This window comes from Ursus maritimus, unplaced genomic scaffold (assembly GCF_017311325.1).
Source record: "Ursus maritimus isolate PB19 unplaced genomic scaffold, ASM1731132v1 scaffold_24, whole genome shotgun sequence".
NCBI classification, from domain to species: Eukaryota; Metazoa; Chordata; class Mammalia; order Carnivora; family Ursidae; genus Ursus; species Ursus maritimus.
The window spans coordinates 20,436,748-20,552,412 of NW_024424897.1; the positions used below are offsets into that span (position 1 = coordinate 20,436,748).

General features: G+C 50.8%; 9 protein-coding genes across 10 annotated transcripts; all 9 read left to right on the forward strand.

Moving 5' to 3' along the window:
* Positions 1 to 4,367: 4,367 nt before the first annotated feature.
* Positions 4,368 to 8,305, forward strand: LOC103672605 (keratin, type I cytoskeletal 13). Its single transcript, XM_040641222.1, has 8 exons — positions 4,368 to 4,838; positions 5,904 to 5,986; positions 6,175 to 6,331; positions 6,505 to 6,666; positions 6,759 to 6,884; positions 6,974 to 7,194; positions 7,852 to 7,877; positions 8,232 to 8,305. The coding sequence occupies exons 1-8, from the start codon at positions 4,368 to 4,370 to the stop codon at positions 8,303 to 8,305; spliced, it is 1,320 nt and encodes a 439-aa protein (XP_040497156.1).
* Positions 8,306 to 19,184: 10,879 nt separating this feature from the next.
* On the forward strand, positions 19,185 to 22,824 carry KRT36 (keratin 36). The gene is made up of 7 exons (XM_008701264.2): positions 19,185 to 19,650; positions 20,341 to 20,423; positions 20,701 to 20,857; positions 21,380 to 21,541; positions 21,648 to 21,773; positions 21,947 to 22,167; positions 22,566 to 22,824. Exons 1-7 carry the CDS (start codon positions 19,201 to 19,203, stop codon positions 22,759 to 22,761), a joined length of 1,395 nt encoding a protein of 464 aa, XP_008699486.1. The 5' UTR covers positions 19,185 to 19,200; the 3' UTR covers positions 22,762 to 22,824.
* A 3,917-nt stretch (positions 22,825 to 26,741) lies between these two features.
* On the forward strand, positions 26,742 to 31,286 carry KRT35 (keratin 35). Its single transcript, XM_008701265.2, is given in 8 exon segments — positions 26,742 to 27,281; positions 28,135 to 28,217; positions 28,412 to 28,568; positions 29,205 to 29,366; positions 29,659 to 29,784; positions 30,273 to 30,493; positions 30,774 to 30,832; positions 30,835 to 31,286. Coding segments are annotated over 8 exon segments (1,434 nt in total). The 5' UTR covers positions 26,742 to 26,810; the 3' UTR covers positions 30,990 to 31,286.
* Positions 31,287 to 36,596: 5,310 nt separating this feature from the next.
* On the forward strand, positions 36,597 to 43,010 carry KRT32 (keratin 32). The gene is made up of 7 exons (XM_008701262.2): positions 36,597 to 37,079; positions 37,752 to 37,834; positions 37,976 to 38,132; positions 39,399 to 39,560; positions 39,638 to 39,763; positions 40,472 to 40,692; positions 42,590 to 43,010. The coding sequence occupies exons 1-7, from the start codon at positions 36,615 to 36,617 to the stop codon at positions 42,717 to 42,719; spliced, it is 1,344 nt and encodes a 447-aa protein (XP_008699484.2). The 5' UTR covers positions 36,597 to 36,614; the 3' UTR covers positions 42,720 to 43,010.
* An 11,435-nt stretch (positions 43,011 to 54,445) lies between these two features.
* On the forward strand, positions 54,446 to 60,161 carry KRT38 (keratin 38). The gene is made up of 7 exons (XM_008701261.2): positions 54,446 to 55,544; positions 55,736 to 55,818; positions 56,587 to 56,743; positions 57,114 to 57,275; positions 57,362 to 57,487; positions 57,957 to 58,177; positions 58,741 to 60,161. The coding sequence occupies exons 1-7, from the start codon at positions 54,954 to 54,956 to the stop codon at positions 58,874 to 58,876; spliced, it is 1,476 nt and encodes a 491-aa protein (XP_008699483.2). The 5' UTR covers positions 54,446 to 54,953; the 3' UTR covers positions 58,877 to 60,161.
* A 5,358-nt stretch (positions 60,162 to 65,519) lies between these two features.
* LOC103672547 (keratin, type I cuticular Ha7-like) lies at positions 65,520 to 75,227 on the forward strand. Of its 2 annotated transcripts, XM_008701260.1 has the most exons (8): positions 65,520 to 65,673; positions 71,392 to 71,668; positions 71,851 to 71,933; positions 72,795 to 72,951; positions 73,322 to 73,483; positions 73,575 to 73,700; positions 74,173 to 74,393; positions 74,792 to 75,227. In XM_008701260.1, the coding sequence occupies exons 1-8, from the start codon at positions 65,609 to 65,611 to the stop codon at positions 74,871 to 74,873; spliced, it is 1,173 nt and encodes a 390-aa protein (XP_008699482.1). In that variant the 5' UTR covers positions 65,520 to 65,608; the 3' UTR covers positions 74,874 to 75,227. The 2 variants fall into 2 exon arrangements, with proteins under 2 accessions (XP_008699482.1, XP_008699481.1); XM_008701259.2 differs by lacking the exon at positions 65,520 to 65,673 and having other exon boundaries at positions 70,839 to 71,668.
* A 7,434-nt stretch (positions 75,228 to 82,661) lies between these two features.
* LOC103672546 (keratin, type I cuticular Ha8-like) lies at positions 82,662 to 87,905 on the forward strand. Its single transcript, XM_008701258.1, has 7 exons — positions 82,662 to 83,122; positions 84,183 to 84,265; positions 85,278 to 85,434; positions 85,764 to 85,925; positions 86,011 to 86,136; positions 86,512 to 86,732; positions 87,451 to 87,905. Exons 1-7 carry the CDS (start codon positions 82,694 to 82,696, stop codon positions 87,584 to 87,586), a joined length of 1,314 nt encoding a protein of 437 aa, XP_008699480.1. The 5' UTR covers positions 82,662 to 82,693; the 3' UTR covers positions 87,587 to 87,905.
* Positions 87,906 to 95,352: 7,447 nt separating this feature from the next.
* Positions 95,353 to 98,983, forward strand: LOC103672543 (keratin, type I cuticular Ha1). The gene is made up of 7 exons (XM_008701254.2): positions 95,353 to 95,735; positions 95,837 to 95,919; positions 96,269 to 96,425; positions 97,201 to 97,362; positions 97,457 to 97,582; positions 97,707 to 97,927; positions 98,590 to 98,983. Exons 1-7 carry the CDS (start codon positions 95,388 to 95,390, stop codon positions 98,720 to 98,722), a joined length of 1,230 nt encoding a protein of 409 aa, XP_008699476.1. The 5' UTR covers positions 95,353 to 95,387; the 3' UTR covers positions 98,723 to 98,983.
* A 9,320-nt stretch (positions 98,984 to 108,303) lies between these two features.
* On the forward strand, positions 108,304 to 112,133 carry KRT34 (keratin 34). The gene is made up of 7 exons (XM_008701256.2): positions 108,304 to 108,720; positions 108,822 to 108,904; positions 109,441 to 109,597; positions 110,480 to 110,641; positions 110,736 to 110,861; positions 110,986 to 111,206; positions 111,656 to 112,133. Exons 1-7 carry the CDS (start codon positions 108,373 to 108,375, stop codon positions 111,738 to 111,740), a joined length of 1,182 nt encoding a protein of 393 aa, XP_008699478.2. The 5' UTR covers positions 108,304 to 108,372; the 3' UTR covers positions 111,741 to 112,133.
* Positions 112,134 to 115,665: the final 3,532 nt, after the last annotated feature.

Sequence of the window (115,665 nt, forward strand, 5' to 3'; positions counted from 1 at the left end):
CCATGCTGGCTGCAGGGACCAGAGAGGAAAGCACAGCAAACTGGCACGGGATGGAGGCCCAGGACAGGTCATGACCCAAGGATGAGCTTGAACTTCCTCATTTGTAAAAGGGAGGGCCTAGCAACCTTCTGTCTGGCAAGTTTTCCTGCGTGTCAGGCGCTTCTCAAATGCTCACTCATCTAATGCCTGGTTTTCAGCGGTGGCCACCGAACCACTGAAAGGTTAACTTTCCCAAGGTCACACAGCCAGTTGCTGGCAGATACAGGGTTGAAACTCAGTTCCACCTAATTCAAAGCCTTTGCTGACCTCCCTGGGTTTCTGGGAAGCCCGGGTGGTATAAAGCATTCTAGAAAGCTGGGGACTGTAGCCGTGTATGGACTCGGGGCATTGCCACTGGGCAGGAGAAGGCCCCGAGTACTGCTGTGTGAGGCAGGTGTGTCTGCGGGCGAGGGGGGGCTGACCAGACAGCCCAGGTCCACTGTCCGGGGAAGGTCTGCTTTTCATGAAAGGCTCCTTCTCCGTGGGGGAGCCTCAAAACCCTCTGGGAGATGGGTCAGCCATTCTGGGCTCCAGGCCCCATGTGGTCCAGGGAAAGAGAGAAGGAGAGAGGAGCCTGAGCCAAGAGCCAAGCGAGGATGCCTGAATTCGGAGCTGGGGGACAGGATTTAGGCCTCAGCTGTGCAGGTGAACAATCTGGCCACTCTGGACAAATCCTTGAGAATCCAAGACCCAGGGAGGCACTGCTGAAGGAAACTTAGAAATCAGTCCACGTAAGGCCCACAGCGAGGCGGCGGTAGAGCTGGAAAGCCATGCGTTTCTCCTTGCTTCCCGTTGCCTTGGGCTCTGGCCTTCTGGGGCTCATTGTCGCCCTTTGTGAATGAGGACATTGGATGGGAAAGTTCCTGGACGACTCTGGCTTTGACATGCGGCATTGAGCACCCTCGCAAGCCCCTGAGCTTTGGAGATCACATCAGGACAGACAGCAGACAGGCTTCCCCATCAGGCCCAGCCCCTGTGGGAAACAGGACCCTCTACCCGCTGGGCCTGCAGTGATAGGGAGCCTGGGAGCATGGAGGGGAGCCGAGGACGCCCATGCTTGGGGGCAGTGGTGCTGACGCTGGCCTGAAGGGTTTTAGCAGGCAGTAGAGAAGGGTTCAGACCCTGGAGCCAGAGGTTTGGATCTTGGGCAAGGAATTTGACTTTTCTGGGCCTCAGTGTCCTCAGGTGACAAGGAGATGTTACCAAAACAGTAGGGTTCTTTTGAAGTTACACACGCAGAGCGTTTAACACAGCGTTCAAGAAAGCTTCGCTAGTGTTATTATCGTTAATGACTACAGAACGAAACACTCAGAGGTCATAGACTGAGTTCACAGTGAGGGCCCAAGGCACCGTCCGTTGGAGTAGAGAGAGCCGGAGTCGGGGTCTGAGTCTTGCCTTCGTGGTGACCTTGGGCAAGTAACTCGGCCTCCCTGAACCTCAGCTGTGAAACGGGGCCAAGAAAACCCCGCTCCCGTTGTTGTGCGGATTCGGGGACAGCGTGTGAAGCCCAGCCTTGTTTGCTGGGGCTGCTCACAGATGAGGCTTTCTCTCCCCTTACTGAAGTTGGTGTGATTTTGTCAGAAAGCAAAGATGGGGGGCGCCTGGGTGGCTCAGTCATTAAGCATCTGCCTTTGGCTCAGGGTGTGATCCCAAGGTCCTGGGATCGAGCCCCACATCAGGCTCCTCCGCTGGGAGCCTGCTTCTTCCTCTCCCACTCCCCCTGCTTGTGTTCCCTCTCTCGCTGGCTGTCTCGCTCTCTGTCAAATAAATAAAATCTTAAAAAAAAAAAAAAAAAAGAAAGCAAAGACGGAAGCCGGAGCCCCAGCATTCTGTCCTGCCCCATCAGGAGCAGGGCCGGGAGAGGTGAAACTGGGGCCCCGGGATGGGTCCCTGCCCAGCTTCCTCCAGGAGGGCCCTGGGGTTCGCCATGGGTCAGAGGAAGGCATTCCTGTGTTAAGGCCCCATAAGCACCTGCTCAGGGAGGGGAGGGGAGTGGAGGGGAGGGGCCGTGCCCTGACCCTGCGAGGGAAGGCATGTCGTGGCCACCCTGTGTTTGTACTACTGGGACTTGGAGGCTCTGTGCCATTGTTCCTCGCAGAGGCGTTGGTCTCAACCTGCTGTCGGCCCTGGGGGGAGGATCGTCACTCCAGGCCTGGCAGGTTTCTTAATCACCTTTTTGTCAGTTTTGATCCTCTACCGAGAGAGAGAGACAGAGACAGAGAGAGAGAAGAGAGAGCTTGAGAGCTCCTGCTTTGGGCTGAATCACGCAGCTTTTCAGAGAGAGAGAGCAAGAGCGCTGAGCTATCAGTTTGGGGCAGGAGGGCTGGGCAGGGTCAGAGGTCAGACTGAACCCCTGGCCTCCCCGTGAGACCCCAAGCACGCCCTGGTTCTCTCCCTGGTGCTGACACCCGCGGCGTGAAACACAGGCCTCCTCTCCTACCCGCAGAAAACGAAGGGCAGGAAAGCCCTGACTCAGAGCCCTCTTTCCTGGCTTGCTGAATCAGCGAAGGGGTTTTCTGGATAACCTCAGGCCTGGGTCACCTCACCCTAGTCCTTAGCCTGGCCCAGACCCCCTGGCTGCTGTGGGCCAGGAGGCTGCCCCCGAGAAGCCATTCATGGTAACCTTGGCCCCCTTGGTGAGTGGGAGCTGGAGCCTGAGTCCAGAGTCCTTCATTCTTAGCCCTGGAAACTTCTCCTTCTACCTTGGGCTCTGAGAGGCCACCTCTAGGCCCTTTCATTCCAGCCTGAGGCCTTCTCTGGCAGGGTGACTAAGCAGTCCTGGAGTTTTAGCTATGTCCCCGGCTCCTCGGCAGAGACCCTGGCCCCAGGCCCTGGGTCACATCCTCCAATGTGGCCTCTTGGTCAAACGCTCACACGCTGAGCCAGATGTCCAGTGACGGGGTGGGGTGGGGGGCTAGCAAGAGCCCTGCCAGGCATTAGAAGACTTCCTTTCTGGACCCGCCTGCGCCTGGAAGGCAGCTGGTATGGGGGTCGGATTGAACGCAGGGGTCGGGCTGCTCCAGCTCTTCTCAGCCCCCACACTGTTGACCTTTCGGGCTGGAGAGTTCTTTGCTGTGCGGCTGTCCCGTGCATGGCAGGGCATTCAGCAGCACCCCTGGTCTGCCCTCTAGGTACCAGAAGCATTCCCGTTGTGACAACCGAAATGTCTCTAGACATGGTCAAGTGTTCTCTAGGGAGCAAAAGAGCCCCTAGCTGAGATCTCCGAATTAATCTAGGGAGACAGAAATGGCAATCGTGGTCTCGTTAGGGGCATAGGGTGTGGGTAATTGACTGGGAAAAGGTACAGGGAGCTTATGGAGTGCTGGAAGTGTTCTGGGTGCTGGGTCCACAGGCGAACGCATGCTTGAAGCTTCCTACATAGGTAAGTGTGCATAAACTGAATGCTAATGTTTGTACAATTCACCGTTATGAATTATATACCTAGAAAAGGGCCTTTTGTCAGACTGAACCACACTTGGGTTTCAGTCCTGACTACCCTTAAGCCTCAGTTTCCGCATATGTAAAATGGGGTGACTAGTAGGACCTCCCTTGTTGGGCTGCTGCAAGGATTGAATGACACAGTGCGTATACTTAGCTCTGTGCCCTAGGGTGAGGGATGTGAGTGTGTGAGCTATTATGATGTGCAGAGTGGCTGTATTCTGTACCTCAGTTTCCCCAGCTATTAGATGTTCCCTAAGATCCCTTGCCACTGTGACTTTATCTGGTGGTCTTGGAGCTCCCCCGTCCCCCAGCCTAAACACTTTCAAGGTGGTCGATTCTACAGGACCAAGCAAAGCTTGTCATCAGAGTCGCTGGGAGCATTGGAGTAGGTGACATGCTAACAAGGAGGCAGAACATTCTAGTTCGAAGTTTTAGAGATAGAAAGAAGGGAGCCGAGGGCTGCGGTGACTTTGGAAAGCACAGGGCCACCTCGCAGCTCCATCCCCATTCTAGTACTAGGTGGAGCTGAGAGCCCGTGCAGTGAGCTCCTAAGTGCAGAGGTGAAGTTGAATTCAGCTGTCAGAAGGGTAGTCTCAGGCAGAACACTGTGCCTTCTGAATCATCCCTTTTGTTAAGGATTAAAAAAAAAAAAAAAGCCACCCCCAAAGGCACAACCCACCTTGGAGAGCAGAGGTAACTGGGCTTGTGGGAAACAGAGGTGCAGCTGGCAGCGGTCAGAGGGTGGGGAAGGGAGGAGGGACGATGGGGCAATTGTCCAACCTTGCGGAGGGCAGCATAAAAGGCACCCACTCTGGGGAAGAGCCACAATCTTCGGCCCCGGCCAAGCCCAGCTCCCGTCCTCACCTGATCCTGCTTGTGCTCTCACCATGAGCTGTCGCCTGCAGAGCTCCTCTGCCAGCTACGGAGGGGGTTTCGGGGGTGGCTCTTGCCAGCTGGGAGGAGGCCGCAATGTCTCTGCCTGCTCAACCCGCTTCGTCTCCGGGGGATCCGCTGGGGGCTATGGGGGCGGCATGAGCTGTGGCTTCGGTGGAGGGGCTGGTAGTGGTTTTGGGGGTGGTTTCGGAGGTGGCTTTGGAGGTGGCTTTGGTGGAGGTTTTGGTGGTGGCTTCGGTGACTTCGGCGGTGGCGATGGCGGCCTCCTCTCCGGCAACGAGAAGATCACCATGCAAAACCTCAACGACCGCCTGGCCTCCTACCTGGACAAGGTGCGTGCCCTGGAGGAGGCCAACACCGAGCTGGAGGTGAAGATCCGGGACTGGCACCTGAAGCAGAGCCCCAGCAGCCCGGAGCGGGACTACAGTGCCTACTACAAGACCATTGAGGAGCTGCGTGACAAGGTGAGCCCTGGGATGGTGGTGAGCTTTCTCCCGCGGGGCAGAGCTAGCTGCAAAGGCCAGGGAACACGGTGTGCCAAAGGACCAGAAGATGCAGCGTGGTGGAATCCTCACCCCACCGGCGGAGGAAAATTCTAGTCTTTTACTACCAAGCGTCTCTACTCCTGATAAGCTTTCTTAGGCCACTGCTCCCCAAATGTGTTCTTTCCCATTATCCGTTTTTACTGTTGTTATTACTCACGTCAACATTTTTACTGCTTCCCAAACAGTTATGCTATTAATGACTTGGTCCCTATAATTCCAACCCACGGAGCTGTTTGGAAACAATGGCCGTTTTAAAAGCCACTAAGAATGACTAAAATCAGCAGAGAAAGGGATACACGTTCATTCACTGGTCTGGGGATACTAGTTGGTTTTGTAGGGGCCCCATTTAAACGGTTAAGCTCAACTGGCTCTGAGGTGTGGGAGGTGGAGACAGAGGCTCAGGCCGTGCTAAGCTGAGCTGAGATTCCTTCATCAAGGCCTGTCACGCTGGGGTCCCAGCTTGTTGGAACAGAAATCCACCTGCCTGGGCTGGGACCCAGCTGTGTGGGGTGGAGGTTAACTGTTTCAGAAATTCAAATGGGTCGGACTATTGACTGGCTCTTCCTTCTGCTCAGCTAGGAGGCCAGCTCCAGTGAGGTTACTATGAGCTGTGTGGACCCAGGCCGACCCCCTCCCGACCTTAAGGAGAAGGCTGTCACGACAGCGACCTAGAGAGGTTGCTAGTCTGAGGCTGCCGAGACATGAGTAACCAAAGATGTCCTGGGCAGGGCCATTCCCCTGAAATGTACATTCCGATCTTCCCCATCACGACCAGGCATAGAGAGAAAGCCAGAGTGACAGACCTCGAGGAAGGACCTGCTCCGCCCCTCACTTCACCGAGTCCCAGAGAGCAGGGCCTTATCCTGGCTCACAGGGACAGTGCTGATGCAGCCTGATGTCTGATGACAACAGTCCAGCCCGCGTTTTCTCTTCCTCCTCCCCAAGCTCGCGGACCCTCCGGTGGTTACCTTTTGTATTTTGCAGATCCTGGCGGCCACCATCGACAACAACCGGGTCATTCTGGAGATCGACAACGCCCGGCTGGCGGCGGACGACTTCAGGCTCAAGTGAGTTCATCGTCCTCACTGGCCTTTCCAAACCGTCTTTTATTTGAGACAAATGCTCATCTGAACAGTGAAATCGGAACATCCGAGGAGCGAAGGTCTTGAAGAAGTAGCAGAGTCCAGTGCAGAAGCCGGGGAGGGTCTCATATCATTTCTCTGTAGCTTTTCCAATTAAAAAAAAAATCCTTTAGGTATGAGAACGAGCTGACCCTGCGCCAGAGCGTGGAGGCCGACATCAACGGGCTGCGCCGGGTGCTGGACGAGCTGACCCTGGCCAAGACCGACCTGGAGATGCAGATCGAGAGCCTGAACGAGGAGCTGGCCTACCTGAGGAAGAACCACGAGGAGGTGGGGGCCGGTGGGGGCCGCCATGGCTGAACCACCTCCGAAGAGAAAGGGGAGCAGCGGGCTTAGCCCTCCACCCTGCACGTGCCAGCGCTTCCCAGAGCATGCTGGTAGCACTTGGCGCCAGGGAGGGGGGGATGAGGAGCGTCACGCGTCTTCCTCTTCCATCCCTGCAGGAGATGAAGGAGTTCAGCAGCCAGGTGGTGGGCCAGGTCAACGTGGAGATGGACGCCACCCCCGGCATTGACCTGACCCGCGTGCTGGCCGAGATGAGGGAGCAGTACGAGGCCATGGCCGAGAAGAACCGGCGGGATGCCGAGGAGTGGTTCAACAGCAAGGTGCCCGGCCTTCTGACCCCGTGGAGCCGGGGGGCTGCCGGGACCTTCCACGTCTGGGCTCCTCCGTCACCTTCTTCCTGCTCCAATTGCAGAGCGCAGAGCTGAGCAAGGAGGTGTCCTCCAGCACTGCCCTGATCCAGACCAGCAAGACCGAGATCACGGAGCTCAGGCGTACGCTCCAGAGCCTGGAGATCGAGCTGCAGTCCCAGCTCAGCATGGTACACCTGCTGCCCTCTGCCCAGCGGCCACCGCCTCCAGGCCTCTGCCTGGCCTGGCTCCCCTCATCGCTTCTTTGTTGCCCCTCCAGAAAGCCGGGCTGGAGAGCACGGTGGCGGACACGGAGTGCCGCTACGCCCTGCAGCTACAGCAGATCCAGGGGCTCATCAGCAGCATCGAGGCCCAGCTGAGCGAGCTGCGCAGTGAGATGGAGTGCCAGAACCAGGAGTACAAGACGCTGCTGGACATCAAGACGCGGCTGGAGCAGGAGATCGCCACCTACCGCAGCCTGCTGGAGGGCCAGGACGCCAGGTGGGGCCTCTCGAGTCTCTCTCTCTCTCGGGAAAGTGACCACAGGACCTTTGGACATCCGAGCAGGCAGGGCCTTAAGGATCAGGTCCTCAAGGTCCACACGGAACTTAGACTGGATGCAGATCCAGGACCAGAGCTCCCTGTTTTCTAGAAGCAGACTGTGGGGGCATTTCCTCAGCAGGCTGCAGGATCAGTCCCTTTAAACTTTCTGGTTTGGACCTTTGGATTAGATTGGCAGGAATAGTGGCCACGGACAGAACATCTCATATTGGAAAAATATTACCTTGGGTTCAGGTCAACTGAACAAAGCTATAAACGTGGTGATTTAACTCCCTTCCGACCATTTGCAGGGACCAGGCCATCCTTGTGGCCTCAGGGCGAGCGGTGGTGGTGGGGGAGTGGTACCAAATGGACCAGAGGGAAGACAAAACTTCGGGCAAATGTCCTGGATTGAGGCCAGCAGTATCTCCTGAGGTCTCACAGACAGCAGACGGGCCTGGCGGGCCCCAGCTGCACCCCCGTGGGCTGGGGGCAGGGTTGGTAAAAACCGCCCAACTCAGGGGCTCTGAAGGATGATCTGAGTTGCTCCATCCGAGGACAGGTGAGCAGCTGTCCTCCAGTGCCTTCTGCTCACGTGACCTCTCTTCTCTCTCCCAGGATGCCTGGCTTAACCTCCTCAGGAGGTAAGGAAACACCCCGGGGGGAGGGGCGAGTCCGGCTCCTGTTCCCCGCCCTGGGGGGCTGGGAGAGGGGCCATGCCGGACTCCCCAGTGTAGGGAGGGAGGGAGGGAGGGAGGGGGCTCTGGTGGACGTGGTCATTTGCTCGTCTGTTTTCTTTGTAAAATAGCTGCGTCTGCCCCATAGAGCCACTGGGATACTTTGGAGAGAGCCAACTTTGGGGACAGTAACATGAGTCCCTATCAACTAACCTCCAGCCTGACCCTCAGGAGGGGGGCTTGGGGCCCTCCTGGGGGACCCTGACCTGCCGAGGTCGGTCTTCTCCAGCTTGAGTGTCTCTTGCCCCCTCCATTTCTCAGGAAGCACCAGCGTCACGGTCACCACCTCTACCTCGTCTTCCAATCGCCGCCTTTCAGACACCCGCAAGCTTTAAACCACTGGCGTCCTCTCCCTCTGTCTTCAGCATCCAGAGGAGAGAGCCGATGCGTCCCTGCAGGAGAGGCGGGGAGACCGCGGGATGCTCCCGGCCCCTCGATTTCCTGAGGGCGGGGGCTCCAGCTTCTCTCCCCGTGCGCTCCTTCTTCTCCCTTACCTGGCTATTCTGACTTCTTAGCTTCTCTACTATAAAGAAAAGATGATTCAATAAAGTTTCTTGCCTTTTTGCAAATGTATTTTTGACTCCGGTCTGGTTTCTTAGGGTAGCACCTGCCAAGGTCCTGATTTGGGGTGGTGGGTGCATGGGTGCCCCTGGGCCAAGTGGCTCCGCCTGACAAGGTCTGGCCCAGGACGCTCCTAGCTGGGAAGGACGCAAGGCTCCTGGGCCAAACATCAGGGCACGAACACGGGGGAACGGGTGGCTCATGAATGATGGTGGTCAGGAAACATGAACAAATGGGGCAAACTGGAGACACTGGGGGACACGTGAGCCAGTCCAACACCTTGTAGGTAAGGCAGCAATGGGGTTCTAGCAGCGTCAGGTGATGGGGAGATACGGGAAGCGGTACAGAGGGCTCTGGGGAAGGCTTTGAGGAGCCAGTGCAGGGCTGATTCAAGGAGGGGAGCCAGGACAATTATCCCAGGCCCACACTGCTGCCTCCCTGCTCCCTGCAGAGCCCCTCCTTTTCTTTTTTCTTTTTTTTAAGATTATTTATGTGAGGAAGAGAGAGAGAGCAGGAGCAGGGGAAGGGTCTGAGGGAGAAGCAGACTCCCCGCTGAGCAGGGAGCCCCACATGGGACTCAATCCCAGGACCCTGAGATCATGACCTGAGCCAAAGGCAGACGCTTAACCGACTGAGCCCCCCAGGCGCCCCCAGAGCCTTTCCTTTTAAGATGATGGACATCCTGACCTTCAGTTGCCCCTGACCCCATAGCCTACCCCAAGGTCCTGCCATTCCAACCCACTCAATGAATCAGCCACATGACTCAATGAGTGGCCTCCATCTGAGCTGACCGTCCTTCCCAACTCCCCTCTGCACCCCTGCACCCCCTGCCTCTCTCAGTGTCCCGGCTCAGACTTACAATCTCCTCTTGCTTGGCTCACTCCTCACATGGAGTCTGGTCCTCTGAGTTCTGGCACAGGCACCCTTCTCTTTCTCCTTTTCACTCCCCCCTCGGCCCATCTGGGACATGTCCGTGGTCACAATTACCCATACATTCCGATGACACTCCAGCGAAGCCCCTGTCCTCCATGCCAGACTCTCACCCTCAACAGCACTGGCCATCACCTCCCCAAATCTACCTGTCGGAAGGAGCACCCCCCATTCTCCCAGATCTGTGCCTTCCTGGTCTCCCATTCCAGAGGGCCTGGAAACTCAAGCCAGGAGCCCAGGAATCACCTTGGCCTCCTCACTCCCTACTCCCCTTCCAAGTCCGTCCTGTGGATGCTGTTCGCTATAATGTCCTCACAGCCTCCCTGGCCTTCCTGCCTCCAGTCGGAGCTTCCCCTGCGTCCATGCTCCACACTCCAGTGGGCATGACTTCTGGACATGGAAAGTCTTCCTCCTGGCCTGGCGATGCTTCCAAAGCTACCCCCGGTCACGGAGCACAGCCCCCACTCCTCCCTGGTGGAGAGGCCCTGGGCCTCGTCCTGCCTCTCCCCGGCCCTGCATTCTGCAATCTCCTCCTCTTACTCCCTGCAGTCCTGCCACTGCAAACTGCTCTCGGTGACCCAGCCGTGTGGCCGGGAGCCTCGGGCCCTTGTTCCGTGAGTGACCTCCGTCTGACGTGCACCCCCATCTTTGTGTCATTGGAAACTACCAGGTTTTAATTCAACATTCAGACTGAGATGAACTCTCCCTCCTCTGTGGCCCCCGGAAAGTGTGGGGTGTGTTCCAGTGTGTGCACGTCTGGGCCCGCACAACACGGACCTTGCACTTGGAGGGGCGGGGCTGTCTTTCTGTCTCAGGGCCAGCCTGCCTGGGGGCTCAGCCCCACTTAGCAGAGGCCCAGACGGAGGAAGGAACTGGGCAGTGCCTGTCAGATGCCATCGAGCTTCCGTCGTGGGGTTTAGGCCAGAACATAGGTGGGCTGCTGCCCCCGCCTCATTTTCCCTCTCTTCCGCTCCCCAGCGCCCTGCGGTTTGATCCCCTCATGCTTTGTCCTCCTTCTCCTCACCCAATCTCAAGCCTGCTGTGGGCTCCGGGGGGGCTGGCTTAGTCCCACACGGGTCACTCATACATGGCCCACCCGGCTGAGTAAGCCAGATGGTTCCAGATCCCAACCTGGCGCGGAATGCGCGGGGCTGGGTTCCAGCTCCCGTGCCCAGAACTGCACTCAAGCTGAGGCGTCAAAGAGAAACAGGACCCGGCCTCCTCTCCTGAAAGCTTTGTCCCTGTCTGGGGTTTGATTTCGTCAGCAACTGTTTGCTGAGTGCCCGCTGTGTGACAGGCGTTGTGTGGGGACCTGGAGAGAAGGGCAAAAGGTGGCGCTTGTCTTCTGGGAGCTCACGGACTGACTGATGGGGCAGTGGGAGGAGACAACCCCCACAATAAGAGATTGCAACCTTCAAAGCTCAGCTGATGCTTCACCCTCTCTGGTCTCCCCCCGCCACTCCCAGCATTCCCGATCTGTGCCCAAGGCCTCCAGCGTCCCACCTGTCCCCCTGTGTTGATGACCATTGCGGCAGTCAGTGGAGAGAAGGGCGTGAGGGCCACGGGCTCGGGAGCAACATCTGTGTGTCCTGGCGCTGCCCCATGCTCTGTTGTAACCCCGGCCAAGAGACGGACCTTGTGGCCTCACTTTCCTCCCCCAGCCCTGCCTCCCTTGGAGGCTGTTAAAGTCACGTGCTTAGAGTTGTCCCTGGCACACAGCAAGTGCTCAGTAAATGAGAGCTTTCCGACCCTCTTCCCTAACCGTGAGTGCTCGCAGGACAGCTCTTTGTAGTCGTCCTTACCCTCATACCCAGAATGTTCTAGGAGCTCAATAAACCTGCCGGATGGAGGATGAGAGAGTGGATAAAGACGAGCCATGGGGTTGAAAGAGGTAAGGAGGCACATTGCACTGAAAGCGCCCAGAGAAGGGGTGTCCCCTAGGCTGATGGAGGGACCTGGGCCAGAGGAGCTCCTCAGAGCTGAGCTCTATGGCCGGTCCAAGGCCCCTGGGGTCCATATCCCAGACTTGCTGGGCCAGGAGCAGCCGCTGTCCCCAAGACCCAGGCCAAGGCTATTTAGGGGGCAGCCCCCTCTTTTTCTGAGCTTGTGTTGAAGAGGCTGGTGTGGTTTGAGGTTAGTGGTCCATGTGGAGCAGGGAACTGAGCTGGACCCTGGGCCCAGTGGGATCCTTTCACCCAGACCGCAGGAAGGACACTGAGAAGCTGGGCTCCACCCAACGACCTCTGTGGCCCTATTGGGAGTCCCAGGGAAGCCCGGAGGAAAGCCCAGGAGGGGCTGTGTAAGCCAACCCAGGAGCTTTCCTGAACTGGGAGGAGGTGGTCGCCTCAGTAGTGCCATCTGAGGGGTGGGACTTTCCATCCGGGACTCAGTTTTCTTCCCTGTCATCTGCAGGGGGTGGCCACTGGGGGCAGGACAGCTTTATCAGGGATGCTGGGTCCGTATTTCCCTTCCCGGTTGGCTAGGTGCCCCGCCCACCCCAGGCGCACACCCCTGCTTCCCAGGACTGTGGCTACGAGGGTCTGGCTAAGCTCTCTGTCATGATTGCCACTGAGCACACGAGAAGGCAAGAGATGCCAACACGGAGGGGGTGAAAATAGAGGGGAGAGGAGAGATGTGGCTAGCTCTTGACTCTTTACAGAGCTTCTTTTCATTCTTTATGTCATCTTGATAACAAGCCCATGAGTTGGCACCCTTGTGCCCATTTTATGCATCTGAAGACTGAGGACCAGTCTGGTGAAGGGGCCTGTCTATCGTGAGAGCGGGGATCCGTGTTCCAATGTGCTTTCCAAGACTGTGGTTGGCCTTCTGTCGATCAGCGCTGGGAATCTAGGGAAAGAAATGAGGCTCTCTTCTAAGTCCCAGTGCCTCAGAGCTGGTCGGGCTCCGGAGGCGAGCGTCTCCACACGGTCGGTGCTGCACAAGGGTGGCTCATTGCTGTGTCGCCTCCATGGCTCCCCGCTGCTTCGGTCACCTTGCTCCTCCCCTGCAGTAAAAGGTGCCTCCCTTTCCTTCAGGCTCCACCTGGTGGGAACGTCTGCCCCTCCCCGATGCGGTTGCCTGTCCCGTCTGGGTCCTGCAGGGGGCAGGCTCAGCCCAGGAAGCAGATCAGCTCCTCTTCGGCCACCTGCCCGGACCCACGGTGGAGGGACAGAGCCCCAGACCTGATCCTATCTGGGTCTGGTCTCGACATGAGGCCCTGGCCCGTCCCCAGGCTCGGGCTGGGCAGCTGGGCACTCTGGTGAACAGGCATGGCTGAGGCTAGAACTGTGGCCCCGAGACCCCTTGCGTGCCACTTAACTCTCTGTTTTGGGTGGCAACCTTTAAGGGTCCACAAAAGGCCCAGAGTGTGAGATGAAGGGTGCCTGGGGCTTTCTGGGAAGGGGACTCTCTAGGGAAGCTTGAGGGAAGAGAAGGAAGGGGCATCACAGGAAGGCTGTGGTCAAGGACCTGTGACTACGCACAGTTCCATCTTTCCCATGTGGGCCGCTGGGGCCCTTCTTGTCCTCTGCCTGGGTCAGCACATCTCAGGGCTGCCCGGGGACCTGCCTCCTATTGGATGGTGTTCCCGGGGCTGTTAGTGGCTGGACTGGACCAGGGTATGTGGGTGGCATCCCTTTGAGCAGTTCCTCTGGGAGGTTCTGGAAGAGCTGAGCACGCATCAGCCTCCATCCTCCTGCAGGGGTTCAGAGGGATCAGGCTGGTGGGTGGGTGCTGAGACCCATACAGGCCCCCGTCGGGAGTGTGACTAGGGGGCAGTTGGCGAAGAGCTGGTATGCACTCTTCTGGCCCATTTTTATGAGCAGCCATAACGACTCTGTGGCTTCTTTCATCCAAGGATCTCGGACTAGTTTGGAAGCGGAATCCACAGTGTAAAGCCTAGTTAATTACAACCTGGAGCCCGGAGCCAGGTTTGCAGACACGCTGTCGTGAGGAGGGACACTGAGACCAAGGGCACAGCGGGCCCTGTACATGCGGACGATGGCATCCAATTAAAGAGGGGTTTGCGAGGTTTGCTTTGTAGTTCAGTTAAGTGGTACCTGACTCCAAGGGACGCGGGACACCGAGGTTCCGCTTCTTTTCCCCAGTGGGCTTGGCCGCGCGTCTCCCACAAACCACAGGTTCTCTCGGCACCTCGGGGAGAGCAGTGACAGCTCTGGCATTTTCCATAAAAGCTGGGTGGGGGGAGTTAGGGGCTGAGTGGATGTGAACAGGAGGCCCTGGACTCTTCCAGATGGGAGCCGTCAGCCGATGCAGCCGTCCAGGAAGAGCCGGCTGGTGAGGGACGCGGGCCCTGGGACGCAGGAGGCAGAGCCTGGCGAGAGAGAACCGGAGAGGTATGGCTGAAGATTGGGGTCAGGGTGGCTCTCTGGGCCTCCTCCAAGGCCACAGCCGTTTGGAGCAGAATCCCAAAGCCCTGGGCAATTGCCAACATTATACCTCAGGGGGAGAGAAAGTACCTTTGTATTCTGGGGGGAAATGAGAGTTCCGGGGGGTTCTAGAGCTGGTGCAGTGGGAGTTTCCAAGCCTCATCTGGGTGAGGTCCAGGCCCAGTGGGGACTCAGGGCCATACAAGGAGCAGCATGCTGGGAAGCCACAAACCCAGGACCCCCCTTTGAGCCTCCTGAGGAACCACAGCTCAGGCCCGTGGCCTACTCATCAGCTCTCCTGAGGCCACTGAGCATGGGCTCTGGGCCCTTCAGAGGGGCAGCCAGGGGAGTAGGGAAAGACCCCCTTGGCCACTTAGTGTGCGTCCAGACTATCCTGAGGCCGGTGAGGGCTGGCAACGGCAGGGGGTAGGTGGAGGGTTGGGATGCAGGCGGGGGGAGTGGAAATGAAAAGGGAGGGACTTGCCAAATCTTGCCTGAGAAGATCTGAGTCACCTTACTCGAGGCAGCTGCTCTGTGGGGGGAATGTCACTGAGGTGAGAGGACAACCCAGCAGGGTAAATCCGAGTCCTGCTCGCTGTTGCCCATGAGGGCAAAGATGGCGGCCCTGCCCCGTTCACTGGCAACTGCAGATAGACAATAGAATAATTTTCAGTACAAGCATGTCCCAGTATTGTCTGCAATTTTATTTGCTACATCGGGCCACCCTATCCTGAGCAGGTCTGGGAATAGCTCCGAGTCTCGTGTCCTCAAGACCAAAGAAGTGAGACTTTTGTCTGATTCTTTGGACAAATCAAATTCGTGGCTCAAAATGTCTTAACTGAAGTTTTACTTCCCCTCCCATAATGCTTCCCTCGACTCTGTGGACCTGTCACGGCAGGTCCGTCCCAGAACCCACAGCTGGCTGCAGATTGGGCGTGAGCGTTTGCTGTGGTTCTTAGACACAGAATATAGAGTAACCGTGCTTTTCGGGGAGGGGCCAGGCATCCCGGGTACTTTGTTGCTTGAATAAATGGGAAAAGCAGTTGCGTGGGGGAAGAAATAAAGATCCGTGTGGGTCTCCCCGGGTCTGCGTGGGTGGGGGTGCTGGGTAGGGTCTCAAGAGTTGAAGACTTAGGATCAGCATTTCCTTTATTTTACATTATTTTTGTTAAAAACACTTCTTTCAAGTTTTTATTTATTTCAGTAATCTCTACACCCAACGTGGGGCTCGAACTCACAACCCCAAGGTCAAGAGTCACATGCTCTTCTGACTGAGCCAGCCAGGAACTCCTAGGATTAACATTTCTTAGATGCTTCTTATAGTGGGAAATTCTGCAGGACCTGTGTGTATGGGCATCAAAGATCAAAGCCCGGAAACTCAAGCCTAAGCCAGCAGGCCAGTCAGAGAGAGAGAGAGAGAGAGAGAGACATTGTGCTTCTGGAATGATCTTACTCCTGTTGGTGCCCATTGGTAGGTGACCTGGCTGCCCCGTGGCCCATTGTCTGCTTCCCCTGATGCCTTTGGGGCACCGTGTGGTGGTGATGACTGGCCTCTTTTAACCACAGCCCTGAGAAGCAGGAAAAGAGGGACCCTGATTTCTTCCTCGGACGCACGGTGACGGGCTATGCCTGGTCCCTTCTGTATTGAAGGGACTGATCCACTGGGAAGGAGACTCAGGCTTGATTTCTTGGGTTGTTGCCCACGGAGAACCTGGCTTTCACTTGGAAGCTCATCTGGGAACGGAAACTTCTTTTTACTAAAGAGGGACCCACAAACCCGGTGGTTGATTTTGAACTTGGTGGCATTCCAAGGTGGGCTTGGGGAAAGCCAGGGCGTTTTATGCTCCTGCAGCTGCATTTCCCCTTCTCCCCTCGCCCCTGAAGCTGGGGCCACGGTGGGCAGAGAGCATCCTGTCAGCTCTGTAGCCCTAAAACCAGCACTTCGTGCCAGCAGGAAGTGGGGGTTGCTTTGGAAGCTGCTAGAATAAGGGTCAGATGCCTAGTCTGGGGGGCCCCTGCTGCTCTGGACACAGTCCCAGCCACGGTCTTTCCTTGCACAGCTGGCCGGGCCAGTATCCCATGAAACCAGGGCGAGGGGTTTGTGCCCTTGAATACAGCACTTGACTGAGGCTCAGTCAAATGGGCTCTAAGAACAGTTTTGATTTCTTAAATCTATGACAGCAGTTCCTATTTATCAGGCATGTTTCCATTTACTTCTCAATCCTAAGAACGTGGTGCCTCTTGGGGAAATCCAAGGCTCAGAGTGACCGAGTGGCTTGAACCAAGGTCTGGCTGCGTTCAGGCCCAGCGCTCCCGCTGTCCAGCCTGACACTATCTGAGCCCCTCCTCTTGCAAAGCCACGTCCCGGCTCAGGGGACCGGAGACGTCATTTCAGCTTGGACATGCTGGGATGCCCGCTCAACATCCTGGTGACACTGCACCTCCGAATGGGGGGGAACAGCCCCGGGAGGTGGCTTAATGGGGCTTCTGCCGGTAAGGGCAGGCCCGGAAGAAGCCCGTGCCATAGCTCTGGTGGTGTGCCAGCATGGACGCAAAGGGTGACCTGAGGTCCAAGGGAGTTTGCAGAAGCAAAACAATAAGAAAAGAAACTCTATGTCATGAGGTTGACTGTCTGTCACTCCTCTTTATTCTTTTATTCTGTAGGTCAGTGGCAAAGAAGGGATGGTGGCTGTGGGGGACGGCGAATGAGTCACAGACATGTCCAGGTGACGCCTGGCCCCCTCCACAGGAAATGCCTCCCATGTCTGAGATGTCAAGCTGCCCAGATGGGGGCTCTGGGGCCTGGAGTGGACGAGGCTTACTCAGGGAGTTTGGGGCTGAGTTTGGCCTAGAGTCCAGGCCCCCGACCCTTAGCCCAGTGTATTTTAGATTAACGTTGGAAAGAACGGTCTCGGAATAGGACTCTATTTTGAATAAAACCTGATGAGGGGGCACTCCTGGTCTCCTTAGCACTGAACAGGTGGGTTTTCTCCAGGGTTGGGCCACCACGGGGAGTGGGGTGGTCGGGTCCCTGGGCCTGTGCTGGGGGGTGAGCAGCTCTGTGAGTCCTGGCTTCTCTCCCCTGATGCACGTAGAGCTTCTGTTCCACGTGGGCCTCGCTTCATCCTGTGACGGTCCAGACTCCTGGGGGGAAGGAAGCCGAAGAATTCCTCCCACGAGGCCCCCTCCACGCTTGCCTCTGAGAGGTGGCCTTGCCGTTCACACCATGGAGAAAAGGCAGGGGACCAAGAGGGACCTCCTGATGTACGGTCCTCCTGATGTACGGGCTGGGGGTGATGGGAGCAGTGGACACCTGCCCTGAAAGACACCTAGCGTCGTCTTCAGACATGGATGGCACAGCCGAGGGGTTAAAAAAAACCAGAAAAAGAGAACATTAACTTCAGATGCCCAGCAGCCAGACATCCAGCAGCCAGACACCCCAGAACAGAGCCGCGCCAGGGCTCAGGGAGGGCCGCCCTGAGAACGAGCACACTGTGTCACCAGTGAGGTAAATTGAAGCCTGGGTGCCTTAAGCACGTGCCCGAGTGGGCCCCACAGGCACAGCCAGACTCGGCACTAGTTACCCTAGAAAGTAAAGGGGTGTGTTTATAGGTGGCCTGGTCAGAGCCCCCCATCCCTGTCCTGATGGCCCAGTGGTTCTCAAGTGGGGATGGTTTTGCCTCCCAGGGGACATTTGACCATGTCTGGAGACAGTTGGTTGTCATAACGGGGGGAAAGGGTTGCTATTGGGAAGCCCCCACCACAAAGAATTCCGTAGTCTACGATGTCAACAGTGCCGAGGTTGAGAAACCCGAGGCTGTGTCCGGAGAGCAGGGACGATGGGGCTGCTGGAAGGGCCTGCGGTCCCCGCTCTCGCTCCCAGCAGGGGCTGCTCTCAGGCATCCCGTCGAGGTGTCCCCTGTGATGGGCGAGGTGTGTGCATCACAGACAACCCTCCTGAGTAATTCCAGAGAGAAGCTTATAAAGCATTTTAAGAGGTTGCTAAATTACAACCCCAGAAGCACATAAAAGCTTCCATAAATGCCAGCCTTGCAAACCAAGTCTGTGTGGGAGAAGCGTGAGCAGGTTGCCTGAGCCTTGGGAAATCCCACTTCATGAGGCGGAAGAAGGAATTTCCCTATGGTGGCAAAGTCTCAGGCGCTCCTCCCAGCTTGCCTGACCCCCTGGCAGGGCTTCGGCTGCTTTTCTTGTTCCTTCCCTGTCCAAAGAGCCTGCATGAATCAGCTCGGGTCATCCGCATTGGCCCATCTCTCAGGGCCGGGGGCCGGGGTCCGAGTAGACTGCCCCAGGATCCTGATTCTACTCTCCTAGGTGCAGAGACCTGCGGGTCACAAAGGAAACTGCCCTCCAACGCAGCCCCTTTGAGGGCTCACAGCCCGATTCTCTGCTGGTCACAGCCATAAGCCATCAGCAAAGACTGGCCTCTGTAAGCAGTGTTTCCCTAGTGCACAAGGGCTTTCAAAAACACCTTTACTTCCGTTCTGTTTGATTCTCCTCATATCTGTGTGAGGCAGGCAGGGTAGGCTGATGACCTCTGCTGTCCTGATGGGGACACGGAGGTATGCCAGAGAGTGACCTATACTCACGTCACAGGGCAGATTATCCACAGAGCCACCATTTGGACCTAGGTCTCTGGTCCCTAAATTCTGGGTGTCTGAACTTGCCCTTGGTTGTCTGAGAGAAGCGGAGGGGCAAGAGTGTAGGATTTGGGGTCTGAGAGCCCTGGTCTCAGTTCCAGTCTCTGTCACTCACTGCTGTTTCACCTTGAGCAAGCTCGTTTTTAGCCTTTCGGCGTCTCTGTTTCCAGGTCGGTGAAATGGAGACAGATCGGCCACCTCCCGGGACTGCTGGGATGGACATGAATTGTAGCTCCCTTTTAACCATCCCAGGGGCCCAGGTGTCCGTGAGCACCTGTGAGCGCTGGGGAGGGGGATGGGGGTGACAAGTGGGGAGAGCAGGATGCTCAGGGGAGGGCACAGCAGAGACAGCAGGAACTAGATGTCATTTGCGAGGCCACTCCCGATTTATGGGATCTGGTGCAAAGACTTTGAAGAGGCAATAAAATTCATATTCTGCCAGGAAATGACAACAGACAAGAGTCCTGACTTAGCAAACAAAATTAAAAAAAAATTTTTTTTTATAAGGTAAGAAATTCTGGATGGGTAGCAAAAATCACATTCTAATGAGATTAGCTTTCTGGAAGAGGAATAGGCTTTCCCAAGTGTAACAGGCCAACACCCCATGGAGAGTGTATATAAATACTCCGGAGGGGCCTTGAGAGCCTAGAACCTGAGCTCCTTGCTCAACCGCAGCCTGCTTCTGCTAGGATCATGGCCACCCAGCTCTGCTCCCCTGTCTTCTCCTCTGGGTCTGTCAAGGGCCTGTGCGGCCTGGCAGGTGGACTCTCTCGGGTATCCTCCGTCCGCTCCGTGGGCTCCTGCAGGGTGCCCAGTCTTGCTGGGTCTGCCTCCTCCGTCAGGCTGGGCCTGTCCAGCTTTGGGAGCTGCTTCCCCGGCTCCTACCTGTCCGCTGGGTGCCACCCTTCTGGCTTTGTCGGGAGTGGGGGCTGGTTCTGCGAGGGCTCCTTCAATGGCAGCGAGAAGGAGACCATGCAGTTCCTGAACGACCGCCTGGCCAGCTACCTGGAGAAGGTGCGCCAGCTGGAGCGCGAGAACGCGGAGCTGGAGAGCCGCATCCGGGAGTGGTGCGAGTCTCAGATCCCGTACATCTGTCCAGACTACCAGTCCTATTTCAAGACCATCGAGGAGCTCCAGCAGAAGGTAACGGGGACCTGGCCCCTCTCCATCATCCCCGGCCCTGGGTGTGTGTGTGTGTGTGGGGGGGTTTGTCACAACCCAAGGGACTAGCCACCGACGGTAGCTCTTGGGGAATTCTCTGTCCAGGGACAGCTCTTCTGTCTGGGGTCCTGGTTTCCTGGGGGGCCCAGATCTCTGTGTGAGTCTTTCGCTTGTGTATAACTATACCAGCCATCCCGCCCCTCCCCTCGCCATCTCGGCTACAGGAAGGGCCATAATGTATACCCAGCCCCTGCTGGATGCAGGTGCCACGCCTGACGCTTTGTAGCCATTGGACTATTTATTCCTCATCTTGGAGAGATGGGTATTACTGGACCCATTTAGCAGATACAGAAGTTAAATACCAGGGAGGTTCAGCTCCTTGCCCAATATTGCACAGCCTCTGAGTGTTAGATGCAGAATCTGAATCCAGGTTGCCTGGTTCTTTCCACCTTACCCTGAGGCGTCCCACTGTGCCCCTTTGGGGCCTACTTCTAGGCATGCCCCTCCTGGACTGATGCTCCCTCCACACCAGGGCTCAGGACTCAGGGCCGGGGGTGCTGAGGGTACTGGGGGTACTTGGAAGCATGGCCTCTATGAGTTGGGTGATCCCCGCCCAGCCACCCCCTCACTGCTGGGCCTTTCCTAGCTCATGGGATGCCCCTTGTTCCTCAGATCCTGCTGACCAAGGCTGAGAATGCCAGGCTAGTCCTGCAAATTGACAATGCCAAGCTTGCTGCTGATGACTTCCGGACCAAGTGAGTGGCCTCATCGGGGAAGTTCTGCTGTGCTTGCCCTCGCCTCTCTCCCTGGCCTTGGGAGCTGGTGAGCTGGGAGGAAGGCCAGATGGAACCATAAGTGGGAATACAGCACAGGCCCTGGATCCCGTCTGGGTCTGAGGAAAGGCTCACCATGCTGCTGACCCCAAATCAGCCCCTGCAGCCGATGGAGGGCAGCCGGTGCCCGGCTCCTTCCCTGCCCCCTGCTGGTGCCCGGCTCCTGCCCTGCCGACTCAGCAGGGCTGTGTGTGTGCAGGTACGAGACGGAGCTGGGCTTGCGGCAGCTGGTGGAGTCAGACATCAACGGCCTGCGCCGGATCCTGGACGAGCTGACCCTGTGCAAGGCTGACCTGGAGGCCCAGGTGGAGTCCCTGAAGGAGGAGCTGCTGTGCTTCAAGAGGAACCACGAGGAGGTGAGGCTGGTGCCATGCAATCTCCCAGTGTTTCCCATCAGCAGGGAGCCCCTGGTGGCCCTTGCGCACAACGGCGAGACCACGGCTTCCACAGGAACATTTGCTGATGGCGTACTGTATGCCAGGAGCTATCTGAAACACTTTGCATTTTGTTCTCACTTCGTTTCATCTTCACAATCGTCCCATTTTACAGATGAGAAAAATGAGGCACAGAGAAGTGAAGTCACTTGCCTAAGGTCACACAGATCCCACACTCCTGCCCATGACACTAAATCTCCCTCGGGACGCTAGTGTCCGATCACATGTATTCTATTCTGACGTTTGCATCATCTCCTTTTACCCCCCTGAATCCCCAGAGGAGGTAGGTGCATGTCCATGAGAGGGACCGAGGCTCAGAGAAGTTAAGATCCTGTCTGAGGTTACACAGCCAGCCCCCGAGGGAGGAGGATTTGAACCCAGCCACCGAACCCTCAATCCGGCATCCTTTCCACAACCTTACGCCATCGCGCCTCCTCTCTGCAGGAAGTCAACGCACTCCGTTGCCAGCTCGGGGACCGACTGAATGTGGAGGTGGACGCCGCCCCCCCGGTGGATCTCAACAAGATTCTGGATGACATGAGATGCCAGTATGAGGCCCTGGTGGAGAATAACCGTAGAGACGTGGAGGCCTGGTTCAAAACCCAGGTGGGGCTGGGGCTGCTCGGGACCACAGGCTCCTGGGGCAGGGGTTCTCCTTGAAAGAAGGAGCTTCGCTCCGTCTGACTGTGCTCTGGGCCCTCTTGTGTTTCAGACCGAGGAGCTGAACCAGCAGGTGGTGTCCAGCTCGGAGCAGCTGCAGACCTGCCAGGCGGAGATCATTGAGCTGAGACGCACGGTCAATGCCCTGGAGATCGAGCTGCAGGCCCAGCACAGCATGGTGAGTGGCCTCTGCCCGAGGGACCGGCCACAGCCCCTGGCAAGCCCTGATCCACCGGCCTCGGCAGGGGCTTATCCTGGGGCGTGATCACGCGGGATACACAGATACCTAGGGCTACGGGACTCTGGGTGGGACTCCTTCCCACGAGCAGCTCTTCCTCTTTCCCCTTCCAGAGGAATTCCCTGGAATCCACCCTGGCGGAGACCGAGGCGCGCTACGGCTCCCAGCTGGCCCAGATGCAGTGCCTGATCGGCAACGTGGAGTCCCAGCTGGCCGAGATCAGGTGTGACCTGGAGCGGCAGAACCAGGAGTACCAGGTGCTGCTGGACGTCAAGGCCCGGCTGGAGTCAGAGATCGCCACTTACCGTCGCCTGCTGGAGGGCGAGGACTGCAAGTGAGTGGCTGTGGGTCCCGGGGAGCCAGGTGTGGGGGCAGGGCTCCCTGGACCAGCTCTCGGGGCCTCGGAGGGGGTGTCAGTCCTTGCAGAGGTGATCGCGCAGATGACAAGGATCGATCCAAAGCCATTCTCTAGAGATCCCCTCTCGTCCCAGCCATCACCGGGGGACAAGATGCCCCCCCACCCCAGCCCATCCCTACAGCTCTTCTCCAACCATCGTGCTTGACTGGGGCTTCCTCGTCTTCCTCCCTGCAGCCCTTGGGGGTTTCAGAGGCACTGAAGCCATTCGTTGTTGTCACCCACTATAATCACTCTATCCCCTAAATCCATTTAACGGGAGTCTCAGTCCCATGCCCCGGTGCCAAATGCACTCTGATCTGATTTCATTTCCTTAGGCTGCCTGCCCACCCTTGTGCCACAGAATGCAAGCCGTCTATTAGGGGACCTTACGTCTCGACTGGGCCCTGTACTCCAGCTGCACCCTGTGGCCCGGCTCCCCAGATCAGCACCCAGATCCGCACCATCACGGAGGAGATCAGAGACGGGAAAGTCATTTCCTCCAGGGAGCACCTGCAGGCCTGCCCGCTCTAGCCAGCCCACTGGAAGGACACGCCTATGGCTCCCGGCTCTAGACAACCCGCCACTCCCTAGAGGGGCTCCCCGCTCAGCAGATTTTTTTCTACCAAAATACTTCTTATATTGAGTTTCTGGACTTAACTGCTTTTATGCTATGCAAAACTAGGTTCCCCTGAAATATATCCAATAAAGTGTGTTCTCTTGGCATTGCAAACTTGACTCTGTCTATTCTCATGAGGTTAGTTAATGGGGATATTTGATCAAGGGTCACAGTAAAGTTTTGGGTTTTGGTTTCAGGTCTGTCTTCTCTGGGTCTGAGTGGTAGGAAGTGATAGGATGATTAAAATATTTAAAAATGGGGATACCTCAGGGCCTGGCCCACAAGGACAGATGGGCATGGCCATTACCCACAGGCTTGGCCCTGTCCATAGCTACCTACCTGGGGCGGCCCCACAAGGGGCAAAGGCTCCCGAGCCAGCCTTCCTCGGTTGTCCTGCCTGGATCTGGGGGTTCTCTCCCCTTCCCTTCAGCTTCGCCTCCTTTGTCCAATTCCACCACCCTGCTGGCTCACCCCCAGGCCTGACACCGGTGACAGTTGAGGAGAGGGGTTTCCAGGACCAACCAGCCTGGGCAGACCACCTCAGGGAGGCTATCTGGGCGATGAAGGCAGGAGGCTAGGTGACTCCCTGTCCCCAGCGCCGGGTACAGGGCTGAAGTGAAGGGTGGCAGGGACAACGGCGTGTGGGGGGGTCAGACATGGAGCAGGGAGAGGGAAGCTCACTGTGGGGCCGAGGTCAGAGTGCCCCGAATTCTACTGGCTGAGTCATGACCTTCTGGGCGTCCAGCCTATCAGTGCCGGGCCCCGGACACCCCTCCGAACAGAGAAGCATGGCCTGTGAGAAGTCTGAGGGCCCCATGCCTTCTTTGTCCCCCTGATTTATTCTTCAGTGGAGAACACAGGCCCAGAGAGGACCGCAGCTTTCTGCAGGCCACACAGCAGTGAGCGGCAGAGAAGAGGCCATTGTCTGGCCATTCTGACTCCGACGCCGGTGCTCTTCCCAGCACGCAGTGTCTCCCCCCTCCCCCCCAACCTGAATCATTACTCCCTGCTGGACAGAGTCAGGGGGCCAGCCCTGCCCTGCCCTGCTTCTCTCTGTGCTCAACACTCCTGCTCTGGGGCCTGAGGCCCGCCTCTCCCCATTCTGGCCTGGTTAAGGAAGCCCCCCTCTTCTCAACCTCGCACCTACCCTTCACTGAGTTCGGCTTGAATCACTCACTGCTGAGCAGACAAGAACTTAGCACTGCTGGGGGCCAGGCCCACACTGGCGCAGTGAGTGGCAGGCTTAGGACGCCCTCGCAAGCCTTTTGACGCCCATGTCATTGCTCTTTTCTTGACAGTAAGAGAGAGATGATATAAAACATTACATTTTATCAAATTTCCCCAGAGTGAACATAATCCTTTCTTTTGAGGTGGTTCTGATCTTGTTTATACTTTGCTGAGCTGCTCTCTGGCTCACTGACACACACTCAGATCAATTAGTCAACAGATGTGGACTGAACACCCCATGCACAAAAAACCCAGTGCTAACGCAGGGGCATGTCTAGGGAGAAGTGGGGGTGCCGGGGAAGCAGCTGGACCCAATGTGGGATCGCAGGCCCTGACCTCCAGAAGCTGACGGCCTAGCGGGGGAGACGACTGCCCACGCTGGCACCCGGCACAGGCATGGCAGGTGTGGGTGTGGGCCAGGCTCTCGGGTCCTGAGGATAGGGAGAGATCATTGAGAGCTGGGGATTTCGGGGAGTCTGGAATTTATGGGGGCCTTGAAGGATGGGCACAGCAGGAAGGAGGAGGGCAAAGGATATTTTACAGCACGGCAAAGAGGACCCACGGCATGTTCGGGGGACAGTGCAGACCCCATCTCAGCAGAGTGCACAGGTCCTGGAGGGAAAGTTCAGAGCCAGGAGGGCAAAGCAGAGCTGGAGCAGGGGTAGGCTCCAGAAACATTCCAAGCCTCAGTCTACTCATCTGCTAAATGGGGCTGTTGGCAATGCTAGTCTCAGGAGATTGTTGTGAGCAGTGAGTGAGAGAATGCCTGGAGACAGCTCGGCACGGGGCCTGGCCGTCCTAAGCACTTCGTGACTGATGGCTGGTACCATGAGCCTTGTCATTAACTGGGCTGTGTCGGGGAGACAAACCCGTTCTGGGTAGCACAGGTGTGGAGCCCTGCCTAGGAACCCATGTGACCCCCAGGGCTGTATAAACAGCATGAGGCTTCCCAGGCCCTGGCTGCTGTGGCTTTTCCGGGTCCTGTGGATCCAGGGTAGCCCTCATTGAGCCCAGAGCACGGGACGCTGTGACTTAGCAGGGCTTGGGTGGAGCCCCGTGCTCACAGGGATGGGAGCCATGAACACCAAAGGAGGCTCATCCCGGCTCTCAGCTCAGCTGTGTCCTTTGCACTGGAGCATGGATTTCCAGGGAGGAGAAGGTGAGACAGCCAATGGGCCCTGGCTCTGTGTTGGGCGGGTGCCGGTCACACCAGGCTCCTGGGTGTGGGAAGGGCACGGTGACTCATGAGAGTTCTAGAGCTGAGGGCCCCCAAACACAGGCACCTGGCCTGGGCGATGGTGGCCCAGGTGCTCAGAGTCCATCTACACTCCCCGGTGACAGCTGCTTAGCACCGTCACCTGGAGTACAGCAAGACTCCGCCCACGTGGGGACTGGTAACCATAGTGGTTGCCGTTCCTGTGCACTCACCATGAGCAGTTGCTGTTCTAGATGTTTCCTCAGCTCTGAGGTGGGGGTGACAAGCCCGGGCTCACAGGGCAACATGAGGGTGAAGTGAGACCATGCCGAGCACCGGGAAGGCTGCTGGCGCTCAGCTCACAGCCGTTCTCCTGACAGGAAGGTAAAACCTGTCCCTAAAAGAGTAAGCAGGACCCTAAACCGAGGGCAGGCTGGAAGGCAAGTCGCACGGGGCTCCACCTGACGAGGCCCCATGTGCAGTGCCACCTGCCCTCTGGCTCAGCTCTTGGCCCCTCTCCCCGGCCTCACTCGCTTGGCACATTGGGTTTTCTGGAAAAATAACCCACCCTTGTCAAGCTTTCTGGACATCAGCCCGGATAACTCCTGTAGCAGAGATGAAACTCGAATTTCACACCGTGTCTTCTGAGGAGGCCTGTGATTGTGCCCCCGGGCTCCGCCTCAGCCCCCGGGCAGCTGGCAGGGAAGGCCACTCCACTTCTCAACCAGGGCCAGGGGAGACGTATCTTCCTACACATGGTATGTGTCACCACGGGCAGGTGCTCAGTTAGCCGACCTCTAGTCGTTTTGGCTGATGTTGGGGCTACACAACCAGCCAGATTTCCTGGTGAGGGAGGGAGTAGGGGGGAGTCTGTCCACCAGGGCTCTGCTCTGTGTGGGGCGACCAGCTTTCCCATTTTGTGTGGGACGGAGGGGTTCCCAGGATTAGGGGGCTTTCGGCACAAAAACCAGAACAGTCCTGTGGAAACTGGGATAGCTGGTCCCTGTGGCCTTATTTTCAGGACCATTCTAGAACCTTCTGTGTCTCCTTGGGCATGAGGTCTCTGCTTCCTGCAGCAACCAGGCTTGCTCTTTCATCGCCCAGGGACCAACCCAGAGGCCTCCTCTACTCCCCTGGGCCCATAAAAGGAGATAATGCTAGAGAAAGTCAAGACCATGGCTGTGGGTTCCCACACCTCCTAAAGCGGAGGCTGAGGTCTGGGCTTGGATGACAGGCCCCTTTGAAGAACTGACGGATACTTGGTCTTCTCGGCAACATGGGGCGGAGGAGACGTCTCGACATAGCCGTCAGTTCAACGGGGCTCCCGTTTTACGAGGCCGGGAAATGTTCATGGGAAGCTAAATAACAGGGTAATGAGGGGTTCTTATAGAAAGTGGTATTAACTTTAATGAGGAGAAAACCCTTTGTAAAGGCCAACGCCCACTGGAGCAGAGATATAAACCGGGGGTGAAGAGATGCTTCTCCGAATCGGGGGGCACCTGGCCTCGAGGACCTATCACTTGTGTCTGGGCTGCCGAGGCCATGGCTTCCAAGTGCCTCAAGACCAGCTTCTCTTCGGCGTCTCTCAAGGGCCTGGGAGGGGCTGGCGGGGGCTCTACTCGTGTGTCCGCGATGTACTCCAGCAGCTCTTGCAAGCTCCCGAGCCTCTCCCGCGGGGCCCGGAGTTTCTCTGCGTGCTCCGTCGGGCTGGGCAGGAGCAGCTGCAGGATGGCCAGCTGCCTCCCTGCTCTCTGCCTCCCATCTGGAGGCTTTGCCACCAGCTACAGCCTGGGTGGGGGCTGGTTTGGGGAGGGCATCCTCACTGGCAGCGAGAAGGAGACCATGCAGTCCCTGAACGACCGTCTGGCCAGCTACCTGGAGAAGGTGCGCCAGCTGGAGCAGGAGAACGCCAGCCTGGAGAGCCGCATCCGGGAGTGGTGCCAGCAGCAGGTGCCCTACCTGTGCCCCGACTACCAGTCCTACTTCCGGACCATCGAGGAGCTCCAGAAGAAGGTAGGAGGTTCAGAGCGTCTCTGGCTGCCCAGGAGTCTGATGCCACGAGCGCTGGTCTGGAAGCTAGAACACCTGGGCTGGTAGCCCTGCTCCCATGGGCACTGCAGAGGTCACAGGGCGTGTTCACATCTGTGGCCTCATCTGCTCCTCCTAGTCATGGGATGAGGGAGGTGTCATTAGCCCATTCTACAGATGAGAGCACCGAAGCTCAGGCTGGTTGAATGACTTATTCTAGGTGGTCCAGCTGGCAGCTGGGGGAGCCGGAGCTTGGACATAGGCTCTATGAACTAATTGGCTGTGTAGCCTTTGCTGGCATGGTCTATCTCTATGAGTTTTACTGTCTTCATTTTTTTTTTAAGGTGAGGGGATTGGACTTGATTTGTTTGGTGCAGATCAGGTTTTCTATAAAGAACTCAGGGAAGGAAAAGCCCATCAGGAATTTCCTTCTTGCCCAGCCCAGATCCCCTGAGGGTACTTGCTGGCTCCTGGGAGGGACCATTTGTGACCAAGGAATCACAGAGTACGCTGTTGTTCATGACCTGCCTTGAGCCCCCAGTGGCCTGGGAGATAGGAAGATAGAGTTGGCCACCATGCCAGTCTTTGCTGTAGCATTTCCACATCTCCCCCAGTCTGTGCCAGGTTATGGGTCCCAGGGGCACTGCACTGGGAAGGGCTGTAGGAGCTTCTTTGTCTGATCCCTACTGCATGCCTGTAAGCCTTCACAGAGCCTCAGAAGCCAGGAATCCAGGGACGGCTGACTCCCTCCCTCTGGAGGTGGCCCTCACCGGCTTTGGGGAGCTCCAGCCAGCAGATAGTCCCACATTTCACAGATGTCATTTCTTTATTTCCCCAGACCCTGTGCACCAAGGCAGAGAACGCCAGGCTGGTGGTGCAGATCGACAACGCCAAGCTGGCCGCCGACGACTTCAGAACCAAGTGAGTGTCTTGCTTGCTTCTTGGATGGGGGCTGGTAGAGTGGACGTTGGTGATGCCAGGACGCAGGGTTTTGGCTGCACTAAGTCACTGAGGCATTAAGGTGGGACACACAGAACCAGGACAGCCTGGGGTGGGATGTGACTTGGACACAAAAAGGAAATGGAGCTTCAGGCATCCTGTTATGCTCCTGCCAGGTACGAGACAGAGCTGTCCATGCGGCAGCTGGTGGAGTCGGACATGAACGGCCTGCGTAGGATCCTGGATGATCTGACCCTGTGCAAGTCCGACCTGGAGGCCCAGGTGGAGTCCCTGAAGGAGGAGCTGCTGTGCCTCAAGAAGAACCATGAGGAGGTGAGCACAGGGGAGGAGGTGAGCAGGTGAGCATGGGAAGGAGGCAAATATGGGGAAGGAGGTGAACATGGGGAAGGAGGTGAGCATGAGGAAGAAGGTGAGAATGGGGAAGAAGGTGAGCATGGGGGAACAGGTGGATATGGGAAAGAAGGTGAGCATGGGGAAGAAGGTGGACATGGAGGAGCAGGTGGGCATGGGGAAGAAGGTGAGCATGGGGGAACGGGTGGATATAGGGAAGAAGGTGAGCATGGGGAAGAGAGTGGACATAGGGGAGCAGGTGGGCATGGGAAAGAAGGTGAGCATGGGGAAGAAGGTGGGCATGGGGGAGCAGGTGGGCATGGGGAAGAAGGTGAGCATGGGGAAGAAGGTGGGCATGGGGGAGCAGGTGAGCATGGGGAAGGAGGTGAGCATGCGGAAGAAGGTGAGCATGGGGGAACGGGTGGATATAGGGAAGAAGGTGAGCATGGGGAAGAGAGTGGACATGGGGGAGCAGGTGGGCATGGGGAAGAAGGTGAGCATGGGGAAGAAGGTGGGCATGGGGGAGCAGGTGGGCATGGGGAGCAGGTGGGCATAGGGGAGGAGGGGAGGGAGGCAGCCAGCCGGGACAGTTCGTGCTGACCCTTTTCTGTGCCACAGGAAGTCAACTCGCTGCGCTGCCAGCTTGGTGACCGGCTCAATGTTGAGGTGGACGCTGCCCCGCCTGTTGACCTGAACCGTGTCCTGGATGAGATGAGGTGCCAGTATGAGACCCTGGTGGAGAATAACCGCAGGGATGCTGAAGAATGGTTCAACACTCAGGTAGGTACCCGGAAAGAGTCAGTGCAACAGAAACACAGGGTGGGTCAGACAGAATTGACCTTGGGGCTCCGAATCAGGAAACTGAGTTTGAGCCTCAGCTCTGTTTTGACCTTGCTGTGCACCTTGGGCAGGTTGCTGTCCTCTAAACAATGATGTCCTCAAGGATGAAATGAATGCATTGGACTGGGTGTCCTGGAAGGTCCTTCTTGGCTCATGATTCTGTGAAGCCTCTGTAGACCTCTGAAGCTGAATCCTGACGTTCCTGACCAGGTCCTGTGTGTGTATGTTTCAGACCGAGGAGCTGAACCAGCAGGTGGTGTCCAGCTCGGAGCAGCTGCAGACCTGCCAGGCGGAGATCATAGAGCTGAGACGCACGGTCAACGCCCTGGAGATCGAGCTGCAGGCCCAGCAGAGCATGGTGAGCCCGAGGCCTGAGCAGGCCTGCTGGGGGACCAAACCCCGCAGCACATGAACCCCTGGGCCTCCATGCTCTGACCACACAGGCAGGCTCCAGGGGTTCAAGTTCTTGAGCACCAGGGATTTTCTGCGTAGGGTAGAATGAGGTCCCAGCCCCCATTCCCAAACATCCTAGTGGTGAAAGACAGGAGACCTATAGCAACCGACATGTTCCGGCAGCAGCTCCTGGACTTGTGTAAGGAGACTCCTTTTGAGTAATTACCTGAGTAATTATCACTTCCTCAGAGATATCATTAATAGGGGAGATACTCTCTAGATCAGGGAGGCTGCAGGGGCTAAATGGCTGTCTCAAATGAGAGGTCCAATTGTGGTTCATCCTGGTTCACAGTGATTCTCTGAGCTTCTGTTCTCAGATTCTGAGGACTCACTGAGACCCAGATGGCTCAGGGCATCTTCTCTGACTTCCCGTCTTTGTCTTTCGCCCCCCAGAGAGATGCTTTGGAATCCACCCTGGCGGAGACCGAGGGGCGCTACGGCTCCCAGCTGGCCCAGATGCAGTGCCTGATCGGCAACGTGGAGTCCCAGCTGGCCGAGATCAGGAGCGACCTGGAGCGGCAGAACCAGGAGTACCAGGTGCTGCTGGACGTGCGGGCCCGGCTGGAGTGCGAGATCAACACGTACCGGGGCCTGCTGGAGAGCGAGGAGGGCAAGTGAGTGTCACTGATGCTCCCTTGTCTTCCCGATAGTCTGCAAAATTCTGGGGAGACCGCATGGTGCCTGGGAAGAGCCCAGCATTTAGAGTCAGGAGCCCTGGGTTTGAGTTCTGGGCTTATTACAAATTCATCACGCGACCCCAGCAAGTCCTTTTTGGGCCTCTGTTTTCCCATTGGTAAGACAAGGGGGCAGGACTGGGTGACTTTTAAGGTGCTCTGAGTTACTGCAAACAGCAATTGGAAAATCACGGTAATCTGAACTTTCCCTTTTTCTTAGGCTGCCCTGTAACCCGTGTGCCCCTGACCACTCGCCCGCCAAGTCGTGCCTCCCCTGCCTTCCTGCGGTTTCCTGCGGTCCCGGTGCGGTCCGCACCACCTGCAGCCCCCGCCCTATCTGTGTGCCCTGCCCGGGGGGCCGGTTCTGAGCATGACTGGCTCAGAAAGCCCAGGCCATTGTCTGCAGGACCTGGACTTGGCCTCTATTGAACCCTAACCCTAAAGCCCAATCCCTTCTCTCTGTGCAGAGCCCGGGGCGCCAGGGCCTGGCTCTGAGAGGGCTCCCTGCACATATACCCCTCTAAGTCTCTCCAAGCCTGTCACTAAGGCTGGCCACCCCTGAAAGCCTCAACTCCTCATCATTTCAATGGGTGCCGGCCAGGCTCTCTGTTCTCAGGCTGCCTCCTGGGTCAGGATTTCCTTCTGGGTGCTGTTTTAGTGGGTTCTGGAATGCAGTAGAGGGCTTCTGTGGGCAGAATAATAAAGTGCACTAGCTTTGGCTCTTGATGCCTAATGGCACTGTTCTGGTGTCCCTGTTGTGCGTCTCTGCTGGGGGGAGAGGGGTGACTCCTGGGCAGATGGATAGGGATGTTTGACCGCGTGTGACCCGGGGGATGACGGGATCCCTGTGGCTCTGTTTGGGGTGACTAAGGGCCTCCAGTAGGGCTTTTGGCTCAGCGGCTCAGCTTTCGTGATGAAGACACTTCTCCAAGATTCCCATGTGGTGACCCATATGACCAAACCTCTCCTACTTCCCTCCTTAGTCTACATGGCCACCCTGGGATCCCAGAGGAGGGCGGATAAAGCCGAGGCCAGTACAAGGTGAAGCATTTTAGGCTGCTATTCATTTCATGCCTGTGGTTCTCATGACATCCCACACCAGGGTATTTTCATTTCACTCCTCCCACCGCGATACTTTCACACAGCCCTCCAGCTCGGCAGATCCCCCAAAACCCGCACCCCCGCAGGTGCGACAGTGAGACTGCCATTGTGACCACACACAACTCAGAGATTCTTGTCCATGGAGACTCCTCGTGTTCTGTGTGCCTTTGGCCTCTGATGCTGCACGCAGTGCCTTTCGGTACCAGGGCATTTCCCCAGGGAAGTGGGAGCTCCCAGCATTTTGGCCCAAAGCACACAAGGCGGAGATTGGACTGTGGAAAGACAGGTGACCAAGGGTCCTGAGACCCTCACCCCCCTCTTAAGAGGGCCTGGTATCATTCACCCTGATTCGACTTTAGAGTCGTCCGCTTCCTGACCCCCCACAAAGGAGAACCTGGGGCTTTGGTGTCTCCCAGCCCCCTTGCTCCAGGCATCCTCCACGGCCTCGGCTTTGGTCTTCCTGGAACACCTTGGTTGGTTTGGTGGAGGCTCAGCCACCCGAAGGGGATGACGGTCTCATGATCACTTCATTCAACGAAAGTCCGTCCAGTGCCTCCCTGGGCGAGACAGTGTGTCAGCTGCCAGGAGCAGGACCAACCCTTGTCAGAGGGAGGCCTTGTGGTGGGAAAGGAAGGGCACCCACTCCCTGCCTCAGTGGGAGGAGGAGGCCTGCTGAAGGGGCCGTGGCGTTAGTAGTGTGATGAAGACGGGCTCCAAACATGGAGTCAGACCCACCTGGGTTCAAATCCCATCCCCAGCACTTACTGCCCGTGGGAACTTTAGCAGGGGGTGGCCCCTTGCTGAATCTCAGTTTCCTCATCAGTAAAACAGGCCAGGACACTAAACACACTCCGAGGTCCATACTGCCTCCCGAACATATGCTGGGCCTTTGAAAATGGCTCCGTATTATTGACCATCTACCCTAGCTGGAGGCCTGGATTGCTCTGAGGCTGGGCGTCTGCCCTTTCCCTGCCCAGAGTTTCATTCCTGAGCTTTCCTTCCAGGCAGCAACGCCTAGCAGCCAAAGCAGAGATGCCGTTCTGCGGCTTACTATTGTTTCTGACTCGGAGGAAAGTCGGGCGCAGTCCGCAAACCGCGCAAGGCTGCTCCCTTGAGCACATGGCTCCAGTTAACGCCACGTCCCATCAGCCACACTTCTTCTTTATGACATCCTTTGTGGTCCAAACCCCTTCCAAACCCATCCTCCTTCCCTCCAGGATGCAGCGAACCAGATCCTGCAGAGCCCTGCCTCTTATTATTTACGTCGTCCGCTTGAGCTCTTTGAGTATAATGCTGTTTCCATTAAGTCAGAGATTCTCAACCTTGGCTGCATAGTGGAATGACCTAGAGGGCAGTCAGGTCACTGGTCTGACCCCCAGCAAACCCGACTTAGTTGGTCTGGGATATGGCCTGCTGTTGGGGTTTTAAAAAGCACCCCAATGATTCCCGCGTGCAGCTCCTTCGTTGGGGGGAGGGCCTTCTGGCACGGAGCTGGGGACTCCGGCAGCTCTGACGTCACCCTCAGTGCTAGCAGATCCCTGACCGGTGCTTTCGATTATCCCGCAGCTCTGGCTTTTTTCTCTCCTTTAATTTCAAGCATCTGAGCTGTACTTTAAATTTCAGTTATCATATGTTTAATTTCAGAGAGGTTTTTTTTGTTTTGTTTTGTTTTGTTCTCTGTTCCTCTTTTATAACATCCAGCTCTTGTTTCACAACTGCTGTTCTTAACTCTGAGGTCACTAAAACACACACACGTATAAATGTGTTGATAGATTGTTCTAGATTCCACGTTGTTTCCTTTTCCCCTAGTTTCCTCTTCACTGTTTTGTTTGCTTGTTTCGTTGCGTCTCTGTCTGCGATGTTGGAAACTTCTCTCAAATATCTGGTGATCTTTCTGCTTATGTTTGATGACACGACATTATGGGCAGGTGGCAAATGGGCTTTTTGGATGGTAGAACTACCTAAATTCGGCTTTGATAAGTCTTTTTGTCTGGGTCAATCTGGTTTTTCAAAGAACAGAGGGAAGGAGACAGTGTGGGGTCAGGCCCCCATGTGCATCCTACCTACCTTTGTTTATTTTTTTTTAAAGGATTTTATTTATTTGAGAGAAAGAGAGAGCATGAGCAGGGGGAGCGGCAGAGGGAGAGGGAGAAGAAGGCTCCCCACTGAGCAGGGAGCTTGATGTGGGGCTCTATCCCAGGACCTTGGGATCATGACCTGAGCCAAAGTCAGATGCTTAACCAGCTGAGCCATCCAGGGGCCCCCTACTGACCCTTGTTTAAACGGACCCTCCACTCTGGACATAGATGCCAGCTCTCACTGGTGTTTCTTCCTCGTTTGCTCCCATTTCCTTGCCCTTCTCCGAGTGACTTTCCCTTCTCTCCCTTTTTCAAATATACTTCTTTGCCCCGTAGTTGGCTTTGGCCTCAGAGGCGTTGGGGTACAGTGGCTAGGCTTTGGACTCAGAACTGGGTTTGAGAACCGGCTTCGACACTCCTGCCCTGGACCCACCTGTCCCTGTCCCCTTCCTTCAGACCCACTCTGATATGAGACCCAGTCCTTCCTCTGTCATGTGAACTCAGCGCTCATGCCAAGAGTTTGAATTTGGTGGATTTTGCTGAAGGTCTCGCGGACACCGTGGGGTGGGACCACACTCCACAGCACGGCCCATCAGCTCCTTCCTGGTGTCTATCCTCCTCGCTTCTGCAACCCTCTCCCCTTCACCCCTTACTTCCATGATTGTCCTGGGAACTTCCAATTCCTTTCTCCTTTCTCCCTATAATGTCTTGCCAGCCAACATCCAGGCAGTTAGGGTCCTGTCTTCTACCCCAAGAACTTAATGTATTTATTCAAGTAAAGACAGCTCTGGGGCACCTGGGTGACTCAGGCGGTTAGGTGTCTGCCTTCAGTTCAGGTCATGATCCCAGGGGCCTGGGATCGAGTCCTGCATCGGGCTCCTTGCTCGGCAGGGAGCCTGCTTCTCCCTCTGCCTGCTGCTCCCCCTGCTTGTGTGCACACTCTCTCTTTCTCTGACAAATAAATAAATAAAATCTTAAAAAAAAAAAGTTCTTTCTGCAAGAGGAATTCTGGTGGCAGGTATTAAGATACAGATGCTTCTACACCTTAGTGATTTTCAAGCCCGCCCGGAGAACTCATTTAACTCAGATGGCTGGGCGCCACCCTTAGAGTTTCTGACTCAGCTGGTCTGGGGTGGGCGTGAGGAATTTGCATTTCTAAACGTTCCTGAGTGATGCCGGTCTGGAGGCCACACTTTGAGAACCACTGCTACACCTTATTACAATAATAATTATTTTACAGTTTTTTGGGTGAGGATTAAGTGGGCCAATTAATGCCAAGCACCCAGCATGGTGCCCAGTACTTGCATAGATTCAATAAATGCTGGTTAATATTTTATAGGCTGGTCTGACGAGTCTCATTCCAACCAGGTGTTATCGCCATGATAACCTCCTTCCATCTGATGCCACTGTCTTCTCTAAATTGTTAATCCAGACAAAAGAACTGGAATTTATGTTTGGTGCAACAAATTTCAGGGAACCGGGCTGTGTGGCATTTCCCCCTCCTTAGCCCTCTGCCAACACTTCTAGAAATAGATGGAAAAAATAAGATAAGTATTTACACTCCAATATTATTTTAAGAAGATTAGTGAGTAAAAAAATGGCTCTCTAACCCCACGTTAAACATGTGATATGTGAGCCCACGGGTATTATAGGCAGGACTGAAGACCACTGGTCTTGCCTGTTGCTTTTTTTTTTTTTTTTGAGAGAGGGAGTGAGGGCAGAGGGAGAGAGAGAGAATCCCAAGCAGGCTCCATGCCCAGGGTGGAGTCCAACTTGGGGCTTGATCCCAAGACCCTGAGATCGTGACCTGAGCCGAAATCAAGAGTCAGGTGCTCAACCACTTGAGCCACCCGGGCACCCCATGCCTGTTGCTTTCTTAAGCGATGCCCGAGGCTTCTGTAATTGGAGACATCGCTCCAGTCCCCTGGCTTAGCTCATCCCAGGGCTGCAGAGGGTCGCTTCTCAAGGGAGCTGATTCCCACTGCTTCCCGAAGTGAGTCCTGCATGGCAGAAAGTGAAAATACAGCCTGTTGCAGCCTGTCCACCCCTGTCCTTTCAACAATCCTCGAGCCCTCGACATCCCTGTATGTGGAGCAGTGATGTAGGATCCGGAGAGGGTCAAGATAGAGCGTCTGCCTGAGACTGACCTCCTTTCCGAGGGTGGGGTCCTGACATCTCTCTTTTTTACTAGCGTCCAGCTGAAAAGATGCCCCTGATTCTTGGGCTTTCTGTCTGTGTCTTGAGTTTGTTCTCTCCTCTGACATCACTTCTTCCCCCAGGTAGGAAGATGATACAGGTTTAGAAGCCTCCAAGGTTCTGTTTCCTATCTCCCTGGATTTATACCACTGCCACTATCCCTGCAGCTTCGGGCACCCACACACTTCCTCCTTGGGGGGCTGACCTCTTTCCACAGCGAATGCTCTCATTAAAAGGAACAGCTGCTGCCCCACAGGTCTACGGCCTGTCTCAGGGCCCGAGTGGGGGTGGGGGTGCAGGAGGCAAGGCCATCGTCGGCACAGGGCCAGGTACTGTGGTCTCCTGGCAGCCCCGCCCTGGTAATGAGGGCCCAGGCACAGAGCTGATCCTTTGAAGATGTGTCCTGAAGCTCTCCCCTGGTGGTCAATGACAGGAGGCCAGTGTCCTGCTTTAGCCAAATGACTAGCTTGGTCTCTTTTATGAGGAAAGGAACTCCTTATTGGAAACCAAATTATAAATTAATTAGCAGCTTCCTCTGGGGCTGGGTATCAACATCAACACCACCCCATGATGACTTTCTAGCACGAACCCCCTCATTGCAGGGTATAAAAAGGCCCAAGCGGGTTGGGGTCTGTAGACACTGGCAATCCAGTTGGCCGCGGCTGAGGAGAAGGGACCTCCCCGACATGACATCCAACTGTTCGACTTCCATCAAGAGCTGCCCACGGCCCTCCTCTGTCTGTTCCAGCAGCATGAGCTGCCGGCCTGAGCTGTGCCTGGGTTATGTCTGCCAGCCCATGACATGCGTGCCTTCTGTCTGCCTGCCCAGCACCTACCGGCCCGCCAGCTGCCTCTCCAAGACCTACCTGTCCAGCTCCTGCTGGCCCAGCAGCTGCCGACCAACCAGTGGCATCTCTAGCTCCGTGGGCACCTGCAGCTGGTACTGCGAGGGCTCCTTCAATGGCAGCGAGAAAGAGACCATGCAGGTCCTGAACGACCGCCTGGCCAGCTACCTGCAGAAGGTGCGCCAGCTGGAGCGTGAGAACGCGCAGCTGGAGAGCAAGATCCAAGAGGCCTGCCAGTCTCAAGCGGCCACCATGTGTCCTGACTACCAGTCTTATTTCAGGACCATTGAGGAGCTCCAGCAGAAGGTGAGGGCCAGCAGTGAACAGATGCGCTGGGAAGGCAACCAGAAGAGCTAGCGTTCCAGATTTGAATCTCGTTAATTTATTAAGCCACATTCAGGGGAAAGAGGCTTCCTGAGGGCATAGGATTATCTCATAATTTGAGCGTTCAGTTAGAGCCCTTAACATGGAAGAAGTCTGGGATCTAGTCTCCGTTCTACCGCTGCATGACCTCGGGAGGGCCCTTCCTTTCCCTAGATCTCAGTTTCCTCATCTGTAAAATGGGGATAGTAGAGTTCTCACCTGGTGGGGCTGTCAAGAGGGTTCCTTGAGTCGACGCAGGTAGAGTGTGTAACACAGCCTCTGGTACATGGGGAGTTTTCACTAAATGTTAGTGCTTGTTAAGGGGCCGTCTGTCTCATGAATGACTTCAGACTTAATGAGATTCTTTCCTTCCACATTGTTCACTGCAACTAAAATGAGGCATTTGGATTTATGAAGACCTAGTGCTTAAAAAATAAACCCCATGTTCTCCAAGGATTAGCAGTTCGCCAAATACTCCCCAGGGCTCCAGGGAAGGGGGGCTTCTGCAAGGATGGCTCCCAGGCTGTTGAGTCCCATAGGCTACTGGCTTCTCATTTGGGTTCTTCTTCCTTTTTCTCATCCTGGATTACCCCCCTCTCATGCCTTGGCCCCCAGGTTCTGTGCACCAAGGCAGAGAACGCCAGGATAGTCGTGCACATCGATAACGCCAAGCTGGCTGCAGACGACTTCAGGACCAAGTGAGTTTGACGGGGGGACGGGGGCGTCCCCTCTCCCTGCACGTCGTTGGGGGCAGCTTTCCATTAGTTTCAGAGAGGGCTGGAGAAGTGCCAGCAGCTCCAGGGCTTCCAGCCTCAGTGGCTGACCCTGCCCTTGCCCAGGTACGAGACGGAGCTGGCCATGCGGCAGCTGGTGGAGGCCGACACCAGCGGCCTGCGCCGGATCCTGGATGAGCTGACCCTGTGCAAGGCTGACCTGGAGGCTCAGGTGGAGTCCCTGAAGGAGGAGCTGCTGTGCCTCAAGAAGAACCACGAGCAGGTGAGCCCTAGAGTCAAGTTCACGTGGCCCTAGGAAGCCGGGTGGGAAGAATGTGAGGTTTTGGGTGGAAATTCCCAGGGGTGCCATGTCATGTTTCTGGGACTTGCCCAATTTACTGAACCTGTCCAAGCCTTCTCATCTGTAAAATGGAGAGGCGCTATTGCACAGGCTGCTGTGAGCTTTAAATGAGGCCGTGGGTATGAACCATCACTTGGTCCGTGCTCAGAGAGCCGGGCAACCTTCTCTTCTGCAGCGTGGTCTCGTGGGACAGCCAGATGCTTGCGGCGACTGCACGCGTTTTTCTCATGCGAGCCACATTCTGGGGGTGGAGTGGTGCACGAGGCCTGAGGGGGTTGTGTTCCAGAACTCGCACGCAATGGCATGTCCATCTCTGTCAGGCTCGGCTGCTGGGGGTGACCCCCATCTCTTCCAAGGGAGGGTCAAGTACAGTGGTTTTCTTTTTTCTGTCCCCACCCTGTTCTTCATTGGCTCTCCTATTTGCATATAATATACTTGATCTAAAAGCCACAGGTCAACCCTTTATTTTCTGATTTCCCCCCTCATCTCCTACAGGTCCTTAGAGGGAAATTCCCCCATCCTGGGCACCCGTGTGCTGCAAAGCCCTCCGGAGCTCTAGTGTCTCCCCCCTCCTTTTCAGAGTTGACTCTCAACCTCTTGACTTGGGATTTGAAAGAGCAAGTGCCTCTGAATCCTGGCTGGGTTTCCTTAGGCTTAAACGTAAAGTAACAGTCACCCCGTACTCGCTGAGTGCCCTAGGGTGGCTGACTCACCTTACTGAAATCAGAGAGCTGGGAACCGCACCAAACGGCCACTAATGAGGCATTATCGCACACGCCGGGCAGCCTCCAACACCACTTTCTCTCCTTGGCAGCCCAGCCTGGGGAGTGCCTGCTCGCACCCAGGCCTTGAACCAAGTAAAGCCAGGCTCCTGCTGCCCTCCACCCCAGACGAACACGGGCTGGGAGGGTGGCTGGGAATACGGGAGTGTGGGTTTCCCTTTCCAGCCCAAGATCAAACAAATCCCTGCATTGCTCTCGGCTTCTGCCAAAGTGACAGGAAGTGCGATGGGGTGCTTCTGCAGTTAGGGGGCGTCCAGCCGGAGCTGGAAGACCATGGGGGATGCTGTAGAGTGGACTGCAATCCTCAAAGGGCCCCTCTAACGTAGACATCTTAACATCTTTTGTTCCATCATTTTATGTCTCCCTGGGGTGGTGACTGTGTGACTTCATGCTTGTGCCTTTTCAGGAAGTCAGTGCCCTCCGATGCCAGCTGGGGGACCGTCTTAACATTGAAGTAGACGCTGCACCCCCCGTGGACCTGAACAGGCTGCTGGAGGAGATGAGGTGTCAGTATGAGACTGTGGTGGAAAGCAACCTCAGGGACGTGGAGGAATGGTTCAACACGCAGGTGGGCCTCTTGTCGGGGGGCTGGCCTCCCTCATGTCCCAGGAGGTACTCCTGGCCCTTCTCTCTCCCCCACTGCAGATGCAGGAGCTTAATCAGCAGGTGGCCACGAGCTCCGAGCAGCTTCAGAGCTACCAGTCGGACATTATTGATCTGAGACGCACGGTCAACACACTGGAGATCGAGCTGCAGGCCCAGCACAGCCTGGTGGGTACTGCCCGCTGGGCGGTCTCTGGATCCCAGGTGGCATTGGGCTCAGGAGCAGGCAGCCAGGAGGGAGGAGGAGGCCCAGATTCAGCCACCACGGCTGTTTGCCCAGCTGCTGTCTCCTAGAGGGAGTTTGTCCCCAGACCCAGCACAGGGCTCAAAGGGGCATGTCTCCCATGTGACACGGGGCAGGTAGACACTGTAGAGCACAGCTCCCCAGGAAGGCTTGTTCTCTGTTTGGTCTGTCCTTCCAAACCCATCTGCTGCCTGTTGGGTTATAACACTTCCTATGCTCGGGTTCCTCTCTGGATGAGTGAGATCAGAGTCTCTGGAGGTGGGGTCCGGGCACCGGGATTTTCTAAAAGCCCCCAGGTAACTTTAATGTGGGGCTGAAGACCACAGAGCTAAATAAGGCCATAGGGGATGAGCGTGGTGAACCTCAGACCCAACGTGTAAAGCCAGGCTGAGGCCGAAGAAGGAATAAGGGATTGAGGATCACATGGACCTGGGTTCACATTCTAGTCTTGTTACCTACCAGCTGCTTAAGTTTGAATAAGTCACTCAGCCTTTTTGGGGTTAGTTTCCACAGTGACTTAGATGGGGAGGGGTCATTCCCAACCCCAAAGAGAGAGTTGGTTCTTCTTGGTTATTTCTGAACCAGGAAAACAGATCTACGTCTCAGCTATTTTGTCTTTCCCTTTGCTTTAGAGGGACTCCCTGGAATCCACCCTGGCGGAGACCGAGGGGCGCTACGGCACCCAGCTGTCCCAGATGCAGTGCCTGATCGGCAACGTGGAGTCCCAGCTGGCCGAGATCCGGAGCGACCTGGAGCGGCAGAACCAGGAGTACCAGGTGCTGCTGGACGTGCGGGCCCGGCTGGAGTGCGAGATCAACACGTACCGGGGCCTGCTGGAGAGCGAGGACTGCAAGTGAGTGGGCCCGGCTGAGGCTGTATGGGTGTGGGCAAGGGTTGGAGGAAGCTATGGGAAGCACCTGGGCCTACCCATGAGCTAGAGCCTTTCATGACTAAGAAGCAGTTGGGAAGCTGGTACAATCCAAAGAAAGTCCCAAAACTGGCCCACCGTTGTGTTCCTTTCTGGGTCAGCAAACTCCTTCCAAGGGCTTCCCAGGTGCGGGGCGCCGCGGGGGATGTGGGGATGGTGACAAGGCCTCTGTTCTCAGGTCGTTTCCATCTGTTTAGGGAGACAGACAAGCGACTGGAGATCATACTTGGGGGAAAGGTTTTCTGCACTTGGGAGAACACATGGGTAGCTTAATGTGATTGAGCTGTGGCGGGAAGGAGGACAGGAAAGTTCGGTGGGGCCCCTTCCTGGAGAACCATGAAGGCCATGCTGGGGAGGGAGGACCTTATTCCATAGGAAATTGAGAGGCCTTAATTTTTTTTTTTTTTTTGAGGAGGAGGAAATGATAGAATTTGCTCAACTATCTATCTCCCCAGTGAGATGGTTAACACCTAGAACTCAGAGACATTCTAAATTATTTTTATCTCTTGCACCTGACTCCTAGTAAATGCTCAGTAAATGTTTCTTGACTGAGGCCGTGAAAGCTCAAAGCTGCTTTGCAGGAAGACGGCACAGAGGGCCAAGGGGAGGACAGAGTAGAGGGAGGGGGTCCAGGCGCGGAGCGTGTTCAGGAGGCCCTGGCCATGGTCTGGTAAGCAGTGGGGAGGGCCGGAAGCTGAGCAGTGCAGGTAGGCTCAGCAAGGGCCTGGTGGTCACCTGGGTGCAGGACACCTCGGGACCGTGGAAACCTGGTGGGCTGATTGCTGTTGCAGGCATTTTCTTATTCCGCATTCGGCCTTGCTCTCCTGTCATTCGGTCTCGCCCTCTGGGCCAAGAGTTGCAAAGTCAAATGCTTTTCAAGGAGCAGGCAGGAGTGACACGGGTCACTGTGGGACTGTGGAGGACCAGAGAGCTATGCCTAGTCCAATGAGGGCACTGCCCCCCTCGGGGCCCTTTCTGCTGTGAGTTGCAGATCCAGTATTGGTGGGTCTTCTGCTCGTTCAAGAGAAGGTGGGAATCTGGATGTCTTTTAATTATTAAATTCTTCTGATTTTTAAGTATTTTCAACAAATTTAAAAAAAAGGGCAGTGTCGGCCATGCGAAACATATTTGAGGCTGGATGTGGTCCCTGGGCACCTGTCCAGTTTCTGGGCTATTTGGCTCCCATCTACTGTCCAGTGTGTTGTTTCTGGTAATGAGCCCACACCTGTCAGGCTCTGAGATCATCCTTCCTCCTTTTGCCGTGTGTTCCTTCCGTTTGAATTACCTAGTTCGTTTTATGCAACACCTTCTTATGATATGCCTGCCCCTGGCCAGGTTTGCAGGGCACTCAGACGTACGTGGCTGCTGACCTCACTGTTCAATGGGGAGACGGACTGTAACAGAATAATCACGAGTCACTCTGGGAGGAGGCACAGGGTACCCCTGGGGGCCTTGATACAGAGAGATCAGGGAGGGCTTCAAGGAGGATGTGACGGTTGAGTTGAAGGGAGCTGCTCTTCATCATGGCCCCCGTGGAGTCACCGAAGGTTTTAGGCAGGGAGGGGCATGCTTCTATTTGTGTCTGTGGATATCGCCCTGCCCTCGAACTTGATAGTGGTGAGGAGGGGCAAGAGTGGGGTTGGGGAGACCTGTGAGGAGGCCGCTGGGGTCATACAGGCGAAGATGACGGAGGTGGGACAAGGGAGGCTGAGTGGAGGTGAGAAGTGGGTGAATCTGAGAGGCAGCTGGGGGGCAGAACCATGGTGCGTGTCGCTGAGTTGGACTGTTTTCTAAACCCGCCCCACGTGCCTTTTTCCCGCAGGTTGCCCAGCAACCCATGCTCCACTCCCTCCTGTCCCCCTTGTGCACCCTCCCCCAGCATGCCCCGCACCATCTGTGTGCCCCGCACCATCTGCGTGCCTTGCGTGCCCTGCCCTCCGGGCCGCTACTGAAGTCGCTCAGCGTCGCTGGATCCTGGAGAGACCCGAGCTGGGAGGCCGGAGCCTCCTCAGGCGGAGTCTGACCGCGGTTCAGGGGCCAGCGAGGAAGCCCTCCAGCGGCGGCGCTGGGAGGTGGGCTGTGTGCAACAGCTCTGACCTGCAGGGGGCGCCCTAGCCCCCACTTCTTAGAAGCTGCCTCTCCCTTCTGTCTGCCAGTTGCTCTCTTGCTGGTGTTTCGGGTTGTCTGTTCTGTCTCAAGAGCATCTTCTTGGAACTGGTAAATAAAGCCTCATCCAGCGGCCCTGCAAACGCGTCCTTCTCTATTTGTCCCTTTGCTGCTGTGTCCACCAGCCCGTTCTACTCAGCGGGGCTCAAGAGGAATGTGGCTAAATTCTATATTTTTATGCCCCGTCTGCTTCCGCAGAGGCTTGGGAGGCACTCACTAGAAAGACCCACATGCCATAAACTAGTTAAAACCAGGCAATCGGTCCAGAGCCAAGTAATAAAAGAATAAAGAGAAAAGGGAGATAATTATGCCAGAAACCTAGGCCAAACTACTGTTAATTGAGAATAATACTGTCATAACCCCACCCCTCCACCTCGTTCCAGCTGGTACAATGGGATCATTCATTCATTCGTTCAAAGAAACTTCACTAATGGCCTCCTGTGTGCAGATTCGGTGTTCGGGCCCCGGCTAACCCCCGGGTGGTCCCTCCAGACATTTTGTTAGTCCCCCATTTACACCTTGCGACAATCTGTGAGAAAGGTACCATTATTTTCTCTTTGTAAATGAGGAAACGGAGACCCGGAGAGGTTAAGAAACCTGCCCGAGGTCACCCAACTAGTAAGAGGTGGACCCAGGACTCAGTATAGGCTGTTCGGTCCCAGGGAGACTCAAGCAATTCATGATTCGGCGTCCTCATATTTGCAAACTACAGCTGGGTGCAGGGGCGACAAACATGCAAGTGACCCGCACTGTCCAGATGCCTGGGATTGGAGAGGGGCTGAGGCCAGTGTGCGTAAGGCCCCACTCTTCCTCAGTAAGGGCCACATAATAATAATCATAATAATAGTATCAATAACCATGACTACCACGTACTGAGCACTTACGATGTACCTGCACTGCGCTGAGCCCGTTCCACCAACCAGCCTGCAGCAGCTTGCACAACCACCGTGCAAGGGAGGTATCGTGTCCATTTTAGAAAAGAGAAACCAAGGAGCAGAGGATGGGTTATCCAGTCGCCCAAAGTTACATGCAAGGGTAAAGATTCGAACCCGGGTCCAGCTGCTTCCACTGAAGCATTTATTCGAACCACTAGGCTAGATGGCCACGTTCGCACCTAGGAAGAGCACGCGCTAGCAAAGCCTGGGAGAAAGTACTAGCGTGGGGAGAGCAGGAAGGTGGCATTTGAGATGGTGGCATTTGAGATGGGCCTGAATGTCTACGGAGCAAAGGAGGGCAGCTGGGTGTGGGGCCTGCACGGAGGCAGAATCATGCTCAAGAGGCCTTGAGGGGCGGGAGCAGCAGGTCTCCCTGTGGAAGCCTGGTGGGAATAGAGCTCATGTGGCAGGAAGGTATGAGACCGGGGGCGGGGGATGGGCTCGGGTACCCCACAAAGAGCCCGGGCACCATCCTGAAGGCAGTGGGAGGGCTGCTGCAGGTTCTGAGCCCCAGGACGACATGGCCGGAGTGATATTTTAGAAAGTTTCACCAAGGAGTGTCAAAAGGATGGCTGAGGGGCAGGGGGAAAGCCGATACGAGTGTGTGGAAGGAGCTAAGGGGACCTCAACTCAGGCTGTGACAGTGGGAAGGTCACTGTGAGAGGCTCGGTCAAGGACCTGACTTGGCAGAGGAAGAGGAGAGCGCCAGAAGTGGGAATCTCGCACACCTTTCTGAACGCCAACCTCCAAACACACTGTTCTTCCTTAATGAGCTGAGGTGATGTTTCTATTTAAGATCTGCCCTCTGGACTTGCCAAGAAATGACGAGAGGCTGATTGGCTCCTGAAGCTGCCTGGGGCTCTCGGAACATGAGCCTGCATGCAGGCCTGGCGGGCAGGGCCGTGAGCCTGGCCGGAGACACAAACACCCTGCTTAGCCAGCTGCGGCTCTGGAGTGTGGGGGTGAGGGCAACATTTGGGCGAGCTGGATCCAATGACAAGGGAGAGGAGCCTCTGGCCAACTGGCTATTCTCATAACTGAGTACCAACCAGCGGTCCATCTTGATTTCAATCCCTGGGTAAATTTGCCTAGAATGTGCTTAGCTTGATAAACACAATAGACTGAACAGAACCACGTCTTTGGTTCTAAAATCCTAGGCCTGTTCTGTCCAATATGGTAGCCACAAACTACAGGGGCTATTGAATTTTTAATTAAATAAAATGGAAAATTCTGTTCCTCATTTGTACAACCCACACGTCAAGTGCTCCACACCTACATGAGGCTAGGGGTACCACACTAGATATGTATGATATGTAGAATATTTCCATTATTCCAGAAAGTTCTATTCACCAGCACTGTCCTAAACTGTCAGCTAGGGGTACCATACTGGATATGTATGATACGTAGAATATTTCCATTATTCCAAAAATTTCTATTTGCCGGCACTGTCCTAAACTGTCAGCTAGGGGTACCATACTGGATATGTATGATATGTAGAATATTTCCATTATTCCAGAAAGTTCTATTCACCAGCACTGTCCTAAACTGTCAGCTAGGGGTACCATACTGGATACGTATGATACGTAGAATATTTCCATTATTCCAGAAAGTTCTATTTGCCGGCACTGTCCTAAACTGTCAGAATCATAAGGAGCCTCCCAGATGATCTGGCCCGGCCTCTTGCATTTACAGATGGGGAGCCTAAGGCCCAGAGAATTGGAAGATGTACATCTGGACGTACAACCAACAGGTGGGAATTGAAGTCTAGCGGGTCTCTCTGAGCCCTTTATGATTTCTCCAAGCACCAAGGTTTATTATTATTTCAGGCTAATAAATTTTTTTCCTTTCTCCTCCTTTCATGTCCTTAAGGACAGAGGCATTTTCTCTGAGATGCTGAAACTCCATCCTGGGACTATAGAGCTCCCCTTTAAAAAATAACTGGGAACCACCAAACTCAGAATCTCCTGTCCTTGGAGCACGTGGCTCAGTAAGAGCACAGACTTCGGGCTGCGGCCAGAGCTGTAGCAATCACACAGGGGTTGCAGGCCAGGAGTCCAGGTCCCTGGACCCTTTGGGGACTTCTGCAGGCTCCTTGACCCTCAGAGCATACCGTCCAATCCAACCGGGTCCCTGTTTCTATCCTTGTGTGTCATCTGACTTGCCAAGACCTGTCTGACCACCGAAATGCCTGTTAAAGCTTTTTATATGCTACCAAGCCTGGAGTGCTGCCCCCTCTGCTGGACACGGAGGGCCACCATCCTCTGTGTTCGGAGGGTGCTTCCAAGCGAGAGAGGTTGCGAGCTATCCTCCTGCTTAGCCCATCTCTCTTTTTTGTTGGATGAAAGCCGTGGGTGTAGACTTTGGGAAATATAGATGCCCACCAGCGCCGGTGCCTTCTGGAAAGCGGGCCCAGTGCTACACTTATGGGGATTCTCAGAAGAACTCTGTTCTTATATCAAAGCATTTGGATTTAATAAACTCCAGTTTATAGGAAAACTTAGGCAAGACCACAGTAGAGTAGTAAACCCTCTGGCATATTTGATGTTTGAGAGAAACTCCCATAGGAGCAGGATCCTCACGAGTGGGGACTGGAAAAGAAAGGATGTGTGTTTCAAAGACGTGGTTTTCCCTGAGGCCACCGAGGAGCCTGGTGTGCAGCCTCAGGCCTGGAGCTCACTGCCCTAGAGCAAGGCCCCCTTCTCGGGGTGACGGTGAGGGCTGACCAGGGCAGAGCTGGGTTCTGGGAAGCTTCCAGAAAGAAGGGCCCCGCTGTTGGACACCCTGACTGGGAGAATCATCAGGATAGTTTGTGGACTGAATTACACGGAAAGGTACCCTCCCTACGATATTGGGGAAACGTCTGCAGTAGGATGAGGAAAGGAGATGCCGGGTGAAAACTGGGAAGATCGTGAACAACAGAACAATTCTTGGTGTGTTTCGTAGATGTTAGCACAAGCATGCAATGACCTCAATTTTGCTAAATAGAAATTTCCTAAGATCGTTTGAATTTTATCTTTTTGAGGATACATTTATTTCCAAAAAGTCCTCTCCCTAAGCCCTAAATAAGTAGCCAAATACACCAGTGAGCCTCTTGCCACAAGGGAAACCATCAACGACTTCGGCTTCACAAAGCCAGTGCTGGGCTCGCAGTCCTGCCACCACGAGCTGTGTGGTTTGGCGGGTCTCCTACCCCCATGCGTTGTAGTCTCCTTCTCCCCGTGCAAAGGGGGTAAGTCTACCTCCTCCATAGAGTCAACGGACAGAACGCCTCTCAACTGCCCACCATGATGTCTGGCATACTCTAAGCGCTCAATTAATGTTGGTTAAAGAAAATCTGCATTGGCAGCAGGTCCCCCTTGAGATTTCCCCCAGTGGCTGTGGCAGCGGAGTCACCTTGCACGGCCATCTCACACCCAAACTGCAGAGAGGTCTACAGGGTGAACAGCACAAGTGACACCTCGACACCACGCCACAGGCTGGGCAGCTCCGCTTCGCTCTGAGGTTAAAGGGCCTCTGGATGGACTTCTGCTCTCTGTCTAAATGCCTCGGTGAAATGAAGGGTTCAGTGTCCAAGGTTCCAGTGTCCACTTCTGGAGTCCACCCGGGCGAGGCCTTTCCTGGCCCCAGCCCTCTGGCTCCAGGACAGGCTAACATGTCCCCCACGTGCTCTGAGGGGTCCAAATTTTAGGCCTCATTCACCGTGCTGCGTAGAGCATGGCTGGCAAGCGACAGCTCACGGGTCATATCCAGCTGCTGCCTGTCTTGGTCGATAAAGTTTTACTGGAACACGACCCCACCCATTTGCTTCCATAGCAAGTATGTCTGCCCTGTGCCATGGTGGCGGAGCTGAGCAGTTGTAGTGCCAACAGCCTGGATGGCCTGCAAAGCCTGAAATGTTTACCATTTGGCCTTTTATAGGACAAGTTTGGTGTAGAGGAAAGAGAATGTGCTGGAGTCAGGAGCCCTGGGCCGCTGTTCGGACCCCGTGGCTGACTCGCTCTGCGCCCCTGAGGAGCTCACCGTCCCTCTTGTCTCTGGCTGAAGTGGGAAGGGGTTGAAGTCACTCTGGTTTTTCTTCAGTTCCCACCTTTGCACCCCTCTGTTCTCCTGCTTGGTCTCTCTGGGGGCTCCGGCCCTGTGTGTCTCGGATGCAGAATGTCTCCAATCTGCATGCCACTCCCTCAGGCACACACAAGGGCGTCCTGTGACCCGTACCCCGCACGCCCCACGTGGCACCTCCTCCTTGAGCCCACTGCTTGCGCCCATCGGAGGCTGCCAGGCAGCACTGGATCTGTACCTGGGGCAGTGGGGATCCTCCTGTCACCGCAGATGAGAGGGACGCAGGAAGTCAGAGACTCACCTGTGGCTGACGCCCACTTACAAATGGCTCATCTCTGAGGTGGGGCGCCCGTGCGGCTCTGCAGCTTCTCATGACCTCCACATGTGTTTTGACTTTCAAGTTTTCTTAGTGGGGCCATTTTCCTTCTGTAGCCCTTGGGGAGCTGCATCTCTCTTCTGGATCCTGGCCAATAAATTAAATGAATACATTAATAAGTGAAGTTGCCTATGGAGTGTGTCTGCTGTTGTCAGGTTATTTCACTGAGTGACGATGGTCATGGGTGCGGTTATTTTAAATGATGGCTGTGACCCATTGATGGTCTGTGAAGTCATTTGAGTGGATTTTGATCAGCTTGAGAGGGAGAGAGAGAGAACAGAATAGAAAATATGTATGTGTGTGTTGTGTTGCAAAATGTGCAGTGTAATTCTCACTTGGGCTGTGCTCAAGAGTTTGAGCCCGTGGTCTGTTCCAGAGCTTGCACCTTCAGTGAGGGACCAGGGACCAGAAGAACTGGCTGACTTGCTTTGGGCCACCCAGCTAGGGAGGGACAGTCCTGGGAGCAGAGACTGTCTAAAAACACCCCCTCCTTAAATGAGAACAAAGCCCTAATCCTGCCTTGTCAGACCTAGAAGGAGGCTCCCCTGGGGCGGAGAAGGGGCCAAATAATTTGGTCCTGCCTTCTGGGTCACCTGCCCTTAGGGACTGTCACTAAGTACCACAACCAGGACTTGGGAGCTTTTTCTCACTCTGATACTGGTCAATAGTGAATAAAGGACCCCAGATTCCTTGTCACTGGGTGGAGGATGGGTGGTTGAGAGGCGATTCAGCTCCATGTTGGTGACAGCAATCTATGGGTCATGAGTTTAGATGACCTGGCTCACAGCCTACTTGTGGGACATACAGACCTGACTTAATCTCATGGTTTTGTGAGGAAGGTGATCTTGTCTGAGACCTCTCTTTCTAGCTCCTGTTTCCCTCTGTGTTCTGGACACCATATCTGGCTCTGGGCTCCCAGAAGCTCCTTCCCAGATGCTAGGCCATGGAGGAGCTGAGCCCTTGAAGTGCTTCTTTCCTTTCCGTAATGCCCCTCCTCTGCAGGTGATGGACATGTTGGATGGGTACCCACATAGCAGAGGGGTGTGGCTCTACCCTCACAAACTTCAACCACACACCAGAGTCAACATTTTAATCCTGGCATTTGCTGGAAAGGTACCCGAAGAGCATGAGAGAGTGGATTCCTAGCAGAGTCCCAGGGGCTGGCGGTTCTTTCTCCCAGACCTCTGATGGCTGTGGGGAAGACCTTGTTTTTGTTTTTGTTTCGAGTTTTTTTTGATAATAATTTTTTTATTATGTTATGTTAGTCACCATACAGTATATCCTTAGTTTCTGATGTAGTGTTCCATGATTCATTATTTGCGTATAACACCCAGTGCACCATGCAATATGTGCCCTCCTTAATACCCATCACCGGCCTATCCCAATCCCCCCCTCCCCACTGAAATCCTCAGTTAGTTTCCCAGAGTCCACAGTCTCTCATGGTTCATTTGTGGGGAAGACCTTGTGAACAAACTCCTTACTGATTCAGCCATGAGGTATCTGGATAGTCCTACTAAGTGGGATAAATAACACTAGACAAAGACAAACAAGTTAGGAGAGAATGTGGCTTTTCCGAATGTTTTGGATCTCAGAATTGAAGATCAAGTCTTATGGCCTTGTCCTGCTTTATTAGAATGTAGCTTTATTAGCAACTGAACTCTGCTTTCTGGGATGTGTGAATCCTCCCAAGTAACTCCCAGGGCAGATTTTATAACCTTCAATTTCTACAGGAGAAAATGAAAGCTCTGTGGCTTAAAAACCCTAGTCGAGCCAGAACCTGCACTCGTGTGGCTCCCAAGTGATGGTTTTCACAGTACACAATGGTTTTCCCATTCTCTCTCTCCTTGTTCTTCTAAGTCACCGCTGCTTAGCCTTGAGTGCACCCTGGAACTACTTGGGGAGCTTTAAAAAAATACTGATGTCTGAAGAAGAACAAAGCAGGAGGCATTACATTCCCTGATTTCAAGCTATACTATAAAGCTATAGACATAAGAACAGCATGGCATGGGCATAAACTACTAGACACATAGACCAACGGAACAGAATCAAGAGCCCAGAACTAAGCCCATGTATATACAGCCAATTAATATTTGACAAGGGAGCCAAGAATACTCAATGGAGAAAAGATAGTCTCTTCAATAAATGGTCGGGGAAAACATGGCCATTCACCCCTATCTTACACCACTCACCAGAATTAACCCAAAATGGATTAAAGACTTAAATGTAAGACCCGGCCCCATAAAACTCCTAGAAGAAAACATGGGAAAAAATAGGTCTTGGTCAGGATTTCTGGATATGACACATAAAGCACAAGCAACAAAATAAAAAACAAACAAGTGGGACTACATCAAAAAAGCTAGCATACATTCATGTATTTATAAGCCATTCTGATTTTTATTTTTCTGAAAACACTAGGCTTTTCAAAGGGGGTGATGGTGATGGTTGGAGACCCTGAAGGGGAAGGGAACTGGCATTTATTAAGTGCTTACTCTGTGCTAGGCATCATGTTAGGAGTTCTGTCTACCTCGTATCTTTTATTCTTAACAGTAGCCCTGGAAATATCATTGTAAGTGTTCATAGGAGGAAACAGATGCATTAAAAGGTTATGTAACTTGGTTGAGGTCAGGCAGCTCAGAAATCGAGGTTTGGGTATTTTCTACTGCCATTGCTGTGAAAATTATAAAAAAATATGTATATTGGTCTCTTTCCCCCAGTTCCTGGCACAGAACTCCTAAAATTCTTGTAATTTCCTAAGTGATAAGAACACTAGGAGCATCTTTTGTTCTAATATTTGGTTTTTGACCCTGATTCCTGACACAGAGCTCCTAAATCCCTTGGGATTTCCTCGGTGATAGGAATGTCTTTTGTTCTAATGAAGCCACTCTTGGGGGGCTTCTGGATGGGGGCTGGTCACCACAAAGACCAAGCTATGATTAGAATCTTGGCATTCTCCACCTCAGTGATTGATCATGTCTACATGATAATGCTTCCCTAAAAACCCCCAAAGTACAGGATTCACAGAGCTTTTGGGCTGGTGAACATGTGGAGGTGTGGGGAGTATGGCTTGTTCAGAGAGGGTTTGAAAGTTCTGCACCCCTCCCCACATATCTTATCCTATGTGTCTCTTTAGGCTAGGCATCCGTGTCCTTTACAATGGTAAACACAAATGTTTCCCTGAGTTCCGTGAGCCATTCTAGCAAATTATCAAACCCAAGGAAAGGGGGATGGGAACCCTGATTTATAGCCAGTCATTCAGAAGTACAGGTGACAACCTGGGACTTGCTATTGATGTCTAAATTAGGGCAGTCTTGTGGGACTGAGTCCTTACCTTGTGAGATCTGATGCTAAATCCATGTAGATAATGTCAGAATTAAATTGAATTATAGTACACCCAGCTGGTGTCACAGAGAATTGCTTGGTGCACAGAATAGGCAGTTATGAAGGAAAGGTGGATTCTGCTCTTGGGCCATCTACAGGGTAATGGGAAAAAAGATGCTGACATGTCTGCAGACCTCAGAGTGAGGGTGGCACCATCCCCATAGGCCTCTGTGGTGCCTTGTCACAAATGTCTCCCCACTTTAAGTCAGGGACTCTGTCTTTTACAGCTATGCTCTCAGTGTCTGAGGCATGTCATGGTAGGAGGAAAACAACATTGCTAAGTGAATAAACTTTGGGGATTATAGGACTGCATCTAAGTAATCTGAGGGTCAAATCCTATCTAGTTTGAATAAAAGTGTGCCTTTTCCATTTGTCAGAGCCTCAAGAGTTCCATGCCTAGAATAATAAATTGATGATTTTTTTTACTATTATTATTTATTACTCTTCTCTCAAGAGTCTTCATGATTTTCTTGACCTACAATTTTCTCTGGCACCATTTCTGAACACTGAAGAGACATGACAGTATGAGGCTCCCCACACAGGAGCTGTCTTCAACATTCGCATCCACTGTATTATATGATGGGTCATGTTCCTACACAGGGCATGAACCCTTGGATGCTCCATGCATCTTCCTGCAGCAGGAGCCGTGACATAGAAAGGTAGGCTGTGGGTTAGGCACAATTTGTGGGTGCTAGTTTACAAGTCCATGCCTTTCCCTCCCACTGGTTGAGATGTTTCTATCTGAAACAACACCGTGTTTGAAAATAGCATCTCAAGACCACAGCTTGGCCTTTTTATCTGCAGTAGGTTTCCTGCCTCTAGAGACTGGTATTTCTAAAGTCAGAATCAGTGAGAGAACTTTGTGCACGCAGGTGAGTGAAGTAGGGTTAAAGCTCCTGTCTCTTACACTCTGTCTTCACCACTTCTTGTCACTGAATCTGGCTCATATTTGGTCATCAAGGGCCATAGGGACTCTGTTCAAAGGGTCAGGAAGAGAGGTGATCTTAGATATGAGGGCAGGGATCTTCACCCCACACTGACCTTCTTTGAGAAAAATGCAAATCAGTGGAACCAAGCAACTTTACAAAGAGACACACAACATCAGTGTCATTATGCAAAACAGCATACTCAGTAGAAGCCCACGCCAGGACCACGAGGAAGCTTCAGTAGAGAGGAGCGTCACCTGGACATAGAAAGCTGCAGCAGTGACATTATGAAGTAACAACCGTGTATTTTGAGATGGAAGAAATCATGAGTTTTAGCTAATGGAATGAATCCTGCCAGAGAATAAGCCCAAAGGATAGATTCTATTTAGGGAGTAAAAAAAAAAAAAAAAAAGAATTTATAAGGTTATTTCTCTAGTTTACAGGGAAGCTTGTTGGTATGTGATGAAGCAGAGGAGAGTAACAAAGGGATGTTTGAAGATGTAACCTATGCAGATTGCATCCAGAGGCCTCTGAAGGATGAGATTGCCTGGCCTGTTGATGTCTTCTAATTATAGTGTCTATAAAGAGTTATTCATTGAAGAGCCCTGAGTAACCCTTAGGACAGAGTCGACACTAGTTACCGTTCCTGGGAAACCCAACTTCTGCCCCTTCTGGACAGAAGTCTCAAATTCTATATTTCTTCTTGATAGAACTCCAATAGCTTATGTTTCACAGATATGTATCTGGTTCCCATAGAGATACCTGTTCAGCTTTTGCTCAATGCTTAGAGGACTGGAAAATATTCATTTTCACAAAGATATAGTTATAACCACTTTGGGAGGTCTTACTCCACATTAGGTCATTCTCAGTTCTAGGGGACAATCTATCTCCTGCCACAAATTTTCAGAGAAAACTTTTGGGACCTCAGTAGTTAGTTGTCTTGGTTCCCCGGTACCAAGAGCTAGTGGGGTAGTGGGATGTACTATAATAATTTGGAGATGGAACTTTCTCCTGGGCATCTTTCTGCATGGTCCTTGGAGAAACCCTGCCCTATTGCTTTGGTACCCCAACATTCATATTTTCTGAGATGCAAAGAATAATATAGAATGTCAGATTCTTATTTTATCTCTTAATTTTAACTTCTTGTCCAGTTTCTAGACCTTATAATCTTTCTTAGTTCTGACAATGACACAGTTGTTCTCCTATTGAGGGGTGGGATGAAGGATGTGGTGGTGGTCAAGGTGAAGAGAACAAGAATGGGCTCTGGAGTTGAAAGAAACTGATACTGAGAACAGGCTTTACCACTTCATAATGGGGTAGATCTTAGAAAAATGACTTCACATCTCTGGGCTTCAATGCCTTATTTGTTTCCTTTGTAAAATTAAGATAGGAATATCCACTTTACAGAATGGTAGGAAGGATTAAACAATATTTTTGATAAATTCCCTAACACATTTGGTAAGTGCTCAGTGAAGAACTTTAGAATAAAGGAAGTAGGGCAGGAAAAACTCCCCTATACTGACTCTGATAACTCAGTGTCCATTGAGTTTCATGGCCAAGTTCATATTTGGTATTAAAAAAAGATTATTCATTTTTATTTGTTTCTGGCTTATTGAATTCACCTTTTGTGGTCCAGATCAGGCAAGGTTCAGGGTCAACCTCACACTGTCGAGCTTCTCAGACAACCTATTTAAAACATCCATGGCTACCCAAGTTTGAGTTGTTTCCTGATGGATAGGAACTATACCAAGCTTAAATAAGTGTATGGCAGGTGTGTGGCATAGTGCCTGGGACATAGGATGTGCCAGGAGATACATATTGAATGAATGGACTTATTAAAGTTTTATTGCTCCTCAAACTGAGTTTGAAAGACAGATAACTGAAGAGAGAAGAAATGTGAAAATTTTGGTAATCAAAACCCATAACATCTACCAGCAAAGAAGCAGTCTCTTCTCTGGATAGGGAAGGCTGGGTTAGTCTTAGCCCAGGTGAGCACCACTGTATTCACAGGGATTTATCTCTCCTGCCAATCCAATGACCAGCAGGAACAGTCATTCCTTCACAGTGTGGGCACATCAACAGGGAGGCCAACTCTGGTCAAGGAATAAACCTCTGATGGCTAAAAGGATTTTGTTCTTTGAAAACCAATAAAAAGCTTCTGACTTTCCATTAACAGACAACCTGATATCAAAGAGCCAGGAGGCACCTCAAATTCATCAACATTCCTTTAATGAGGCGGGGAACTCCTAATGGTAAACTCAACAGCTGAGTAACAGGATGACCATACAACAATAGGGAGAGAATCAAGGCACTGAGGTCAAAGCATGGAGCCAACACCCACCTGGGATGGGGTATAAAAGGCCCAGGAGGGAAGGAGGTTGTCAGACTCAGTGGCTTGGCCTTCTCAGCTGCTCTGAACCTTCTGTGCAACCTCAGCCTAACACCATGACCTCCTGCTACGTCAGCTCATCCCACTGCCCCGGCAGCATCAGGATGCCTGCAGCAACAAATGTCTGTGGCCCTTCCATTGACATTGGGTGCCAGCCTGGGGCAGAGGCCAAGGCTGCATCCCTGTGCCTGTCAGCCACCCTGGCACATGCCAACCGACCGCGTGTCGGGTCAACCCCTCTGGGCCAACCCAGCCTCTGTATGCCCTACAGCTGCCGCACCGCTTGCCCCTTGCCAGGGACCTGCAACATTCCCGGCAACATTGGAGTCTGTGAGAACTATGCAGAAGGTGCCCCCAATGGCCATGAGAAGGTGACCATGCAGTTCCTGAATGATCGCCTGGCCAACTACCTGGAGAAGGTGCGCCAACTGGAGCGGGAGAATGAGGATCTAGAGACTAGGATCCGAGAGTCGAGCAAATGCCATGAGTCCACCATATGTCCAGACTACCAGTCCTACTTCCGCACTATTGAAGAGCTCCAGCAGAAGGTGAGGTTTGGAGTAGCCTGGGGTGTGCTGGGTCGGAGGAAGGTGGAAGGGCATGGCAGGCAAAAAGCTCCTGAAGTCTCAAGGAGATTTGGTGCTTGGATTCTCTTGAGTATGAGTGTAGATGCCACCCGTAGAGCTGGAGCCCAGAGTATGATGTTTTGTGTGCAAACTGTCTTCCTGCTTTTCCTCAGATCCTGTGCAGCAAGGCTGAGAATACCAGGCTGATTATCCAAGTTGATAATGCCAAGCTGGCTGCTGATGACTTTAGAATCAAGTAAGTAGGGCTAGAAAGAGGCTCAGAGTGACTCTTTCCTCCACCCTAAGTGCCAATAGACAAATACTTGATTGGCTGAATTACTGTCCTGTTTCTTCTTTCCTAAATTCCCCAAATAAAAAATTTTATTACAAACAAAACTAACAGAAGGTGGATGAGAAAAAAACACCACTAAATTTAGCATGTATGATAGAGCCTAAATGGAAGATAAGGCTGCCTGAGCTCACTACCTGGGGGGAGAATAAGGTGATTTCAAGAACAAACTGAGCAAGGACAGTCATTGAATTTTATATGTAATTAGAGGATCCACTTACAGATGAGTCAGGGTCCAGATTCACCTATGGGGCCCTCAGGTACCAGGCATTTCTACTAAACAAAGATCAGAGATAGAGAAGTAGCCCAACACAAGGAATAAGGGAGCAAATCACTGCCCTGACACCTGGTTATTGCTTGACTTGCTTAAGTGATAGCTCAGGAAGGGGTGTGAGCTCTGTCCTGGATCCCAAGATACATTGTCATAAGAAAGCCAGTTAATCTTTTGGAATCAAAGTGGCCTCAATGCCCGATGGTAAAATGATACCTGCTATGAGTGCTTTGTTAGACCGTGAGTGGATTGAGTAGAGGGATTGAGTCTAATTCATCTCTGAGGCCAGAACTGAGCAGAGTGAGCAAATGAGAATTCCTGTTGGTGAAGGAAATGGGAACCAGGGGCAGCTGAGAGGGGATGTCCTTGGCATCTTACTGACCTTGCATCTCCTGTGCTGGAAGGCACGAGAGTGAGTTCTCCCTGCGCCAAATGGTGGAGGCGGACATGTGCGGGATGCACAAGCTCATGGATGACCTGAGCCTGGCCAAGGCTGACCTGGAGGCACAGCAGGAGTCCCTGAAGGAAGAGCTGCTCTGCCTCAAGAAAAACCACGAACAGGTCTGGGCCTGGGGCTGCAGACCCTTGGGGGATGGCACGGGGCAGGAAAGGGAGCACTGCTCACCTGTGGCTCTGGGATTAGGACTTGGGCTCAGTTGGCATTGGGATGAAGGGTTGACCTAAGTCTGGGAGTCAGTCTGACTGTGTGGGAGGTGGCAGAGGGGGAGTTTCTGGTCTGTAAAGGTTTGCCTTGTCAACTGAGGAAGGTGTCCAAATGGGCTCTTCTCAGGGGACCGTGGGCAAGACCTTTTACGTCAGTGCACGAGTGGGGTCTCCCCTCATGCTGTTTGTCTGGGAAGGGGTTCAGGTGCCTTCTGCTCTGTCAAAAGCCCTTTCCTCACTCCGGGTGTGGGTCCTTCTGTTCCTGCAGGAAGTGAGCATTCTGAGGAGCCAGCTGGGGGACAAGCTCCAGATTAAGCTGGATGTTGAGCCCACCGTGGACCTGAGCAGGGTGCTGCAAGAGATGCGGTGCCACTATGAGGCCCTGGTGCAGACCAACCACAATGATCTGGAGGAGTGGTTCCAAGACCAGGTGAGCGTGCTGCCTCGGAGCAGGGAGGGACCCAGGCTTCCACCCGGGCAGGGAGGTGATCATGTCTCTGTGCCCTTGTGCTTCAGTCTGAAAGCATCAGCCAGCAGGACATGTCCTGCTCCGAGGAGCTGCGGTGCTGCCAGTCGGAGATCCTGGAGCTGAGACGCACGGTGAACGCCCTGGAGGTGGAGCTTCAGGCCCAGCACAGCCTGGTACGGTCCTCCACCCTCACCACGCTGCTAGAGCCACAGGCCATGGCCAGCAGCTCTCAGAGTCCCGCTCATCAGTTCCACTGACAGTCAGAGCTCAGGGTCTGGGTCCCTCTGTCCTTGGGGGAGGTGCCTTGCTGTCAAGGTTAGTTTGGTCCTGGAAAATGGTTCCCTTTACGAGTCAACCCCACTTCCTTTAGAATACCGTGTGGAGGTGCAGACACTCACTCATTCCACAAGGTCTCACTGGGTGTCTACTTGGTCAGGTACTGGGAATCCAGGGATGACCAGGACACTGTTCCTCAAGTTAGATTTTTTGTGGAAAGTCATGATGATATTGGTGGTGATTCCTCTAGAGTTCTGGGACTGTCCTGTGACCTCTTGGCATGTGCCCCCTGGTGAGATTGGCCATGATTTTCACTGGCGAATTTTGGGACACCTCGGTCTCTTACCCCATTATTTCCCATTACAGAAAGATTGTCTGCAGAACTCCCTGTGTGAGGCTGACGCCCGCTTCGGCACCGAGCTGGCCCAGATGCAGATCCTGATCAGCAACGTGGAGGAGCAGCTGTCCGAGATCCGGGCTGACCTGGAGCGGCAGAACCAGGAGTACCAGGTGCTGCTGGACGTCAAGGCCAGGCTGGAGTGCGAGATTGCCACGTACCGGAAACTTCTGGAGAGCGAGGACTGCAAGTATGTGTGATCTAGGCACTTGGACAAATCATTTGCTCAATTCTCATGAGATTCTCAGGGTAACAGCAGTGCTGTTTACAAAGAAGAAGGCGGTCATGCTTCTGTTGAGTGACCCATTGCCCTGTCCTCTGCTCACACTGTGCATTGTTGACAGAATGTGAAGGGAGTGACTGTCCATTGTCCATTGCCAGGTCTCCAGTGGGGCTGCTTGGTGTAGCCATGACTGGGGAGAGTAGAAATGTAGACATGTGGCTACTCCTTGAGCAGGAGATTTGAGTATAGACCCCGGCAGGTTTGTTGGGACTTGCTTTTGCTCTCTTGTCAATCCTTTTTATTTTCTATCCTGTAGGATAGAGTCTGATTCTCATATAGAAAACCTCATTCTGGAAGGCATTTTAAGATTACTCAGTCTAGTCCTAGGGGTGCACAGTAGGGGTCAATGGCCAGGGCTTCTGTTGGGTCCCTGTCCTGTACTTTTGGAGCAGGGACTCCTTCTTTGTTCTCTATCACATATCACTCATTTCCCATCCCTAACTTTGTTCACCTTTTCTATCTCTCCACAGACTCCCCTGCAACCCTTGCTCCACTGCTGCCTCCTGTGTGACTACCCCCTGTGCCCCTCGTCCAAGCTGCACACCCTGCACCACCACTTGTGTGCCTGGGCCAGCCTGTGGAGCCAGTACTGGGAGCCGGTTCTGAATGCCCATGCACCAGCAGGGGTGGTTAAAGTGAGGGGATGCCCAATGAGAAATGTTTATTATACATCCAGGCACTATGGTTTCTTACTGTTGCTGACTTTCTGCATGCAGAGGCCTTTCCAAAGGCCACAAGATATCAGGAGAAGTGGAATCTTGGTTGAGAGCCTTCCTTCTCAGCTCTGGATTTTCCCAGATTAGTTCCATGACCTCAGTGGCTGGATCCCAGCCACTAGTGGTGCCTTGGGAATATCTACATTGGAGAGAGTCAGGCATAGGATCAGACTGAGGAAGTATCTTGGGGGTGAGGATAGGGTGGGACCTGAAATTGCATTTCAAACACCAATTTTGGTTTGAAAAATTTCCAGTTTGTGACCAGGAAAGGGAGGGACAAACTTCACTGTTTGGGTTTCCCCCATTGTACTGATTCTATCTAATATCTGCAGCCTTGGGTAATGGTCCCAGCAAGGGGGCATTGGATCTAGATACTGTATATCTGACCACTTCCTCTTCTTCCTTTCTCCCTGTCTTGGAAGTGGCTCCATTTCATCTCTAGGGTAAGGTGGGAGCTTCCTTTGTATCAGATCTGAGCCTCTCCACTCAGAGTCCTGTCTTTGACAAAGGACCAGGCTTGCCTCTTGCTATGTAAAGAGAACATTCAGATTTAAAAAATCTCTCTTCTCTAGAAATCTTGACTCTCCTAACTATTGTCTGGCTATAAGTCTCTCTTCATCTAATTTTATGGTAAAATTTGAACAATGACTTTATTTTTTCCACTCCTTTCTCCTGAAATATTAAAACCTATTGACTCAATAGGTCACACTGCTGGGCATGATGATGTAGGGTAATGAAAAATATAGCATTACAATAGTTTCAAAATTTTTATTCTTGCTTACCTTCTATGTTCCCACCTCATGTCTTCCCATCCTCTCCCTTCCTCACCACAATGTCACCACATTCCTTGGATGTGCCTGAGATTGGTCCCTGTTCTCCCTCCTCCCTGGAATGCTTTCCCCCTCTTTCTTGTTATTCAGGCCTCAGCAGCTATGTTACTCCCTCCTAGAGCACCTGCTCGGCCATTGGTCCACAATGATCACAGCCTTGTCACTCTCTGTCCTGCTTACTGTCACCATGGTAGCTCTCAACAACTAAAATTGCCTGCTTTTCCATTGTTTTTTCATTAAAATGTGTCCTGGAGATTAGCATTTTTTCCACTGCTGCTTCCCCAGAGCCCAGCTCACTGCTTGGTAAAGAGTAGATGCTTAATAAACATCTGTTGAAAGAATGAATGTGTCTTCCTGACTTTATCTGTGACTTGTTATGGGGCTTGAAAATCATCACTTAACTCAGTGCTTTTCCCTGCTATAAAATGAGGTTATGTCATCTTTCCTACTTACATCCTAGATCTGTCATGAATTCTATGGGTAAGTGAGATGACAGAAATTTAAAAAGTCTGAAAAGGAGAAAGCACCATATTAACCTTATCCAGAGCCAATGTCATATAATTAGGAATGTGGGTGCTGAGCCAGACTGCTCAGAGTTCACCCATGGCCTCAGGCTTTTTTATCTGGGTAGCTAAAATTAATTTCCTCTAGCAGCTAAAAACAATCAGAAGCGAAATGGTACACTTAATAACTTGCTTTCCAGGGCAAATTTTATTTGAGTATTTGCATTAGTTCAAAGAATGAGAAAACTTTGCTCTAAGGGCAGAGACTTCTTAGCAACTCCCTTATATTGAATGCATCCAAGGAGGGGGGGCCCAATTTTATGGGTACTCTCATTTCTTTTTTCTTCCTTTGGGTCCACCAGTGTTGAAGTGATGGGAGAATACACCTTAGTTCCCAGAGGCACTCATTAATTCTAAAGGCCACTGTGATTCTTGTAGAACTCCATTTTGGAGGCTTTGTTTTGGGAAATACAGATTATCAGCATTTGCAGTCTTGACTTCTAAATGTGTTTAATAGCTGGTTGAAAAAATAGCTCCTATTAGCCTCACTGCTTCTCAGGTCTTGTGCCACCATAGAAGAAAAAGCAACATGAAGAAATGAAGTCACTTTAACCACCCTCATCAGGGTAAAGACTGGGATGGCTCAAGGCAGCCATGGGGACAAACTGCCTGTTGGCATTTAGGGCTACAGCTTCCAGTGCTGAGTGTGTCCTGGGGGTGAAGGGTGACCTTCAGGAAGAACTTCTCATGATATCAAGTCATCATTTTGTCTGAAGTGGATTGACTGGCTTGTGTTGGGGGCAGGAAATAGGAGTTTTTCCAGAAACTGGTTTGTTTTTTTCCCCCATGATATGAGCTGGAAAGCTTCCTCTGCAACTTTGGCTTTTTCTGAGAAGTGAAATGAATGAGATGGGACCTGCTGTGTTGGTGCCCACCTTTGGAGCACTGCCTTTCGGGAAAGACCCAGTCTCCTGCTTCTGGCCAGCTTCAGTCCCCTAACTCTGTGCCTGGTGCATTTCTTTCCTTCCTGAACAGCAACATCTACATCGCACAGAGCCTGCTTTGTTCTCTCCCTCTTTGATGGTTAAACAATTGAATATAATGGCACAGTTTTAAAATGGAGTTTTATATAGTGGTGGCTTCCTCCTGCCTGATGTTAAGTGCTGTCTCTTCTTCCCAACAACTGAATGTCACTCTCTAGCATTCTTATAGGGCAGATGTTATAACTGCTTTCAAAATATGAAGCAGCGAAGCTCGCAGAGGTTAAACAGCTTGACTACAGATGTGATTTGGCAAGTGGCTGAGCCAGGACTCAGACCTGAACTGCACTGGCTGCAAAGCAACTCTCATTGTTATCATTTAACATATTTATCCTCTGTTTCTTTGAGTGATTGAGCTGCCTTTTAAAGAGAGACACTTATGAAAGAAATTGAGGAAGACACGAAAAGATGGAAAAACATTCCATGCTCATGGATTGGAAGAAGAAACATTGTTAAAATGTCTATGCTGCACAGAGCAACCTATGCTTTCAATGCAATCCCCATCAAAATGCCATTGACATTTTTCACGGAGCTGGAACAAACAATCCTAAAATTTGTATGGAACAAGAAAAGACCCTGAATCACCAGAGGAATGTTGAAAAAGAAAACCAAAGCTGGGGGCATCACAATGCCTGACTTCAAGCTATATTACAAAGCTGTTATCATCAAGAGCAAAAACAGACACATAGATCACTGGAACAGAATAGAAACCCCAGAAATGGACCCTCAACTCTGGTCAACTAATATTTGACAAATCAGGAAAGAATATCCAATGGCAAAAAGACAGTTTCTTCAGTAAATGATGCTGGGAAAATTGGACAGCCACATGCAGAAGAATGAAACTGGACCATTCTCTTATACCATACACAAAGACAAACTCAAAAGGGATGAAAGACCTCAATGTGAGATAGGAATCCATCAAAATCCTAGAGAACATAGGCAGTAACCTCTTCTACATTGGCCATAGTGACTTCTTTTAAGACACGTCTCTAAAGGCAAGGGCAACAAAAGCAAAAATGAACTTTTGGGACTTCGTCAAGATAAAAAGCTTCTGCACAGCAAAGGAAACAGCCAACAAAACTAGGAGGCAAACCACGGAATGGGAGAAGATATTTGAAAATGACATTACAGATAAAGGGATGATATCCAAAATCTATAAAGAACTTCTCAAACTCAACACCCAAAAAATAAATAATCCAGTCAAGAAATGGGCAGAAGACATGAACAGACACTTCTCCAAAGAAGACATACAAATGGCCAACAGATACATGAAAAAATGTTCAATATCACTGGCCATCAGGGAAATACAAATCAAAACCATAATGAGATACCACTTTACACCAGTTAGAATGGCAAAAATTAACAAGACAGGAAACAACAAATGTTGAGGATGTGGAGAAAGGAGAACCCTTTTACACTCTTGGTGGGAATGCAAGCTGGTACAGCCACTCTGGAAAACGGTACGGAGGTTCCTCAAAAAGTTGAAATAGAGCTACCCTATGACCCAGAAATTGCACTACTAGGTATTTACCCCGAAGATACAGACGTAGTGAAAAGAAGAGGCACATGCACCCCAATGCTCAGAGCAGCGATGTCCACAATAACCAAATTGTGGAAGGAGCCGAGATGTCCTTTAACAGATGGATGGATAAAGAAGATGTGGTTCATATGTACAATGGGATATTACTCAGTCATTGGAAAGGATGAATACCAACCATTTGTATCGACATGGATGGAACTGGAGGGGATTATGCTAAGTAAAATAAGTCAAGCAAAGAAAGACAATTATCATATGGTTTCACTCATATGTGGAACATAAGGAGTAACATGGAGGACCACAGAGAAGGGAGGGAAAACTGAATGGGAAGAAATCAGAGAGGGAGACAAGCCATATGAGTTTCTGGACTCTGGGAAACAAATAGGGTTACAGAAGGAGGGGGGTGGGGGGATGGGGTAATCGGTTGGGGTTAAGGAGGGCATGTGTTGTGAAGAGCACTGGGTGTTATATGCAACTAATGAATTGTTGAACACTACATCAAAAACTAATGATGTACTATAAAAAAAAAGAGACCTTCCTTCCTCAAAAATTTAAAAACAGAATTACCATATGATCCAGTAATTCCACTACTGGGTATTTACCAAAAGAAAATGAAAACACTAATTTGAAAAGATATATGCACCCCTATGTTTATTGCAGCGTTATTTACAACAGTCAGGATATGGAAACAACCCAAGTGTCCATCGGTAGATGAATGGATAAAGAAGAGGTGGTATACACAATGGAATATTATTCAGCTGTAAAAAAGAATGAAATCTTGCCACTTGCAACAACGTGGATGAACCAAGAGGGTAAAATACTAAGTGAAATAAGTCAGTCAGAGAAAGAGAAATACTGTATGATTTCCCTCATATGTGGAAGTTAAGAAACAAAACAAATGAAGAAAAAAAAAAGACAAACAAAAAACCAGACCCCTAAATACAGAGAATAAACCAGTGGTTACCAGAGGGGATATAGATGGGGAGATGGGCGAAACAGATAGAGGGGATTAAGAGTGCACGTATCATGATGAGCACTGAGTAATGTATAGAATTGCTGAATCACTGTATTACAAACCTGAAACTAATATTACACTGAATAAAAAAAAATACAGGGAGACCCTGCCACGTGAGTCTTGGATATCCCGTTTTTACACTCAGGGTCACTGACATAGTATAATTTGGAAAGGGTCACTGAAATCGCGTAATTTGTTTGATTTACTTCGTACAAAGCTTAAAGGACAGTGTATTGTCAATTCCTGAATGAGCTAGTCTGCCCCCAGCTCACTGCTGCCTAACTCCCCCTAAATGCCTTGTCTGTGTTGAACATTTCATGGGTCAAATCAGTATCTGAGAAGGGATAGAGGATAACTTTTGAGCGGGGAATGGGTCATTAGCAGAGATGGACTATTCCCTGTACAATCAAAGTGACTGATTCTGTCATTAAATAATTCTATTCTTTCCCCAAAAGGACACGGGCGAAACACATAATTCAGTGTGATCTACTTTTGAAAGCTCTGTAGGACTTTCCATAGAAATACGTTCCTAGATGAAAACAAATGTTATCCTGATTTTGATTTGATTTAGGATGACAGGGTTTAGAAGTCAAGGATTTTCTATCATTGGGGCAAGAAGCTACTGTTTGGTTCATACTATATTCATTCATTCATTCATTCATTCATTCATTCAACACGTACTTGTTGAGCATCACCCTGCACCAGGCACTGCGGAGGATAAACTGAGTATGATTGGCTCTATAGCTGAGCTCATTTAGTTCTTTCTTTCATGTTTTCATTGATTGAGCATTTCCTGTGAGTCAGATGCTGTGTTGGGAATTACAGAGAGGAACAAGACAAAAATAATAAGGCAAAATCCCTGCTTCCAAGGGTCTCCTACATAAGTCGGCAACAGAGCACACTATGAAGAGGGCTATGTTCAAGGTAAACTGAGGATTCAGTGTGAGTGGAGAAGACAAACTGACTGAATGTCCTGGGAAGCTGGAGGAAGTTTCCACTTGAAGGCAACTCTTCAGCTGAGAAGCATGAACCCCCAGGGATACACTTGACCTTCAGAATGTTTCAGAATTAGGGTATTTAATAATAGATTGTCAATGTGAAAAATAATGCAGAGTTGTCAATACTTCCCTACTTTTTACAAGATTTATTTATTTACTTATATGAGAGAGAGAGCCTGAGCAGGGAGAGGGGCAGAGGGAGAGGAAGAGGGCGAAAGGGACAAGCAGATTCCATGCAGAGTGCAGAGCCCGACACGGGGCTTGACCTCACAACCCTGAGATCGTGACCTGAGCCGAAATGAGGAGTCAGATGCTCAACTGACTGAGCCACTCAGGCACCCCAATATTTACCTATTTATATTGCATAAAATCTGTGAAGTGGACCAAATAAATAGTTTGACAATAAGTTATTCAGAATTTCATATTTTCTCAACTTGCTAAATCGTCCACTCTATAAGATTCTTCGATTGCATTTTTCTCCTTTCCACAAAACATACCTTTGCCCCAGAACCATCTCCAGCCAAGTCAGTGAGAGATTTGTTAGCTTCACATCCACAGGATATGGTCCCCTGAGAAGCTCAGAGGAATGGACTCCTAACATTGCAGGGAAATCCACAAGCCTATGGAGGCACAGGATGGAGGAGATGGTTCCTAGTCCGATGTTCCAGGGACCTAATCAGCCAGAATCATCACTCAAAGATGAGGCTGTGGAGGACCAAGGGGCTTCTGAATGCTGGAGCAGAGCAACATCTGAACCCAACCAGGTCAGCACAAATGTCATAGACTTCTGAAGGGGGAAATGGAGCCCAAGGGTGCCAAACTCTCGCAAAATACCAAGCATTTTTTGTTTGTAGAAAGGCTTCTTAAAAAAAAAAAAACCTAGCTTACAAAAATTATACACATAGACCACACATCTTGTGAAAACTTGAAACAGAAGAGAAGCCTACACCATGCAAATAGTCCTCCCCCACAAATTAGTTTCCATATGTATACAGAGGAGAAGGGGCATGTTTTGAGGTTCTAACAGACGATCCTCACTATATTTCCTTGTACCCTGGGCCCTTCTGATAGCTGTAGCCCAAGCAGCACCCAATGATTTGGGAAGGGGATGGCACAGCAGAAGGCAGGGAAGAGGTTTTGAGCCTCATGAGTCCAAGCCCTGAGTTGACAAGAGAATGAACTTGGACAAGATGAGTAAGGGGAAACGTCTCGCCCTCTAATTAGAGGAAGGCATGTTGGGATCGAGGAACCAAGAGGAGGGGAAGGAGAATTTAGATGCTGGTGGATCCCCTGCTTGTCCTACCCCTTCTCCCAGGCTGGGATACAGAGTCAAGGGCAGGAGGGTAATAGGTTGGGGGATGTAGGTCCAGAGGGCATCTGTTATCCCTTTCCCAGGTAGAACCTGGAGAGGCACCGAGACCCGAGGGGAGAAATAGTTCATGGGGAGTCTGTACAGAAGGGCCTGAGAAAATGTCATAGACAATCCGGAGGCCTAGGGTGGTAGTGAAGCTGAACTATGATTGTGAATCAGAGAGTAGCACGAACGGTGCAAAGGGAACCCTGAGAGCTCAAGGGCCATGTGGGTGAGAAAATGACGATGCCCTGGCAACACTGGGGTGTTCTGATAGCTGAGAACTGGGCAGGAGGACCCACATGGATTTCTGTTGCAGTGTGGATGGAGGAAAATGCCAAGGGCCAATCCCTGCCCACCTCCTGTCTCCCAATATCCTGGAAAAAGGGCCCCTGGAACTCGGGGCAACCTCTTGGGAAGGGATCCTCAAGACGACCGAGATTAAGGTTCTGCCACTTGGTGTCGTGTGAGATGAAGGTTAAAAGTACAATTTAGTTCAAGCACAAGAAAGTAAAGTTCCCTATCTTTCACACTTAACTTTATGGTCTGAGATTCATTCTCGCTATAAATGAAGCCCACATACATCCCTCTTTGGGTAAATATAAAAAGTAGCTTACTGGGTATCTTGTCGAGCATTTGGCCTTTTCTTTACTGAAACTTAACACCGCAGGTGTCATTTCTATGTCAGTATATCTAGATCTCTCTTTATCTACCTCACTATTTGCAATGGCTGCAAGCTTTTCACTATACACATTTAGTACAATTCACTTAACCAGGCTTCTTTTGGTGGGTGTTTCATTTCTCTCTAGTCTGCTATGATTCCCCAGATATTGCAATAAATATTCTTGTTATTCTTGTACACGTGTCTATGTAAGTGTGCCGGGGATAATTCCTGGAAGTGGAATTACTGGGTCACAGGGTATGTGCAATTGCAATTTGCATAGATATTGCTAAACAGCCTTGAAGAGGCTGCATGATTTACGGCCCCCCCACAGTGTTTGACAATGCCTGTTTTTCTACTCCTTGCCAACACTGTGACATTAAGCTTTTTGATCTTTCCTCATTTAAATAGGTACAAAATGGTAATTTAATAAGCATTTTTGAATTTTCAATGACGTGAGCATCTAAACCCATGATTAAAGGCCACTTGAAAAAAACCAGCTAATACTTATTTAGTGTTTACTCTGCCATGTGCTGGATACTATTTTAAATGATTTATAGAGATCAAATTCTTGAAGAGTTAAAACAAGTCTATGAACTAGATGCTATTACTGCCTCTGTTTTGCATATGTAGAAACCATAGCACAGAAAGGTCAAGCCACCAGGCCAAGTTTTTACAGCTAGTAAATGGTAGAACCAGGATCTGAATCCAGGCAGGCTGGCTCCAGAGGTCTTGGTCTTAACCACACTACGTCCTGCGTTAAAGGGCTTCGGAATGGGCCTGGGAGGAGATCAATAAGGGTAAACGTGCTGGCCTAGAATGTGAATAAAGGAACCCTGTTACCAGGGGATGAAGGAGAGAGGAAGTGCAGACAATTGTTTTTGTCAGCTACCTCTGATGCCCTGGAGACCTGGGTCAAGAATAAAGCAGACTGCTACTACTAAAGACCCTTAAAGTCGGACTAAAGATTTCCAAGTAATCATATCATAAAATCCCACTTCATAGAGAAGACAATGGCAGCTTTCGGTCTTTTTCAAAGCCTCTCGAGGCTGACTTCTGAGACCACAAAAGATCCCTGAGGGTGTTCATCCTGGAACCCCCTTGCCCAGTGTGTCTGAGGGGGTACAGGCACCGCTGGGCCAGGGTAGACCACCTGTTGTGGTTTGCCAGCCTCTTCCGGGTGCAACACACACCGTGCACGCTGCCTGTGGACAGCACCTGCTTCCTTGGACACCCTCAGAATCTCCTCCTGGCAGCAGATAAGGTAGCCGCAGACCAGATCCTAACCCCTGGGCTGCTCCCACTTCACTGCTTTCTCTTTCACGCAGCGTTGTCTTGGTAGGTCCCCACGCCATGGCGTTGAATGACGCTGTTCTGGACCCAGCGCTCCACCCGCCCCTGAAGACAGACTGCAACTCCAAAACTTTTACTCCCAAAGAGAGATGGGATGGCCCCTGTGAATGAAGGAGGGCGGCAGGACTGCCCCTCTCTTCACAGTTCATCGCCAGGACTTCGTTTCATGCAACCTGGCTCATACGTTATTCTCAGGGGCCAGGGACTCTACAGGGAACAAAAGGAGGCGACCTGGGTTGTCAAGGATGGGTTCCTCCCCAGCTACACAGCATCTCAAACACCGGCCTCTTGCCTTCCACTTACTGCCAGTTCCTTTGAGACAAAAGAAAATCAGCAGAACCCACTTCTCTAAGTGGTGGCATCAGTGTCATTATGCAAAACAGACCACGCCGAGACCGAGCCAGGGCTTTAGACACGGGGGTCAGTGAGGGCATCCACACTCCATCTGTGAAGCCTAAGAAGTAACAAGTGGCGTGGGTCCTGAGATGGAAGGAACCATAATTTCAGTCAATGGGACAAATCCTGCCACAGGGATAGGGCCAAAAGGTGGAGCCTACTTAGCAAATCAAAGGAAACGACTGTAATGGTCCAATTCCCTGGATTAAAGTGATGCATTGTGATGAGGCAAGAGAGAAATAAAGGGGTGTTTGAAGATGGAACTTATGCAGATTGCACCCAGAGGCCTCTGATGGATGGGAAGGCCAGGCCTGGTGATGTCTCCTAATTATGGTGTTTGTAAGGGGTTATGCATTGGTGACCTCGGGGTAACTGGCACTGACCCCAGAGTGGGTTTTCCTTTTGGGAAGAATTCCAGATCTTTTTATTTCTTTTTGAGGGAATTCTAAGAGCCCAGGTTTCACCAATACTCACATCCACTGCCTTCCATTTGGTTTTTTTGGGGATACTTATTCTTGAATTTTAGAGATTAGAGAAGAGAACTATTGATATTCTTCCGGGATGTTCTCCGATGAGCTCTTCCTCCCTCTACTTTCCCTCTAGCACTCTGGAGGGGTGACTTCTGACCCCAAACCACATGGTTCTTTGGTCCCTTGGCTCTAACAAAAATCTCTGGTATGTGAGGTGTATTTTAGACTCTCGAGTTTTGAGTATAACTTTTCTATGTGCATTTTTTCGTCCTCTCTGCTCCGTGTCTAAACATCTTCCTTTGCTGGAACACAAGGACCCTCAGATATTTTATTTCTTGTCACATCAGCTTCTTGCCCAACAACTAAGCCTCCTGCAGCAAAGCAACAACACAGGCAGCACACAGGTTGTTCTAATCGGGGCTCATGGCAGGATGGAAAGAGAATGAATGGGCTCTATGGATATGAGACTGAATCAAGCTCTTGACAACTTATTTCTCTGTGAATTGGAAGATGGACTTTAGTTTCTTCATCTGCACACCGAGGCTGTGAATAGCTGCCTCACAGGTAGTAAGGATTAAATAGGAAAGAACACTGCAGCATAGCTATTACACCCTACATCCTCATAAATGTGAGTTCTTGAACAGTTCTTTAAATATACCTTGAACTCTGGTCCCAGTTCCCTTTGCTGGATCAAATAAAGTTTTTTGTTTTTGTTTTTGTTGGTTTGTTTGTCAGTAGCTTCCCTCTAGATACATCCTTGGTCAGGACCACGGATCTTCTCTTTCACCAACTCCCATTGATCAATGGTTCTCATTCAAGTTTGTTGAAGACACCCTGAGATTTCTGGGGTACTGTTTTTTCCCTGAAGAATAGGGACCATTGCATGTTCAAGAACCAGCACACTGCCCAAGTTCTAGGGAATGTTCAGGAAACATGCTGAACAAATGAATGACTGAAAACTGATTCTGACTAGTCAACCAAAACTTAGCTAGCATTAATGTTTCTTTTTTTTTTTTTTAAGATTTTATTTATTTATTCGACAGAGATAGAGACAGCCAGCGAGAGAGGGAACACAAGCAGGGGGAGTAGGAGAGAAAGAAGCAGGCTCATATCAGAAGAGCCTGATGTGGGGCTCGATCCCAGATCGCTGGGATCACGCCCTGAGCCGAAGGCAGATGCTTAACCGCTGTGCCACCCAGGCGCCCCAGCATTAATGTTTCTGGATGCACTGACACTTCAAGAGGAGCGTGCAGTGTAAAGGATAGAAGAAAGAAGAAATGGGGGGCACCTGGGTGGCACAGCGGTTAAGCGTATGCCTTTGGCTCAGGGCGTGATCCCGGCATTACGGGATCAAGCCCCACATCAGGCTCCTCCGCTATGAGCCTGCTTCTTCCTCTCCCACTCCCCCTGCTTGTGTTCCCTCTCTCGCTGGCTGTCTCTATCTCTGTCAAATAAATAAATAAAATCTTTAAAAAAAAATAAAAGAAAAAGAAAGAAGAAATGGGACTACACAATAATCAAGTATCTGTAGACTTACCAGTTTTATAAACTGGTGTTTCTCTTCAAAGGAAAAGCTGCGTGAGTCTAAGCACAGGTGACAGATTCACTGTCCCTCCTGCTACACAAATCATGGACTGAAAGATTCAATCCTTGAGTATGTCCACATCCACAGAGACACTGGCCCAGTCCAGAGATAGGACATTTGGAAGTTGAATTAACTGCTGGTGATTGTTGGGTAAAATAGAAATCTCTGACCTTTCCTCAACAGATAACCTGATATCAAAAATCAAAGGTCACCTCAAATTCATCAACATTCCTTTAATGAGGCGGGGAACTCCTAATGGTAAACTCAACAGCTGAGTAACAGGATGACCATACAACAATAGGGAGAGAATCAAGGCACTGAGGTCAAAGCATGGAGCCAACACCCACCTGGGATGGGGTATAAAAGGCCCAGGAGGGAAGGAGGTTGTCAGACTCAGTGGCTTGGCCTTCTCAGCTGCTCTGAACCTTCTGTGCAACCTCAGCCTAACACCATGACCTCCTGCTACGTCAGCTCATCCCACTGCCCCGGCAGCATCAGGATGCCTGCAGCAACAAATGTCTGTGGGCCCTCCATTGACATTGGGTGCCAGCCTGGGGCAGAGGCCAAGGCTGCATCCCTGTGCCTGTCAGCCACCCTGGCACATGCCAACCGACCGCGTGTCGGGTCAACCCCTCTGGGCCAACCCAGCCTCTGTATGCCCTACAGCTGCTGCACCGCTTGCCCCTTGCCGGGGACTTGCAACATTCCCGGCAACATTGGAGTCTGTGAGAACTATGTGGAAGGTGCTCCCAATGGCCATGAGAAGGTGACCATGAAGTTCCTGAACGATCGCCTGGCCAACTACCTGGAGAAGGTGCGCCAACTGGAGCGGGAGAATGCGGAGCTGGAGACTAAGATCCGAGAGTCCAGCAAATGCCACGAGTCCACCAAGTGTCCAGACTACCAGTCCTACTTCCAGACCATTAAGGAGCTCCAGCAGAAGGTGAGGTTTGGAGTAGCCTGGGGTGTGCTGGGTTGGAGGAAGGTGGAAGGGCATGGCAGGCAAAAAGCTCAAGGAGCTTTGGGTGCTTTGATTCTCTTGAGTATGAGTGTAGATGCCACCTGTAGAGCTGGAGCCCAGAGCATGATGTTTTGTGTGCGAACTGTCTTTCTGCTTTTCCTCAGATCCTGTGCAGCAAGGCTGAGAATACCAGGCTGATTATCCAAATTGACAATGCCAAGCTGGCTGCTGATGACTTTAGAATCAAGTAAGTAGGGCTAAGAAGAGGGTTCAGAGGGACTCCTCTTTTTTATTCTATTTCTAGGTGCCCCTCATGGGACTGGCCCAAAGTAGGTGTTTGAAAATAGTTGCTGACTAGAAGCATGAATGGATCAATACAAAGTGTTCACTTTCTTCCTTTCTAAACCATAACTTAACCTATTACTAGAAATGGTCCTTATACAGGAGAAAGAGAACAAAAGCATTGAAACAAAAAGAGGAAGAATCATCTAGATCAGCCAGGTCCCATGTCATTTTCTCCTCACATCTAGAAGATAAGAGAGCTTTGTGTTACAGCCAGAAACAAAACCAAGTCATTGCAAGAAGAAACTCCCAGTGCACTGGTTGTTGACAGATGCACTGACTCTTGGCCAAATTTATCAGTGGGAGGAATTGTCACTGTAGCTCCTTGGTATCAAGAATTGCAATTGAATGAATGAGAAAGGCATAAAAATCATTCAAAATAATTAATCCATGGGGTAAACTAGAAAACTGTAGGTCCAGAAGGCTTACTTTTAAGCCATTCTTTTTTCCGGCGAAATTATCTTTTATGGCAGAATGAACACTGCATTCTAGTTTGAACACTTAGGTTGAATCCATGTTTTTACTATTAACCAAGGTATACAATCCTGGATAATCCATTTATTCTTTCTTAGCCTCAGTTTCCCATTTCATCCCATCCAGTGGGCATAATGATACTTGTCCCGACTATGAGCTCTGTAGCTACATGATCCAACAGAGTGAATGTTGATTAATTGAGGAAATGAGGATCTAAGTTGGTGGGAACTGGGGGCAGCTGAGAGGGGATGTCCTTGGCATCCTGCTGACCTTGCATCTCCTGTGCTGGAAGGCACGAGAGTGAGTTCTCCCTGCGCCAAGTGGTAGAGGCGGACATGTGCGGGATGCACAAGCTCATGGATGACCTGAGCCTGGCCAAGGCTGACCTGGAGGCGCAGCAGGAGTCCCTGAAGGAGGAGCTGCTCTGCCTCAAGAAAAACCATGAACAGGTCTGGGCCCGGGGCTGCAGACCCTTGGGGGAGGGCACGGGGCAGGAAAGGGAGCACTGCTCACCTGTGGCTCTGGGATTAGGACTTGGGCTCAGTTGGCATCGGGATGAAGGGTTGACCTAAGTCTGGGAGTCAGTCTGACTGTGTGGGAGGTGGCAGAGGGGGAGTTTCTGGTCTGTAAAGGTTTGCCTTGTCAACTGAGGAAGGTGTCCAAATGGGCTCTTCTCAGGGGACCGTGGGCAAGACCTTTTATGTCAGTGCACGAGTGGGGTCTCCCCTCATGCTGTTTGTCTGGGAAGGGGTTCAGGTGCCTTCTGCTCTGTCAAAAGCCCTTTCCTCACTCCGGGTGTGGGTCCTTCTGTTCCTGCAGGAAGTGAGCATTCTGAGGAGCCAGCTGGGGGACAAGCTCCAGATTAAGCTGGACGTTGAGCCCACCGTGGACCTGAGCAGGGTGCTGCAAGAGATGCGGTGCCACTATGAGGCCCTGGTGCAGACCAACCACAATGATCTGGAGGAGTGGTTCCAAGATCAGGTCCTCCCAGGGTGCTGCCTCGGAGCAGGGAGGGACCCAGGCTTCCACCCGGGCAGGGGGGTGATCATGTCTCTGTGCCCTTGTGCTTCAGTCTGAAAGCATCAGCCAGCAGGACATGTCCTGCTCCGAGGAGCTGCGGTGCTGCCAGTCGGAGATCCTGGAGCTGAGACGCACGGTGAACGCCCTGGAGGTGGAGCTTCAGGCCCAGCACAGCCTGGTACGGTCCTCCACCCTCACCACTCTGCTAGAGCCACAGGCCATGGCCTGCTAGCAGCAGCTCTCAGAGTCCTGCTCATCAGTTCCACTGACAAAGCTCAGGGTCTGGGTCCCTCTGTCCTTGGGGGAGGTGCCTTGCTGTCAAGGTTAGTTTGATCCTGGAAAATGGTTCCCTTTACGAGTCAACCCCACCTCCTTTAGAATACCGTGTGGAGGTGCAGACACTCACTCATTCCACAAGGTCTCACTGGGTGTCTACTTGGTCAGGTACTGGGAATCCAGGGATGACCAGGACACTGTTCCTCAAGTTAGATTTTTTGTGGAAAGTCATGATGATATTGGTGGTGATTCCTCTAGAGTTCTGGGACTGTCCTGTGACCTCTTGGCATGTGCCCCCTGGTGAGATTGGCCATGATTTTCACTGGCGAATTTTGGGACACCTCGGTCTCTTACCCCATTATTTCCCATTACAGAAAGATTGTCTGCAGAACTCCCTGTGTGAGGCTGACGCCCGCTTCGGCACCGAGCTGGCCCAGATGCAGATCCTGATCAGCAACGTGGAGGAGCAGCTGTCCGAGATCCGGGCTGACCTGGAGCGGCAGAACCAGGAGTACCAGGTGCTGCTGGACGTCAAGGCCAGGCTGGAGTGCGAGATTGCTACGTACCGGAAACTTCTGGAGAGCGAGGATTGCAAGTATGTGTGATTGGGTCAATTTCTGGGCAAGCCCCATACCTGAATACCAGGGGATTCCACCGGGATCACTGGTGGTTGTGTAAGGAGATCTTATCATAAAGAACAAGCCTCCCTGTGCATACTGGCTTAGTGATGCACTCAGCTCTCTGGTGTGTGCAGATTTTACTGTGGATCGACTGTTACATAAACAATAGCTGGTTCCTAAGCCGAGTCCCCCCAGAGGGCTCCTGGATGTGGAAAGACATAAATGGAAGAGGAACTGCTCATACAGATTTCATGGGGCCCTGTGACTTGGTGGCAGATCCATCCTTTACCCTTTGGTTCTTGCCCTTTCTGGGCATCCCTGAGACATCTTTGTACCCCTGTGTCTAACTCTTCTTCTCTCTCTCCCCCTACAGACTCCCCATCAATCCCTGCTCTACGGCTGCCGCCTGTGTCGTTTGTCCAGGCTGTGCCCCTGCCACCTGTAGCTCTCTCTAAGCCAGTGGCGCCCGCGCTGAGAACCGATTCCGAAGGTCTGAGTGCCAGTGCGGAAGGTCAAGGCCGGCTGCACTGGGGCTAGGATTGCCCTCACCTGCTTCGTCTTCCTTCCAGGAAGACCAAACTCACTGGAGGCATTTTGGCTGAATCAAAGTGTAACAGAAACTTCTCAGCAGTGGCTCCCTGTGAGTCCCTGTGCTGCATTTCTCCCCCAATGCTGTAATTGTCTTTCACTTAAGCTATTGTTTGGTCCCAGTACCTCTTCTGGGATTTTGGTTCTATTCCAATGCTTCAGACTCTCCTAAGATGTAATTGGATTCCTGTACAAAATGGTCAATAAACCTCCTTCCTGCATTAAGTGCTATACTTCTGGTGTTTTGCAGTCTATGTGGTACGACAAAGAGCTCTGGCCCTCAAGACCTTGGGTGGTCATTCGTTCTGACATGTCTTGTTGCTCTCTGGGGCACTGGGGTCTTAGCCTCTGGATGAAGGTCCTTTGCTGACCTTGGATATGTACTTACCTTGGCCATCGATCCCTACGGATCGGTGAAAGGAAGCCACGTTGGCTGCCAGGTTTGAATTCCTTCAGAACAGCTCAGAACTAACATGTCCCTACCCTGATTTTGGCATTTTCAGCCTCTTGGCATTTTGTCCAAGAGCAAAATCACACGACTTAGAGTTCCAGTCCAGCGAAAAGGAGGTCATGCTGAGAATTGCCCAGGCCAGGTCGCCAAGTTTTTTCTCTCACTCAAATTGTCCCTTTTATGGAGGTGTGGCACACCCCTGCTCTCTTAGATTGGGCGTTGGGGGCAGTTGTCTGGGTCCTGAGGATATTTTCCTCCAGGGAGATGTGTGCTCGTCTCCACTGCTGTTGCGTTTGAAGCGCCGATGGTGAGGAACGCAGTTGGCATGAGTGCTCCGAATGCCTGTCTCCCTCTTGGACATGGCTCGGACCCAGGCCCAGCTGGGTCACAGCCAGACATGGCGGGAGAGCACCTGAGAGATTATGTGCCTTCTTTGCTGTGCTCATCAGTTAAGCAACTGGCGTGTGCTGAGCACTTCCAAGAATGAAAATCTCAGATTTCGGCTCACCTGTGTACGCTGGTCCAAAGACCAATGCAGAACTGGTTCTCTTGCATGGTAGCCTAGTATGGGGGAAAGAGCAAGTGCTCTGGAGTTGGGCAGATCTGGGCTCAAATTCCACCCTCTGTGACACTAGTTAAGTGAAATTGGCCAGGCTGCTACACTCTCTTGAGACCTATTCTTCAGTTGTAAAATTAGAAAAATATCATTTCCCCTTCACTGTTGTTGAGGGATAATCCATACAACGCTTCTGGTATAGAGAGGGTGTTCAACGGCTATTGGCTTAATGGGCTCCCTGGGAACCAGGAGGGATGATCTTTTCCTCTTAGAAGGAAAGAGGGACTAAAGATGGGGTAGCAGAACCCATCAGCAGTATCAAGGGTCACGTATTTCCAAGTCGGTGGCCTGGAAGTTTGACCACCCTCCTTGTCCACTTCTAAGCAATAAGGAAAACCAACCACTCTTGTTATGGGAGCTTAGTGTTTCTCTCCAAATGGCCTAACCAAAATAATACAAAAAAAGCATGCTTTGAGCTGTCAGAGGACAAGTGGGCTCTTGTGGGCTTCCTTCTAACAAGTAACTTACAAGAATCACATGCTTTAAGGAGTAGCCATAACCTTTTCATGTGCTAGGGTCATAAGAATCTGACCTGTTCCCGGCTTGCCTGGCCGGGTCACAATCTGAATGCACTCTAATTTGGGACCCGTGTGGCTATTGGGTGTGGTAGGAAAGACAACTGGGACACAGGGGGACTGCCAGCTAGGGAGAGTGGCAGTTGGCTCTCCAGCCTGGCTCAGGGCACCGGGACACTGTGGTTTTACAATCATCCATAATTAAGCCCGAGGGCTCAGGGCGCCCTCTGGTGCAAAACCCAAGCACTTCTCCACTCCCAGACTGGTTCTCTCATCCGTGCATTCCGCGCTGGGCCCTCTGGCCTCCCTGCATCCCACTATCCTCACGGGTTGGACAGATAGGGACCCTAGGTGCAGTATCTAGTTTTGCTTTGGTCGCAGGAACTTCAACCCGGTTGGTTATTTTTCCTCCCCGGAGACTTTTGCTCCCTTGGCTTGGGACCAGATCCAGTTTTGAGCCCACTCGCAAGTACTAGGCCCACTAGTCTTCAGATTACTGCACCTGCACTACCAATGCGTTGATCTGTAATATTTGTTTCCAGGCTTCGCACAAAAACACCAGGCCCCTCCACTCATTGCTGTTTTTTACTCCAAATGCCATTTCTCCCAAATACCAGCAAAGAAAGGAGAGAAGGTGGCTGGCTGCAGGCCCCAGGGACAGAAGCTGGCAGTCACCGTGCAAGCTTTGGGGAAGGGCCCACACTTCCGCTCCCACCACTGTTTACACCCGGAAGCGGAGAATGTCGAGATGGAATTCTGGACTTTTCCGAACGGGAACATTTTTTATTCAGATACTAATTTTTGTGTGACGTGGTCCATGATACCTAAGGCTCCGCCTCGCCACCCACTCGGCGTCCTGCCTTCATCTTCCTGACTAAAAACAAAATCAAATCCGCCCCCTCTGTTGGCCACTTATAATAATCTTCCTGAGCTCATCGTATTGAATCATTTCTTTTCTTTTCACCTAATTTAGTGTTTCTCCACTTTTTTCTCATCCCTGGCTTCTCTTTAACAAATATTAAAAAAAAACCCAACAACCCTCACTTCTCAATCACGTTGTTTTAGCTTTCAAAAATATAAATACCAGACCCAGTCACGGCTAAAAGACAGCTCAGTGAGAATGCAGGCTATTTGTTTTTAAATGACACTCCCTCTAACCAAAATGTCCTCCTCGCCACCTCCCCTCCATCACGGGGAGGGGACCCTCCCTTTGAGCATCGATGCCTGGTTCAGGTATGAGCCTCCAGGCTGACTCAACAGCTCTACCTGCCTGCCAGGTGTAAGAAATCCGAGTGACTCAGGAGAGGGTCTCAGTGAGTCCAAGCAACTCAGGCTGCTCTCGCCTGGCTCCAGGCCTTTCCCTCCGACCTCCTGATGGGCAGTCCCGCTGGGCTACATTTCATTCTCAAAACTTGAATTCAACATCTTCCCCCTTGAGCCAGCTCATTGCCTTGACTTCCTGGCTTCCCTTCCCACCACATTATTGTCCCAGGAACCTAGGGACCTCAAGGACACTATTGGGGTCGCTCCCTCCTTTGACTGCCATATACCGCAAATCACTCAGCCTTGCAGAGTCTTTTAATAGAGTCCTCATGCAACCCCTTGGCCCCCCATCCCTTCCTTCCTGTCGGCACCGCTGGATTTCATCACAGGCTGCTAGGAGCCTTGCAGGAGCCTCCTCCCCTCCCGTCTGCCCCATCTCCTCTGTGCCATGTTTACCCTGCACACACCACCAGCCTTTCACCGTCTCGCTTAATAGTTCCTGAGTGTGTATTATGTACTGGGCCCTGCGGCATGGGCTAGAGAGCACGCAGGACGGAGATTCAGTGCTCCCATCCCAGCGTGCATTCTGGGCAGTACTCTTCTTAAACTGCCACTTTGGTCATCTCTCTTGTCTGCTCGAAACCTCCAGAGGACTCTGCCCTGTCCCCTGCTATACTTCTAGCTCTTGGGGCGAGCGTGAATCCCAGAGGGGACCGCGGCCCTGGTTTGTTGAATGAAGTGTGTGGAAGGAATGGGCATCTGTGGCGGCTGGCTGGGACCTTGGCATGGGCTTGAAGGTCTGGCCGACCTGAGCTAATGTTTCTCCGACTTTCTTTCCTAGTTTTGTGAGTTCAGACAAGTTACCTAAGCGCTCTGAGCTTTTCGCTTACGATGGGATTCTGGCAACCACTTTGCGGTGTGGTTGAAAGTTTAAAGCCCGAGGTACAATTATGGGGAGCACACAGCAGGTGGCCAAACACGATAGTGGGTATCATCTTTGAATATGTAGGTGTGTGTGCGTGAGAGAGAGAGAGAGAGAGAGAGAGAGAGAGTCATGAAATCCTGTGTGAGCGTCAAGCCAGATTCCCAGCGCCCATACAGTGTTTGTATCGCTTCACTTGACTTTCATCTGTCCGCTACAGACATTGTTTCAAGTGGACAGGCTTCGTACCCACAGGCTTGACAAACACTGGATGGGTTTCCCCTCGGGTCCCTCCCTTCTCCTTCTGTCTTAGATGTTCTTATAAAACAAACCTCTGTGCGGAAGAGTAAACTCGGAAGAAAACAAACAGAACTTGCTTCGGATATTAAAGACAACACAGGCTAACACATTTCCAACGTGCCCAGACATTGGCGCCTCTTGAGGGCATCAAACACCAGTTTGCTACATTGTGCTCCCTTTACACAGGCTGACGGTCACCAGGAAGCTCTTCTCTTTCTGTAGAACAGAGGTCCTGTTCTCAAAGTGTGCTCCCCAGACCCCAGAGTCAGTATCACCTGGGAACTTGTTAGAAATACAGACTCTTGGGCCTGACCCCGAACCCGCTGAATCAGATACCCTGGCAGGGGGGGCTGGCAGTCTGCCTTTCCGCAAGCCCTCCCGATGGTTCTGGTGCAGCCTGAAGTTTGAGAATCACCTGTGTAGAAGTCACGAAAATATAAGGAGACCGCTTTTTTTTTTTGCATAAATTACTATAAATTTCAGTTCTATAGGCTTTAAGTATGTGATGCGACTCTTGAGGTCTACATTTTTGTGTCATTCAAAGTTGTTGCTGTCAGGGCAGGCCTCTGTTGGCCACACACTCGCATTCCCGAGGTCGCACCCCTGCTGTTCCGTAGCCCACCAGCACGGTTCTGCTTCGGAGTGTATGCCTGTGCTTATCTTTTTTTCTAGAAAATCCTTTCTCTTTTTCCTCTGCCTGTCCAAATCTTACCTATCTTTCAAGCTCCAGATAAAGTCTCTTGATGTCTCCCCCCACCCCTGCAGCTCTTTCTGTGACTTCTCTTTCCTTTGAGTGACAGGACCTATTTCTCTTTCTGCTCTGAGCTTTTTCAGAGGTGGGGACTTCTCTGATTTGTCACTGCAATCCTCATGGTGCCTTGAGAGGGCTTTAAATATTGGAGGAGCTTCTATGAATATTGAATCACTTGGAGTAGCTCCCTGGGACAAGTTCAGCGATGGTGGTAAACCTTGCCTTGGTGAATATTGCCCATATCTGTACACAGAGTGGTACAGATAGGTACCTACAGATGGGTACGTAACCCATCTGTAACATAGGTTAAGGGGAAATGTTCCCATGGGTCTCACTGATTGTACATGGGACCAGCTGACGGCTGGGTGGATATCATGGCTGAAGAGTTGGAGACACCAGCATACTGCACACAAGGGTCCTGGGCAAGGAGGTTTGCTGGGCCACCTGCTGGCAGCTCATCAGAAATTCCATTCTAGGGCCCTCACTTAAAAGTAGTAGAGACTCCATGGAGTGTATTCATAAGAATGTACTCAGGATGGCGAGGGGGAGTAGAACCATCTGTCGTAACGAGTTGAAGGTCGGCCGTGGGCAGAGTGATTGGATTTATCCTCTGTGGGACCCCATGAGTAAAAGGAGAAAGTAAATTAACTAAAGGCAAACTCTCTGACTTACTTGCTAACATACCACGAGCACCCAGCATCAGAGCCTGCCTGGCACAGAAAGTGGACTCGCTCCACGTTTATTGAATGAATGCAGGAACAAATGAAAGCACAGACATAAACAGCATGGAGGAGGATATGTCTCTCTGCACAAAGGACTTTCTAACAGCCCCCCGTATTGTAAGCCCCCGAAGACACAGCTGGCTGTTATTTGTCTCTTGACTCCAGCCTCTTGCACAAAGCCTGGGAAACTGTAAGCCGCAGGGGCCCAGTTGGCCAATGATGGGATGGGCCTTCTGGAGAGTGGTGGACTGGACAAGGAGTTGGAAGGTTATCAGAAGGGATTTAGTGCCAAAGGGCCTTAGACTAGAAGACTTTGAGATCCCTTTTGGCTCTGATTCCATGTTTTAGGACCACCTAAAACATGTGCCTGCTGCCTCAAGAGCCCTCCTGGTGAAGTCATTCGTCTTAGGAATGGGGTCAAAGCAGCGTCTTCGTTAGCATAGCCTGGAAGCTGGCTGGCTGCCCTTTTCCAGGGCTTGCTGAACAACTGGCCACTGTCTGACTTCTTTACGAATAGAGGAGGCCATAAAGCTTCTGATGCTCTGAGTATGTCTGAAGATTAAGGAAATTTAAATTTTATTTTATAGTCTGCTAAGTAATGGACAATCAAGGTAGGTGCATTTCAAAGAAATGCATGAAGTTTCAAAAGATGAAAGATCAAAGTTCTTGAGTAGGTATCTCCTTAAACAAGGCGAAGAGGGAGTCAGTGGGTGAGAGGACCAGTGTCTTACAAGGAAAGCTGCCAGAAAGGAGGGGGAGGTGCCTGAGAACAGACACCATAAAGTACTAATCGCTGCCACCTTAATTAGCCTATAGACTCTAATACACAAAAACATACTTTTATTTCTTGGGAATCACAGATTACCCTGTTTCATTCACAAAGTTTTTTTTTTTTTCCCCACTTCCCAAACTACTTACTTGTCTCACACTTGCACAGGGAAATCTTAATTGCCCAAATCGGTTTCATTTTAATTCAGTTTAAAATACTTTAATTTCTCCTCTGATGTCTCCTTTGACTCATCGGTAATTAAAATGTGTCTATCCAGTTTTCAGACACCAAAATCAATTTGGAAGTTAGGTTTCTCTTTTGTTGTTGTGGTCTGATGTTGTCCTCAAATGTTTATACAAGAGACTTTCATCTCTTCTCTGTTACTTTCCTTCATAAGGAACCTCATATTTGGGAAGAGTCAGCTTCCAGGGGCAGATGCCCACCTTTGATTTGCCTTTATCTGAAGATTATCTGTGGGATGGTCCTGGCATTCAAGGCTTCCCACAACCTGGACTAAATGCAACTTTCCAGAGCCGGTGTATGTGTCTTCGTTATAAGTCCGCACAGCTATACTATTTGCCATTTCCCAGACATGTTTGATTCTGTTCATTTTGGTCTCCGTGAGAGATGGTCTCTCCCCCAGCCCCTCCTGGAAACCATCATTCAAAACACATTTTAAGTGCTCCCTGTTCCATGAAGTCTTTTTCTGGTCACCCAGTGTGCTCTCTTTTTAAAATCTATGCAGCTTTTTTTTTTAACCCCCTCTCTTATTGCCTTTATAATAAAGGTCATTTACTTTCTTATTCCTCTTACTAAAATCTAAGTCCCTCCTCCGAGCAGGCTAAGTTGTGTCCCACAGTGGAGACCTCTATAGACATCGGCTGAAACAAACTAATTGTGATTTGTTTTGCTTTCCTCAATGTGCCTGACTGATGACTATTTTAGATTTTGCCATGGCGGGAACATTTGGAGGCAGGAAAAGAATACTGGAGTGGCAGAGATTTTGAGGGGATTTTAGGAGACTCTGGTTCTTGATTATCTCACAGACATAGCTGACAGAGAGAAAGAGACATAAGCCACAGAATGTGGGCCACCTGAAGAAGTCCTCATTTTCTCTGTGTTCTAGGACCCTGCCGTGGGGGAAGTATCCTGTGTGGGTGAAGGCCTCTTTCATGAGCTCATTAACTCTTTATAAGAGACAAAAATCACTGACTAATAGAGTGATTGTATGAGAATGAACATAAATATTCATGAGGAAAATGCCTATTTTCTTGCACCAACACCCACTACAGACCTATATAAGGTCTGGAGGAGAAGGAAGGCTTCTACTTCAAGCAAATCCAACCGTGGGCAAAGCACACGTTCGACCTTCAGCACCATGACTTCTCATCGCTGCAGTTCTCTCCGAGGTGGACAGGTTCCAGAGGCCAAGGCTGCATCCCTGTGCCTGTCAGCCACCGTGGCACATGCCAACCGAGCGCGTGTGGGGTCAACCCCTCTGGGCCAACCCAGCCTCTGTATGCCCCACAGCTGCCGCACTGCTTGCCCCTTGCCAGGGACCTGCAACATTCCTGGCAACATTGGAGTCTGTGAGAACTATGCGGAAGGTGTCCCGAATGGCAACGAGAAGGTGACCATGCAGTTCCTGAATGATCGCCTGGCCAACTACCTGGAGAAGGTGCGCCAGCTGGAGCGGGACAATGAGGAGCTGGAGACCAGGATCCGAGAGTCGAGCAAATGCCATGAGTCCACCATGTGTCCAGACTACCAGTCCTACTTCCAGACTATTGAGGAGCTCCAGCAGAAGGTGAGGTTTGTGGTGTTTCGGATCAGGGGTTGGCAAACCGTGGCCCATTTGGCCTACTGACTGCTTTTATAAATAAAGTTTTATTGGTACATGGCCATGATCATTCATTAATGTATTGTGTAGCTGCTTCTGTGCTCTAATGGCAGAGTTGAATAGTTGTGACAGAGATTCATGACCTTCAAAGCCTTGTATATTTACTGTCTGGTCCTTTACAGAAAAACATTACTGACACTTGCACAAAATTTTCAGGGCCTGGATTGGGAGTGGAAACAGAGTTGAAAAAAAATTTGTTTTTTGATTGTGGGAAGAAAATTCCTTGAGTGCAGATGAACAGGAATATGTAAAAGATGAGATGTAGGATTTGATTCTCCAGGATTCTGAGTTTATGTTTACTTAGTCTCAGTACTTACAATTCTAACACTGTAGTTGCAAAAAGAGTGCAACCTAACTTCTGGCGCAGTACGAGGCAGCATGTTCCAATGTCCTTCATGAGCCGTATATGGCCATTCAGTAGCATTGATCTCTTCTGCGTAGCTACTGTCCCCTTTGATAATCAATGCAATGATTCTTAAGAAACTACATCTTCGTTTTGGAGATAGGAAGACAAAGAATGTCAAATAGGAGCCACAGAAACCTGGCTAGATTCACAGAAGACCTTTGGGGAAGTTGACTGACCAGCATAAGGGACTTCTTATAAAGAATGGGTCCCCCTTCGTCTAAACCTTTCATAACCAGCCCATTGTTCTGCCTAGACTTCAGATCTTGTTCATATCAGGCTGAGTATCACGGCTGGCAAAATAAAATTAAGTCTCTGTTATATGTTCAGTTTGCTATTCCTTTCCATCTCCCAGTTCTTTTGGCTGTATGCCTTCCGCCTTTGCCAAGCACCTCATGCACAGCCCCCGCCCTGTATCATGCCAGCATCTCTTACGTTTTTGGGAGTTTGTGTTGTCCAAGGGCATGTTGTCGTTTGAATCTCAGGCCAATGGAACTTCTTTTGACCTGAGGCCATTGATGGCTCTGGAGATAGTGAATTACCAAGCCTACTTTCTTTCCCCAGATCCTGTGCATCAAATCTGAGAACAACAAGCTGGTTGTGCAGATAGACAATGCCAAGCTGGCTGCCGATGACTTCAGGACCAAGTGAGTTGGGGTGGAACAGGCAGAGGGAGGAGCCAGGTGCCTACTCCGACTTCTCTCTTGTGATGCAGTTGGCATCAGAGATATAATTGACCAAGATCCCAAACCAACACTTACAGCAGGAGAAAACAGAGAGCATTGTGCCCAAGATCTTGAAAGAACACTCCTCTGCCCCTCAACTTTGTATAGTTCATAACATGCTTGAGAATGCATCATATACTCGCTGCTATTGTTCCAAAGACCTGGGGAGGTAGGCAGGGCAGTGATGGCTTCATCCTTGTGCAGGTACCGGAGCTCAGGGCCCCGAAGCGACCTGCCTGAAGTCACGTGGCTATTGAGGGATAGAACTGGAACCTGGCCTCATGTTTCCTACCCTGAGGCCATTTCCTACCAAATTCTGCTGTCTCCGTGAGGATATTTCCATACTGCAGCCCAACCAATTTGTGAGCACGAGTAACTCACGACAGAAATCATGCTCCACTGTGTATGATGGAGGCCTTGTGAAGGTCCAAAGGTTTATGCCACCTGAGAAAGTCCAACCTGGGAACAGGAAAGGGCATTGTGTTGTTTTGTCTTTCTTAGAACTCTGTGGAAGCCTCAATCCTCTGGAGCTAAAGAAAGCCATTTCCATCCTCCCATCTGGCATTTGGCTTCTAATCTGAGAGAGAACCCAGGGTCTGTGTCAGTGGGGGGCTTGGAAGAGGAGGGTCTGCAGGGATCACGTGGCCTTGAAAATTGGCTGGTTACTCTGCTGCCTCCCCTTTGGCCATCAGCCCATGAGGGCAGACGCTGGCCTTGCACCTGCCCCAGCACCCTCAGTACTGGCCACTCTGCCTAGTGGTGCTTAGGGTCAAATGAGTGGGGGACACTCCATTGCTTTCTGGGCTGGGAGCGTACCACACAGGACATGCCAGCTCACAATTAGACTGCAGAGGGACGGCCAGTGGAGTGGCTGCTGGTGTCCTGGGGGCCCCTCTGCTCTCTCACCCTGACTCCCGTATCTTTCCTGCTAAAGGTACCAGACGGAGCACTCGCTCTGCCAGCTGGGGGAGGCCGACATCTGTGGCCTGCGCAGGGCGCTGGATGACCTCACACTCGCCAAGAGTGACCTGGAGGCCCAGGTGGAGTCCCTCAAGGAGGAGGTGCTCTGCCTTAAGAAGAACCATGAGCAGGTACATGGCCCTTCATGTAAGACTTTCTGGGGGTGAATTCGGGCTCATTTGGGGGAAGAAATGAAGCTCTTCCTCCTGCTTGGGGTGGAAGCTCTTCAGGCCTGGCCTCGTGGTTGAGCCTCGCAGGCTACGGAGGTGAGCGCCCGCTTTCAGGGGGCACTGGCTCTTCACCCACAGCCTCTGGAAGCATCTAGGCTAACGCAGGTGGTGCCCCATCCTCAGAGGGGCACAGGGAAATCACTGGGGAGGGTGGGAAGTGGGAGATGCGGTTTTGGGGTAGAGGGCAGTGAGGGCTCCACGACTGCGATGTTCTCCTCCTATGCCCACAGGAAGTCCACATTCTGAAGTGCCAGCTGGGGGACAAGCTCCAGATTAAGCTGGACGCTGAGCCCACCGTGGACCTGAGCAGGGTGCTGCAAGAGATGCGGTGCCACTATGAGGCCCTGGTGCAGACCAGCCGCAATGATGTGGAGGAGTGGTTCCAAGACCAGGTGAGCGTGCTGCCTCGGAGCAGGGAGGGACCCAGGCTTCCACTGGGCAGGGGGGTGATCGTGTCTCTGTGCCCTTGTGCTTCAGTCTGAAAGCATCAGCCAGCAGGACATGTCCTGCTCCGAGGAGCTGCGGTGCTGCCAGTCGGAGATCCTGGAGCTGAGACGCACGGTGAACGCCCTGGAAGTGGAGCTTCAGGCCCAGCACACGCTGGTAAGCTCCTCTGCATGCCTGGAAGCCCCAGCTTGGCTCCCACTCCCAAGAGCAGTTCCTGGCTCAGGAGCTGCCTCCCTTAAATACAGACCAGGATACAGTTCAAACTTGACTTCTTGCCTTTGCAAGAACTTTCCCATAGATGTGGATGCTGAGGGAAAGGACATTTACCCATAGGAGGGAGGTCCCGCAAACTTATCCTGAGGTCTACAATGAAGAGCAGTGGCACGTGGTCAGTTCTTCTAGCGGAGGACTGCTAACAGGAGCTGGATTGTTCTCCAGGCCTGGCCACACCTTGGGGTGTCACGGTCTTACTGGAGAGACAGAGGGCTGCAGTCCACGACTTTCCACCGGCTTCCCCCTTTGGTATTACAGAAGGACTGTCTGCAGAAATCCCTGTGTGAGGCTGACGCCCGCTTCGGCACCGAGCTGGCCCAGATGCAGATCCTGATCAGCAACGTGGAGGAGCAGCTGTCCGAGATCCGGGCTGACCTGGAGCGGCAGAACCAGGAGTACCAGGTGCTGCTGGACGTCAAGGCCCGGCTGGAGGGCGAGATCAACACGTACCGGAACCTTCTGGAGAGCGAGGATTGCAAGTGTGTACCCTGATGTTTGTGCCAATGTCATGTGTGAAAGCAGAGCCCTCTTGTGGGGATGATTTGAAAGGAGGGGTGGCATTGCAGACCGCATCTCTGGGGACACACTTGCTACTCGGTAAGCCTGGTGAGCTGCCTGGACGTAGAGGAGGGCGTGCAGGAACTTTACAGCTCATGTCGTCCATGCTGCTGACCATGTTACGTTCCCAGATGCCAGTCGCTGCCACGGGGAGCTGAGATACTGAGAGATCAGTGCATTTAGGTTTTGCTAAAGTCTCTCTGGAAGAAGTATTCTAGTAATAGGGATTCTTCACAGTCATTGTTAAAAAATATTGCTAAGGGCATTTGCAGCCATCCTTTCATTTTGTACTTCCGTTGTTCTGGGCAAAAGCTAAGGTGGATAGAACATCCGTTAAGCAATAAGGAACAAGACTGGAGGCTACGTGTCAATCGGGAGGGCGGCTGACCTCTGCCTGCTCTTGCCTGGCCAGCCTTTCTGCCTTTCTCGTCCGTGTTCCTTTGCCTGTGGCCAGAAGGGCTGGTTTTACACAGGGGCACCGTGAGCTCTGGTCCCAGCTCCACTGTGGGCTTTCTAGGCCTAGCAGGACCTCCAAGGTCTCTAATCCCCTTTTGCTTTTCCGATTCTGAAGTGTCTGTGTACTTTTGTCTTTCTTGCCCTTCTGACGTCAGTGTTTCAAACATCTTTTTCTCTCCACAGGCTCCCTTGCAACCCATGCGCGACCCCAGCCTCCAGCACCCCCCGCCCGGCCCCTGCCGCCTGTACCCCCTGTTCTCCCTGCCTTTCTGGGCCTCCTCGGGCCTCTTGTGGCTCCAGCTCAACAACTCGATGCTGAACCACTCCTCAGCCTGAGGAATCGGGAGATGGGAACCGTCTGCAGCCCCGCGGGCCCCACTCCGCAGGCCTGTCCCCCGCGGCCTTGCTCCCTCGGCCAGCTGGGCGGGAGACAGATGCTGGGCGGGAGACAGATGCTGGGCGGTGCTTCTCTGCTGATGGGCTTTCTAGTCCAGCGGCTCAGCCCCGGCCCCTGGATTTGGGCTTCCTGTCTTTAGGGTGTCTTGAACACTCCTTTTGCTCGCTTCTGTTGCTTCACAGTCTGAGAAGTGGTAGGTAGCCTGGTTTTTATTTTGCTAATAAACTTCGCTTTGGCAGCATGAAGAGCCCAGGGCCTGTGGTCAGTGTCTCCACTCCACGCCAAGAGTGTTGCTGAGGGCCCCTTGAGCCAGCTGTTCCCACAGAAGCAGGGCTTGGGCTCCCTCACTGGAGGGGTCCTGGGAGATGGCAAAGCCAGCCAGGACCACACTTAATAATGGGCCTGCAGCAAAATGGCGCCGTTGAGAGAAACGCAGCTGTTAACTGGGCATCTAAAGCCTATTTAGAGCCAGAGTCACAGAGCTTTTAAAACACACGCACCAACGAAAATCCCCCCGTATCAGGATGAAGCCTCTGGTCCTTGCACAAAGGACAAGCTCAGGTCAGGGGTGCTGCCGGGACCCACGAAGTGAACTTTTGTGATCACAGGCCCGGGATGAGCAAGGCACAGTGCTGGGGCTTTACAGCTCTTGTGACACGGGGTCCTTCCAAAGCCTGCGAGGAGGGAGCAGCTGGTGGCTGAATCAAGACTCGAACCCTGGTCTCTTTGAATTAGGCCCAAAGCCCATACTTGGGAAGCTTTGAAGGGAAAAAAATCAAACAGGAGAAGGTTTAGGGTGGTGGTTCTAAAAGTGTGCTCCTCCATCCGGTCGTACCTGCTTTACTTGGGGGACTTAAGGACATGCAAAGTCTTGGGCCCCACCTCAGACTTTCTGAATGGTCAGTCTGGTTTATTGAGCCTTCCAGGTGATTCTGTGCATCCTCAAGTTTGAGAACCCCTGGGTTAGGGGGTTATTTGGGAACTGAGCCCCTTACGGGCCAGATATACTGTGGAAGGAGTTGGCCTCGGCCTCCTATAGATCCCGTGTGTGAGCAGGGATCAGGACAGCGCCCTTCCCCTCACCCTGTGGAACACTGAACGTGTTGAAGGATGGTGGTTGCTGCGCCTGTCAGACTATCCGTCTAGAAAAGGCCAAACGGGGCTTGGACCTTGTAGGCAGTAGACGCATGAACCAGAAGCTCCACATTTAGGCGGCCATGGCCAAGAACAGCATGCCTCCAGAACGCAGCGTCAGAGCCGGCCAAAGATGGGAAGCAGTGAGTTCCCCATCATTGGAGGCATTCAAGCAGGGTCTTTATAACCACCTGGTAGGGATGTTGAGGAGGTTACTCCGGCATCTGATGGGGCCGGATGAGATGGCTGTAGAGGGTTTTCTAATCCTCCATTTCTACGACCCCCTGCAGTCTAGGTCTTACTCATCATGAGATTACAAGTGTTAAAGCACAGCTGACACGCTGACCCCAAGGGCTGGTTCTTGTCTTCCCTCTGCTCCGTGAGCTCTCCGAATCAGAGCAGCCTGCCGAGAAATTTACAAAGTCCAGCCCATCCTGGTGCAGGACTGACCCTAGTCCCAAGCTCCAAGGGTGGAGAGATCTTAAGCTAGGGCCTGGTTGTTGTGCCTCCAACCGCTCTCAAATCCAGAATCCTATCTGTTGGTAACTGTCTGTGCGGACAGGACCGATTTGCTTGGGAGGCAACAACACTTCCATCACAGGGGATCTGGAAGGGTCAGAGGCTGTCACACCCTTCCCCCCCCCCCCTTACTCTGCCTCTGCTCTTTTTCCCAAGCTGTACAGGTGTTTGGGTCCAGGTGACATCTCTCTCTCTCTTAAAAAGGATTTTTTAAAAAAGATTTTATTTATTCATTTGTGAGAGAGAGAGAGAGAGCACACAAGCAGGGAGAGCAGCAGGCAGAGCAGGCAGAGGGAGAAGCAGGTTCCCCACTGAGCAAGAAGCCAGACACGGGGCTCAATCCCAGGACCCTGGGACCATGACCTGAGCCAAAGGCAGACGCTTAACGACTGAGCCACCCAGGCATCCCAGGTGACACATCTGTGAGGGTAGGTCCCAATAAGAAAGAACAATCTCAATAAGTCTTAATTTAGCACCTCGCCCAAATACCTTTGCCTCTTCCTTTGTACTTAAAAAGCTCCTTTCATCCAACAAGTTCAAAGCGGTCTAATAAAATAAACCCACTTATTCTTGCACCATGACAGTAGGTAAGCATTGTTTTTCCCTTTTAAGGAGAGGGAAAGAAGGTGAGTCATTGAGTGGTTGAGGGATTCTTCTGGTGACATGAAATGAGTCAGTGGGGCCCCAGGGTAATTGACCTGTGTTTCTTAAGTTCACATCCAGTGCTCTGATTATAATTAAAGGAGGAGCTTTGATGAGACATTGTTTGTGTGTGTGTGTGTGTGTGTGTGTGTGTGTGTGGTGTGTGTGTATGTGTGAAGTGGTTTGGGTTCCTGGGAAGAAATGCTGGGTGGAGCGATCACTGTGCTTGGGGAGGTGCGAGGAGTTTCCCTGGAGACCAAACAGTCCATCATCACCACCATCATCACCACCATCATCACCATCATCACCACCATCATCACCATCATCACCACCATCATCACCACCATCACCACCATCACCACCATCATCACCATCACCACCATCACCACCATCATCACCACCATCACCATCATCATCATCACCATCATCACCACCATCATCACCATCATTGAAGCTCACATTTGTCAAGCTCTTATCATAAGCCAGGCACTCATCTAAGTTATAGATAAATTTATGCATATAAACTCATATAATCCCCATTTTGGATTGAGAAACCATGGCTCAGAGAGGTTAAGTAACATGCCCACGGTCCCACAGCTAGTAGGTGGTGAAGCCAGGATTCAGATCCAGGCTGTCCACCTCCAGAACTGTGCTCTTAACCACTATGCTTCCCAGAGGCCAGGTCTCCGACTATGTCGGCAGGATGACAGAACCATAATCACCCCATTGTTTTGATTCCTCTTCCTTGAAGGAAGCGGTAGAGTGTTTATGCTAGCAGAAACACTGCTGAGAATTTCTGCCACCAAGGGCGGTGCAAGAAATAAAGGTTGTACTGCATTTCAAAATAGCCTGAGAACCCTGGCAATTTTAGTGACTGGAAATCACGGAAGAAGGTTAACTCACCCCCTGCCATTGTTAAAAACATTCTGTTTACCGAGGAAGAGGAACACAAGAGAAACAGGCAGAATCGCTTACCTATCCGTCCCTTCACCACTTACAATCCACTTTCACACGGGCTATCCAATTTGAAATCCCCCCAACTCCAGGAAGAGACAGAGCAAGCTCCACAATCCGCATTTTGCAGGGGGAGAGGTTCAGGGTTAGGGAGGGAAATGAATCCCCGAGGTCTCCCAGTGGTCTCTCTCTCAAGCTCGTTGCCCTGTCCCTGCACTCAACCGCTAGGGGCTGGAGGTACAAACTGCCCGTTCAGACCCACTGTCTGATGCTGGGGTGAGGTGGCTCAGAAGGATTTTACAAGGCCAGGGAACCTCCCTGAGGAGAATCTTCCTGGTGTTTACTCCCATCCTGCGGGGTCCTCCCCACCCCAACCACATTTCAGAGCTTCTGGCCTTTGGCCGTCCCCTGGCCTTTTCCAGCTGAGGCTCCCCCTTTATGCTGGACTTCTGCCCAAACTCCCTTGCTTGCCTCCCCCTTCTCCCTGCTGAGTTGCCGGACACCGTAAACACGTGCCCCAAGGCCCTCCCCCAAGAAGCCTCTGCCCTGCAGTACATCTCTCTCCTCCCCAGGGGGCAGACTTGTGCCTGTTCACCTGCTGGCTCACGTGTCACCCCCATTTCCCCACGTGAATCTCAGGCCCTTTGACACTTCCTCTTTCACTTGCTTGATTGAACATCGCCTCTCCTCCTTCTGCCACTGCATACTGTGTCCCCGGAGACCTCTTCCACCTGCTTGGAAGCTCACCCCAACGCCACGGAGTCTCTGGGGATGCCACAGGGCAGGCACACCACTCAGCTGTGGTCTCCAAAGCAACAAGAACCAAATATCCAAAATCTAATGACCAGGCCTGGTGGAAGACGGGATTCTTAAACGGATTAGGGCTCTGAAGAGACCGCTTGTTTGAATCCTACCCCTGAGTTGCCTACAGAGTGGGGTTACTATGAAGTCTCTTTCAGGATACAGGTAAATAACCTGAAATGGTTTCATCCCCATCTCCAGGCAGAGAATCAGAAACTGGTTTAAAATGGTCTGACTGGAGGTTGGGGCAGGAAGAAGTAGAGGAGGAAGGAAGAAACTTTTGGAGGGGGGGAAGGGCCCAATTACATCACCTTACATTAGAGTTCGTTGTGGGCTCCTCTGTGTGCTCAGTAGGACCGAGAGCTCGCAGAGGACCGCAGCATATCATCTCCCCACCGTCCCCATGTCCCCATCCCGGGCCCCAGCCCTGGGGCTGTGCCAGGTGCTTCGCTGATGTTCAGTAAATGACTTCTGCCCTTAATGTTGTATATGCCGTTTCTTAATTACATTAAATACAAACATATTTCCAGATACGTCCATCTCACACCCCTTAAATATCTCACCTCCTTACCTTGTTTCTCAGGTATTTTAAGAACTCGTATTAGCCTGAATTGCTCATAAAAATACAATCCCCCACCAGAACTACGATTCTTCTGTTCCAGTGTAGCCCCATCCCAGCATGCAGACGGTACACAGTAATGTGCTTTGAATAAAATTGATCTAAAGAAAGAAAGTGGGCTTGATCGTCCCTCGACTGCTCAATTTCTCTTTGAGTGAATACAATTTGCAGATAGTTCAATTAGGAAATCAAGAAGTACACATAGTCGACTAGCCTGTGTGAGAGCTCGAAGACCTCATAGTGCCGGAGTCCCTTTCCCCCCACTAATTCGAGAAGCAAATTCACTCAAGCCCACTCGTATTTTAAAAACACTGCAAGACAGAAGCAAGATTTACAAGGCACGGCAGCATCGTGTTCACTCACCGGTCACTCTGTCTGCTGTCCCTCTTCTGAATTCTTGTGCCATCGCACCTGCGGGCTGGGCATCAGGGAAAAAGGAATCTCCGGTTGTAACCAGTTCGTTCCTGCGCCTTTGGTGTGGCTGCTCGTTGGCCGTGACCTGAAGCCAGTGCAGCTCTGACCCCCTTTGCTTCTTTCTTCCTTTCTCCTGTGCACACCTTAGTCATTCAGGAATAGGTGGCGTTGTCCCCTTCTGACCATATGCTGCCTGGTATAGACAACCCTGTATTTCTCAGCCACAAACAAATCTCAGCCTGGATTGTGGAGATGATGCTTTGGTCTGGGCACCTCGGGAAACGTCACTTCTTTTGGAGGCCTCAGAAGTGTGGTCCCATGTCTGTAGATCTTTCCCGAATCATCTCTATTTACGTCATGTGGGGCACTCAGCAGGGTGGGCCAGTCTTCTGTCCATGGATCTCGGTCGCATCGGCTACTTCTCAGCATTGTACCCTCCAGGGTCACTCACTTGAAGATGGCTCAGTCTCAGCTGTGAGGCTGCGTGGGGTTCTGAGGACCCCTTCCTTGCCTCAAACTGACCACACTGCTCCTGGTTCCCATTTCTCTGGTCTCTCGGCCTTGTATGCAAATTCCAGTTTTGCTTTTTTGTTGACCCAATTCGTGAATCTTCTCATTCTTAGACCTAAACACTCTCCTTGGACTAAAGCCCCCGTCAGGCTGCGCTGGCCCATCAGTGGGCTCTGCCGAAGAGCTTGGAGGACTGCGGCCATTGGTCTGTGCTCAGGGGCCAGCATCCCTGGGTAGGGAGAAAGGCAGGGGTGAGGAACAGCTCTGGGCTGGAAAGCACTGGAAAGCTCCAGCCTGTGCTCTGGAGCAGGCTGACAAGAGGCAGGAAGCAGGAGGCCAGTGTTGTTCTCTATGAGCAAACACTCATTAGTCTGATTGACAGGCCTTTCCATCTGTCCCAAGTCCCGCTGAAGCAAGACAGAGGCTCCCTACACCTGGCCTTGCGTCCTTCCTCTGGAAAGTCTCAGCGGTGCCTGCCGCAGGACCCACCTATTTCTGCCCCTTTAATTGCCTGGGAGGAAAACAAAGAAATTTTAGTTTTATTATAAGTCTGGGGCTTCTTTGTAGTGTGGTGGGGCTTTCCGTCTGAATGGCATTATAATAGTGGTGAGATAATGGCCCTGGAGAGGGTAGATGGAGGACCTTTTATCTGAGACCCAAGCGGAGTGCCGCATGAATACCATCATGAAAGCTTGTTGGGGAGAAGGACTCCAATAAGTTGTCAATAAAACTACCACTCTGGCTGGCAGCCAAAGCCACAAGGGAAGTTGAGATGCTGCTACCCAAGGTGCAGGGGGTACCCTAGTGCTGCCTATAATTATGCAACCTTTATATACTCAGAACTTCGGCCACCCCCTCCCACAGACCTTCTGGTGCCTTCCCTCCCCTCCCAAATCAACCCCGCATGACTTCAAGCTTGCTCTGCAAAATCTGCTTCTGCTGTGTCTCAGCAGTTTCTGTCCCAGTGCCCAAGTCCTTGGATTCAATTATACCACCACGGAGCCCTCCTCAGTACCTTTCAACGTTTGGTTCTTAAACCAGATTGTGTGTAACCCAGTAAGGCCGGGGATGGGGGCCCAGGACAGGATGGGGTCCATCTTCCGTGTCTATTCCACGGAGAGGATTGGGCAAAATCTTAGAAAGTTTAACTGGAAATTGTAAAACTATGTTTTTTAAAAAATATTAAAGCCAACATGGGCATATGATGGAATATAAGGTCAATTCACATGAAGTTTTAAGATCAACCTCCTTGAGGAGGCTCCTTTGGGCAATCTCCTGACTTCGTCGATTATCTGCTCATGCTAGTCTAATGCTATGAACATTTCAGTGGTAAGGTTGGACTAGCAATGCCTTTTTCCTTTCCAAGCCAGCCCCAGATACCTGGACAGTTAAAACACATTTATATGGATCTCTCCATCCTCCTTCCAAATGATCTCTTCCTCCAGAGGCTTCCCTGTTCTTAAGCTAATTATCAGAGCCTCTTCCTTTGAAACTCTTCTACAATCCATGTACATGAAATATAGAAGGCATTCCACAAACAGCTGCCCATCCTTCTCAGCCATGACCCAACTCAGTCCTTATCCACCTCAAGGCTTCCAGGGCTTGGGATGCTGCGCCACTGAAGGATTCTTCCTTTAAGCCGATGGAAAAGGAGTTCAATGCAACTTCTTCTTTGACTCAATCCCAGTCCCTCCCTAGAAATGCCAGGTGGGCCAGGAAATGAGTCTGGGTACGGGTTTACAGGATCACATAACACAGAAGAATGTCATTGGATGGACCAACTCCCAATTAATGAGGGCAGATACCTGGGCTAGACTGTGTGGCCTCTTTTAAGATCTACCACAAAACTCTGATTTTATGGTTATACTGCCTGAAGAGGAGTCCTGACTTAGCAAGAAGCCCAAGTAAAGAATTTTATGGGACAAGGGACTCTTCTGAGGAAGGCAAATAACAGACTGAGGGAAGGGCATTTGAAAACCAGAGAAGACATAGAAAGAAAAAAGACATTACATACCATGTCCACACCCTCTGTGGAGAGAATATAAATCCTCCTCAGAGGAAGGAAATCCACAAGCTCCTTGGAGAACTTGGACTCTGTGTTCAGCCAGGCGCCTTGCTCCCCCCAGCACCATGCCTTACAACTGCTGCCTGCCCAACCTGAGCTGCCGCTCCACCTGCTCCTCCCGGCCCTGCGTGCCCCCCAGCTGCCACACCTGCACCCTGCCCGGGGCCTGCAACATCCCCGCCAACGTGGGCAACTGTGGCTGGTTCTGCGAGGGCTCCTTCAATGGCAGCGAGAAGGAGACCATGCAGTTCCTGAACGACCGCCTGGCCAGCTACCTGGAGAAGGTGCGCCAGCTGGAGCGCGAGAACGCGGAGCTGGAGAGCCGCATCCGGGAGCGGTGCCAGCAGCAGGAGCCCTATGTGTGCCCCAGCTACCAGTCCTACTTCCGGACCATCGAGGAGCTCCAGCAGAAGGTGAGGGGGTGTCATGTGGGGGTGCAACAGCAGCTGACCGTCCTTGAACAATAAGACATTCTCAAGTTCAAGCGGCCCTCATAGTAGAATCTTGTTTTCAGATTCTGTGTGCCAAGTCTGAGAACGCCAGGCTGGTGGTGCAGATCGACAATGCCAAGTTGGCCGCGGATGACTTCAGAACCAAGTGAGTTGTTCAGGTTTCACACTGATGTCCACTCCTTTTGTTTCATCTCTGGTTAAAGGAAAGGGATTTCCATAGCTTTACTGAACAACACTTCCATCCATTGGTTGTGAAGCATTCTGTAGAGATTGAGAGGAACCACACAAAGGAAGCACAAAAATATATGGGGACTCAAATCAATCTGTTTATATTTGGATCGGTATTTGGTCTGGACTGAGCCTCCAGAACCCTCTGTCTCCTGGGTCTACTCATTGCAGAAAGTAGAAAGGCTAAGTGCATGGGGGCTATCAAAGGTCATTCCTGTGGGTCTTGAAGGTCTACTGGTCACTGCTTTGACCTTATCCTTGCACAGGTACGAGACGGAGCTGGGCTTGCGGCAGCTGGTGGAGTCAGACATCAACGGCCTGCGCAGGATCCTGGATGAGCTTACCCTGTGCAAGTCCGACCTGGAGGCCCAGGTGGAGTCCCTGAAGGAGGAGCTGCTGTGCCTCAAGAGGAACCACGAGGAGGTGAGACCAGAAATGAGAAATGAAGAAACCTGGCTCGACCTCAAGCTGAGGGTGACTTGAATGATTTGGGATGATAGAAACTGGAATATGAGGTTGGGGTTGATGTTACAATTTTCCTTTAAAAAACACCAAAACTTCATGATGAATGAAGAAACAGAGATGAGACCTATTCATGTTCCCAGATAAGATGTATGTTTCACTCAAAACTGGTGCATCATGTGAGTTTCCTAGAGCCCCTCCAACAGCTTGTGATTGGTTACTGAGCTGTAGAACAAGGCTCAGCATTGCTATATTCACCCTGTACAAAGTCATCTCTCTCCCCAAAGGTCATAGAATCAAGCCTGTTGTTTCTTAGTCTCCACTCTTTCAAGTCTTGGTGAAAAATGATCTGGGGTTCCTCCTCTCTCCTGGAGGGGTCATGCCATGATCTTATTTGATGGCAAGAATTGTTTGCTATACAATCTGAAATTGTACCGTCAATTCTTTGTATTACGAGGTCTTCTGAAGCCAATCTGCAAATTGGGAACGTTGGGCATTAGTCCATCTTTGGTGGCATCTGAGCAAACCCTTGGGAATTCTTTTTGAACCCAAGTGCCATGGCACAGTTGTGTGAGGAGGGAGCCGTGCTACATGGAGCATGGAGTGCTTTGCCTTGTGCTGTCACAGACTGCTCCACTCACAGTCTCTTTTCCAAGGAAAGAGACTAACAGGGCTTCAATAAGCAAAGTCTGTTCTTCATTGAGGAGAGTCACTCTTGCCTTTTCTGCACCCACAGGAAGTTAACACCCTGCGCTGCCAGATTGGAGACCGCCTCAACGTGGAGGTGGATGCAGCCCCTGCTGTGGACCTGAACCGTGTGCTCAATGAGACCAGGAGTCAGTATGAGGCCCTGGTGGAGACCAACCGCAGGGACGTGGAGGAATGGTTCACCACCCAGGTGGGCATCTCAGCACGTGGCCGCTTGAGACCCTTGGCCCCGCGGGGCCCTTGAGGCAGGGTCTGACCCTGTCTTCTCCCCTGTGCTGTTTCAGACCGAGGAGCTGAACAAGCAGGTGGTGTCCAGCTCGGAGCAGCTGCAGACCTGCCAGGCGGAGATCATCGAGCTGAGACGCACGGTCAACGCCCTGGAGATCGAGCTGCAGGCCCAGCACAACCTGGTGGGTATTGTTCAGGGTACTGGCCACACTCTCCTGACCTCGGGGAGCCTGGGACTTCTCTGGAACCCCCTGGAGAAGCTCCCTGAGGAGCAGCTCTGTGACATTCCTTACCTTCTCCGCACAGAGGGACTCCCTGGAGAACACGCTGACGGAGACCGAGGCGCGCTACAGCTCCCAGCTGGCCCAGGTGCAGTGCCTGATCGGCAACGTGGAGTCCCAGCTGGCTGAGATCAGGAGTGACCTGGAGCGGCAGAACCAGGAGTACCAGGTGCTGCTGGACGTGCGGGCCCGGCTGGAGTGCGAGATCAACACGTACCGGGGCCTGCTAGAGAGCGAGGACTGCAAGTGAGTAGCGAGTTGGAGGTATCTGGTGAAGCCACACTCATATAAGCAAGTTTCTCAGTTGCGCTCCAGGCAAATTTGCATACTTTCAAAAGGAAATTTTGCCTCCACACCAGACATGATCGAACAGAATTCAGAAAACAGAATATGGCCATCATTAAAAATAGAGAAAAGCAAGAACTGTTTGATGCACAAACTGAAATTGTACAGCCAATTCTTTGCATTCTACTGTGATCATATAGATATAAGATCGATGGTATTTCTTTCATTTTACAAGACTGTATTGAGTAGAGGGTACATCTCCATACACTACCTTATCTGACCTTGTAGTTACAGCCAAGCAGGTTGGATCAGTATTCTTTCCATTCTGTAGGTGAAGAAACTGGGGCTTGGAGAAGGGAAGTGACTTTTCCAAGGTCACTAGCTAGGAATGGACAGTGTTGGGAGTCAAAGCCAGAGTTCTAGAGTTTCCATCTAGCCCTTTGGGCACTACGTGGTAGGAAGACCATTAGCAATTTGATAGGGAGCTTTGCAGCAGGTGAGCCTGTGGCTTTCTCTGTTACAGGTCAGGTCAAATCCCACAGGCATTCATTCCACTCTTGGGGTCTCTCTTATACTGTAAGCCTCCCTCAATTCACCTTTTCTACATCATTCTTTTTCTCCAGGCTGCCCTGCAACCCTTGTGCCACAACGAATGCATGCGGATCTGCCGGGTCCTGTGTCTCTAATTCCTGCGCCCCCTGCACGCCCTGTGTCCCCCGCCCACGCTGTGGGCCCTGCAACTCCTTCGTGCGCTAGAGCCCGGGGCTGCCAGAGGAGCAAGGAGGCAGGGCCCAAGGTTCCAGAGCTTTGACTTGGCACTGGTTCATTCGACAAAACTGGGCAGAAAACACAGTTTGCGTGGCTGGAGCTGCCCCAGTAAGGCATCCATGAAACTCAGCCCACCTACTGCAGACCTTCACTGGGGTCTGTTCCTTTTTCACTTGCCCAGGGAACCCTCGGAAGTGCCAGGGCGTTCCCTTGTAACCTGCTAATAAACTTGATTTCCCTGGCAAAGCAGATACCTTTCTCATTGGTATTCATTCGTTCTGCCGCACCCATCACTTGAGCACTCTATAAAAAGCCACTTGAAAGTCAGGCTACATAATGGCCTGACTCTTGGATACAAGAGCCGTTCTTTGCCTGGAGGGCAGATGGCTGGCCTGGCGCCCTGGACGCCTGGGTAAGGCAGGCTGTCAGGAGGGAGGGCAGAGAAGGGGCAGTGCTGTACCCCCATCTCCCCTTGACCATTCCTGCATGTTTCCCACTCTTCCCTCCTGACCTGGACATCTCCTAGACCTGACTGCCTCTAAATCCGAACTAAGGAGGCAGGAGCTGGGCATGAGAAAGAGGCTCTGGGAAGTTCATCGTTTCTCAGCAGGAAGTTTCAGGTCCAGCTGTATTATCTGGGTCTTGGTGGCCCCGGGGCGCTCCAGGCAGCCTCAGGAACACCCAGTGAAGGAATGTTCTGGCCTGCCTGCTGTGCCCAGGACTCCCTTCCTCCTGTGTCAGTGGATCGTTACCACTGTGGGCTCCAGATGCTCACTTCCCCTCCCAACCCAGGGCTTAGACACCCCCCCACCCCCTTCATCTGATACTTCCACCTTTCTCAGTGCATCCTAACCAGTACCTGTTACCTACTCTGCGCACACCCTGAATGGTGGGGAAGAGAGACACATATCAAGAAAGACACAGTCCTGGCTGCAAGTTATTTACAACTTGTAAAGGCATAGAACTAGTCCTTAAGTAGTGCTCTTATAAGGCATGGTCCCCGACACTGAACGCTCAGGCTTGTGGGGCAGACAAGTCACCCAGTACTGAGAATGACGTCAGGGTTCATCAAGAAAGGATTGAACTTGAATCCTGAACTTCAAAGAAGAGCCAAGGAAATGTTAAGCCTTGACCTGCTAGGACCCCAGAGGACCATTTTGACATGAAAGGATCGGAAACCACTCAGGTTTCTACCTTTTCTCATGAACCTTCCCATCTCACCAGGCTTTCTGAGGCAGATATCAGACCCACTTTGGTGAAACACAATCTTGTATACTGATATAACCAAATGGATTGAAACTACATACATATATTTGATAAAGTAACTATTTATGGTTTCTACCATAATTGTCCCCCGACCCTTATTTTTAAAGCTCAAATTACAGGGTGGTTTCAGATTTGCACACCTGGCTGCTTGGGTCGTGAGCAGCCTCTGACCTGGAATCCCTTCTCTGATGTGGTCTGCTACTGTGTCTGTGATTTCCTCCAAATCTAGGGTCATGCTCAGTTCAGAAGCCCTAATTTTGCTCGTTCCTTTATTCCACATCCTGCTTACATATATCATTTTACAGTAATGCAAAAGTAATGTTAATGGCTGTGGTAAGCGGAATGACGGTCCCCCTTCTCTGCAAAGATGCCCACGTTGTTTTCTGGAACGCAGGAATGTGTTAGGTTGGACACAAAGGGAAATGAAAGGTGCGGATGGAATTAAAGCTGCTAACCTGCTGACTTTAAAATGGGGGAGATTAAACTGGGTTATCCCATGGGCCCCATATACTCACAAGGGTCCTTTTAAAAGTGGAAGGGGCAGGGGCGCCTGGGTGGCACAGCAGTTAAGCGTCTGCCTTAGGCTCAGGGCGTGATCCTGGTGTTATGGGATCGAGCCCCACATCAGGCTCCTCCGCTATGAGCCTGCTTCTTCCTCTCCCACTCCCCCTGCTTGTGTTCCCTCTCTCGCTGGCTGTCTCTATCTCTGTCGAATAAATAAATAAAAATCTTTAAAAAAAATAAAAGTGGAAGGGGTGGCAGAAGACAGTGAGAGGGAGAGGGAGGCATGACAGGGGACACAGATCAGAGTGATGTGATATGATGACCGGACTCCTCGCTGCAGGATCTGAAGATGGAGGAAGGGGGCCACAAACCAAGAAAGTAGCTTCTAGATGCTGGAGAAGAAAAGGAAATAGATTCTCTGTCGGAGCCTCCAGAAAGGAACACAGCCCTGCCAACACCTTGGTTTTTCTCTTTTTACTGTGGAAAAATATATATGTATATATAACATAAAATTTACCATTTTACCTTTTTTTTTTTTTAGTGTTTAATTCAGGGGCATCAAGTACAATCACATTGTTGTCCATCCATCAGCACCGTTCATCTCCACAACGTTCTCACCAATCCGAACTAAAACTCTGCCTCATTAAACTCCCTAACCCCCTGCCTCAAGTCTCTGCTAACTACCATTCCACTTTCTGTCCATATGACTTTGACTACTCTAGGTACCTCAGATAAGCGGAATCATATAGTGTTTGGGTGTGTGTGTGTGTGTCTGGCTTATTTCACTTGGTGTAATGTTTTCAAGGCTTATTCATGTTGTAGCATGCATCAGAACTTTGTTCCCTTTAAGATGAAATAATATTCCATTGTATATATCACATGTTGCTTGTCCATTCATCCATGGACGGGTATTTTGGCTATCGGGACTAACGCTGCTGTGAACGCTGATATACATATATCTGTTCAAGTCCCTGCTTTCAGTTCTTTGGTGTATGAACCTAGAAGTGGGGTTATTGGATCCTATGGTAACTCTATGTTTACTTGTTTGAGGCCGTGCCATTTAACGTACCTACCAGCCATGCACAAGGGTTCCAATTTCTCCACATTCTCACCAACACTTTTTAAATTCTGTTTTTTGCTTGTTTTTGTTTCTGCTGACAGCCATCCTAGTGAAGTGATACCTCATTGTGGTTTTGATGTGCATTTCCCTGATGATCAGTGCTGTTGACACATCTTTTCATGTGCTTGTTGACCATTCGTAGATCTTTGGAGAAATGTCTATTCAAGTCTTCTGACCATGTGTTTAATTAAGTCGTTTAGTTTTGTCGTTGTTGAGTTGTAGGAGTTCTTTATGCTTTCTGGATATTAGTCCTTATTGGAAATATAATTTGCAAACATTTTCTTCCATTCTGTGGGCTGCCTTTTCACTCTCTTGATAGTGTCCTTTGGTGCACAAAAGTTTTTACATTTTCTGGGGGGCTTACCTATTTTTTCTTTTGTTATCTGTGCTTTCGGTGCCATGACCAGGAAATCATTGTCACACCCAATGTCATGAAGTTTTCCTCTATGGTTTCTTCTAAAAGTTTTACAGTTTGAGCTCTTAGATGTAGGTCTATGATCCATTTTGGGTTCATGTTTTGTTTATGGTGTGAGGTAAGGGTCTAACTTCATTCTTTGCATGTGAATATCCAGTCGTTTCAGCACCATTCATTGAAAAGACTGTCCTTCCTTCAATGGATGGCATCCTTTTTGAAAATCATTTGATCATATATGTGAAGGATGATTTCTGGACTCTATTCTATTCCATTGGTCTATATGTCTGTCCTTATTCCAGTGCCACACTGTTTTGAATACTATAGCTTTGTAGTAAGTTTTGAAATTGGGAAGTGTGAGTTTTCTAATTTTGTTCTTCTTTTTAAAAGATTGTTTTGGCTATTTGGGGTACCTTGAAATCTCGTGTAAATTTTAGGATGAGGTTTTCTATTTCTACAAAAGACATCACTGGGATTTTGATAGGGATGGCAATGAATCTCTTTGATAGGGATTTCTTTGGGCAATACTGCCATCTTAAACATACTAAATCTTCCACAAACACAGGAGGTCTTCCGATTTACCTGTCTCTTCTTTAATTCCTTTTGGTAATGTTTTGCAGTTTTCAGTGTACAAGTCTTTTGCCTCCTTAGTTACATTTATTCTGAAGTATTTTATTCTTTTTGATGTAATTGTAAACTTTTTTCTTAATCATACTTCCAATGAAAGTAAAACTTTGATTTTAGACCCATGTTAGGCTTCTGACCTGTAGAACTTTAACATAATAATTTGTGTTAGTTTAAGCCACTAAATTTGTGGTGATTTGTGAAGGTAGCAGTAGGAAAGTAATACAGCTCACATCTGTTGGATATCAGCTATGGGTTAGGCAAAATACTAGGAACTTATCTTAATCTTTACAAAATGCTTCATATTAAACCCATTTTAACAAACGAGGAAATTGAACCCTTGGAAACTTGTTCAAAATCACAGTTGGTTATTAGCAATTACGAGATTTGAACCAGGTTCGGTTAATAGATGCACATGACACCACTATAAAGTATGGAGAATGATTAAAAAATCAGGGCAGAATGAATATTTCCAGGTCAATGACATTCTTCATAGTTGTTCCTTACACACACATTCCAGCTAAATTTTGGCAAGTCTCTTTAAAATCAATTATGAGCCACAATCATATGGAGGTTTTTTTTTTTAAATTATCTAACTTGATCATCCATCTTATTCATAAAGTTTCTTGTTGAATGGCTTCCAAAAAATCAAATCCATCCTTAAAAGACAAAGGTTTGCTATCAACAAACTGGGTATTAAAAAGATACAGACATTTCCAAAACACAAAACTCCAAACATGCTTTAAACAGAGAGGCCATCACTAGAACAAAGGAAGATTCTGGCCAGGGGCGAAGCTTTTGGATCTGTAAATTCTGTCGTCTTTTTTTTCAAAACAGAGATCTCAATTCCTGTAGCCAAACCATAATGTTGTAAATAAATGTATTCTACACCCCCTTAAATACTTCCATGTGGCTTTTAAATTGTTTCCAGGTACTCTGTCATCATCATCGGGCATGAGGACAGTTGCTCTCCACCTTGGTGGTACTTTGGAATCACCTGGGGAACTTAAAAAAAATGCTGAAGCCTGAGTTTGCCCTTAGAGAGTCTGATTTAACTGGTCTGGGATGTAGCCTGGCCACTGGGAGTTTTATTATTTTTTAATTTTTATTATTTTATTTTTTAAATTTAAATTCAAGGAGCCAACATATAGTACATCATTAGTTTCAGATGTAGTGTTCAATAATTTATCAGTTGCGTATAACTCCCAGTGCTCATCATATCACGTGCCCTCCTTAATGCCCATCACCCAGTTACCCCATCCCCCCTACCCACCTCCCCTCCAGCAACCCTCAGTTTGTTTCCTGGAGTTAAGAGTTTCTCATGGTTTGTCTCCCTCTCTGATTTCTTCCCATTCAGTTTTCCCTCTCTTCCCTTTTAATCCTCTGCCCTGTTTCTTATATTCCACATATGAATGAAACCATATATCTCTCTTTCTCTGATTGACTTATTTCACTCAGCATAATATCCTCCAGTTCTATCCATGTCAATGTAAATAGTAAGTATCATCCTTTCTGATGGCTGAGTAATATGCCATTGTATATATATATACCACATCTTCTTTATCCATTCATCTGTCAAATGGTTTGGCTATTGTGGACATTGCTGCTATGAACGTTGGGATGCAGTGGGAGTTTTAGAATCTCTACAGGTGGTTCTAATGAGCCAGGTTGTGGCCCACTTGCCAGAATTGGGTTCTAGTTCTCACTTATCCTCTCATTAGCTCTGTGTCCTTGGACAAGACATGTAACTTCTTTGAGCCTCAGTTTCCCCAAAGTGGAGGTAACAACATCTTCTCTACTTGCTTTATACATTTGCCAAGAGGATCATGGAAGACTGTGTTTGTGGAAACACTTTGCAAACCAAACATTCTTATTACGATTATTATTTTGATTATTGATGACTTAACATATAGATAAGCTTCTTAAGAATAGAAAGCATAGTTTTTTTGACTGTTTCCTTGGCTGTGTAGAAGCTTTTTATCTTGATGAAGTCCCACAAGTTCATTTTATCTTTTGTTTCTCTTGCCTTTGGAGATGTGTCATGAAAAAGGTTGCTTTGGCCGATGTCGTAGAGGTTGCTGCCTATGTTCTCCTCCAGGATTTTGATGGATTCCTGTCTCACATCGAGGTCTTTAAACTGAGGGCTTCAGAGGGGAGGGGGGTGGGGGAATGGGATAGGCTGGTGATGGGTAGTAAGGAGGGCACGTATTGCATGGTGCACTGGGTGTTATACGCAACTAATGAAACATCGAACTTTACATCAAAAACCAGGGATGTACTGTGTGGTGACTAACATAATAAAAAAACATTAAAAAAAAAAAGAATAGAAAGCATAGTCACTTTTGTTGTTGTTGTTTCATGCCCAACAGTAGAATTTGTACACCATCCTACTGTCTTTCATACCACTGTTTCTTTCTTTAAATCCCCCCTCTAGCTCTGCACCTGGAGTATATGCTCTATGCAGCATTATTTGGTACTCTTTGGCTCCAGGCCCATCTTCTGATGGGGCCCCAGGCCCTTCTCAGTTGGCATGTCTAGTGCTCTTTTTAAATCTATTTAATTGGCTCTTGGCTGTCCTGGTCTGAACTCTTAACCCACTGGGAATATCATTCTCAGATGTTTGACCCATCCCCAAGCTTATGTCCTGAATATTTTTGCTGATTCTTTTCCTGTTTCCCTGAAAATTCATATTTGTAATGGGTACAGCTAAGGCATTTTTGCATCCTTATATCTGGGGTCAGAGTCATCGTTTGAGTGCTTTGAGGCTTGAGGCTTCTGTCAGTGTCTATAGGAAGAGAAGGACTGTTCAGGAATGTGCAGCATTTTTCTCTGTAAAAGCCTGTCTCATTACTTCTGGGAGGCACGCCTCATCACGAGCTTGTGGGATTTGTCACTTTTTAACCTCCAGTTTACTGAGGAGCAGAGCAATATGCAGGAAGCCTAGATGTGTCTTCCTGTCCGTGCTCAGAGCTGGCATTGGAAATCATGAGCTACCTCTGTTTTCTTCCAGTTCTCACGTTTTGTCACATCTTGGCCTATGCCAGTGACTCATCTCTCTATTTCACAGTAAGGTGGGATGGGCCCAGCAGACTTGAGTCTACTTACTTGTGTCATTTTGAACAAGTTCACTTTCTTCTCAGATTCTTTATCTCTGATATATGGTGACAATGGCATTGAAACATCCAGAGTTTGGGGTGAGGATGGAATACTATATGTGAAGGGTTCTAGTAGACTACCTGATGAGGAAGTGACATATTGTTATTCATTTCTTTCCTGCCTCACCATCTGGGCCTTAGTTTTCTTCTCCATAAATTCAGGTCCTTCTATCTTTAGAGTTCTTTGATTCTTAGGAAATAGATCCTTCTTCTGAAGTGAACTTTTATAGGGTTAAAAGTTCAGGGTGAGGCAAGTAGGCTTTCTCTCAGATTCTAAATCACCTTAGGTCATGCCATTGTGCATTTTGATTTTTTTAGATGCTGAGAAAAGGCAATTTAATTTCCAATCTGGACATATCAACCAGTCATGCAAAAGGACAGCCATTTGCCTGTGAAGAAAAGTAAATAAGTGTAATTTGGTTTCGGTTCAAGAGGTACCATAGAGAATAGCTGGGTGAGAGAGGCCTTTGGGCAGAGAGGCCTTTGGAGGACTGATGGGGTTGGAAGAGGGTGGGAACCTGGCCCCAGTGGGAATCAGAAGCAAAAACTATAAAGAGGGGCAATGGGAAGAAAGGAATCTAAGATTTCCTTCCCCTTACAAAATCAGAGAAACTTCTGAGCCAAATGTTTGCACTGTGTTTAGGTATTCAGTCTCAAGAATTAGATAATGAATTGTTCAAATCCCAGCTCTGCCACTTATTGGCTGTGTCTTGGGAAAATGCTGAGCCTTTCCCAATCTGTTAATTTATCTGTAAAATGGGAATAATTTTACAGGCCAATCTTACAGGCTTGTGGGGAGGGTCAAATGAGAAATGTGCCATAGCACTAAGTGCTTTGTTTGGTGTAGAGTAAGTATTCATGAAGTGGTAAGTAACATCATCAGTATCGCCAAAACCGTCACCATCATTACTATGGGTGTTAGCACAGAAACGCAAGGCTGGGGGATTCCCAGAAAGTGAGTAGAGCCCATTTCAATGCCAGTATAAGAAAGGAGGCTTTGGTGGCACTACAACCCCATGTAGAGAACGTGTCCTCCTCAAGAACCACCCCGAATAAGATAGCCGAATAAGATATATCTATCTATCTATCTATCTATCTATCTATCTATCTATCTATCTATCTATCTCTCCACTGTGTTGCACAAATGATTTTTTGGGGACTTCTTTGTGAGCCCAAGATTTTGAAAAGTGACAAGGAATACAAGGTGAGATGAGGAGGGCTACTTCATTAAGATTCTTTATTGGGCAATAGGGAGACTCCCAAAAGCTTGGAAGTGTCCAAGGGTATCTGATCCCAGACGTGACAGAGACGGCATGCTCATCAGGGATGGTACCCACTTCTTAGGGACGACAGAGTGAAGGTGCATTCTCATGGGTTGTGACTTGTTCCGGGAGCATCTCTCGCAGGCAGTCACACCTCTAGGGATATACAATGCTCTCAGAAAGAGGATTAACTCTAGGGATAAGGCGAGAGAAACTTCCAGAGACTTTGAGATAAGGTCACCATGGATACAAAGATAGCTCTGAGCTCCTCATTCTGATTTTCCATTCTTGTTGAGTCTGAAGTATTATGCTTCATACATATGCTTCAATACTGCCACTTGAACTCTCTCTGTGGACTATTCGGGGCATAATTTTATTTCTAGATATTTCTTCTCTTTCTCATCTTTAAGGAGATTGTTGCTTCAGTACCGTTTGGTAAACTTCTTCTATAAAGGGCCAGATAGTAAATATTTAGGCTTTGCAAGCCATATGGGTTCTATTACAACTATTCAACTCTGACATTGTAGACCAAAAGCGGCCATAGATAATACCTAATGAACATGGGTGTGTGCCATGTTTATTTAGAAAAAAAGGCAGCAGGCTAACTTTGGCTTGTTGGGCCCTAGTTTGCTATCTCTGCTTCAGTGTTATTCTACCCATTTAGCCAGTTTCACTTCTCAGCCATGAACACTCCATTATTTTCAAACTCCATGTATTGATAAATTCCCTAAGCCCCAATTAATACTCTCATGAGTAGGGCTCAGGATCCTTGCAGCTAACACAGGACAAGTTTCTGCTATGAAGTCAAGTTGAACTGAAAAATGGGCAGGACTGGTAAAAGAGGGCCACCTGGAAGACTGTTCACTCTAGACTCTCTTTCCAAGATATCTAGTGGCAGAACCTCATGGGTGAGGAGTCCCAAACAACTCCACCCCATGTCCTTGGCTCTCCTCCCCTCTGAGTAATGGGGAGAGCCATTTGGGATTGTGATGATTCTGTCTCCTTTGAAGCCATCTGATGAAACTCTGATTTCACAGCCACTAGCACCTAGGAGGAACCTGGCGTGACACAAGCTGAATGGAATAATTTTATGGGTTGAGGGGACTCTTTGGAGGCATCTAACTAGCATATTTTGTAGAAAAAATTAGCTGAAGCATTAGGAAGGGAAACTATGCTGTATGCCAACCCCCACCCACCAATAAGGGTATAAAAGGACTACGGAGGAAGGAGAGACTCAAACCTCACCACATCCACCTGTATCGGCTTACCTGCTCTCCATCACCTCTCCCTGCACCATGCCTTACAACTGCTGCCTGCCCAACCTGACCTGCCGCTCCACCTGCTCCTCCCGGCCCTGCGTGCCCCCCAGCTGCCACACCTGCACCCTGCCCGGGGCCTGCAACATCCCCGCCAATGTGGGCAACTGTGGCTGGTTCTGCGAGGGCTCCTTCAATGGCAGCGAGAAGGAGACCATGCAGTTCCTGAACGACCGCCTGGCCAGCTACCTGGAGAAGGTGCGCCAACTGGAGCGCGAGAATGCGGAGCTGGAGAGCCGCATCCGGGAGTGGTGCCAGCAGCAGGTGCCCTTCGTGTGTCCCAGCTACCAGTCCTACTTCCGGACCATCGAGGAGCTCCAGCAGAAGGTGAGGAGGTGCCATGTGGGGGTGCAACAGCAGCTGACTGTCCTTGAAAAATAAGACATTCCCAAGTTCAAGTGGCCCTCATAGTAGAATCTTGTTTTCAGATTCTGTGTGCCAAGTCTGAGAACGCCAGGCTGGTGGTGCAGATCGACAATGCCAAGCTGGCCTCTGATGACTTCAGAACCAAGTATGTTGAAACTTTCAGGCTAGGTGACTCTAAGATCCTGATGGCTCTCTCATGGTCCCATGAGACTAAACATTTCCTAGAAGGGAAGAGGTAGCCATTTCACACTTTTCATTCCTCTTCTCAAGCCTGGCTTTATAGAAAACCATTTTCAAACAGAAATCCAGACTCACATGTTGCATGCTCTTCAGTCTATATTGGCCTCTCCCAAAGTCCTTCTTAAACTCGCAAATTCAGAGATCGACATGAACTATTCTTGGGGAATGGATTGGTTCTTGAGGAATGGTGTTATATTAACAACAAAATTGAGAGGAGAATGAGAGACTCCATTTAATGAACAGCTGTGGGCACCTTCTGGTGTTAGGTTGAGTCAGGGGCCTCTCCAGTCCATCTGTGCAGAACTTGAGGGAAACATGGGCGAAAAGAGGTAGTAAACTGTATCAGCTCTAAGAGATTGAAACCAGCCCATCCACAAGACACAAGACAGGGGGATGGGATTCTTTCCTGCCTCATCCTCCCACTCTGATCTGTATGTGCAGGTACCACACAGAGCTGGGCTTGAGGCAGCTTGTGGAGTCGGACATCAATGGCCTGCGTAGGATCCTGGACGAGCTGACCCTGTGCAAGTCTGACCTGGAGGCCCAGGTGGAGTCCCTGAGGGAGGAGCTGCTGAGCCTCAAGAGCAACCATGAGGAGGTGAGAGGAAAAGATTAAAAAAAAAAAAAAAAGTAGGCTTCAGAGCCACGCCTTTAACATCATCAACTAGAGGCAATTGTCATCAGACTTTTTGGGTTGGGACCCTTCTCTGAAGAACTCAAGGTCAGCCAGAGAGTGATGATGCTTTATCCACAGCATGGAATGAGGTGGGTTGCTTATTCTCAAGCAGCTGGATGAGGGTTGGGCAAATGTTGGAGATGCTGAGGAAGGGCATCCGTTTATTGGGCCCTGCTCTCTTCTTGTCACTGTTAGTTTCTGAATTAGTTCGAGAGATGGAGGAAAAAGAGAAATAAGACATGCCCCTCTCTTCAGTGAGCTCCCAGTCTAATCTGGGGAGATGGCCATGTAAAGACAACGACATAATACAGGCAGAGGAAAAGAAGTACTATATGAGATGTACAAGCAGCATATTCAGGGAATAATCCAGTCTACCTGGAAAGAGATAAGCAACTCTTCTCAGAGGCATGTCATGGGAAGGAGGAGGATTTCACACTTGGATTTTCAATCTGGGGGAAGAGGCTGAGGAAAGACACAGAAGTGGTAGAGCAGGTATACTGAGTTTGGCCCATGGACTGATACGGCTGGGCATGAATTACCTATAGGGATGTGATGGGCAATGAGGTAGGATTTGTATATGCCAGGGGGTTTGGACTTAGTCTTATTGGAAATGTGAGCTTCTTTCAGGTTTTTGGGAAAGAAATTGATGTGATCCCTATTTGGGTTAATTCCTACATCGTGTCAGGTGTGGGGAATGATCAGGATATTCCCTTTAGTGCACTTTTGTTGTGCTCACTTTCCTACAGTAGAAAGATACACAGCAGATCCATTTCTGTGTCTCATTCATTCCTCTTCTTCCATCAGGAAGTCAACACCCTGCGCAGCCAGATTGGAGACCGCCTCAACGTGGAGGTGGACGCAGCTCCCACCGTGGACCTGAACCGCGTGCTCAACGAGACCAGGAGTCAGTATGAGGCCCTGGTGGAGACCAACCGCAGGGACGTGGAGGAATGGTTCACCACCCAGGTGGGCATCTCAGCACGTGGCCGCTCAAGACCCTTGGCCCCGCGGGGCCCCTGAGGCAGGGTCTGACCCTGTCTTCTTCCCTGTGCTGTTTCAGACCGAGGAGCTGAACAAGCAGGTGGTGTCCAGCTCGGAGCAGCTGCAGACCTGCCAGGCGGAGATCATCGAGCTGAGACGCACGGTCAACGCCCTGGAGATCGAGCTGCAGGCCCAGCACAACCTGGTGGGTGTTGTTCAGGGTACTGGCCACACTCTCCTGACCTCGGGGAGCCTGGGACTTCTCTGGAACCCCCTGGAGAAGCTCCCTGAGGAGCAGCTCTGTGACATTCCTTACCTTCTCCGCACAGAGGGACTCCCTGGAGAACACGCTGACGGAGACCGAGGCGCGCTACAGCTCCCAGCTGGCCCAGGTGCAGTGCCTGATCAGCAACGTGGAGTCCCAGCTGGCTGAGATCAGATGTGACCTGGAGCGGCAGAACCAGGAGTACCAGGTGCTGCTGGACGTCAAGGCCCGGCTGGAGTGCGAGATCAACACGTACCGGGGCCTGCTGGAGAGCGAGGACTGCAAGTGAGTGGGAGGCAAAGAACTCTGGAAAACATGTGGTGGGACTACAAGGCATTGTGGGCATACACCTGTGGGCCACATTTTCAACTCACAAAACAACATGCATTTATAGGGAATCTACTATGTGACAGTTGAGCAGAAATGGAAGGTCAAGGGTGAAGCGCATACAACCCCCTTGCCTCAGGGAGCTAAACAATAACTGTTGGGTAAGGCAGATTGTGTTAGTTCCATGAGAGCTTGAGAGCAAAAGAACATATTTTTCAAAAAGACAATTTTTCATCTTAGCACATGGCATTCTGGGATGGGGAGAAGGATTTGATAACAATCAAATTTGATTCCAAATATGTCCAACCACGTCCAACCACTGAGAATTCATGCATTGTTTCATTAAGCACCTTAGGACTCTCTCCACAATTCTCCCCAATCCATTCTAAACCTCTGTGTCCTCCCAGGCTCCCCTGCAACCCATGTGCCACCACCAATGCTTGCGGCAATTCCTGCGGGTCCTGTGGCAACTGTCAAACGCGTTGCTCTTAATTTAAGAACTTGCATCCTCTTTGAAGACGACAATGAAGCCATTTAGATCAAACACAGGAAAAGTCCTTAGGTCCTGCCTTTGTTGGAGCTCAGCGGCAAGTTAGAAGCCTAGCCATGCCAAATGTGCTATTTCTAGACATGGAAATGCTTTCCAGATTCAACAAGCAAAGACACACATCATTAACTTCCAATGTCTGGAAAATCCCTTCCTATTGAAGTTTGAGTGTCTTTGTTTCTGAAGATGTCCAGCTCCCTGTAATCTGAGCTCCAGGTATTACTTTTAGGGCATTTCCTGTATGTATTGAGTTTCCTGCTTTTCTCGCTTCTTTGGTATTCTCTGGAATGCAAGGAAGCTCCTTCATTTACTTCCCAATAAACTTTATTTCTCTGGCATAGTAAATGTGTTTCTCATTCGTATTTATGCACTGTAAAGCACCTGCTGTGGCTGTTTCATAAAAATACCCCTTTGTTAGGAAGAAATGGGTTAAATGACTAACCCCAGACATTATGTTCCACTGGTAAATACTGATGGGGAAGGGGTTCTGTCCTCCTGGGAGGGTCCCCCCCCACGGGGAGACCGTGCAGGAAACCTGGCCTCCAGCACTCGTGACCATCTTGTCTTGGCTGCAAGGTCCTTGGCAATACTGAGAGTCCTCCCCAAACCTCACTGCTATCTCCCACTGTCACCCTCATCACTCAGGGATTGATTCTCTGTTCCCCTTTCTCCTAAACTGCCTAAAGTTTCTGTAGAACCTGCTCAAAGAGAAGCTACCCTCTCCTTTTAACCTGTCAGCTGTACCTGCATCACTAGTATAGATAGCTGCCTTTCCCTCAAAATGTACCTTCAATGATTTCCATAAACCCACACACTCTGGGTCTTCTTGTTATATCTCCTACTACCTGTTCTCCTGCTCCTGATTAGCATGACTCCCCCTGTCACATCTAGGAAATGCCTAGATTCTTTGCTGTGTTTCTTTTTCTCCATCCCTGTTCAGGGAGAACTAGCATCTCTATGCTGATGACTCCTGAAGCTCTCACTTTAGCTCAAGTCCTGGGTCTTCAGTTGCTCATAGGACAGTTTGACTTGGTATTATGTTGCCACATCACATTTAATTGGACTCCAACTTATCTTTGCCAGACTGGTTCCTCCTGTTACCCACTTGTTATACCCAACACTTTATAATTCAAAGACCCTTTAAATGCAGACAAGCACGTCTCCCTACCTCCCTCTTTTCAAGTTCATTCTTTCCTCTACGTCTTTATAGATAGGTCTATAATGTTCTTCAGTAACTTCTGTATCACTTTATTTCCTTTCCTTTCAAGAAAGACCAATGTTGATTGTCTCCCCCAACAGACATTAATCCTACCCCCTGCTTGACTCATATCTGAATTATTAAAGCTCTCAACTCTATTGGCCACCATCTCAATTTTTCATTTAATTTGACACTATCTAACTTATCCAACTGCAATCAACTATCTCCTGTGTGTGTCACTACTGTGTGGAGTGCTGAGAACACACAGATAAGTGAGCCCCAGTCCTAGCCCACAGCATCTTCATAGTCTGGAGTGGACAAAATCAAGAGACAACCCTGCTACAGACAAACAAAAATGTGGCTCAAGAAAGGTGTAAATGAAGAATGATGAATTTCTAAAGTGTGAGAGAAAGACTATACTTTCAGGTACCATTTCTATAGTTTGAGGTGTGAGAGAGTGGTAAAAAGAGGCTCTAAGAGGAGATAGAACTCAATCAAGGCTTTGAAAACCTGAATATTCCATTTATACAAATGTTGTCTGCCTGTCCTTCAAGAGAGACTGTATCTTCACCCAATTAAAGCCTAGTGTAAACCACAGAATACTGTAAGTGGAATATGGGAACAGTAACACTAATAAGTATTCATGAGAAGGCTATTAAAACTTTAAATACTTCTCTTGTTCCAACTTCAATCAATAATTACTATTTGATATTAGCATAATTCTGAAATAAAGTTTGATGGGATATGTTTGGACAGATGAGTGTGTGCAGGTCTGACAAGAGGGAAAGTTTTAATGAACATGAGCTTTACCTGGTAAGGAGATGAGTGTATCTAGAGCACGACAGACCAATTTCTAGCTGGAGCAAAGCATAAATATGGTGGTGGAAGATGAAACTGCAAAGTAGTCATGGATGACCATATCTGGTGGTTTCATGGTTATCTGTGAGATTTGCTTGTAAGGAAGTTTGGCATATGATCTATTGGACAGCTACGTATAGCCTGGGTTGTGATGGGCCCCAGAAGTTGATGGGGTTGGGTGGGAAAGAAGCAAGAACAATTGGGAGGCTGATGAGAGACAATAGGACGAGATGGGGGGAGAGTGGAGGGCCAGGGTAGTGGGGTGGATTTCAGAGGCACAGCTCAGGATGTGGAAGCTGGTTGGCAGTAGAGGAACAATGGAGACAGAAGGAAGGAAACTAGTACTGATTAAATACCTACTTTGGGTCAACATGAGGGACATTTTTGAGCCTGAGAAAATGAAACTCTAGTGGGGCTCCAGTGGAGAGAGCTGGAAGAGAATGACTGGATCTGGGAGAGCTGTCAGAGAGTCACCTAAACAGAAATGATCAGTTAGAGCTGCAGCAGTTGTCAAGACTACCAAGAGGAGTGATGTTAAACTGGGGATGACCTCGGGAACCACTGGGAGAAATGACAGAGCGGTCTCAGGCTCTTCAAAGTCCCTGCCATGAGGTTCTCTTTGGTTTGGCCCAGTACCCAAGGAGAGAGGTGACATCCAGCTATAAGCAGTTGCAGTGGGAAGCAACTGAAGCAACACAGAAATCCAAAGAAGTTGGGGTTTTGATGAGGGGATGGTCAACGGCATCCTTCTCATGAATCCCCATTAGTGTTACTGTTCCTTATTTGTTCCACTTACAGTATTCTATGGCTTACACTAGGCTTTAATCAGGTGAAGATACTGTCTCTCTTGAAGGGCCAGGAAGATTGAGGATTCAGACAAGTCAGTGGACATAGCAATAGGGAGATCACTAGTGACCACAGAGAGAGCAGGGTCTGTGGGATCCTGGGGGAAGAAGCCATCTTTCAGTGGCTCTTTCACATCTGTTTCAAATCACCAACTTGATAGTAAACTTAATGCAAAAGTTCAACACAACGTATCATACTAAACATGAAGCTTACTTTGCTTTATCCTCTGTGTAACTCTTTTTTTTTTTTTTAAAGATTTTACTTATTTATTTGACAGAGAGAGAGACAGCCAGCGAGAGAGGGAACACAAGCAGGGGGAGCGGGAGAGGAAGAAGCAGGCTCATAGCGGAGGAGCCTGATGTGGGGCTCGATCCCATAATGCTGGGATCACGCCCTGAGCAGAAGGCAGACGCCCAACCGCTGTGCCACCCAGGCGCCCCCTCTGTGTAACTCTTAAAACGTTTTGGCATCTGCTCTTCCCTTTGATCTGTAGAGCAGTCACATAAACAGGTTTTCATCCCTTCTCTGAGTGGTTCCCGAATCCAGCCTTCCCAGAAGACTAGGACTATTAAGTTATATTATCTTGGATTGTTTCATGTTCTTCTTGACTCCTCCATTCTAGACTAGACAGAGTTAGAGACATACTGATGAACTTTGCATTTCTCTGATTTGGCTTGATCCCTGAAGACCTCCAAACTCTCTTCCCTTTGGGAGCTGAAGACTGAGTGTAAGAGAAACAAGGCAGCTCTAGAGAGGATTTGAGTAATGAGCACTGAATGCTATTTTGGGGTGCTCTACCTTTCTTTGCCCAGCCCATATTACTACTGACCTGGCTCATTCGCCATGTCCTCCCATGTTTGTCCTTCACTGGAAATGTTGTTTAAGCGTCTTTCCAAAGCCAAATCTCTTGGTTTAGTTCCTGGATCACCACCATAATTTCTCCCCTCAATGTGGTAAGGTGGATAATT

Excerpts from the sequence above, each read along its gene's own strand:
- LOC103672605 (XM_040641222.1), top strand. The coding sequence starts at position 4,368 with ATGAGCTGTCGCCTGCAGAGCTCCTCTGCCAGCTACGGAGGGGGTTTC. Across the intron at positions 5,987-6,174 it reads GCGGACGACTTCAGGCTCAA|GTATGAGAACGAGCTGACCC; the intron begins GTGAGTTCATCG and ends AAAATCCTTTAG. Across the intron at positions 6,332-6,504 it reads TGAGGAAGAACCACGAGGAG|GAGATGAAGGAGTTCAGCAG; the intron begins GTGGGGGCCGGT and ends CCATCCCTGCAG.
- LOC103672546 (XM_008701258.1), top strand. The coding sequence starts at position 82,694 with ATGACTTCTCATCGCTGCAGTTCTCTCCGAGGTGGACAGGTTCCAGAG. Across the intron at positions 83,123-84,182 it reads TTGAGGAGCTCCAGCAGAAG|ATCCTGTGCATCAAATCTGA; the intron begins GTGAGGTTTGTG and ends TTCTTTCCCCAG. Across the intron at positions 85,435-85,763 it reads TTAAGAAGAACCATGAGCAG|GAAGTCCACATTCTGAAGTG; the intron begins GTACATGGCCCT and ends CTATGCCCACAG.
- KRT38 (XM_008701261.2), top strand. The coding sequence starts at position 54,954 with ATGGGGTATAAAAGGCCCAGGAGGGAAGGAGGTTGTCAGACTCAGTGG. Across the intron at positions 57,488-57,956 it reads TTCAGGCCCAGCACAGCCTG|AAAGATTGTCTGCAGAACTC; the intron begins GTACGGTCCTCC and ends TTCCCATTACAG. Across the intron at positions 58,178-58,740 it reads CTGGAGAGCGAGGACTGCAA|ACTCCCCTGCAACCCTTGCT; the intron begins GTATGTGTGATC and ends ATCTCTCCACAG.
- LOC103672547 (XM_008701259.2), top strand. The coding sequence starts at position 71,078 with ATGGGGTATAAAAGGCCCAGGAGGGAAGGAGGTTGTCAGACTCAGTGG. Across the intron at positions 71,934-72,794 it reads GCTGATGACTTTAGAATCAA|GCACGAGAGTGAGTTCTCCC; the intron begins GTAAGTAGGGCT and ends CTGTGCTGGAAG. Across the intron at positions 72,952-73,321 it reads TCAAGAAAAACCATGAACAG|GAAGTGAGCATTCTGAGGAG; the intron begins GTCTGGGCCCGG and ends CTGTTCCTGCAG.
- LOC103672543 (XM_008701254.2), top strand. The coding sequence starts at position 95,388 with ATGCCTTACAACTGCTGCCTGCCCAACCTGAGCTGCCGCTCCACCTGC. Across the intron at positions 95,920-96,268 it reads GCGGATGACTTCAGAACCAA|GTACGAGACGGAGCTGGGCT; the intron begins GTGAGTTGTTCA and ends ATCCTTGCACAG. Across the intron at positions 97,928-98,589 it reads CTAGAGAGCGAGGACTGCAA|GCTGCCCTGCAACCCTTGTG; the intron begins GTGAGTAGCGAG and ends CTTTTTCTCCAG.
- KRT32 (XM_008701262.2), top strand. The coding sequence starts at position 36,615 with ATGACATCCAACTGTTCGACTTCCATCAAGAGCTGCCCACGGCCCTCC. Across the intron at positions 38,133-39,398 it reads TCAAGAAGAACCACGAGCAG|GAAGTCAGTGCCCTCCGATG; the intron begins GTGAGCCCTAGA and ends GTGCCTTTTCAG. Across the intron at positions 40,693-42,589 it reads CTGGAGAGCGAGGACTGCAA|GTTGCCCAGCAACCCATGCT; the intron begins GTGAGTGGGCCC and ends TTTTTCCCGCAG.
- KRT36 (XM_008701264.2), top strand. The coding sequence starts at position 19,201 with ATGGCCACCCAGCTCTGCTCCCCTGTCTTCTCCTCTGGGTCTGTCAAG. Across the intron at positions 21,542-21,647 it reads AGGCCTGGTTCAAAACCCAG|ACCGAGGAGCTGAACCAGCA; the intron begins GTGGGGCTGGGG and ends CTTGTGTTTCAG. Across the intron at positions 22,168-22,565 it reads CTGGAGGGCGAGGACTGCAA|GCTGCCTGCCCACCCTTGTG; the intron begins GTGAGTGGCTGT and ends TCATTTCCTTAG.
- KRT34 (XM_008701256.2), top strand. The coding sequence starts at position 108,373 with ATGCCTTACAACTGCTGCCTGCCCAACCTGACCTGCCGCTCCACCTGC. Across the intron at positions 109,598-110,479 it reads TCAAGAGCAACCATGAGGAG|GAAGTCAACACCCTGCGCAG; the intron begins GTGAGAGGAAAA and ends TTCTTCCATCAG. Across the intron at positions 111,207-111,655 it reads CTGGAGAGCGAGGACTGCAA|GCTCCCCTGCAACCCATGTG; the intron begins GTGAGTGGGAGG and ends GTGTCCTCCCAG.